Below are 144,179 nucleotides of genomic sequence, written 5' to 3'. Positions count from 1 at the left end.
CAAATGGTTTTTGTAGACATGAATTAATTAAAACTCACAGTATTTTAGTCATATCACTTGATTTAGTTTGTGCTGACTATCCTGGAAATTGTCATAGGAACGAAATAATGGTGTTTCAATAGCCATATTTCTTAAGTAATTTGAGCCATCTCAATTTCCCACTTCCAGAATTTTATCTGTATTAATAATAGACACTACGTTATAAGAGCAGAGCGGGGAGAGGAAACACTTCTATTCTGCATCTGTCGAGACAGAATTCAGAGTCCTTTAACGCAGTAAGAAAAGACAAAGTGCTCTGTCAATCAGGTGTGAAAACTTAAAACATTTTTATTCCCAAACAAATCTGGAAGGCTCTTTTCCTTAAAACGTAAAGAAAGGGATTTAAAATAAATTGTTGATTTTACTGCACAGATTAACTGTTCCATAAGAACAATTATACATAAACTTCCAAATGCCTTGTCTCCCCTACCATACAATCACCCCATTTAAAGTTTGTCTTTGATTTTTAAAATTTTTTTAGAAATAGAAACATGAACTCAACAAATAAATAGCCAAATTAGGATGAATTGAATCTGTTTGAAATGTTGAGAATCTATTTACATTTTAATAAGATATTTCCTCCAGGCAGGTCTTAGATAAATCTCCATAGAGATGAGGCTAGGACACAGAATTAAGAAGAAAGAGGCGCCCTTGACAATTTGGAGGAAAAAAAAGATAAGCAGAGTGGTGTTTAATAGAAACAGATGTGGATGTAATCCCTTTAGGAAGAAAAAAGCTGTACAAATATAACATAAGAGGAGGGGAAATGGCTTTAGAGAAGTATAATGGAAAAACCTGGGGAGCTCTGAGAACTCAAGCTAAGAATGAGTTCATGACTCAGACTCTCTTCTAATTCAAAGTCCAACAACTGGTGTGTTGTATGGATAACTTGAAGAAAGACATGGTGTTAAGCACAATATGTTATTTATAAGAAAGATTAACAGGAGTTTCTGAAAGTGGCAATGGAGGGTTGAAAAAGGAGAATGTATCAGCCTCAAAATGTATAAAGAAAAAAATATATATATATAGTCATGGATCTATATACTGTTCTGTACATCTCTAACCTATGACCATTGACAACTGTTCTCTATTCTAGCAGGAAGGATTTGAGTTAACATTAAGAAAAATCTATTGTCTAAAGATTGAGCATTAAATGTGTTAATGGAAGTCATAGAATTCTATTAACTCCATTTTTTAAATGACCACCTATATTTCTACAATGCTTTGCATAGCTTGCAAGAATATAAAATAGACCTACAGTTACAATGCCACCATAGTCATTGTAAGGCTGGTGGCAGGCACCCCTCCCTTCCCTAATGAAAAAAGAGGCGGCTCCTCCTGTCCCTCGGTACCCGCCCCAAAACTTAAACAAAGAAATTCCTCACTCCTCGCACTGACATCTCCTGGCTGAAGAAACTCCCATCCCCCAGCCCTAAAAACCTATATAAACCCACTCAGACTTCTGGGTGGCGCAGCTTCTCTGGGTACCATGGGTCCCGTGAGGCTCACCCGGGTCCCTTTCTCAGGGACTCATTACCCCCACCCGGGAGCACCCCAATAAAGCCTCTTTACTTATCCCTTTCAACTCTGCTCGTCTTTCTTTCTCTGGTGCCAGCTACTTCAAAGAAACCTTACAGTCATCAGCTGATAAATGGTTAATGGTCAAGTGACAAGAAGAAATGTAGGGAAAGTAATCAGACATTTTGTCACCCTGAGTCAGAACAGCACTCCCTCACTCTTCAAGGATAGTCTCTCTGTCTCTGAAAAAAAATATTTCCCTTTCTTGTGTTTTACATTTTCCTCAATTTTAAGGAAATAAGACTATGTGATGCAAGTTCTTCACCTTCCTCTTTGAAGGAAAAAAGATGGGCTAAGAGTTTGTCAAAAAAAATCTTTAGCTGGGGAGGATTTGGGGGCTCTGGTATGCAAATCTTCTTTCCTAAAAATAAAGAATAAAAAGCAACAATTCTAACTCTCTAAATTTTACACCTTAGCCCTACATCAAGCTAGAACTTAGACAGAACTCTAAGCACATCTCTCAAAGCTGAACATTGACAGCTATTCTGAAAAATTGTGCAAAGCGAATCAACTACTCCGAGGCTGTGATACCTTTAAAACACACTTTTATAAAGGCTCAGAAAATTTCTCCACCAAAAAATTATTCTACATAGCTGTGATTATCGTGCAGTACAAAAGCAACATTCTTGAGCTAGCGCAGTTGCCAGGAGAGTGACAGAGCTGCAGAGTGTGGGGAAGACCTCCCATCCGAAGCCATCAGCAAGCCACACTTTCTGTCTCTCCAGGCGGGCACAGCAAGAAAAGATTCTTTAAAGGAGAAAGGCAACTGCAGGGCCAGGTGCACTGAAATGTTCCTTTAGCTAAAAAGTATTTTGTGAAGTGTAAGAAAGAGGAGCAAAGACTTTAGCCCAAATTTTTTCTAATTCATCAAGTTAACTTCAAGTATATACAGATTCAGAGTATTCTCTTCACATGGTAAATATTTTTCTTTTTTTTCTTTTTTTTTTTTTTATCTAATTCTTAGCTACCACCTAACCAGATGAAGTAAATATTACTATTATTATTGGTGTTAGAAGGTTCAGAAACTCCAGAGAAATTATTTTAAAGCGTTATCATAAAACCTTGAGTTAAAAACTTCATCCAAGATAGTGTGCATTGTACCTATGTGAATTTATCTGTCCCCTCTTCCCCCTTCCAACCACAGTCATCAGCTGATAAATGGTTAATGGTCAAATGACAAGAAGAAATATGGGGAAAGTAATTAGACATTTTTGTCTCCCAGTACACCCTGAGTCAGAACAGCACTCTCTCACTCTTCAAGGATAGTCTTTCTGTCTCCAAAAAAAATATTTCCCTTTCCTGTGTTTTATATTTTCCTCAATTTTAAGGAAACAGACTATGTGATGCAAAGTTCTTCACCTTCCTCTTTGAAGGAAAAGAGATGGGCTAGGAATTTGCCAAGAAAAATCTTTAGCTGGGGAGGATTTGGGGGCTCTGGTATGCAATCTTCCCACCTGCTTGGTTTCAGCTGAGTTTTACTACCATATGTGCACATGACTGTTGATCGATTAGTTCCTGCTTATTTCGTTTATTGATTGATTGATTGAGACAGAGTCTCACTCTGTTGCCCAGGCTAGAGTGCCATGGCATCAGCCTAGCTCACAGCAACCTCAAACTCCTGGGCATAAGCAATCCTCCTGCCTCAGCCTCCCAAGTAGATGTGACTACAGGAGCGCACCACCACGCCTGGCTAATTTTTTCTGTTTAGTAGAAATGGGGTCTCGCTCTTGCTCAGGCTGGTCTCAAACTCCTGATCTCAAGCGATCCTCCCTCCTTGGCCTCCCAGAGTGCTAGGATTACAGGCTTGAGCCACCATGCCTAGCCCAATTAGTTCCAGTTTAATAGTACATGTGGTGTTCATTTTTCCATTCTTGCAATACTTCACTTAGAAGAATGGTCTCCAGTTACATCCAGGTTGTTACAAAGGGTATTAGTTCACCATTTTTTTAATGGCTGAGTGGTACTCCATGGTATACATATACCACATTTTACTAATCCACTCATGTATACTTTAAAATAAAATAAACAAATATTTGTTCAACGAAAAATTAAAAAATAAATAAAATGAGAGAAAAAAACTTCATCCAAATTTTTAAAACTAGAATAGTGGGTATTATCTGTTGTAAAGGATAATACGGGTATCCAGGGTGGAACAGACTAAGCAAAGAGCACCTTTTCTAGAAGCTGTATTAACAGAGATGATCTCTCTCTTCTAGACATTTTTTCTTAAATATTCTAAGTTGCTTTGAATACATCTTTACATTTTCATGGGAGTTCATTTAATTAATGATATTGTATTACTGTATGTGCGGTGCCTAGCACTTGGCAGGGAAAGCAAATGGTATTAAAGATAAGAGCCTAGTAGCAAGAGCACACACACACACACACACACACACACACACAACCCAGTTGTGTGCATCCATGTAATAGCCCAGGTGTAACGTCACTGGGGAGTGGGAGTGGGAATGCGAAGGGTTTCTTCCATAAAATACATTAGAAAACAAAAGGTAGGACACGCAGTCAGCCAGAAAGAGAAAGATCAAAAAATGCTTCTGTGACATATGAGACTGGAGGCAGGAGCTGCTGAACTGAGAAGTAACAAGGTTGGTTCAGACATCCTCAGTCAGTGGCTGGGCAACAAGCTACCAACCCGGAGCCCTGAAGCTGCCATTGTGTGATCAATAGACATCTCTGAGCTGGCGAGCAAAGAGGTCCCTGCAAAGAGGAGAGGTTGAAACCATGACAGCATCAGCCCAACTGGTTTATTGCTTCACAAAATGACACATCACAGCATCACTGCCACCACATAAAGAGGTTTTCCTTCAAGTTTACACAGTATGGGGAACTTTAAAAATTTAACACTCGACTGCCTATATGCAATCTATGCACCTTGGATTAGCTTATTCAAGAAACTATCATTTCCACTGAGGCCTGTTTTCCATTCCTTCCTCTCCATTTCCAATAACAACCTCATTATAGGCCGGGCGCGGTGGCTCACGCCTGTAATCCTAGCACTCTGGGAGGCCGAGGCGGGTGGATCGCTCAAGGTCAGGAGTTCGAGACCAGCCTGAGCGAGACCCCGTCTCTACTAAAAATAGAAAGACATTATATGGACAACTAAAAATCTATATAGAAAAAATTAGCCGGGCATGGTGGTGCATGCCTGTAGTCCCAGCTACTCGGGAGGCTGAGGCAGTAGGATCGCTTAAGCCGAGGAGTCTGAGGTTGCTGTGAGCTAAGCTGACGCCACGGCACTCACTCTAGCCTGGGCAACAAAGTGAGACTCTGTCTCAACAAAAAAAAAAAAAACAACCTCATTATGAATCTCGCACCTAGAAAATGAGCTGTGTCTAGAAGACTTGCCTGATTCATACTCCCTGCATAGCTGGTGAGGAAGTGGCCAGAATGATTGATCTTTATCAAATACATATTGTGGTCTGTGGAAATCACCAAGGAAAAAAAAAACATCACATAGAAGTATGACCAAATACTTTAGTTTAGTAGTTACAAGTTATAGACTTCTTACCAAGATGATTTTTCTCTTCCTAGAGAAATATTTGAGTCAGTATTCCTAATTCAAATTAATATTTCCTGAAAAATGAGCTGCTGTTGTTTATAGCCATACCACCCTGAGTGTACGTTGTGAGAAGCTAAGCAGGGTTGAGCCTGGTTGGTACTTAGATGGGAGACCACCTGGGAATACTGGGTGCTGCAGACTTTTTAAAAAAATAAATGAGTTGCTCCTATCAAGCAGTGCTGTTCAAGTGAGAAGGACCTTTGATATCAAGTTGGGGTCTCTGTGACCGAGCACTTTTGTGTTCTTGTCATCTCCATTCCCCCAGTCAATGGACAGCCAGCGAGCACCATGTTGCTAAGCAACTCTGAAGGGCACTTGGACGACACGAGTATATCCTGTCCGACCAAGGCAGGAGAAATGCTCACACACAGCAACAGGACACAATCTACAGACCATTCACAGAAGGAGCTGGGTACATACACATTCACAGAAGGAGCTGGGTTTGCACAGGCAAGATTTTTTTAAAGAAGATAACAGAACCAAAGAAATAAGGAAAATATCAAAGCACACAGAAGTACCTCTTACCACATAAACTACACAGAAAGCAGAGCAACAACCCACAGAAAATGTCGCATTGGTGGGTAGTATCTCGTAAAAACTCAGATACCCAGTTTATTTCCGAAGCTTCCTAGGCTTTGCCATTTTTCAGCAAATACTCTCAGTGGGCCTTAAGCAGAGAGGCAGACTGAACTGGCAAAAGTACCCCTTCCCCGAGCAGGTCTTCTCTCCAGTTACCTCAGCCACACTCGTCATGCAGTTTGAATTTAGTGAGTGAACATTTACTCCTCTTGTTGCCATGTTTTAGTTTTGTGAGTACTTATTTTGTGCTTTATTCAATTAAGCAAGTTTATAACACTTTGCTGATAAAAGTAGAATCAATTGTTTTAGTTTCTGCTTCCATCACTGGCAGCGTGCCATCATCACCATTTTGTGCATCAATTTTGCTCCTTTGTTGTTGTTGGCATCTTTCTTCCTCTGTGTGGAGCCAATTTTCCATCTGCTATCATCAATATTACATTTGAAGAACATCCTTTCACATTTCCTGTAGTACAGGTCTGCTGCATAGCTTTTATTTGTCTGAAAAAAGGCTATTTTGTTTGTCTGAAAGTCTTTATTTTGCCTTCACTTTTGAATATTTTGGGTGGATTTAAAATTCTAAGTTTACAGGGTTGTTTTTCTTTTCCTCCAGCACTTAGAAGATGTAATTCCATTGTTCTCAGGCTTGCATAGTTATTGAGGAGACATCTGAAATTATTCTTATCTTTATTGCCCCATATGTAATGTGCCTTTTGTCTCTGACTTCTTAAGACGTTTTTCCTTATCACTAGTTTTCAGAAATTTGTTTTTAAGTTTTTTTAATTAATTAACCTGATTGTGTTTATTTCCTATCTTATTTCTAATGACTTTAAAAATGGTTCTGATCCTACAGTACGTATTTTGTATCCTGTTTTTTTTTCTTTTTTTTAATTGATACATAACAATTATACATATTTATGGGGTACATGTGAAATTTTGCTACATGCATACAATGTGCAATGATCAAATCATGGTAATTAGGATATCCACCACTTCAAACATTTATCATTTGTTTATGTTGGGAACATTTCAAATCTTCTCTTCTAGCCATTTTGAAACATACAATAAATTATTGTTAACTATAGTCACCCTAATGTGCTTTTGAACACTGGAAGTTATTCCTTCTAACTGTATGTTTGTACCCATTACCAGTGTCTCTTCATCCTCCCATTCCCCACCCTTCCCAGGCTCTGGTAACCATCATTCTACTCTCTATCTCCATGAGATCAATGTTTTTTGTTCCCATATATGATTAAGAACATGTGATATTTGTCTTTCTATGCCTGTATTATTTCATTTAACTTAATGACCTCCAGTTCAATCCATCCTAATGTTGCTGCAAATGATAGGATTTCATTCTTTTTATGGCTGAATAATATTATATATGTACTATACACACACACACACACACACACACACACCACGTTTTCTTTATCCATTTGTTGATGGACACTTGGGTTGATTCCATATGTTATTTGATTATGATGTGACTGTTTTCTTTTTTATATTTATCCTGCTTGGGTTCATTGAAACTTTCAGATCTCTGGTTTTACAGTGTTCATTAATTTTGGAAATTTTCCAGCCATTATTTGTTCAGAAATTCTTTCTGAGCCTCTGTTTTCTGGGACACCAATTAAAACTGTCTTAAACCATGTGATATTGCTCCGCAAACCAGTGTGTTTTTGTTCTTTTTTTTTTTTAATGTGTTTACTTCTCTCTGTGCTTCACTTTATGTAATTTTTTTTAGTACATCTTCAAGTTCACTGATCTTTCCTTTTTCACTGGTTGCTCTTAGTCTGATTCAATAGAAATTTCATTTCATGTATTGTACTTTTATATTCATTTGTTCATCATTTATTTTTATATCTTCCATTCCTTTCCTTATGTTTAAAGATTTCAAACATAATGATTTAGAATAATTTTTCTAAAGTCCTTAAGCTAATTCCATCACCTTTACCATTTCTAAACACTTTTCTATTGCCTGATTTTCTCTTGGTTAATGGTAATGGTATATTCATATATATAATTTATATAAATATATTTATATACATATTTACAGATATGAAATATATATAATTATATATTTATTATAAAAGTTGTATATAATCTATTATATACTGTATATTATATATGTTACCTATAATATATGATGTATTTTATATATTTACTTCTTTGCATGTTTTTGTCTTTCTTTAAAGAGTGTTGAAATTTATTTTGGCAGGCAGTTAAATAATTTTCTTTCCTTTTTTTACTTTTTTGGGTTTTGGGTGGTTTTTTTTTTGTTGTTGTTGTTGTTGTTTTTTGAGGCAGGGTCTTTCTATATTGCCCAGGCTGGCCTCAAACTCCTAGGCTCAAGCGATCCTCCACCTCAGCCTCCAGAAAAATTGGGAATACAGGTTGTGCCCCACCACACCCAGCACTTATCAGCTTATTTTTAAGCAGTAATTTACTAGGGCTAGATTAGAATAGCCTTTACTCTAGGTCTAGTAGTTTAACCTTACTGAGCCCTAACCTTTCAGTTGTCCCACTGAGTAATCCAGGATTCAATGAGATCCTCTACTCTAATTGAATGGAACTTGTCACTCAGCCTGTATGAGTACTGGAAGTTGTTGAGCTTACAGCTCCCCAGTCGTTCTTTGTGTCACCTTACAGAGTTTTAGCCTAGATATGTGAAGTTTAGTATTCAGCAACAGACTCAAGAGGACCCCTATTTTAGTTTCTGGAGCTATTTTCTGCATAATTCTCTCTTATTCAGTACACTGCCCTGCAAATTCATCCTCCCAAAACTCTAATCTCTGCCCTCTCAGCTCAGGGAGCATGTTGTACTCTCCTTGGATTGTCCTTTCCTGTAGAATCCACAGTCCACAGAGAATCTCCAGGTGATTATAGCCAGAGCAATTGTAGGGCTCACATCATTTCTTTTCCTTTTCCCTGGATCATGGTCTTTCATTCCCTATTGCTCAATTTCTGAAAACAGTTGCTTCAAATATTTTTCTAGTTTTCTAATCTTTACATCAAGAGAAAAGTTCAGTACCCATTACTTCAAGTGGAAAACCTACAGTTTCAGTGGGTATGGCATTCAGAACAACTTGAATGAGTGCTTCTGACCCTGGGTCTCTCATGGGTTTGCAGCTGGTATGTTTTCCTGGACTACAGTAATATGAAGGCTTAAATGGAGGATGGGAGAATCAATTCCCAGATGACTCACTAGTATGGATTGCAAGCTGCTATGGGTTGTTTGTAAGAAGTCTTAGTTCCTCCACTCATGGACATCTCTATCAGACTGTTTGAGTGTCTTTGTGGCATAGCAGCTGGCTTCTCCCTGAGCAAGTCGAGATGTAAGAACTGCCTGTGCTTTCTGTAACCACCAAAATACATAAAACATAGGGAAAGAATACCTTAGATTCTTAGCAAACAATCAACTGCTGATATTCTCTTTAATTCAAGCCACTCTGGATTATTTAGCATACAGAAGAAACCATGTCCTCCAAGTTCTTCAATTATTTATTACGAAAAAAAAAAAAAGCCAACCAAAGTTCAATTTAATAAAGTAAGTACAACCTCCAAGGAAATTTGAGCAACTCAACAGTCACTATCCTCCCTTGCTTTCACAAGAGGTTGTCACGTTATTTCAGAGATTCTAACAGAGAATGTTCCCCCAGAGGCTCAAGGCCTAAGGTGATTTTGCGGGCACAAAACATCAGTATCCCCAGATAACTACAGCCCTGATACAAAACTCCATTTGCACATCTCAATGTACTTGGCTGTTCCTGGTGTACATTTTCCCAAGGCTAAAGTCTACAACCTCTTTCTGAGAGTCCTGCAAGTCCATCTTACCACCTCAAAAAAAATTATTTTTTTAAAAATAAAGCCCTTTCTATTGAGGGGATATACCAAATACTAAGAAAATGATGCCCAAGCAGATGGTGGTATCTCGGTTGCTGCAGACGTGGTCAATACAATAAAGTGCAGGCTGCTCTTGCTCCCAGGTGGAGGTGACTTGCAAGTCACATAACATTTTTAAATATATGCATTTCCTGAGACTTTTTATATATTCATTCCAGAAAATTCACTTTTCTTTCAAGTGTAGAAGACTCGTAGTCCTTGGCAATAAATTTAGCATTTAACATGCAGAGTTCTAAGCAGGAAGTCAACAGAGAGGAAAGATTCACACTGAACTTTTCTGGCTTATACAAAAGGGAAAGCATATATTTCCGTTTAGCTTTTCTTGATAAGGATTAGAACAAACAGATGCAAAGTCTAGCAATCAATTCACAAGCACTTACTGCTGCCTGCCCTGTACCATTCACTGTGCATGATGCTGGAGACAGATATTGAGCTGCTTGCCTTCAAGAACCATAGGCTAGGCAATGCATTGACAACTGACAGACTTGCAACTATTCACTATATATCTAATTACACCCACTATGTGGTAGACTTTCTAATAGATGCTGAGGGCTCAAGAACAAGATAAAGATCCTGGCATTAACACAGTCCAAACAGAGTAAGTCATAAATAGAAAGGGGACATTGGGAGAGGCATTAAAACCATTTCTGTGATTGTCTGGGGCTTAAAATGTTTATATAGAATGTGTCTTTTGGTTGATGGTCTGAGATTTGATAATTATGAACTATCTTACAGATTCTCTGCTAAGATGTTTTAAAAAGAAAACACAATGTTGCAGTTAGTCAGCCTTATTTCTACTCTCATGAACACACTCCAGCCTTTATAAAGACGATGTGTAAAATATTCAGGACTCTAAACATTTCACTATCACAACCTTTCCTTACTGTCTTTATTTTCACAGTATACAGCAGTATTGTCTAATCTGGCAGCCATATGTGGCTATTTAAATTTATATTAATTAAAAGTAAAAAATAAAATTCACTTCCTCAGTCTTACTATTCTCTTTTCAATTGCTCAATATCCACTGCATTATAGAATATTTTCATCATCACAGCCAGTTCTATTGGACACAACTAGTTTATCAATTTCTAACATAAGAAAAGAATCTTCCAACTCCAACCATATATGTTGCCAAACATGTTTCCTTAACATTTGATTTATTTTTTCTTAATAAGTTAACTTTTACAACTCCGATGGATAAGCTCAATGTTATTCATCTTATGATAATTAAAATAGTAACTGGCTGGGTGCAGTGGCTCACGCCTATAATCCTAGCACTCTGGGAGGCCAAGGCGGGAGGATTCCTTGAGTTCAGGAGTTCGAGACCAGCCTGAGCAAGAGCGAGACCCTGTCTCTACTATAAATAGAAAGAAATTAGCCAAACAACTAAAAAAAAAAAAATAGAAAAAATTAGCCGGGCATGGTGGCACATGCCTATAGTCCCAGCTACCCGGGAGGCTGAGGCAGGAGGATCGCTTGAGCCCAGGAGTTTGAGGTTGCTGTGAGCTAGGTTGATGCCACGGCACTCTAGCCCAGGCAAGAGAGTGAGACTCTGTCTCAAAAAAAAAAAAAAATAGTAATTAATTGACATGTTTCCTATGCTAGATCTATTCTCTACCCAATAACACTACCATATGAGGACACCAAATTAAAATAACACTTTCAATTTTTTAATATTACATTTGAAAACACAATCTAAAATTGAATACAATAAAATTAAATCAACTACTTATTTTCTTCATGAAATTCTCCATGGAGAATTAAAACACCAGAAGCATATCCTTTCCTTCTCGGATACTTGCAAACCACTTTCTAATAAAAAAAATTTAAAAATTCTGGATCCTTACAGTGTTATATGCTTCTAGGTTTTGTTTCCTAGAGTGAGAGGAATTGGAAAAGTGGGTTTGTATATACTTCTTCAATTAGAAGAACTTTCCAATTCCTTTTTTAAACTCAAACTGACACAACATCAAGTACAATGATGATTTACTTGTTACCGGACAAAAGATTATTAAATTTAATGATGATTGGGCTCCATGCTCCTCCTTGGATATTTTATTATAATTGTTCATACTGGATGAGAGAAAATTGAACGTAATTTTAAATATTCTACTGGACAAGGAGAGCAAAATAGTATCGTGTGGCCATAGCCTTTTTGTGAGTAAGCTTTTTCTCTGGCTTCATCTACAAGAACATCATTTTGACAAGGATTTAAGATGACCTCACCTAATTTCCTTAGCAGACAAAGGCAATTTTTCTATTCTGTGTTTGGTCTCAGGTTACCTAGACATCCTCCTTACACATTTCCAAATTGCCCAATTAAGTTTGGAGGTGTATCTATATTTTGGAGATGCTGCAAAACCCTAGAAAAATATCTGTGCTCCCAAAATCCTATAAATCTTATAATCCAGGATTTACTTCCGGGGTATCACCAGAGCAGGATAATGTGTTTGTAGTTTGGACACCATTTCCAAACCAATAAGGCAGCAAGTCAAGTTTTCAAGTCTTAAAAAATCTTTCACCCAAGCAGTTTTATACCTCCATGCTGAAAATTGGAGCTATTCTTAGATTTCCTTAGAAAATTTTGCTGAGAGGAAATGAGGCAGGCTTCCAAGATAAAATATGAAAAACCAAAAGAAGTTGATTAAGGTTAAGATAATGTAGGAAGATGTTAACGTAGAAAACATTTCTAGAGAAACTTCATTGCTGTTTAACCAAACAAGTCACATGCTTTCAAGTGAGCTCCTGCTACCTCTCCGATTTCCCTCTCCCTTTTATTCCTCCACAACCTATAAATCTGAATTATTCTCTGCTATAAGGCTAAGGCATGCAGAGATGACTGATGAATGAGCAGTCAGTAAAATAAATACATAAATAAATAAATAATAAGGTATAGAGAGATCTGAAGCTGTCTTGAAACATAATTCACATATTTAGCCTGTAAATTAATAGTTTATAGGTGATAATTAATAGTTATTTGTTGCATACTGTTTCTTTCTCAAGACATTCTCCCCTATTTTCCGGTGCTACTTTCTCCTGGCCTTCATGGTTTCTGGTGAGACATTAACTCAGAACCTATATCCACTGAGGAGTGAAAGGGAAATCAAAATAGTCTCAGATGAAGAAAAATGTAGGTAATTTGTCATCAGAAGACCTCCTCCCCTAAAATAATGGCTAATGGAAGTTATCTAAACAAAAAGGAAATGATGAAAAAAGAAATGTCAGAGCATCATAAAGGAAGAAGAATACGGTAAGCAAAAATATGTGTAAATGCAATAGGTTTTCCTTCTCTTTTATGTTTTGTAAACTATATTTGATGGTGGAAACAAAAAAGTATTATATAACATTGTTTCATATGGCTCTTAATATGGCCTGTGGAGAAAATATTGAAGACAATTACATTATAAATAGTGGAGAGTAAGGGTCTCAAAGGAAGGTACAGTTTCTATACTTCACTCAAACTTGTGAACTGATGACACCAGTAGACTGTGATAAATTACGTGCATGTAATGTAATACCTATAGCAATCACTAAGTAAAGTTATGCAAAGAGATATACTCCTAAACACTATAGATAAAACTAAATGAAATTCTAAAAAATGTTTCAAGTAACTCATATCAAGGCAGTCAAAAGAAAACAGAGAAATAAAAAACAGAGAGAACAAATAGAGGAGATAAAATTAAATTGCAGACCTAAGCGCTAATATATCAATAACTACCTTAAATGTGAGTGGTCTGTAACTGCCCTGGTTTCCTGGGACTATGGGGCTTCCTGGGACACAGGACTTTTAGTGTTAAAACTGGGAAAGTCCTTGGCAAACTAGAATGAGTTGGTCACTCTAATTACAATAAAAAAACCAAGGTTCTACCAAAATACCTTAAAAAGTGTTTCTTGCTATGCTATTAGAAACACATTTTTTTAATTAACAAAAAGTAAATGGTCTAAAGACACCAATTAAAAGATACAGGCTGGCAGAGTGGATTTAAAACATGATTTAACTATAAGCTGCCTACATAAAGTCACTTCAATTATAATGATATAGGCAGCCTGACAGTAAAAGAATGAGAAAAGACATACCACACAAACATTGATCAAAAGAAAACAGGAATGGTTATATTAACATCAGATAAAACAGATTTTAAAGCAAAGAAAATATCCAGAGACAGAGAAGATCTTTATATAATGCTCACAGGGCCAATCCACCGTTAAGACATAATCCTAAATAGGTATGCACCACATAACAGCTGAAAATATGTAAAACAAACCTGATAGAACAGAAAGGAAAGGAGAAACAGACAAATATACAATTGTAGTTGGAGACTTCAACACCGCTCTCTCAACAATTGATAGGACAAGACAGAAAATCAGCAAGGATACAGAACATAATGACACCATCAACCAAAAGAATCTAATTGACATTTATAAAATACTCCAGCCAACAATAATGTAGTGTAAATTCGTTTCAAGTGCCATTGGACATAGACCAAATTAGACTGTATCCTGAGCCAAAACCTCAACAAATTTAAAAGAATTTATATTTAGAAGAATGTATATTTAAAAGAATTTAAATGTGCAGCATGTGTTCTCTGACCAAAATGGAATCAAAGTAGATATCAGCAGAAAGATAACAGGAAAATCTCCATACATTGGGAAATTCAACAACACATTTCTAAATAATCCATGAGTCAAAGGAGAAGTATCATGCGAAATCAAAAATACACAGAACTGAATGAAAATGAAAATACAATAGATCAAAATCTATGAGACAGCTAAAGCAGAGCTGAGAGGGAAATGTATAGAATTAAATTTCCACATGAGAAGAGGAAAAGTCTCCAATCAATAGACTAAGTTCCCATCTCAAAAACCTAGAAAAACAAGAGTTAAGTAAGCCCAAAGCAAGCAGAAGAATTAAAATATTAAAGAGCAGAAGTTAATAAAATTAAAAATAGAAAAAAATAAATAAAATCAATGAGACAAAGAGCTGGGTTTTTTTAAAAAATTAAAATTGATAAATCTCTGGCAAGATTGACAAGGAAAAAAGAGAGAGAAGATACAAATTACTAATTTCAGGAATGAAAAAGAAGATTTCACTGCAGATTCTGCAGACATCAAAGGATAATAAGGGATTACGCCAAACACTACTACACACATAAATTTGACAACTCAGATGAAATGGACTAATTCTTAGAAAAACCAAACTAACACAATTCACTCAATATGAAATAAATAATTTGAAAGGCATTATAACTATTAAGAAAATTGAACTCATAATTTAAAACCCCCTCTTAAAATATCTCCAACCAGATGCTTTCCCTGGAGAATTCTACCAAATGTTTAAAGAAAACTTAACACTATGCATTTTTTTATATCTAAGTATTGTGGGGGTACAAATATTAACATTTTTGGTTACATGGATCACTTTTATAATGCTTGAGTCTTATAACTAATGGTTATAAGTATGCCCATCACCCACGTGATGTTCACTGTACCCATGAGGTAGGTTATCGCCCATCCTCTCCTGCACCCTTCCCCCTGCTTGATTTCCATTGAGTTTTACTTCCCTCTATATACATGTGTGCTCATTCTACACAGTCTCTTCAAGAAAATAGAATAGGTAACACTTCTCAATTCATTTTATGAAGCTAGTGCTATTGTGACATCAAAACCAGACCGAACAAAAAAGAAAGCTACACACCAATACCCCTCGTGAATATAGATGTAAAAAGTTGTAACAAAACAGAATTAGAAATAGAGCTTGAAGATGTGACTAAATTGTGGCAATCTCATAATAAAACTTGAATGGATAAAGAATTGCTTCTTTCTTTTTTTTTTTTTTTTTTTTGAGACAGAGTCTCACTCTGTTGCCCAGGCTAGAGTGAGTGCCGTGGCGTCAGCCTAGCTCACAGCAACCTCAAACTCCTGAGCTCAAGCGATCCTCCTGTCTCAGCCTCCCAAGTAGCTGGGACTACAGGCATGCACCACCATGCCCGGCTAATTTTTTCTATATATATTTTTAGCTGTCCATATAATTTCTTTCTATTTTTAGTAGAGATGGGGTCTCGCTCTTCTCAGGCTGGTCTCGAACTCCTGAGCTCAAACGATCCGCCCACCTCGGCCTCCCAGAGTGCTAGGATTACAGGCGTGAGCCACCGCGCCCGGCCAAGAATTGCTTCTTTCTTATGGACGAGCAAAGAAAGTGGTTTCTTGAGATGAAATCTACTTCTGGTGAAGATGCTGTGAACATTATGAAAATGACAACAAAAGATTCAGAATATTACATAAACTTAGTTGATAAAGCAGCGGCAGGGTTTGAAAGGATTGACTCCAATTTTGAAAGCAGCTCACTATGGGAAAAATGCTATCAAACAGCATTCCACATTACAGAAATTTTCATGAAAGGAAGAGTCAACTGATGTGGCAAACTTTGTTGCCTTATTTTTAAAAATTGCCATAGTCACCCCCACCTTCAGCAGCCACCACCCTGGTCAGTCAGCAGTCATCAACATCAAGGCAAGACTCTCCACTAGCAAAAAGATTATGACTTGTTGAAGGCTGAGATGATCATTAGCATTTCTTTAGCAATAAAGTATTTTTAATTAAGTTACATACTTGTTTTAGACACAATGGTTTTGCACACTTCAAAGACTACAGTATAGTATAAACATAACTTTTATATGCACTGGGAAGCCAAAAACTTTGTGTGACATGCTTCATTGTGGTGTTCTGGAATCAAACCCATAATATCTCAGAGGTATGCTTGTACTGGGAGATAGCTCAAAACAAAGTATTCAACTAAAACACTCAGTGGAAAAATACTTGATGCAGAAAATAATGTAAGAAACATATGGGTCATGGTCAGAAGGTATAAATATGGATAATTGGATTCTCAAAAGCTGAGGTGAGAAAGAATGGAACAGAGCAACATTTTCAAAGATAGTAGCTGAGAATTTACAATACTCATGAAAGAAATCAAGCTATAGTTTCAAGAAGCTCTTCAAACCCCAAGCAGTATAAATAAAATAGAAGTACCTTAGGCAAGTCATGATCTAGAAATGAGTAAGCAAACTTTTCAGTAAAGGATTAGATAATAAATATTTCAGGTTTTGAAGTCCACCTACAGTCTCTGTCACATAGTCTTCTTTATGTTTTCTAAAATCCTTTAAAACGGAAAAAAAACTTAGGTCACTGGCTGTATACAAATAGGCTCTGTGTACCACAGATTGCTGTCCCCTGGTCTACAATATTCATTGTATCAATATCTGTAAGAGCCAAAAAACTAACAGAGTACCCAAAAGCCTATCAGCAATAAAATAAATAGGTAATTTTCACACAATGGAAATTTGTACATTAATGAGAATGTGATCTACAACTATATCCAAAAATATAGATAACTCAAATTATAATGCTGCCTGAAAGACATCAGACACAAAGTATACAGGAAAGGATTTTAGTATGGGAAACATCCTAATTAGAGGTCACATAAGTGATCAGACACACTGGCATAATTTGTGTATTCACTTACGTGTGCATGATTCCATTGCAAGCATTTATCTTCATACTCCCTAAGATGTTCCCTGATTAAAATCCATGACGTTAATCTTGGAATGGTTGTTTCTGCTCCTACTCACTGCTGAGTATATCTTTTTCCACATAAATGTCAATATTTCTCTCATGGCATTCAAAAAGAAAAGCAATCAGTGACTGTTAATCTTTTTATACTAGGGTAATAAAAATTCTCGCTATAATCTTCAGTGTGAGATGTTTTGATGCACAAGTTAACTAACATTTTCAAGGAAAAACCCACCCATAACAGCACCTAGATGGAGGATTTAGGTGTCTGTCCTACATTATATGGCCCTCAGAATATGAGACATGTCAGGTCAAAACCAAATTTTAAATAAACAATCAATATTACTAACTCTAGAAGGAAAAGAGCTTCACTCCTCAATCTTGGACACCACAGAGTTAACTGTGGCTTAGCTGGACACAAAGGAGATCCCAGAAAGAGGTACATTTCTTATCCGGGGATTTACGTCTTTAATCTAACATCATCCTAATTGTCAGGACAAATTCGTTTACTAACAATTGAAGAAATCTACCTACAATCCTGGGACCTTTGCTTTGCTATCTTTCTTATCATACACTTTCTCCTCTTTGGATCCAAGCAGATACAAGCAGAGATCAAACACAAACCCCCTTGATCAAAATGGCTATCATTCTCCTGCTAGAATGACTTTCCCCCTCTCTCCACCAAAGGGCTGGTATGATTTCCCTGTCAAATGTGTCATATAGTCTCTGAAGACACCCATCAATTGGCAACATGAGGTTTGCCAGACAAGAGTGCTGCCTTCAGAAAGGAAGTAGAAACTTCCAGAGTTCTAACATAAAAAGCAGTGAGACCCTGAGCATGCTATCTGAATCTCAATCTGTATTTACATAAGGTGTAGAAATTTAGGAAAGTAGTTTCTACAAAAGTTTTGAAAGAGGGAAATACTCTTTCATTTCGAAAACAAGACTAATGGTTCCATAAACTCAGAAGTATAGGGTAGAGGGAGGTTCCCGGTGAATTTAAATGTTATTCCTTATGGATTTTCAGGGAACTGGATCTTACAGAATTTTTTGGTAAGCCATTTGAAATAAAAGATGTAAGAATCTCTGTTTTGTTTTTTGACTCATCTATATAAAAGGCAAGCCTGTATTTAGAATGAGTCATTGAATATGGGAATGGCGATATTAAAATGGTCTAGAGAATTCTCAACAGCTAGATGTCTCATCTTACCACTTCTTAACAGGGACTGCTAATTAAGAGCTGCCTCAAATAGTTGATCTACCCAAGTCTAATTTCTGCTCAGCCACTGACTCATCAGATACATTTCTTGCTGTATACAGGAGCTTTCTGTCTGGCAGAATGAAGTTTGGTTTAGTAACCAGCATTCATATTGCTATGTTTTCTACCTTTCAGCTCTCCTAAAGGTCCTGTGATAAATAAACTAACACCCCTTGCTGTTGTCCTCTTATGCTTTCTAGCAGAAATTACAGAGAGGCATATATCTGAGATTCGACTGAAAAAAAGAATGCAATGAATGTAATTTTAAAACAGCAGATAAATGATAAGTTCCAAATGGGCTGGAGTATGATTAACAAAAATTGAAAATAATAGGATATGTGGGAGAAATATTACCAGTTTATTTAGAGATGACAATAGGTCAATAGATTATTTGTTCAGAAAATGTTCAAGGACTTTTGGTTCCTTGAGAATAAATTAAAATAGCATGTATGTTTTATGAAAGTAAAAATTCACATGATTATGTAGAAAAGGATTACATAGCAAAATAAATAAAAAGGAACTCTATCTATTGAAGAATTATAACAAAGTCTCTCCATTCTATGTAATATTTACTCTTAATAGGATATATCTGAATCAAACTAAAGGCAATAATAGAGGAAGAGTTGTAATATAAAAAGCAGTGGGGCATATATACATATATAATGTAGGGAGCAAAGGCCCCTGGCCCCCTAAAGGTTCACTGAATCAACCCTGAGTCCACTATACTGAGTGCTCTCATGGTTTATAAAGGAAGTAATTAATAGTTTCTGTCATCAAAGAGGTCAGCATGTTCTGTTTCCATGTTGTTCAGTTCATCAGGCCTATTGCTTAGAAATCAAGCCATTTTTTTTATATATATTATCACAAACATGAAGCGTGCCTGGAAATAATGATGTTCTAGGTCACACTACACCCACAGTGTGCAAGAAAGTTTCCCAGGCTAGAGTTTTTGCATGGCATGTGTACATTTATTTACATTTACACTGCCAATGTGTTCCTAAATTCCACTGTTTAGTTTCCCAGAAATAAACAGAGGATGTAAAGATCATGTAACATAAAGGAACATTAAGGAAAAGGAAAGTCAGTGTGTGTGGCAGTAGCACAGTTCCACACCATCACTCTGTCTGAGGTCAGCCACCTTGTGTGGTAACTGAGTATCAAGTGTGTTTTATCAGAGAAAAATGGAACGTGTTCTTGGATGCTTTTCCAGTCAGTCAATACCAAAAACATTTATTGACTAGCATCTATCTATGTGCCAGCCACTGTTGCTGGTGCAGTTGCTCATGGTAAATTATTCTATCTCTGTAACATGTTATTTGGAGGCAAATTGGCACTATTCACAAGGAACTTTGGGATTAATTAGCATCTAAAAAGTTTAAATACCCATAATTGTATATGGCCAAGAATACTACCCATGGTTAATTTGCGTGTTGTTCTTATTGTCCCTAAAATGTGAGGACATTTAACAATAACTACTTTCTGCCACATGATGTTGCACACTAAACTGAGAGCAAAGATCACTCAGAGCTGATGAAACTTGGCATGAAGGACTTTTGAGGTCATGATGCACCACTAGACAGTTTAACACCCTTTCATCTTATACCCAGTGAATTTCCCTTTTGAGCTTGCCTCCAGCCCAAGCTCTCGCAGCTCCATCCCAGAGCTGTCTGACTCAGTTATCTTGGTCCCAGGTAGTCGTTAGCAGACTCCTACTTCAGAGGTTCAAAGGGCTCATGAGTTATCCATCAGGCCAATTCCATTTCAAATATAAAAAAATCTTGTGCACTCTGATCAAACTGACATCTTCTCCCTCCCTACATATCAGTAGCACAAAAGCTGAAGCTCCTTCCATCTTGAGATTCTGAACTTCATTGTCCTTTAACGTAATAGAACTTTCACCAAATCCTTTCTCAGGTTCATTGGCTGCTTCTATTGAAAATACTTTTACCTTGTGTCCTTTTTTTTTTTTCAATTATAAATAAAACAGTTACCCAAATCCTAACCCTGAGAAATTTTAACAGTTCCCCAGTACTTTCATCCTGCAACTCTGTATCATGTAATAAAATAATGAATCAAGAATCTATAGAGAAAAAATTGTGCTTCAAAAGGAAACTATGCATTGTCTATAGGTAAACAGAATTATGATTCTGTGAGAGGTATTTTACGTCTCTGTAAATTGTAGGTAGCTTATAGAAATGCAAAATAATTATTGACCATAGAAATGCGAATTCTGCTGAGAGTCAACTGACTTCCCACTCCACCGTGGAGAAGCCAGGCTTCTCTTCTGAACCTAGGAAACAACTACTTGATTCCCTCACCAATTAGTAAGTTAAACAAAATTTGTAACAACTATTTATTTTATATCTATATGGGAGCTGTGATTTTACCTTTTTTGAAAATTATCATTTAACAGCTGCAAATGAGGAAAAATAAGCATAATTAGGGCATTAAACAGGGAATTTATAAAAATGAGATGATGAAAAAGGACATATCTAGCAAGAGGAAGATCAAGAGTCATTTTCTCATGCTTTTCAAAGCATAAACATGCTGTAATTTTGGAGGAATGAAAATGAAAAGTTATTCAATAATATTCTCTAAAAGTACTATCACTTTTATGTTAATACTGGAGAGTCTTGACAGAAATAATTAAAGAGTAGTGGTTACTATATGAAAGCATTGTCAAAGCAAAATTGCACTGGACAAAGTTAAACAAGTAAGGCAGACTTTCTTCAAGGCTACTGCAATAGGAGAGAGAGACCAGTCTTAGCTCCACTGAAACAATGAGTGGAAGGGTTTTTAAAAGCTGGGGTGGGGGATATTTGACATACCTTTCTTACCCAGAAGAAAAGTAAACGTTCTCTTATCTTTGTGACAGGAGGTAGTTTTACGAACTTGGAGGGAGACTCTCACTGAAGTTAGCCTCCTTTCCCACAGAGACTGGGCGATAGGGGTGCTATCTTCCTTGGCAATTACATTTCAAAAGGATGGCTCCCAGGTCCCTCAGAAAGACATCCCTGGGTTGTAAAACTGGCAAGAGGTTGGAAGAAGATTTACATTTCAAAGGGGCAGAGAAAGAATTTACAAATTTTCCAAAGTAAATGCTCTAAGAAAAGAAAGGTCAGGGGCCTGGAGTCAGAAAGTAACCTCTCTAAAATTTAGTAGAGCTGAGGGGAACATTAAGGCCATCTCAGCAAATACTCATATCATCATTTTCATCTTATTTGTTATTTCACTAAAACTTTCAGTTAGCAAAGGCTTTCTCATATGTCACCTCATTTTCATCTCCACAAACATTAACATTCATTTTGCAGGTGAGTTAACTAAGAATTAGAAAGGCCAAGTCATTGGCCTTAGGTCTCAAGTTCTTAAAAGTAACAGCCAAGACTTAACACATTAACTGCCATGTGAGTTGTATTTAACGCACACTAGTTTTGGGCCCAGGGCCTCGTGAAGCAAAACCTGGGCAAAACCCTACAGTTGGTTCGTGAAAATCTTCCTTGTTAATCTTACTGTTACAATTAATACCAACAAATTCATTCTAAAAGCATGGATTAAATGAATAGAAGTAAATAAATTTTGGTTTTCATAAAATTTTTCATTAAATTTGAAAGGATTGTTTTGCTTTTGAAGTTTTTATTCTATTTGCATAATAAAATGCTGTGGCCCCAAGGAAAAATTTTTTTTTCTAATATGGCAGTCAATGTGTTAAACCCAGTTTCCTGACTTTTGGTTCAGTGCATTTAAAATGCCAGTACATGAGCATTATAAAAGCTATCCAAGTAACAAAAACATTTGTACCCCCTTAATATTTTTAAATAAAATAAATAAATAATAGATAAATAAAATGCCAGTATATGCTACTGACACAATCTCAACTCTGCAATGCCGAGCTCCCTTACAAGCTGATTGGAGTTCCCCAAACCCATCCAACTTATAAACCAAAGCATTTGATATCAATAAAAAGTCATGAGTTGTGGCATCTAGAAGATAAATTGTGCCAGGCTGATGTGGTACCTGTGAGGAAAATGGGACAGTCAAGGAAATAGATGGAGTGAGGTCTTGGGATTTTAAATACATATGTAGTTTCTATTTCATGGCTATATAGTGATTGTTGCAACCAGAGACACAGTCCAATCATTGAGGGGGCTTTGAGGTTGTGGTAGGCTGAAAAATGAGCCCCAAAAGATATCCAGGCCCTGATCACTGAAATCTGTGAATGTTGTCTTATATGGCTAAAAAAGAGTCTTTGTAGATGTGATCAAGTTAAGGATATTGAAATGGGGAAATGATGCTACATTATCCAGGCGGGCTTTAAATGCAATCATGTATCCTTCTAAGAGAGAGGCAGAGACAGATTTTATACACAGAGAGGAGAAAGTGATGTAGAGAGATATTTGAAGGTCCTGACCTTAAGGATTAGAGTGATGGGTCTAGATCTACAGTGCTATCAGTTACCTACAAGGCAAGGAATGCCAGTATACACTAGAAGCTGGAAGAGACAAGGAAATTATCCCCAGGTCTCCTAGGACCTCCAGGATCAGTGCAGCTCTGCTGATACCTTGATTTTGACCTAGTGATTCTAATTTCTGATTTCTGGCCTCTAGAACTGTGAGAGAATAGATTTGTGTTGTTTTAAGCCAGCAAGTTTGTGATAATTGGTTACAGCAGCCACAGGAAATAAACACAAATCAGATTTTGGTACCGAGAAGTTGGGTGCTGCTGTAACAAAGACTTAAAAGTGTGAAAATGGCTTTGCAATTTGGTGATGGACAGAGGCTGGAAGAATTTTGAGTCATATAATACACTGCTTTCAATAGGCTATTGGCAGAAATGTGGATGTTAAAGGCACTGCTGGTGAGAGCTCAGAAAGGGGTGGGTGAGAGGCACAACAAAGAAAGCCTATCATCTTAGAGAATGCGTGCATTGCCATAAGCAGAATATTGGTAAAAATATGAACAGCAAAGGTGCTGCTCAGAAGGCTCAGAAGGAAATGAGAAACATTGTATTAGAAACTAAGACAAAAATGATCTTTGTTATATAGCAACAGAGAGCTTCACTAAATTGTGACCTGCCATTGTGTGGAAAGCAGAACTTCTAAGTGATTAATTTGGCTATTTAACTGAGGAGATTCTCAAGTGAAGTTTTAAAGATGCAACCTGGTTTCTTATTGCTGCTTATACTAAAATGCTAGAAGAAAGACATAAATTAAAGAAAGAATCAAGTAAAAGAATCAGCCTAGTGAGGACTGCATGATTTGGGAAACTCTCAGCCTATCCAGATCGCAAAAGATGCTAAAATCAGGCGATTACTGTTACAAGGCAAGTATGGTCTAGAGAGAAGTCTGAGGGTACTCAGGGCCCATGAGAAAAATTTCCCTTGGCCCTGTGAAGGTTTGCTGAAAAATCAACACGCAAAAGGCCGATTAACTGGAGAAAAGACATACGAATTTATTTAATGTGTATACATGGGAGCCTTCAGAATGAAGAACCCAAGATACAGGAGAAGTTTTCCATTTTTATGCTTAGGTTTAACAAAGTATGGACAGCCATATAGAAATATGATTGGACAAAAATGTTAACAGACTGAGTGGGGAAACCCGGGAAGACCTGTCTATCCAGATTCTTCTTGGCCTCTCCCAGTAGCATTCCTTCCTTCTGGATGTAGGGTAGGGCCCTCTGTGGAAAGGGGGTCTTATGACCTATAGTCAAATAAGGTAGGTCAGATCATTTATTTATGGCCAGTTTTTACACAGAAAGGCAGAAGAAAGGTTAGAGTAATATTACGTTTTTAGGTTTTATGGCTGGCTTTCAGGAAAAGGGATTCTGAATTTTAACAGCCACCTTAGGAAAGAGGGATTCTAGTTTCTACAGTTAGCGTGGGGCAGGGGTGGGAATGGGACAGAGCGATAAGAGGGTAGAAGGCTGGAGAAAAACTTTTCCTTCTGAGGCTGTTTCTGAGGCCTTCATTTTGGGGTACTGTTTTCTGAGCCCTATCAGTTATAACTTGAAAACTTCCTTCCAGTTGAAGATAGAACTGACACTATTTTATGATTGATTCTATACAGTTTGTGAGAGAGAAGCATTGATGACTATCTGAAGGTTTGGGGCCAGGATGACTGGAAGGATGTAGTTGACATTTTTTGAGATAGGTTTATAGGAAAATAAAAAGTTCAGTTTTTAGCATAAGACTTATATTTCTATTTTTTTAATGGAGATTTTGAAAAGATAATTGAATACAGGAGCTCAGGGATCAGGATCTAGGTCCAGACTGCAGCTATGAATTTGGGATCTTCAACATAGAGAGATTATTTAGAGCCCTGAGACTGGAGGAGATCTTCAAGGAAGGGGATGTAGTTACAAAAGAAAAGAGATTAAAAAACTGAGTCATGGGAACCTCCAAAATTAAAAAGTCAAGAAGAAGAGGGACCAGCAAAACAGACTGAGGATGGAGGCAGGAGAAAACCCAGGAGGGTGTGGAGTTCTGCTAAGCTGAGTGAAGAAAGCGTGTTAAACAAGGAGTGATCAAATGTGTCAAATACTGAGACATGTCCATGGGATTTAGCAACCTGGAAGTTACTGGAGATACCAAAAACAGAAGGTTTTTTTATAATATTGGGGATAAAAATTCAACATGATGACTTCAGTGGGCAATAGGAGAGAGAATTTGAAGACCATGTATATAGGATATGAAATTAATTTTGATTGTAGAAAGTCAATTAACTTTGCTTTTTAAAAATCCACAAATTTTTCCAGAATACAGTCATTCTGGAGTTTTGCTGAGAGGCACCAGACTGCTAGAGGTATAGAGGGAACAAGTAACCAACATGGATCATTTCATTAGAGTTTGTAATTAAAGACAGGGATAGTAAGTGGATAGTACTTTGCAAGATCTAAAGGGAAAGCAAATGTGATTATTTTTTATCTATTTATTCTGTTTAGTCTGTAACATAAAATAGAGAGAGAAGAGAGTGCATGAGGTTCTTGAAGGGTTGGAAGTGGTGTGAACAAAAGCACAGGTAAAGGAATTGACTTCAGGAAAGAAGTGAAAACTTCTTCCTAGAAACCACAGAGATAAATGAGAAGATAACTGTACATAGGGTTTCTCAGCCTCAAGATTACTGGCATTTTGAGCCGCGTAATTCTTTGTTGTGGGAGGGCTGTTCTGTGCATTATGGGACATTTAACATCCTTGACTCTACCCACTGGATGCCAGTAGCACCCTCTCCCCTGTCACAGCAGCCCCAAATGTCCCCAGACATTGGCAACTATCTCAGCCAAGGACAAAACCACCTTGGCTGAGAATTACCAATATAGAGATACACTGAAGAGGAGAAAATTTCACAACGTATGCTCTGAGTACTATAAGGAATTACAATGGCAACTGCATACAAGGCATGAGAATGAGCTGGGTGATGAAGAGAAAAGAATTTGTGGAAAGAATCTGCAGAAGGAATTCTTAATACCAATAGATACTTTGTTACTTTGTTCTATGGTGACTTTGTTCTATTTCAATTTAGCTCACTGGAACTGTCTGCCATAAGCCCCCTTCTCTGCACAGTTCTAGATTCACGTGGGCCACAAGAGACATTTTTCATGAGACTGGGAAAGTAGAAGTAAAATCACCACCGTATTCTTTTTATACCCAGAAGTTGGTGCTGGGCTGCAGGCACTGTTGCAGCTGACATAGGTTGTCACTGATCTGCTAACTCACCTTGGAGTGAAGCAATGAGCTGGCTGCCACTCCTCCAGCTGCTGCTACTAGATCTCCTCCTTCAGTTCCTCCAACCCCTGGGCTAGGTGCCTCTTTTGCTCTGCAATGAAGGTTGCCAGCTGCCCCTGCCAGTCATCCACCTCAATGAAGTTGGAGGCTTGGAAGCCATGAGAGATTTACCTGGGTGGGTTCCATTTCCCGCTGAGAGCTCCAGCCCATCCTTGTGGTTCCAGTTTGTGCTTACTACTCTCTTCTGCTTCTTGTCCATTTTTCTTCCTAACTGCTGATCCTGCCAACTCCAAGCTGCAGCATCCAACACAGAAGCAGTAATTGTACATAAACTCTAACTAGAGCCTTCAATTGTCTATGGGCTAATCCCCACAACAAATTCTGCACTCTGTGCCACTTATTTACTACTGCCTATAAGTTCGGTATAACAACACTATAAATTATGTGTTAGTATCCTTATTTTACAGGTGATGAAACTGAGACTCGGGAGGCTAATTAACTCTATCAAGGTCCCTCATTTAGTAAGTGGCAGACACAGAGTCTGAACAACATCGACCTTCCTTTAAAATCCTCTCTCCTTCCACCACGTCACTCTACAGTGCTATCAGTTAGCTTCACAAGGTAAGGAGGAGTAGAACTTTTTAAATTTCTTGACCCTGACCTACTGATAAATGACTCCATATTTTATTCTAATAATAGTGGTAAGTGAATAAAAGCCCTTTCCAAGGTAGCATTTAATGATGTTTTAGAGGTAGGAGGCACAAAACTGAAAGATAAAATGTACTTGCTCTTCAAAATAAGAAGAGTTTCAGTTCTCTGCTTTCTGTGACTGCATAATGCTTATGAGCACCAACATTTGGTTGTAGCAGATGTCCTGGAAGTTTAAAAGGGACTTTAATCAGCTCGTCGGCATTCCATTTAATCAGGAGTGGGAGAGAATGATCAGGGGTTTTATGACTATTATAATACCCATGCCATGGTCAATGCTTTCCTCTCCTGCCTCCCACCATCACAGGCAAAGCTTTTCTGTCTCTCCCTCCCCGAGTTATACTCACACTAACAACAGCAGCCATGTTCGCAGTACACATGGCCTGTGGCAACAGACCGAGATAGAACAAGCCGTGCTTTTTACTTGTTGGTGTGATAAAAGCAGCACAACCACCAAGGCACTGATAAAAATGTATTAGGTTCTCTGGGTGAACAACCCTAGGTATACAATACTTCTGGGTCTGCGAAAGAGGATATATACAGCCCAGAGGTACAGGGATCAAATCTATGAATTACTTTCCAAAAGGCTAGAATTATATAATGTCAACATTGGAAGAGATGTTTATTTCACCTAGTACATTCCTATTCTAAATGAATGAATCTGTTCTAAAACTGAACCAGTAGTCATTCATGCTCTTCTGTACACTGCAAAATACCAGAGCACTGACCAACTCAAAAGAGAGCCCATGCCAACCTCTGACAGCTAGAAGCGAGGATGCACTTCCTGCTTTGAGCTGGACTATGCTTGCCTGTGACTATGCCCCAAGGCTGTTAGAAGAGTCATTTTGAAGCATTCCAGTATGTTTCCTCCACCTAGTTTACACCACACTTAATTTATTGTTTAACGTATTCTCTGTTGTTATAATAATGGCAATAATAACAAGATTAATATCAAAGCACCTACTTTCTAAGCCAATTTTTCTATCAGTAATATTTTTATTTGATTAATTTTTGGAAGCATTATTAATGATTTTTGCTTTTGCCGTTTTTTAATACCATGGTCATGCTATGTTTACAACAGTTCAAAAAGGTAATAATTATTTTAGTAGTCATTTTGAAAAGCCTCTTTTCCATGCTTTCCAAAGAAAATTATTTATTTGAAAAATGCTTTGTTTTTAAACCTATTATAAATGTAGGATATGTGGTTTTTTATCTTATAAAAGTAAGTTTCGTACTCAAGCCCACTTTGAGATCACAATTCTATTGTCTGAGAACAGCATGAACTTTTTAAATAGAGTATCTTCATCAAAACTTGGAAACAATTTTTACAGAAATTATCAAATTATCTACAAATTTTTGTAAGTGCAAGATAGGTTTTTATACATGCTATTCCCGTTTTAAGAGTTGGAAAAGTTGGCCGGGTGTCATGGCACACACCTGTAGTCCCAGCTACTCAGGAGGCTGAGGCAGGAGGATCGCTTGAGCTCAGGAGTTTGAGGTTGCAGTGAGCTGTGATGACACCACTGCACTCTACCCAGGGCAACAGAGTGAGAATCCGCCTCAAAAAAAAAAAAAGATTTTGAAAAATTGAGTCACAAACAGCTCTTACTACTTTTGTGATCTCATATCATCTGCCAAAAGTAGAAGGGAGGGCTTGCCATGCCCAGTCTTCTGCTTTGTAACGAGAGCATAATCTCTTCAGGAATGCCTTATAATAATATTTCACCTCATCAGAACCTGACTCTCTTAAGGGAAAACAGATAGTGCAGATATGGACAAGATAAATGACCTTAAGAAAAAAATATCAAACATGACCAATAAGTGTTAAAGCAAAGAGTTTATCAGATTTAAGAACTAGACTCATCCATTTAGTTTCTCAATAACTGAGTGATTATCTGTCCTCTGAACAAATCTGCTTCTAGGATGACTGTGCTCTGATCAGTTATAGGTAAAATAATATGGTCAATAAGAAAACAGAAAAGAGATTGCTTCTTTCAGATAAAATAGAAAAGTCCTAGAGAGAAAAAGCTAGAAGTAATAGGAAACAAAGTTTGAAAATTCAACTTTATGTGGCAGTACTCCATGGAAAAAATTACAATTTACTAAAACTCAATAAATAGTTCTTTTAAATTAAATTATTTGTTAAAATTAAGCTGTGCTCTGTGTTTTTTAATCCAAGTGAATCTACTGTGGCAATTGGGGCTATGAGAAAAAATAAATTACTGCTCAGATCATACCTAACGTGTCTGAGTTGGTGCCAGTACCTGTTTGTGACAGGAAGCAATATTCTCCTTCTCAACATTGATGAAAGTTGCCAATTATTTTTTTTATAGGTTCACAGAAAATGATAGAGGAGTTGTAATACAGATTTTCTTCTGAATGTTCCAGTTTGCACTATTTTCCTACAATAATTAACCAATTATTATATATTGATCTTCACTGTGTATTACTTTTTCTTAAATTCAATGCTCTATTTGTAAGTTGAGGGAGGAGGACACTTACATGAAGAGTAATCCAAATTCTAGTGAAACCACCTGATCTTCCATCAGCATGCCATTTCATTTTCACAATAATGCCTGTGATTTTTTTTTTTTTTTGCCTTGAATACTGAGGAATTGGCTACTCAATGCATTTGTATTTATTCTCCTTGCTTTTTCCTTCATATTTGATCTTTGGTTCTGCCTTGAGTCATTTCATAGCTAATTAATTTCTCTACCTTCCAAATGAGAAGAAAGATAAAATAATGTAAACTATTCTAGTAGTATCAAAGGAGAAAAATAGAAAAGGACTAAACCATTGCTCTGATGTCCATGCCCACTAATCCCGGGTCCACCTATTACCTTCTGCACTCCCCTGAGTATGAGAAACCTTTGACCTGCAGCTCTACCACTGCCCTACTCAGAGATGGAGCCCATTCCGCCAAGCCTCACTGCACATGTGGCAATAAATGCACCAGCACTGTGCCTATGTGGTTGCCAATAGTATTGCATCCCCAATCCAAGAAAGTCTTGGATATAGCCTGCTGAGTGGGCATTGTCTCCATTCCTTACAGACTGATTTCTTCTAAAGAATGTAGCTCTATCCCATCTTTTCCTGGTGATATTCTTTCTTCCCTGCAGGGTTTAGAGTCCTCCTTGAACTTGCCCCCATGTGCACAGATTTCTAACAACGAAGTCAGCCAGTTCTTCCTCCTGCCCTTGCCTTCCCCCTTCTCCCAGGGTCCAGAACCTACACCTGTAACATCAGACAGTTTCAGAGAAGACATATCCTTGAGAACTCTGTGTGAATCATCCATTTACAACAAGAAGTTCTACCACCTAGAGATCCCAACATAGCAGCCCCGTGGAACGCCATAGCTGCCTAGAAGACTACTCTCTTCAGCCCTTCCCTCATGGACAGTGTTGTGGAGACTTAGCCATTTCACTTGAAGTCAACTCGGCCTTGGCTTGTCCTGCTAACTTTCCCCTGCCCTTTTCTGCAACTCACTCCACCCCTCACCAGCCAACATTCAACATCCTATGTCACCTTTTATATTTTAGGTCAATTTAGTTTCACTTTTCGGCATCATTTTTTTACTCTAGATAATCAACATTGGTCAGAAATTATGGTAACTGATGTTAGGTTTCTCTAAAATAAGTTTCTTTTTTAGCAAGGTTGATAGAATATGCAATAAAACTGGGTACAAAATATGGAGTCAGCCTCCCTGGGGTTCCATGAATGTTTTCAAAAATGTGAAGACAGCCTAGAGGGAGAACCAAATAACCAAAAGAATTGGTCGAGCATTGATATTTTACTTGGCCCTGTGTTAAGGAACTTGAGAATACTAAAAAAATAAAAAATGTATTAAGATCACTCTGTCTTAATCATTGCTGCATCCCTAGTAACTGTCACAGATTGCCATAGTGGGTTTCTATAAATATTAGTTGGATAAATAAGTGAATGAATGAATATGGGATCTTGAACTTGAATTCAAAATATCAAAATTGACTCAATAAATATCAGTTATGGGAGGATAGTGCCAAAAACAATGAAGTTCTGACTGTGCAAGTACTATAAAAATTAAAAGAAAACAGTGAAGAAGTTGGAGAAGGCTACACAGAGAATTTATAACAGATTTGACCTTAAATTTTGTGCAAGGTTTAGCATCAGGTAAAGTGAAAGGCATTCATGGCACATGGAACAGAATACATGGTTACCTACAAGTGCATAAGAGTATGGACCAACAAGAAGAATGGCTCTCTTAGAGTAGAGAATGTGTGGAAAATATTAAATAGATGGATGAGTTCTGTGTTAAACATAAGACTCCAGGATAGGCAAGAGAGTAAAGAAAGGATTCTTATCTTCAAACGTTTGTGGTAAACTGGGAAGAGGGAGGCACAACCAAGTACAAGACAAAGTAATGTGGGTCACGATGATGTATGTCAAATGCTGGTTCCCTCAAACTATCACCAAAGCATGTGTTGATAAAACAAAGAAAAGTCCACTGCTCACCATGGAAAGGGATAACACTAGGTCAAGAGTTTTACTAATGGCCCACAGAGGAAAAGGCAAAGTGAAGAGATTTATTGAGATTTTTAAATCTGGTTTAAGGCAGCTCTTCCAATGTGGAAGCTTGGTTAGAATTAAGGATTGTGACATAACAGTCTAGAATGGTTGTACGCAGTAGTGCAAGAATTTTGAGGCAAAGTGTTCAAAGACTCTTTTGTAAACTGTTCACTGATGCTTTCTATTAATAAGGGTGATAGGACTCTCTGTAAATCCTTAGAATGAAAAATAATGTTATGTACAATTTATATCTTTCTGGGGAAGAGTCGCTCGGGATAATAAAGTTGTGTTGAAGACAATGAAACAGTAATATCACTTTAATGTAGATGGTAAGCTATATAGATGGTTTTGACTCTCAAAGGACTTGCATGCAAAGGGCAGAGGAAGCAGAACTGAAGAGAAAAGGGCCTCGGTCTGGGAGCTGGAATCAGCAAAGGCTTCAAAGAGGTAGCCTCTGTGCCAAGACCTTAAAAATGAGCAGGAATTTGCCTGGTGTACAAAAGGAAATGGCATAATAGTGTGAAAGAAAAGGTGTAAAAGTATATGTCTGGTCTGAGGGACCACAAGCAGTTTTCATAAGCAGAAGACTTTCACGATGTTCTGAAACAGAAATTGATGCACTTGTACTTTATCACTTGTAATGATTCTGAGTACATTGTTGGGAATGAACTCTTTGTGTAAGTTAAGGACAATTTTTAAAACTATTCCTGAAACCACTTTTGTGTGTTAAGATTAGCTTGAAAACAAGCATGATTTGAGGAGGTAAACTTAAAAAGACAATGTTGAGACCATTTAGACCTCCCTCTTCATGTCAGGCAATTTTTGGTAAACTAACTTGGAAATAAATCCCAATGGATTATGATTGTCATGCTGAATCATAATAACAGAAGAGATGGCCTTGAAAGAGATTTAATCAGAAAACATATTTCAAAATCAGAAGCATGATTTGGTACAAGAACATCGGGAAACCAATTAGCATTGGGTGTTCCTAATAGCCATCACCAAAAATCTGCATCCTCATTCCTTTGGTGTCCTTGCCTGATAAGGGTCAGGGTACCCCCAGCTGGCTCTTCTACAAGTTGGTTAGACCCGGCTCCACCAGCCAGTGATGAGCACAGCTCAGATTAGACAAACTGCAAGCCTGCTAACCCCACACCTGAGAGCCTCGACAGATTCAAAACAACCAGCTAATTAAACCTGGAGCACCAAGCTATCATCATCCGAGATTCATGGGCATCCAACAAGCAGAAGAACTAACAACACGGCATTCGGCAACAGCTGTCACCTGCTATAATGTTCCTTAATTATCTTAAAATCTGTAAGAACTGACAAATGGGTGACAAAATGCAATTTTCTGTGTCAGGAAGCGAGAGACAAGCCTGCGTTACTTTGATGAGAGGAAATACTGTAAAATCATCTCCCTCAGCTCTTCTTATTGGAGAGGGGGGACTTGTTGTCACTCAATTCTAGTCTGTAAACACACTCGTGATGGGACTCCTGGAAGGATGCATTTCCTTCTTTATAAAGACGGAGTGGGAGAGGCAAGAACGGACACTGTGCCAAGCTTGTCCCTGTGGCCTCAGCACCTCTTCCAAATTCAGTCCCAGCTCCAGCCCCAGCCCCACCACATTATATATTTCCCATAGAGAGGCATTCCTGGGGTGGACCATTAGCAAAGACCCTCCCCGCCAAGTTCCCTGGAATCGTGTCATGTCTCTTGCCATAGATTCCTCCAGGTGCCTGCCCAAACTGTGGCTGCAGTGATGTTTATGACCTCCATAAAAATTTCCATTAGTCCTTAATTTCTGTTGGTCATTACACTCTACCAAATGCGCATGAGAGCATCTTTTGTTCCTTTGGGGCAAGTATGCTTCTATCATTTGCACAGGTTTGCCAGCCTTTATAGGTCAAAAATGTTCACTAGAACACAAAATAAATTGCAGAAAGAAAGGTCACTGTGTAGTAAACAGCTCTTAACAACATCAGCTAGAAAACCACATCCTCTGTATGGAGTCGTAGAGCACTCATAAGCCAAGAGCATTGCACCACTCATGGTCCCAGAACATAAAATAGAGAAAAATACAGGCTCACTCTCATTGGCTGAGAGCACAGGGATAGCCGTTAGAGTCTGAAGAAAACATATATTAACAGTATGCTACCATAGATCATTGTATATAATGAAAATATATGTATGTGCATGTGTGTATGTGTGTGTAGTTTTGTTTTGGGATTTGTTTGGTTATTTTGTCTTTTGAGAGACAAATAACATAATAAATCAGAATGCTAGTGTCTGCTACCAGGGTACTGACAATCTAAAAGGATCACTAATAATACTTAAGACGTATTTGTAACTTTTTCTTAAAATGTGCATGAAAATATTAGCAAACATAACAATAATTGCAAGCTATGGTTATGTTTTTGAACTATCTTAATAGAATTTTATATTAAGATTTAAATTAGAGTGACAGTAGATGATGCTCAGTGAACATTTCTGCTCACTAATTATAGTAAAAATATTTGAATTTTGTATTTAAAATCCTTTTATGCAAGTAACACATTATTTTAATGTACATTAATAGTTAAATTGGTCTGTTTTGTGATCTCTAAGATGTAAGCTCTCTGGGGACAAGGGTAGCTACAAAATTATCAGTGGCTGCAGTATGATTTCATAATTGTTAAGCTACTCTTTCTTATTTTTTTAAAGTTTATTTCTGGGTCTGCAGTATTGAAGGTCCTCAAAAGAAAAAAAGTAAAGTTTATTTTTGTTTTTGACACAATAATTGTACATATTTATGGGGTACAGTGTGATGTTTCAATACATACATTGTGTAATGATCAAATCAGGCTAATTAGCATATCTATCACCTCATATCTTTACCATTTCTTTGTTGTGAGAACATTCAAAATCCTCTCTTCTAGCTATTTTGAAATATACATTGCTGTTAACTATAGTCACCCTACTGTACAATAGCACATCAGAACTTATTCCTCCAATCTAACTGTAACTTTGTAACCACTGACAAACCTCTCCCCATTCTCACCTCTCTCCTACCCTCCCCAGCCCCTGGTAACCACTATTCTAGTCTCTACTTCTATGAGATCAACTTTTTTAGATTCCACATGTGAATGAGGTCATGAAGTATTTGTCTTTCTCTGTCTGGCTTATTTCACTTAACATAATGTCCTCAAGGTTCATCCATGTTGTGGCAAATGACAGGTTTTTCTTCTTTTTTATGGCACAGTATTCTATTCTGTACATATATACACTACAGTTTCCCTAACTATTCATCCGTTGATGAATACTTAATTTGATTCCATTTCTTGACTACTGTGAATAGTGCTGCAATAAACATGAGACTGCAGATAACTCTTTGACATAGTGATTTCAATTCCTTTGGATACATACCTAGTAGTGAGATTGCTCCATCACATGGTAGTTCTATTCCTAATTTTTTGAGTACCCTCCATATTCTTTTCCATAATGGCCATAGTAGTTTACATTCCCACCAACAGTGTGTTAGGGTTCCCTTTTCTCCACATCTTTGCCAACACTTAGGATGTTTTATCTTTTTGATGATAGCCATTGTAAATAAAGTGAGGTGATATCTCATTGTGGTTTTATCTGTTTATCTCTGATGACTGATAATGGTGAACATTTTTTTCATATACTTGTCGGTTGGCTCTTTGTGTGTTCCCTCTTGACAAATGTCTATTCAGGTCTTTTGTCTATTTTTAAATTGGATTATTTGGTTTTCTGCCACTGAGTTGAGTTCCTTATATATTCTGGATATTAATCCCTTCTGAGATATATAGTTTGCAAATATTTTTTCCCATTCTGTAGGTTGTCTCTTCTCTCTGTTGATCATATCCTTTGCTGTGCAGAAGGTTTTTAGTTTGCTTTTGTTGTCTCTGCTTTTGAGGTCTTATTCAAAAATTCCTTGCCCAGACCAGTGTCATAAAGAATTTCCTCTGTTTTCTTCTACTAGTTTCATAGCTTTGGGTCTTACATTTAAGTCTGTTTTTTCTTTTTTTAATTTCAGAATGCTATCGGGGTACAAATGTTTTGGTTATATGAATTGTTTTTGTACAGTTTGAGTCAAAATTGTAAGTGTCAATCACCAAGTCACCCAGATAGTGTACACTGTACCCATTAGGAGTGAACTTATCCATACCCTCCACCTCCCTCCCACCTGCTTGATTTTCATTGAACTTTACTACCATATGTGCACATGAATGTTGATCCATTCATTCTAATTTAGTAGTGAGTACACACAGTGTTTGTTTTTCCATTGTTGTGATACTTCACTTAAAAGCATGGTCTCCAGCTCCACCCAGATTGTTAGAAAAGGTATTATTCACCATTTTTTATGGCTGAGTAATAGTCCATGGTATACATATACCACATTTTATTAATCCACTCATGTATTGATGGGCACTTCGGTTGTTTTCACATCTTTGCAATTGTGAATAGTGCTGCTATAAACATTCAGGTGCGGGTGTCTTTTTTATAGAATGACTTTTGGTCTTTTGGGTAGATGCCTAATAATGGGATTGGTGGATTGAATGGTAGGTCTACTTGAATCTGTTTCAGGTATCTCCATAGTGTTTTCCACAGAGGTTGCATTATTTTGCAGTCCCACCAGCAGTGTATGAGTGTCCCTCCACATCCATGCCAACATTTATTGTTATGGGACTTTTTGATAAAGGCCTGAATAGGGAAAAATTCTTTTTCATTTTTTTTTCTTTCTTTGTATTTTTTTGCTTTTGGCACTTGTGAGAATATGTGGTAAGAACAGGGAAAAATTGAAAGCATTCCCACTCAGAACTGGAACCAGACAAGGTTGCCCACTGTCCCCACTTCTGTTCAACATTGTGTTGAAAGTATTACTCAGCTATAAGAAATAATGGTGATATAGAATCTCTTATGTTCTCCTGGATAGAGTTGGAACCCATTCTACTAAGTGAAGTATCCCAAGAATGGAAAAATAAGCTCCACATGTACTCACCATCAAATTGGTTTCACTGATCATCACCTAAGAGCACATTTGGGAATAACACTAATCGGGTGTCAGGCACATGTCGGGGGGGGCAAGGGGATGGGTGTATACCTACATAATGAGTGTGATGCACACTGTCTGGGGAACAGACACACTTGAAGCTCTGATTGGGGGCGGGGGGCCAAGGGCAATATACATAACCTAAACTTTTATACCCCCATAATATGCTTAAATAAAAAAAAAAGCTTTTTTTCCCCATTCAGTATGATGTTGGCTGTGAGTTTGTCATATATGGCTTTTATAATATTGAGGTATGTTCCATCTATTCCTATTTTGTTAAGAGTTCTTAACAAGGGTGCTGAATTTTGTCAAATGCTTTTTCTGCATTTATTGAGAGGACCATACAGTCTCTGCTTTTGCTTCTATTTATGTGGTGAATCACATTTATAGATTTGTATACGTTGAGCCATCCTTGCATCTCTGGGATGAAGTCCACTTGATTGTGGTAGATTATTTTTTTTTTTCATGTGCAGCTGAAGTTGATTTGCTAGGACTTTATTGAAAATTTTTGCATCTATATTCATAAGGGATATTGGTCTGTAGTTTTCTTTTTCTGTTGCATCCTTTCCTGGTTTTAGTATCAGAGTGATGTTGGCTTTATAAAACATGTTGGGGAGGATTCCTTCCTTCTCTACATTATGAAATAATTTCTACAGTATAAGTACCAGTTCTTCTTAGTAGATCTGGTAAAATTCAGCTGTGAAACTATCTGGTCCAGGACTTTTTCTTTGTTAGGAGATTTTTAATTGTTGCTTCAATTTTGTTACTTGATATTGGTCTGTTCAGGAATTCTATTTCTTCCTGATGGAGCCTTGGGAGGCTGTGTGTTTCCAATAATCTGTCCATTTCCTCAGAGTTTTCAATTTTATGTTCATAGAGATTTTTATAGCATTCAGAAATGACATTTTGTATTTCCATGGCATCAGTTCTAGTCTCTCCTTTTTCATTTCTGATTGAGCTTATTAGGGTCCTTTCTTTTCTGTTTCCGGTTAATCTGGCAAGAGGCCTGTCAATTTTGTTTATCTTTTCAAAGAACCAACTTTTTGTATCATTAATCTTCTGTATAATTCTTTTATTATTAATTTCATTTAGTTCTGCTCTGAACTTAGTTATTTCTTTTCTTCTGCTGGGTTTGGGATTGGTTTGCTCTTCCTTTTCCAAGTCCTTGAGATGATGCATTAGACTATTGATTTGTGATCTTTTTGTCTTTTGGATATAGACATTTATGACTATGAATTTTCCTCTTATGACTGCTTTTGCTGAATCTCACAGATTTTGATAACTGTGTCCCCCTTGTTATTTAGTTCAAAGAATCTTTTGATTTCTATCTTAATGTCCTCCTTGACCCAATAATCATTCAGCAGTAGGTTAACTTCCATAACTTTGTGTAGAGTTGGAATTGATTTCTAATTTTATTTCACTATGGTCTGAGAAGATACATGGTATAATTTCTATTTTTTTTAATTCATTGAGACATGTTTTGTGACCTAGGATATGATTAATCTTAGAGAATGTTCTATAAGTTGATGAGAAGAAAATATATTCAGTGGTTTTGGGGTAAAATGTTCTGTAAATGTCTGTTAGGCCCATTTGTTCTAGAGTTCCAGTTAATTCCATTGTTTCTTTTTCATTTTCTGCTTGAAGGTCTGTCCCATCCTGTCAGTAGGGTGTTGAAGTCCCCAGCTACCACAATGCTACTGCTTAACATTTTGTTTAGATCTAGTAGGGTTTGCTTTATGCATCTGGGCATACCTGTGTTAGGTGCATAAATATTTAGGATTGTTATGTCTTCTTGTTAAATTGTTCCCTTCACCATCATATAATGATCATCTTTGTGTTTCTTTACTTTTGCTGATTTGAAGTCTACGTTATTTAAGAATGGCTGCATCAGCTTTCTTTTTGTTTCCATTTACATGGAATATTGTTTTCTATCCCTTCACCTTGAGTCTCAATGAGTCCTTGTGGGTGGGTTAGATGTGTTTCTTTGACACAGCAGATACTTGGCTTTTATTTTTTTATCCATTCAGCCAGTCTATGTCTGTTGAGTGGGGAGCTCAAGCCATTCATGTTTATTGAAAGATAAATGGTGTGGATTTCTGTTCATCCTGTTGACTAGAACTTTGCTTTGTTTTGCCACTTGAACCATTGTGGTATATGGGCTCTGAGCATTAGCTTTTGGGTGATCGTACATCAGTGGGTGACTCTTGTGCTGATCCATGTATAATGCAGTTTTGAGTACTTCCTGCAGAGGTCTGGTCTTGACAAATTCCCTCAGCATTTGTTTGTCTGAGAAAGTCTCTATTTCTGCCTATATAAGAAACATAGTTTCTCAGGATACAAAATTCTAGGCTGGTCATTATTCTATTTGAGAAGACTGAGAATGAGGCCGCAGTCCCTCCTGGTGGGTAAGGTCTCAGTTGAGAAGTCTCCAGTAGTCTGATGGCTTTTCCTTTGTAAGTTACCTGTTACTTTTGCCTTATGGCTCATAGGAGTGCCTCTTTCATGTTTACTTTGGCCAGTCTGATGATCATGTGTCAGGGTGATTTCCTCTTCACAATGAATCCCCCAGGGGTCCTTTGAGCTTCTTGTACCTGGATATCTAGATTTCTGGTAAGGCCAGAGAAATTTTTCTCAATTATTCCTTCAAATAGGTTTTCCAATCTTTGTGTATTTTCTTCTTCACCTTCAATGATGCCTGTGATTCTTATGTTAGGCCTCTTTACATAATCCTATATTTCTTACAGGTTTTCCTTGTTCCTCTTATTTCTCAGATTTTCTCTTTGACTGACTTGTTTTACTCATAGATGTTGTCTTCAAGCTCTGAAATTCTTTCTTCTGCTTGATCTAACCTATTCTTAAGGCTTTCCACTGTATTTTATATTTCTGTGAATGAATTTTTCAATTCCAGTTCTGTTTGATTTTTTTTTTTAATAATTCTATTTCCTTAGTAAATTTTTCATTTATTTCCTGCGTTATTTTTGTGGTTTCTTTGTGTTAGGTTTCTATTTTTTCTTGTATTTCAGGGGCTTCCTTGCAACCCATATTCAAAATAATTCATCTGTCTTTTCATATTTTCATTTTGGTTGGTATCCATTGGTAAGGTGTTGTTTTCTTTTGGGGTATCCTTTCACTCTGATTTTTCATGTTTCCACAGTTCTTTCACTGATTGCTTCTCATCTGGCCTCTTGGTCGAGACCTGGGAGTGCCAGGCCTGGCTTACAGGTTTGTCTCCAGCTCCCTAAAGATCAATCCCTGAGTGTGCCAGGGAAAGGAATGCTGATCCTGAGTTTCCTATGGGTTGTTCTAGCAAGTTTGGTATAATTCTCGGTTTACCTCCAACCTGCTGTCTTCACTTCTTCCCACCAGTGTGTAGTAAGTTAGTTTCCCCCCCCGCCCCCCCCCCCCCGCTTAATCTTAGTGATGATGAGTGGTACTTGTGAGTACAAATCAGCTGCTCCATGTTTGCTTGAGTTGGAAGTCACTATGCTTAGCTGTGGGGTTGATCCCCCTGTCATTGATTGATGTTTTCATAGAAGAACCAGCTGCCAAGATGGTCTTTTGTGCCTGTGGTAAGCTCTGGTCCTCCGGGTAAGGCATACGAATGCCCCCAGCTTTAGGAGGGACCCTGTAGCTCCCAGGGGTTTGCTTGATCTCTACTCCCCCTGAGGTGGGGGTAAGAGCAAGACAAATCGTGGCTGGATTGCAGGAGCCTAAAAGGCTTTGTAAAGCCACAGTGGGACTCAGAATTTGCTTTTCTGGCCACCAGGGGGAACCACTGGTAGGAGGGTCAGGACAAGATCTCCAAACCAGCAGAGTTGTTCACATGACAGGGGACTAAACTCTTGCATGCTAAGGCTCCCACTGGGCTCTTTCCACCCTCATCCAATAGCACAGTTTTTCTGTGGGGAGGGGCAGGTGCTTCTCCCAAATGGCCACTCTTTGGACCCTCCTATAAAATTGAGTCAGTAAATGCTGTAAAGGGCATGCAAATTGACCTCCCTGTCAGCAGGTGGCACTTGCCCTAAGGAACAAGTTGCAGTGTTGTTTTTGGGTCCTGTGAGCAGCTCTATTCCCTCAGGAGAAGTACTCAGATGCCCCAAGTGGTGGATGGGGCTCTGGAATTTCCAGGTGAATCCTTATTCTCTGCCTCAGCAGAGGCAGGAGGGGCAGTGCAGCTGGGTCAGGCTGGGTTGGGTGAGCTTTCCCTCAGGCTCTACAAAAGATGGCAAGGTAGCTGTTTTGGCAGGGGTCAAAGGTTTGCTCCCAGCTTCTGGGCAAAACTTCCAGGAGGGGCTGAAGTGGTCCTGCCTAACCAGAAAGTCTGCTTGTGGAGGAGGAGCCATCTGAGATTCACAATCTGGCAGTCTGCAGTGGGCCTCGCTCCTCTCCTGCCTCCTCTGTTCCACGGTTTCCCCCTGCGTCTGCCAGCAGGCAAGAACTGAAGCCAGCCGAGCTCCTCCATGACTGCTGTGGTCCGGGAGGTTTCCCGCCCAGGACCCAGCCTGAGCTAAATGTGCAGCCCTCCGTGGGGGAAGGGATGCCACGTGAGCATGCCACAGCTAGGACCTACACTGCACTCTCCCCCTAGATCTGCCCACATGGGCTCCCTTGGCTTCCAAGACCAAGAAGATCAATCCCTGACCATGCTAGGGAGAAGCATACTGGTCCTGAGTTGCCCACAAGGTGTCCGAGCCAGATCCATGTCCCTCCACCTTGGGGCACGTCCCACTCTGATGGAACTGCTGAGCAAGCAGCACTAGAGAAGGCTGACAAGCAGGGAGTTCACACTCAGTCCACTGCAGGACCCCAAGCGGGAAGGCTTGAGCCCCACTCTCTGTGAAAGCTTCAATGTGGTCACTCAATTGTCTCTCTCAGCAGCTACAGGTGGGGGAGGGGAAGGGGAGGAAAAGAGTCTGGATGGAGGAATGCTAGCACTGTGGTCATCTCCAACCCTTTCCCCAGCAGGCAGTGGACTCAGAATGTTCAGGCTCTGGAGGCACACAGATCACCTGGGACTCATTAGACCCCTGTGGCTCCTGCAGTCTGGGCTGGAGTTGGGAAATGTCTGTGTGGGAATGAGCAAGATAAAACCTGAGCCCCCTGGGGAGGACAAAGTTGCATGGTGGGTAAAGAGGCAATATGGTGCCTGCCATGCTGGCTCAGGTTTGTGGAGCAGGAAGTACCCGAGGGGTGACTGGGGGCCTGGTGCCCTGTCCACAAGAAGCTCCCAGCTCACTGGCAGCAGCAGCCTCTGGGCTCATGTGGGCAGAAAGTCCTTCTAGCAGCTCGAGAAGCCACCAACTGTCAGAGACACGACAGAGGGAGTAGCAAACCACTCTATCTACCCTTCACGCTGCACTCCAAGCCTCTCGGGGGTTGAGCTTTGCTGACACCTAGGTCCTTCTTGTTCTGTTCTGCAACTTCTTCCCATGGACTCTCCTGAAGGTTCTGGCACCCTTCCTTCAGACCCACATCTGATCTATGTTTGTCTGTTTGTTTTTTCTCTTTCATCTAAAACTACTCCTTACTGAGATGCTCTGGCAGCTGGTGTCTTTGGGCAGCATCTTGCTGCTTATCATCTTGCAATTCCATTGGCCAGAAATCTGGGTGTAATGTGGCTCTCTGGTTCTCTGCTTCACACTTCTGTGAAATGAGAGAGCTGTGTTAAAGGTCTCTAGGTTTGCTTGCTCTAAAATCCTGATGATCCTCTCTGGTCACCTTATCTGTGAACCCCAAAGCACTCAGCACAAATACGGGTATGTAGCTCAGATACTACATAAAAAGTTAAGAGAAAAGATAAACCATCTTTACCACAATTCTATCAACATCAGGTCTAAAACGAACATTCTTTGTGTGTGTCAGTATACAGAATTACATTTACTACAGGTTTAGAGTAAAGAAAATTCATGGGGTTTTTTAACTATTATTTTTGTGAAATTGAGGGGCAACTGCGGGCCAAGCAGCCTCGTAGAATTTCCCTTGCTCCTCCAGGAGGCAATACTTATATTCTCAAAGGATTCCTCAAATGCTCCAGTGTTTCTGCTGCCCTCACTCAGGAAAGCTGACTCAAGGCAGAATTCAATGTTCTTCCCACTTTCCCCATCCTCATGATTGACTGACTTTAAAGGTCCCTTATTTGAGAGAGCTCTAGCAACATATCCACGTGATCCAATGTGATACAATTTGCAGATGTAAGATGTTTTATTCAAAATTAAAGAGACCGCTATCTCTTTAATTAAAGAGACTGCTATCTCTTTCCACTCTAATCTTTCCTCCTTCTACTTCTCTTTGCTAAAGTGGTAGCAGAATGACCATGGAAACTTTTAAAGTCCATATTAAAAGGTGCAGATGGTCAAACATCTAGCTTTTGGTTTAGCGAGATATGATATATTTGTGTGGTTTGTCATCATCACTCACATAAAATTAAGCTACTGGCTGTTCAAAAAGTGGCAAAGTTAGGACTCAAACGCAGGTTTGTCTGATTCTAATGCTATCAGATCATATTGTCTGTTCCCCATAATATTCTTTGTGATCCATCAACAGGTCTGTGATTCCTTAATTTAAGATATGACAGTCTGTGCTCAGCTACTTGGCAGCATTTGGCAACTTCTTCCCACCTCCCAACCTGGTCCCAATACACTTTTTCTAGACTTAGTACCCACCACTTTCCTACCTATACTAAAAACTCTAAATGAATTGGATTTTTTTTAAGATGGGGTCTCACTATATTGCCTACACTGGCCTTGAACTCCTGAGCTCAAGTGATCCTCCTGCCTCAGCCTCCCGAATAGCTGGGATTACAGGTGCACACTGCTATGCCTGGAAAATTGGATTTCTTGTCTCTGCCAGATTGTGGTTTTGTTCGTGCTCTTTCCTCACACTGAAATGGTCTTGCTCAATCACATTTATGTAACTTCTTATTAATTTCTTGCTGAATGGACATGAAGCATTGCCATCAATGAAGATAATGTATAACTCATGATATGTCACTATAGCAAGGGCATCAGTGAAAAACTGGCTAATGGTTGTCAAATCAATTTAAGAATTCTCCACTAAAAAGCCTAGAAACAAATACCAACCTAGCAGTACTAAACACCCCAAGCACCCAGATTTTGCTCTCTAAATGTAAGTAAATGTCAATTATTTATTTAAAAATTAAAGCACCTTGGAAAAATAGTTAATTACAGGCTGGGGCAGGAAATATACAAAACTAGATGATCTCCTGTCATACCTGCAAGCAAGAAAGATCTCTAACACTCTTGGGGTTATATCACAAGGACAGAGGAGCCAATGTGAAGAGGCTCCAACTGACCAAAGCATTGATAAGAATAATGACACATCAAATACGTTAAAATTCATTAGTCACCTTTTGACTTTCTAGGGAATCTATGCATTGTCTGAAAACTGGTAAATAAAGCAAACAAATTAAATATTTGATCTGCTTTACTAAGACCAACTTTTTATGGAATCATTCCAATAACATAGGAAGAGGGAATGATTGAAAAGCAGCATCTTACAAACTCCTAATGAAAACAGGCAATGGTCTAGCATTCCCAAAGAGAGATGATCGGAAATCTTGTACGCACAATGAAAATGCTCAGCACCACTTATAAAATACTTTTGCCAATAAAATTGAACCTAAATCAGATCAAGTTTCTGGACATAAGTATCAATACACCTGAAAAAGAGCAGATAGAGGAACATACTGCATGACATCATAAAAATGCAATGATTAAAATCCAAAGTATTGGAAATTCTACAAGGCAGTTAGTCTGGTTTCTTCAATAAATAAATAAAACAAAAAATGAAAAAGGTGAACTCTGTAGACTCAAAAGAAATTTAGAAAACATATCAACCAAATGCAGTATGTGGGCAATTTAGGACCTTATTCTACTATCCCAACTGTCAACACACACACAGGACAGGACAGGGAAGGGAAGGGAGAAAGGGAAAGGGAAAGAGGGGATGGAAGGTAAGAAGGAAGGGAGGGAGGGAGAAAAAACAGGAAAATTTATATAAGAACTAGGTATTTGATTATATTAATTATTATTGATAATTTAAGCACAGTAATGAAGCTATTTTTATATTTCATAGATGTACACTGAAATATTCATGGATTAAATGACATATTTTACTTAAAATTCATCCAATAGGGAGTGGTGTGGGACACAGGAGGGTTTATTTACGAAACAAGATGAATCTGAGTGATGAATATGCAATTAATCATGAAACTATTTGCTCTATCTTTACATACATTTGAAATTTCCCATAATAAAAAAATTAAAATAAGCAAAAAATAAAATACATGTTTGGCTTATGGTCCAGAACCACAGAACAGCTTTGATTCCAAAGGACTGACTAGATTATGTTAAGGACTGAACATGGTAACGTAAAAAATACAATCTTTTGTGTAACCTGACTAATTCACCTGTGGAAAAAAAGGGACTAAGTTAAGATGCTTATAGCTTCCCCCAGTAGATTCTAAGTGATCTTAAACGCCAGGTTTTCAACAGTCCATGGCTATAATGGATATTAATTAGTGTCTCACCTTTCAAGATACTCCAGCTGATTACTCACTGCCTGAATCTATGTCACAGTGCCTGTGGGCCACTCTGCCGGCACACATGCATGACAGGCTGGAAGTGCTAAAGAAATAGCAACCCAAGGAATAAACCTCACAAATGACTATGGGGAGTTGTTGCATACATACCACAGCTTCATAACCCATCTGCTAGTAAATTCTAAAGTCTGTGCTTTGTACTGCTTCTCAGAGATTCCTCGTAGGATAATGCCCCAGCAGCCCTTGGGGGCGGAGGAGGGAGGGAGCTGACCTGAAAGCTCCCCCTTTATTTGGCTTCCTGGTATCATTCCTGTATTCCTTGAATGATCCCCTCCCTGTATCATTTCCCCAAGGTCCCCTTTGCTTCCAACTGTTTGGCTCAGGGTTTGCTTCTGGAAGAACCCAAACTAAGACAGAAAAATGAACACAAGCAATGGTTTATAAGAAAAACTGTTTTCGATATGATCCTCAACACTCTGACACCAGATGTGTGGGATGTCTTCCCACACCAACCAATTCCCCAATTCTCTGGACACAAACTCAGTATCCTACAATGCAGTTATGACACTAACTTTCTGGAGTCAGTGCAGAGCCTGAAGGTTAAGGGCTCAGTCCCACAAGACTGCCCCCCACTTCAGATGCCAATTACAAGTAGTGGGTCCCCAGATGACCCACACTTTGGTCCAACTTAGCTACAAATTGGGAGTTCCCACAAGCCCTTCCTCAGGTTCAATAATTTGCTATAATGGCTCACAGAACTCAGGAAAACAGTTACTTAGGTTTACTGGTTTATTGTAAAGGATATGACAAAGAACACAGATAAAGAGGTACATAGGGCAAGGTCTGGAAGGGTCCCAAGTGCAGGAGCTTCTGTCCCCATGGATGGGGTGTGCCACCCTCCCAACACAACGATATGTTCACCAACCCAGAAGTTTAAGAACCCCACACTTTAGCAATTATTATGGAGGCTTAATCACATTGGCGTGATATATTATTAACTCAATCTCTAGCTTTTCTTCCCTCCCCAGAGAATGGAAGTGGGGCCAAATGTTCCAAACTTCTCATCATGGCTTAGTCTTTCGGATGATGAGCCCCTATCCAGGAGTTGGATCATTAGAACAAAAGATGCTCCTTTCAACCAGGAAATTCCAAGGGATTTAGGATCTCTGTCAGGAACCAGGGTCAAAGACCAAATACTAGAACAAAAGATGCTCCCAGCATCCCTATCACTCAAGAAATTACATAAGCTTTAGGAGTTCTGTGCCAGGAACTGAAACAGAGATGACCAAATATCTATCTCTTACTATGTCACAAGTAGGCTTTCCTTAAATTGTTACTACAGGATAACAGTAATAATGATAAAAATAATATATTAACATATGCTATTTACCATCTACCATGCATTAAACATATGTTTATCTCACTTGATAGTCACGGTTACCCTATTCTATTTTATAGATCAACATAGTGATGAAATAACCTGACCAAGGTCACACAGCTAGTAAATGATGGAGTCAATAATAATATTCTTACTATCTTGCTATTAAAATGATCTTGATAGTGTTAGTTGCTTTTTGGGAGAGTGTGGGGAGCTGTGTGTATATGTATGTGTGCTGTAATAGTCTCACTTGGAAAAATAAAATACATACTATACCATAAATCCTTCCCATTAAAAAAAATATGAAAATGACTAGGAAAAACCACTCTAACCACATCTTCTAAAAAGGAATATAAGCAGATGAATGGCTCCAGTCCTTTTATCCAAATCCCCTCCCTCCCCCCACTACCCAATGAAAATGATGCCAATTTTTCTCCTGGAAAAAAAAATATTTTGAGAACAGAATTGAAAGGAAATGTACTCCAATAGGATAATTGCATCACTCCAGTCTTCCTTCCTACAGAGAAGAAAGCATTCCTGAATTAGAGAGCTCAGATCAGAAACCTCAAATCACCAAATCACCAAATCACCAAAGTGGATGTTGAACCTAAACATGTAGCTGGCCCTGAATCTGCAAGAAGTATTGCCAGCTGTCAGAGGACATCTCCATTAAAACAGAAATATCAAAAATGCAAATTATCAATGATACTTGTGGCAATTATTTTGTAGCATATACCAAAAAATGTAAATGCTATTTTGGATGCTGCCTGACCCTGGGACATTTATTTCAATCCTTGACAGATTGAACTAAAACGATTCATTCTTAGAAACAGTTGTTCTCTGCTTTAGGAAAATCCCAGAGGAACACTCATGTGAGTGGGTTTTTATACAGTCACGCACCACATAACAATGTTTCAGTCAACAACAGACCACATATGCCAAGGTTGTCCCATAAGGTTACAACAGAGCTGAAAAATTCCTATTGCCTAGTGATTTGTGTTACAATTGCTTACAGCAGAAGGTCCCCAAACTTTTTGGCACCAGGGACCAGTTTCATGGAAGACAATTTTTCCATGGACAGTGGCTGGAGGGGAGGGAGCAGGGGACATGGAGCTCTGTGGCCCAGTCCCTAACAGGCCACAGACAGGTACCAGTCCGCGGCCTGGGGCTTGGGAACCGCAGGCCTACAGTACTCAATACAGTAACATGTCGTACAGGTTTGCAGCCTAGGAGCAATAGGCCATACCATTATGTATTAGGCTATACAATCTGGATTTCTATAAATAGTGTACACTCTATGATGTTCACACAACAATGAAATCACCTAACAACACATTTCTCAGAACATATCCCGCTCATTAAACGACACATGACTCTGTTTGTAAAACTTATCAGATAGCAGGTGATAATGCCTATCAAAATATAAATATGTTTACATTTAAACTTAGAATTTTAATTCAGGAATTAAACAGATAACACAAATACATAAACATGTATTTTTAAGACTTTTTGTTAAATCAATACTCTTAATAGCAAAAACAAAAAAAAAGGACTCAACTAAATTGCATACATAGAGTATTGACTAAAGTATAATATATCCATAAAATGGAATCATAGGCTTCCATTGTGAAGAAAGAACATTTGTTAAAAGGGTAGATCTGATGTTAAGTATTCTTACCACAATAAAAAAAATTTTTAAATATACACACAAAAAAAGAAAGTTACTGTCAACCAACTTGTTGACAGTAAGTAAGAGCAAAAGTAAAGGAGTCACAGAAAGGTGACGATCCTAGCTCTGCGTGGCCCAAGCGGTACCTTTGCTCTGAAGTGCCAGTGAGTGGGCTCGGGCCAAAGGGGTGTTCTTTCAGGTGGGATTCCCATTTATAGGGTACTCTCCCTCAAATTTTGTAACACCTACTTTATTCCAAAGAAAACCGGACCATCATCCAGTACCTCAATCTCCCTGGTGAAACGCACTGTCCCTGTAAACTAGGTCTTGCAGAAACTTCCGTAAACTCAAACCAGGAGCGCTTAGCAGGTACGCCGCAGAGGGGGACCACAAACTTCACTTGCTGAAGAGACACCACAAAACCCCACAAATACAACTGCCGCACGGTAAGACTTGGTCTACACATACTTCACAATTATTCCGCAGGGAATGAGGGGACATTTCACTAGTACTGTTTGTGCGTTCATGGTACAGACGGGTAAACTGATCGCCACACAGCTAAGCGCCCGGCTCCTTCAGGACAGAGCCGACCCTGAACGCCCACGCAGACCTGTCACTCACCGTCTGTCGAAGCCCGCCCCTGCCGCCATGTTGGAACCCACCTCTCCTTCCCGGAGCTTCTGGAACCCTCCTTCCTACCCTGGGAAGCCCATACCGGCCCTTCTTGGAGTGCACCGTCTTCACGCTGTCGAAGGCTCAGCCCGAATCGCCCTCCTGAACCTGCTCAGCTCCGTGGCTGGCGCCTGCACGTCAGGCCACACCGGCCTCAGGGCCACCCACCTTTCTGCTCCCACCAAATGGTGACACCCGTCCCGCCTCCCGGGGGTCCCTAGGCCGTGAGGCTCCTCTTTCACCCTCACACCAACCTTCAGGAACAGAGAAGACAACCCCAGACTGGCCGACCACCGACTCCACAGCCGCAGCGTCGGCAACACGCAGGCGGAAGGTGGCGGGAATGAGCGGAGCCGCACAGGCGCCTACGTAAGCAGTCCTCACGTGAGATTCGGGGAGCTGCCACTTTGGACTTTGTTAATTTGATTATTTTATACGTGGATATTCCTTTGATAATCCACAAAAAATAAAGATGTTTTAAAAATATAAAAAGGCAATGTAACAGGCTGGGCGTTGTGGCTCACGCCTGTAATCCTAGCCCTCTGGGAGGCCGAGGCGGGAGGATCGCTTGAGGTCAGGAGTTAAAGAGCAGCCTGAGCAAGAGCGAGGAACCTGTCTCTACTAAAAATAGGAAAAAAAAAAAAAAAAAAAGCCTCTACTAACAATAGAAAAAAAATAGCCAGGCATGGTGGTGCGCACCTGTAGTCCCATCTGGGAAGGCTGAGGCAGGAGGATCGCTTCAGCCCAGGAGTTTGAGGTTGCTGTGAGCTAGGCTGACGCCACTGCACTCTAGCTTGGATGACAGAGCAAGACTCTATCTCAAAAAACAAAAAAAACCCAATACCAACGAACAAAGGTAACTAATATCTGAGTCCTACAGAAGGAGGATAAGAGTCATAGGCGAGACGGCAAGATGTTGCTGAGAGTCACGCACATTGATTTATATTAGGACCTTCTAGTTTTTAATTATATTAATTCTGTTTTATTATTTAACTTGTCTTTAAATAACCAAAGAAGATACCTTTGTAAGTCTTTTGGCACCCTCTTTTGGACAATCTGATTATTTCAAAACTGAAATCTGTTTCGATGAAATGGATTTCTGAGTATGATATAGGCAAATTGAAATCAGACACTTTTTTATATTTTGGGTTGTTTTAATTAATAGATTTTATTTTTAGAAGTTTTAGATTTGCAGAACAATCAAGCAGTTAGTGCAAAGTTCCTATATACTCCACTCCGCCACAGTTTCACCCCATTGTTAACACTTCGCATTATTGTGGTACATTTGTTAATGAAACAATATTAACACATTATTATTAACTAAAATCCATAGTTTACAATAAAGTTGTACATTTCTATGTGTTTTTATGTATCCACCGTTATAGTATCACAAAGAATAGTTTCACTGCCCCAAAACTCAGTGTTTCACCTCTTCATCCTTTCCCCCTTCTCACCTAACCCCTGCTAACCACTGATTTTTCTGTCTGTATAGTTTTGCCTTTTCCAGGATAACATACAGGGGAATAATAAAACATACATCCTCTTCAGACTGGCTTCTTGCACTTACCAATATGCATTTTAAAAGCCCTTCATATATTTTTGTGGTTTGACAGCTCATTTCTTTTCACCACTGAATAATATTCCATCATATGGGCACCAAAGTTTGTGGATCCATTCCCTGTTGAAGAACATTTTGATTGCTTCTGGTTTTTGGCATTTATGAATAATGCTGCTATAAGCATTTGTACAGGGTTTTGGGGAGGGACATAAATTTTTTTTTTTTTGCAATGCACATATTCTTTTATTATTACATTTAGTCACACAGGTATTGCATCAAAAAAGAGAGGTTAAGAAGAATCATTTAATTATGCTAAAGTATTTATACTTTGTATTTGATAAGTCCCAATGGCTCCTAAAATCAATGTTATACAAAACTAAGTTTATTTTGATCTCTACTGAACCCACACCTCTTCCATGCTTCTTTACTCGATGAATAGTAGTACTATGGAGGGATATTCTTCATCTCAGAGCTATATTAGGTTTATATCTCTCTATTATGTAGTCATTAAGATGCCATAATCCTCCTTAGTACAGGATGAGCATTCTTAATCTGAAAAATCCCAAATTCCAAATGTTTTAAAATCTGAAACTTTTTGAGCACTGACATGGTACTCAAAGGAAATGCTCATTGGAGCATTTTGGATTTTGGATTTTTGGATTAGGGCTGCTCAACTAGTATATATTCTGCAAATATTTCAAAATCAAAACAATATACAAAATCTGAAACACTTTCATCTCAAGCATTTTGAATATGGAATACTCAACCTGTAATATTAAGTAGTATCATTAAGTAAGGAGGAATCATAAATCATTGTTTGCAGAGATCTGATTTCTAAGTTCTGGTAGTAGTAATAGGAATGTCTAATAGATCATAAAGTGCATAAAATTTAAAATATATCCATTTTGAGTTGATTTTTGTATATAGTGTAAGATAAAAGTTCAACTTCATTCATTTGTATGGGGAAATCCAGTTTTCCCAGCTCCATTTATTCAAGAGATTATTCTTTCCTCATTGTATCTGCTTGGTTCTGGGCTTTCTATTCTGTTCTATTGGGTATGTAACTGTGCCACATGGTTTTGATTATTGTAGCTTTCTAATATTATTATTTTAAATCAGGAAGTGTGATGTCTCCTACTTTGTTCATCTTTCTCATAATTTCTTTGGCTATTCAGGATGTTTTGCAGTTTCAAATATATTTTTTTTCCCAACCCTTTTTATTTTTTATTTATTTTTTTTTATTTGTTTTTGTTTTTTTTTTTCATCTTATTGTTATGGGGGATACAGAATTGCAGGTTACATACGTTGCCCATGTACCGCCTTTCTCCCCAAGTCAGAGCTCCAGGCGTGTCCGTTCCCCAGACAGTGCGCGTTGCACCCATCATGTAGGTATATATCCCTCCCTTCCCCACCCCCCCTTCCCGAGTCAGCACCTTCAAGCGTTACCATTCCCCAAAGGGTGCGCAACGCACTCATTGGTAGGCATACACCCATCCCCTCCCCCACCCCCCACCTCAGTCCGATATCCGATCGGTGTCATTCCCAGATGTGTACTTAGGTGATGTTCAGGGAAACCAATTTTCTGGTGAGTACATGTGATGCTTGTTTTTCCATTCTTGGGATACTTCACTTAATATAATGGGTTCCAACTCTCTCCAGGAGAACCATAGAGATGTCGTATCTTCATTATTCCTTATAGCTGAGTAATATTCCATGGTATACATATACCACAGCTTACTAATCCAATCATGTATTGATGGGCATTTGGGTTGTTTCCACATCTTTGCTATTGTGAATTGTGCTGCTATAAACATTCGGGTACACGTGTCTTTGTTACAGAATGACCTTTTTTCCTTTGGGTATATGCCCAATAATGGGATTGAGGGACATAAATTTTAACTCATTTGGGTAAATACTGAGGAGCATGATTCCTATATCATACGGTAATACTATGTTTAGCTTTGTAAGAAACTGCCAAAATGTCTTCCAAAGTGACTGTGCCGTTTTATATTTACACCAGCAATAAATTAGATGTTCTGTTCTTCATCCTCACCAGCTTTTAGTATTGTGAGTTTTGGATTTTAGCCATTCTGTTAGACATAGCGATATCTTATTGTCGTTTTAATTTGCAATTCCCTAATGACGTACAATGTTCAGTGTATTTTCAGATGCTTATTTGATATTTGTATATATCTTCTTTGGCGAGGTGTCTGTTCAGATCTTGGCCCATTTTTTTATTGAGTTATTTTCATATATTTAAGAGTTCTTTGTATATTTAGATGCAAGCTCTTTATCAGATCTGTGTTTTACAAATATTTTCTCTTAATCTGTGGCTTCTCTTTTCATTCTTTTATAGTTTTATGTTTTACACTTAAGGTCTAAGATCCAGTTTGAGTTCATTTTTGTGAATGGTGTAAGGTGTCTTTCCAGATTCTTTTTTTTTTTTTTTTTTTTTTTTGCACGTGGATGGCTGATTATTCCAGCACCATTTGTTGAAAAATGGTCCTTTCTCAATTGAATTGCTTTTGTTACTTTGTGAAAAATCAGTTAACTCAATTGGTATGGATCTATTTCTGGGTTCTTTATTTGGTCCTGTTGATCTACTTTTCTATTCTTTTGCCAATACCATGTTTTCTTGATTACTGTAGCTTTATAGTAAGCCATGTAGTGGTGTCAGTCCTCTGACTTTATTCTTCTTCAGTATTGTATTGGCTCTCCCAGGTCTTTTGTCTTTCCAAAAGAATTTATTTGTCTATATCCACGAAATAACTTGCTGGGATTTTTATTGGGATTATGTTAAATATAAAGATCAAGGTAGGAAGAATTGATATCTTAACAATATTGGCTATTGAGTCTTCTTACTCATGAACATGGATATCTCTCCGTTTATTTAGATCTTCTTTGATTTCTTTCATCAGAAATTTGTGGTTTTCTCTGACGTTTGGATAGATTCAGAGGAAATGACAACAAAAAAAAAAAGAAAAAAAAAGAAAGAAATTTGTGGTTTTCTTCAGACACATAGACCAAGGGAAAATAATAGAGAACCCAAAAATAAATCCACACATCTATAGTGAACTTATCTTCAACAAAGATTCCAAGAACATACAGTGGGGAAAGGGCAGTCTCTTCAATAAGTAGTGCAAGGAAAACTGGATATCCATGTGCAGAAGAATAAAACTAGACCCTTTTCTCTTGCCATATACAAAAATCAAATCAAAATTGATTAAAGACTTAAATCTAAGACCTGAAACTATGAAACTACTAGAAGAAAACATTGGAGAAATGCTTCAGAACATTGATCTGGGCAAGGACTTCTTGAGTAACATCCCCGAAACATAGGCAACCAAAGCAAAATCAGACAAATGGGATCACGTCAAGTTAAAAAGCATCTGCACAGCAAAGGAAACAATCAACAAAGTGAAAAGACAACCCACAAAATAGGAGAAAATATTTGCAAACTACCCATCAGACAAGATGTAAATAACTAGAATCTATAAGGAGCTCTAACATCTCAATAGGAAAAAAATCAAATAATATGATTTAAAAATGGGAAAAGGATCTGCATAGGCATTTCTCAAAAGGTTGTAAATGGCCAATGGGTATATGAAAAATGCTCAGCATCATTAGTCATCAGAGAAATGCAAATCAAAACTATAGTAAGATATCATCTCATCCCAATTAAAATGGCTTTTATGAAAAAGACAGCCAATAATGAATGCTGGCAAAGATACAGAGAAAGGGAAACCTTCATACACTGTTGGTGAGAATGTAAATTAGTGCAACATCTATGGAGAACAGTATGGAGGTTCCTCAGTAAACTAAAAATAGCACTACCATATGACCCAGCAATCCTACTTCTGGGTATATATCCAAAGGAGGCAAATTTAGTATGTTGAAAAGTTATCTGTACTCTCATGTTTATTGCAGCACTATTCACAATAGCCAAGATTTGGAATCAACCTAAGTGTCCATCAATGGATGAATGGATAAAGAACTTGTGGTACATATACCAATGGAATATTATAGAGCCACAAAAAAGAATGAAACCCTGCAATTTGCAACAACATAGATAGAACTGGAGAACATCATGTTAAGTAAAATAAGCCAAGCACAGAAAGGCAAATCTTGCATTTTCTCACTCATATGTGGGAGCTAAATATTAAAAACAATTGATCTCATGGAGACAGAGAGTAGAATGATGGTTACTATAGGCTGAGAAGGGCAGCAGGGAGGCAGAGAATAAAGTGGGGATGGTTAATGGGTGCAAAAATATAGTTAGATAGAATGAGCAATATTTAATAGCACAACAAAGTGACTATAATCAACAATAAGTTAGAGTATACTTTAAAATAACTAAACGAATGGAATTGAAATGTTCCTACCGCAAAGAAATGTTGAATGTCTGAGGTGATGGATACCCCAATTACCCTGATTTGATTAATTCACATTGTATGCCTGTACCAAAACATCACATGTACCCTATAAAGATATACAACTATCATATACCCATAATAATTAAAAATAAAATTTTTTTAAATAAAATAAAATTTTTAAAAAGAAATTTGTAATTTTTCCTATGTAGATGCTACCCATATCTTTCTTAAATATTTTTGATACTAGTACAAATTGTATTGTGTTTTTAATTTCGAATTCTAATTCTTCATTTCACATATATAGGAAAGCAATTGGATTTTGTGTATTAACCTTGTTTCCTATAAGGAGGCTATAATCACTTATTGGTTCCTGACTTTTATTATCCATTCTTCTGGATTTTCTACATGGACAATCATGTCTTCTGCTAACAAAGACAACTTTATTTCTTCCTTTCTAATCTGTATACCTTCTGTTTACTTTTCTTGTCTTATATGCACTAGCTGGAACTTCCAGTACAATATTGATTAGGAAGGGTGAGAGGTGACATCCTTGTAATTTTCTGAAGCTTAGAGGAAAACATCTTTTTTCACCAATATGTATGATGTAAGCTGTAGGGGTTTTTTTTAATATTCTTTATCAAGTTGAGAAAGTTTCTCTCTGTTCCTAGTTTGCTGAAAGGTTTTATTATGAAAAAGTGTGGAATTTTGTCAATTTTTTTTTGCGTATATGCATATTATGATTTTTTTTTCTTCTCCAATCTGTTGATGTGGTGGAATATATCGATTGATTTTTTTAATGTTAAAAGAGCCTTAAATACCTGGAATAAATCCTACTCGGTCATGAGTATAATTTTTTATTCATTGTTGCATTCAATTTGCTAATATTTTGTTAAGTATTTCTGCATGTATGTTCAGAAGAAATGTTGATCTGTTATTGTCCTTTCTTACAATGTTTTTATCTGGTTTGGGGGTTGATGTAATGCTAGCCTCATAGAATGAGTTAGACAGCATTCCTTCTGCTTCTATTTTCTGGAAAAAATTGTAGAGAATCGGTGTCATTTCTTCCTTAAATATTTGGTAAAATTCACTAGCAAAACCATCTGAAACTGTTGTATTCATTTTTGGCATTTTATTAAATACTGATTCAAAATCTTTAATAGATGTATACCTATTCAGACCATCTATTTCTTCTTGTTTGAGTTTTAGTAGTTTCTGTCCAATTGGTCTATTTCATCTAAGTTATCAGATATATGAGCACAGAGTTATTTATAATGTTCCTTCATTATCCATTTATTGTGTATCAGATCAGTAGTGATCAGTTCTATCAGTTTTATATTTCATGTATTTTGACGCTCAGTTGTTAGGTGTGTGCACAGTAAGAGTTGTTATGACTTCTTGGAGAATTAACCTTGTTTTCATTATTTAAAGGCTCTTTTTATCATTGATAATTTTCCCCATTCTAAAGTCATCTTTGTCTAAAATTAACATAGCTACTCCATTTGTTTTTTTATATTAACATGGTAAAGCTTTCTCCATTCTTTTACTCTTTATCTGTGTCTTTATGTTTAAAGTGGCTTACTTATAGACAACATATAATTGGAGTTTGGGGGGTTGTTTTTTTATCCGATCTGACAGTGTCTGTTTTTTACTGGTGTATTTAAAGAGGTAATTAAGTTAAAATTAGGCCATTAGGGTGGGCCCTAATCCAATATGACTAGTGTCCTTATAAGAAGAGACAATTAGGACACTGTTACAGAGGGAAGACCATGTGAAGACACATTGAGAGGACAGCCACCTACAAGCCAAGGAGAGAGGCCTCAGAAAAAAACAATCCTGCTAACACCTTGACCTTAGACTTTAGTCTCCAAAATTAGGAGAAAATAAATTTCTGTTTAAACCACCCAGTCTGAGGTACTTTTTTATGGCAACCCTAGCAAACTAATACAAACGTCAATCAGAGAATGTCCCTGAGGTTCTTAAAAACAAGTGGTTTCAAAGAACATTTATTGGCTGTGCATACTAACTGGGTGAAAGGCACACTTACAACTTTGTCTCAAACTGTAAAAAAGCAAATCATGTAACCCAAACATGTGTACCCCTTAAAATTCTGAAATTAAAAAAAATTAAATTAAAAAAATTAGGCCGGGCGCAGTGGCTCACGCCTGTAATCCTAGCACTCTGGGAGGCTGAGATGGGCAGATCCTTTGAGCTCAGGAGTTCGAGACCAGCCTGAGCAAGAGCGAGACCCCATCTCTACTAAAAAAAATAGAAAGAAATTATATGGACAGCTAAAAATATATATATAGAAAAAAATTAGCCAGGCATGGTGGTGCATGCCTGTAGTCCCAGCTACTCGGGAGGCTGAGACAGGAGGATCCCTTGAGCTCAGGAGTTTGAGGTTGCTGTGAGCTAGGCTGACGCCACGGCACTCACTCTAGCCTGGGCAACAGAGTGAGACTCTGTCTCAAAAAAAAAAAAAAAAAAAAAAATTAAAAGAACACTTATACGACTAAATTTTAGCACTGAACTTTTATTTTTAAAACCATTGTTTTTTCTTTAACTATGCAGAAGCCATTCTTGAGGCCATCTGACCAAGCATGTTTTAGTAATAAATGAGAAGAGCTAGACAAAAAATGTGTTTGCTACCACACCTTTTAACTGCTAGCTGCATCATGGGGCCCATGAATTTGTATAATCCCAAAATCATACCAATGATAAAACTAAGTCCATTAGAATAGCTGTGGGGCTGTGTGTGGGCCTTACAATACTCATCATTTTTAGAGTCACAGGAACTGGCCCACATGCCCAAACAAAAAGAGCAATCGCATATAGAAGGCTGGGTGTGGGGTGATGAGACTCTGGAAATTTACAGAGAAGGATTTGGACCACGTGTTTCTATTAGAGCTCTAGCCTGCAGTCAGAGGACCTCAGTTCTCCAGCTTCCAACTAGCGGAAGGAGCTGGGCAATGCACTTCACTTTGCAAGGGGTGTCACTTTTCTCATGTGTAAAACAAAAGGGTCAATCCATCGACCAATCTCTAAGGCTGTTATCAGCTCCCTAAATTTATAGATTATAAAACTACAGGGATGATATCCAATAAAAAAACTCAATTTGTGATAACAGACTTAAAAGAAGCTCAAGTCAATCTTTCTATGGCATCCACATGATTGGACAAATCGGGATGAAAAAACCAAACACAAATTATATACCCAAGGTAGTCATTCCACTGTAAAATAAGACATCTGCTTGAGATGGTATCAGTGAAAATGTCAGAATGAGAACCTTCTCAAATTTAACCTCCCCCCCATAAAAGCAATTTAAAAATTGACAAAAGTTGTCAGAAACAACTTTTTCAGATCTCTGGAAAATTACCCAAAGGCTTGTAGCAACCAAGGAGCATTTATTGAAGAAAAATTGGCTAAATAGTCATAAAAACAGGAAGCTTTGTGGTGTTCTAACTTAGCCTAGCAACATCCTCCACTATCTGTCTCACCGGTAATAGCCTTGGAAACCAACACCCTGCATTCTGGTACCAGAGAGAGCAAAAGACATCATCAAAAAATACAGTCCATAGGATGGAAGAAGATATTTGCAAATCGTATGTATAATAAGGGCATAGTACCCAGAATATATAAATAACTCTTATAATCTAATAATAAAAAGACAACGCAAAAAATGGGAAAGGGTTCAAACGGACATTTCTCTAAATATTTATTTAGATAGATAGATATAGATAGCAAATAAGCACATGAGAAAGTATTCAACATCATTCCTTAGTCATTAGAGAAGTGAAAATCAAAACCACAGTAAGGTGCCCATTCATGCCTACTAAAATGGCCATGATTTTAAAAATGGAAAATAACAAGTATTGGCAAGGATATAGAGAAATTGGAGCCCTTATACATTGCAGGTGGAGATGTAAAATTGGACAGCTGCTGTGAGAAAGTCTGGCTATTCTTCAGAGAGTTAAACATAGAGTTACTGTATCATGTAGGAATTCCTCTCCTATGTATACACTCAAGAGAAATGAAAATAGGCCAGGCATGGTGGCTCACACCTGTAATCCCAGCACTTGGGGAGGTCAAGGCAGGAGGATTGCTTGAGGTCAGGAATTCAAGTCCAGCCTGGGCAACATAGAGAGACCCCCATCTCTACAAAAATTTTTTTTAAAAAATTAACTAGGCATGGTGCCACACACCTGTAGTCCTAGCTATTCAAGAGGCTGAGCCAGGATAGTTTGAGACCCAGGAGTTTGAGATTGCAGTGAGCTATGATGGCGCCACTGCCCTGTAGCCCAGGCAACAGAGCAAGACCCTCACTATTAAAAAAAAAAAAAAGAAAGAAATGAAAACATGTGTTTACACAAAAACTTATACACAAATCTTCATAACAGCATTATTCATAGTAGCCAAAAAGTGGAAACAAAGCAAATGCCCATCAACTTATGAACAGATAAATAAAATATGACATCTCAATATAATGGAATAGTATTCAGTCATAAAAAGGAATGAAATACTGATACATGATACAACATAGATGAATCTTGAAAACATGCTAAGGCAGTGGCTCACACCTGTCATCCCAGCACTCTGGGAGGCCGAGGTGGGAGGATCACTTGAGCTCAGGAGTTCAAGACCAGCCTGAAGCAAGAGTAAGACCCCGTCTCTTCTAAAAGCAGAAAAATAGCTGGGTGTGGTGGCAAATGCCTATAGTCCCAGCCGCCAGGAGTTAGAGGCAGGAGGATCACTTGAGCCCAGGAGTTGTTTTTTTGTTTGTTTTGTTTTGTTTTGTTTATTTCAGAATATTATGGGAGTACAAACGTTTTGGTTACATGAATTGCTTTTGTATAGTTTAACATTGCAGGTAGAGATGTAAAATTGCACAACTGCTATGAGAAAGTTATAAGTGTATCCAATCACCCAGTCACCCAGATAGTGTGCATTGTACCCATTAGGAATGAATTTACCCAGCCTTCTCACCTGCTTGAATTCTGTTGAATTTTACTACCGTATGTGCATGTGAGTATTGATCTATTAGTTCCAATGTAATGAGTACATGTGGTTTTTCCATTCTTGTGATACGTCACTTAGAAGGATGGTTTTCAGTTCCATCCAGTTGTTACAAAAAGTATTAGTTAACCATTTTTTTATAGCTGAATAATACTCCATGGAATACATATACCACATTTTATTAATCCACTCATGTATTGATGGGCACTTGAGCCCAGGAGTTTGAGATTGCAGTGAGCTATAACATCACTGCACTCTACCTGGGGCAACAGAGCAAGACTGTCTAAAAAGAAAAAAAAAAAAGGAAAACATGCTAAGTGAAAGTAGTCAGACACAAAAGCATACTTATTATTTGACTCAGTTTATATGAAATGTGCAGAATAGGCAAATCCATAAGGACAGAAAGTACAGTAGTGGTTTCATCTTTTTGAGTGGATAAAAATATTCTAGAATTAAATAGTCAGGGTGGTTGCACAGTCTTGCAAATATACTCAAAACCACTGAATTGGACACTTTAAAATGGTGAATTTTATGATGTGTAATTTACATCCTAAATTTTTTACAAAAGACATGCAATTAAGCCAAATATTGCTACTGATTCCAAAAGCCTGTCCTTAAGCGTATGGCAAACAAGCCACATTAATAAGGATGAGAAAAACACCAGCACCGTGGCTGCTCTGATTTTGACACATATTCTCAATCTTTCATAAGTCCAATAGCATTGCCAATAAAGCATTTTCATTTTAAGCTTCATAATAAGCTGGTCCATTGTTGTCATCATTTCTCATCTGACATGTGATTTTATTTTATTTCTACAACATAGTGAATTTTGATAGATCACAGTAATTTCAATCCATAAGGATCTTTCAACTGTAGGAGTGAATTAGAAAGATATTTTTATATTGCCTATTTGAGATAACAGGTCCGAGCACCCTGCTTCAGGCAAAATACATCAAAAGAATGAACTGAAGGTTAAGTTCCCTTTTAGATCTCAATTTTTATAACATCACAAAAATTCTTGCCTGAAAGCAGTCGAATTATTCAACTGCAAGACATTCTGTATTCACTTCATCCCGCCTGGGGGAAGAACAAAGTCAAGAGCTGGAGACACCTGTAAGGTGGATGCACATTCATCTTCTCATTATGCCTGTGTGAGTCTCCAGTCCCTGAATACAACACCAGTACCCTCCAAGAGGAAATGCAAGTAAAAGCTTTTCAAAAAGCTTTCTATTATGTCCTATTTGCAAAGGTAATTCTCACGTGAAAAGCAGCAATAAGAAATTCAAGTAATGAAATTTAAATACCATGTAAAACAATTATTACCATTTTATCCTACCCAAATCAGTCAATTAAATGGAACTATTTCTCTAAATTAATTTTAGATAGCATTTAATACAAACTTGATAAAAAAATTATTTTGTGTGTATACTTGTTTCTATGCAAAAAGTTTCTTGCTGTGATTATGAATCTTCCAACAAAAAGGCTGCTGAGAACTTTGCCTCTAAAGCTGTTGATTGTTGAGCGGTGTTTGTACTCAGTCTAAGGTGGCTCCCTGGGGAGCCCAAAGGTGTTTATTTTAACTACCCGGAGATCCTCGTTATAAGATGATTTCAAATATAATGGAATTCACTCGTATGTTATTCAGGAGCAACTTTGATGACAAATTTATATTTGATCAGGTCCTTCTTGGCTTCCGTCTGTTTTCTGCCAGGGCTGGTCCTGTGCCACGCAGGCACAGCCCCTGGGGTTGTGCAACACTGTGATACTGCTTAATAAATTATTCTTGATATTGACGATGATGACAATGGACATGACATCAGGTAGCATTATGCACTCTCGTTTATTCACATAATCAATAATTTTGTATTGATGACTCAATTTGTGCCAAGTCCTATCTGGGCACAGTTGACACATGATGAACAAGAAAGATAAGGCCCCTGACCTCGAGTAGTTTTACATTTTAATGAAGGGAGATAGAAAATAAACATAGCATAAGCAAGGCCAAGTGTGGTGGCTCATGCCTGTAATCCTAGCACTTTGAGAGGCCAAGATGAGAGGATCACTTCAGGCTAGGAGTTCGAGACCAGTGTGAGCAATATAGTGAAACCCTATCTCTACAAAAAATAGAAAAATTAGCCAGGAGTGGTGGTGCATGCCCGTAGTCCCAGCTACTCAGGAGGCTAAGACAAGAGAATCACTTGAGCCCAGGAATTTGAAGCTGCAGTGAGCTATGATGACACGACTGCACTCTAGCCCAGGCAACAGAATGAGACCCTGTCCCAAAAAAAAAAAATAAAATAAAATAAATCAAAAAATCAAGAAGGTTTTTAAAAAAGCTGGGTAAGTGGTTCATGCCTGTAATCCCAGCACTCCCAAAGGAGGCCAAGACAAGAGGATCACTTGAGGCCTGGAGTTCGAGACTAGCCTGGGCAACATACTGAGACCCATCTCTACAAAAAATAGAAAAATTAGCCAGGTATGGTGGCACGCACCTGTAGTCGCAACTGCTTGACAAGCTGAGGCAGGAGGATCACACGAGTCTAGGAGTTTGAGGTTGCAGTAAGCTCTGATGACAACACTGCAGTCTAGCCTGGGCAACGGAGTGAGACCCTGTCTCAAAAAAAAAAGAGGAAGGAAGGAAGAAAGAAAATAAACATAGCATAAGCAAATAAGATAATGTCAGATACTGGTTAAGTGCTGTGGAGAATACAGTTGAATCATGAGATAGGAAGTGACAGGGCAGGACTATATATTTACAAAAATTCACTGAAGTGCACAGAGAGTGCGGTCAGCCCATCAAGCAGTCCTGCATCTCCAAAGACGATAACTCCTATACTCAGAGCACTGGGAAAACATGAAAGGTTCCAGTAATAGAAGCTTGAAAGCCACGTAAGGAATCAGTGTACCAATAAAAACGTTCAACTCACATCAGGTTTACACTGGGGTCTGCTTTAAAAAGTCTCCCATTATACTTGGTGGATGTTCCCTTATACACATGTTAGCTCTACCTGTTTCAGCTTTCAAAATGTAATCAGCTAAAACTGGCCACAATTCTGATATTTCACTATGAAAAATCACTTTGAAGTTTGTCTAGAAGACAGAATTTAAGAACTACGAATCCTGAAATATCCCACTGAACTGCTGGTAACAACATCGCACTCAGAAGTAAGAAGTGGGGTGCAGTTTTCCAATCAACCGATTCACAAGGTCAAAACGCAATTGCAGGGAGGGGGAAGTTAGCTGCAAATGGGTCCAGGTATAAAGTATTTACAATCGTTACTCTAAAGACATTGATTTTAATACTTCCCATGATAGTAATTAAGAGACAAACCTTCACTGAATTTGTGTAATGTCTTTTATGTAGACAGTACCATTTTTAAACAGTAATTTATGAGTTCCTGTGAGAAAGGTAACTGCAAAACCGAGCTAGAAGGTGACATCTTTCTTGCTACACTTGGGACACTCAGCTTCTTGAGTGAAGTATCCATGCTCATTGGAAGACTAATGGTTGGGCCAAGAAATGGAGAGACAGATGCCACCTCGAGTCTTTCCAGGCGACTTCTATGATACTGGGGCAGATAACACGGGTCAAATGTTCCAGTGTACCTCTTGCTCCTGTGCCATTTTGGTTTTGCTCTTGGATTTTTCTCAGATTGCATATTTGAAACAGATACTAACAGCTAGATGGATTCTCCCTGAGGACATCTCCCCTCCTCCATCCAGTCCCACCTCCTCTCATCCATCTCTCAGATACAAGGTAGTTTCTCTCGCCACCCCCCATCAGACCCTCCTCTAGACTTTGCCCCACATTCTCTCTTCTGCTTCATCCCACTCACTGGAACTCCATCTACAGGACTCAAGTGAGATGTCAGTGTTTCCAGGAAGCTGTCTTCACCCTCCAAGCCTGCGCTGGGATTTATTTTTTTTTAATTTACAAGAGGCTAAAATGAAATAAATGTTGTTCTTTTGAACTAGACTTATTAGCAAAGTCTTACTGATTTCTGCTCTGATTCTTTACCAACAGACAAGAACCTCGTGTTTGGTCTCTGTGTGCTCAGCTGCTGCCCACACTCTGCACCCTGTCCATGCTGTAGCCAGAGTCTCCAAAGGAGGCACATCTAGCCCACACGTGCAGGATGAGCCACTGGTGAGGAATAAAATAGTATATCTTTGATTAGCACTTGTTCTATATTAATAAATAAGAAATAAATTAGACCTGCAATGTGTACGTCGGAGGTCGACACTGGCAGTCTTACTCCATGCATATGTGAAATGGTTGTGCAACACATGCAGTACGCCAAGTGTCTTGAGATAGTGAAAGCTCACTGAGATGTTCACATTTCCTGAAGCGAACAAGAGAACAGAAAGACTAAAATGTCATCTACACCACCATAAGCTCTTAAATTAGCTCCATAATGGCATAAAACACTGACCTAATCAGATCTGACATCTAACCTGCAAAAAAATTCAAACTTGCCAACACCATCTTAGGGTAACCACACGCTTCAGTTTTGTATATATTTTGTAATCTACACACTGTATTTGCAGAGTACCACATATGTATCATTTATATATAACTAGATATAAATATATTGGATGGTTACTAAAACATTATACACAAAGGCTGTTCCATCAAAATAGCTTGGAGACTTTAACCTAAAATACCATTTTTATCATACTAATCACTTAATTGGAAACTATCATTTAATCTCCACTGGCTACAAGGCATAGTCCAAACTCTTGTTGCAACAAGCTCGGCCCTTCACAATGTGGCCCCAGCTACTGTCCTGTCCTTATTTCCTACCACTGTTCCTTCTTCTCTGTGCTGGTCTTACATACCAGACACAGATGAATGGTAATGAATACCTTCATTAATATATTTAAATCCCTTTTGAGGTGGAAAATTTCCCTAACAACTGTATCATTTCTACTACTGGGGCCTAGCATATCATAAATTATTTCAATCTATAGCATGTATTCTTTTAGGCAAAATATCTTTACAGATTTCACACTGAAGTAAAAATTCCATGATAACAGATACAGAAATAAAATAGAGCTCAATAAAACAGACTGGTGTGCCCAAACCAAGACCAAATATATAATTTCATATCTCTCTTAGAAAAAACTAGGAATGCTTGGCCTTGTGCCACATCCGAAAAGCATCTCAGCTGTGTAACACTGCCACCTAGTGGTAGACTTCAAAACATATAACTCAAAATAATCCTGACTTCACCGTGTCAGAGATAGGTAATAGCAGCTTAGTGAAGGAAACCAAAATATTTCACCCACACACATATTTCTTTGACATAGTTCAAGATGGCTATTCAGAGAGGCCAGATGGAAATATAAGAATAGCTAAAAATCTGTCTTTTGGCGGGGGGAGATTTGCATCTGTAGAGAATCTGCATTGACGAAGCCAGGCTTTCTCTGAGGTCCTCCTTTATCTAGATGTAGGAATGATTAATTAAATAAAATTCTGACATCTTTAAAGATCTGAAACAAATATTTTACCATCTATTGTCTCTGAGGGATGCTATCTGTGAGGTTTTGTCTACAAAACAAGGTCACCATTGGTAGCCAGACCTCCTCTTCTCCCGCTCCAATAACTATCTTGCCACCCTGACCTGATTTGCCACCATAACCTGTTTTTGGCCATGCTCTGAGCCCCCATTTTTTTCACCTCAAGATGGTATATAAGCTGTACCCCATTGGAGGTTGAAATAATCACTCTGTGACTTTCCCTCACTGTACACTAATTCATTTGTATGCCATTTCTCCTCTTAACCTGCCTTTTGTCAGTTGCTTTTTCGTTTTGTCAGTTCCTTTTTCAAAGGGTGAAGGTGAAGTTTTCCCTTGACCCTTACATTAACCTCTGGCCATGATGGAGTAACAGGGACCGGATTTCCATTCCACCAGAAAAAAACAAAAACTAGACAAAATAAACAACACAATGGTTTGCCAGCCACTGAACATCAGGCAATAAAGGACAACGTGAAACAGGAAACAAAGGTCATGTGAAACAGGAAACAAAGAAGGTAAGCACTACAGTTGTCCCCAGATTACTGCCTTGAAAGAGATCCCAGGCCACAATGCAAGGAGAAGGAATCCAGGGACAGCCTGTTGGACTCCTGGAGTTGAGAAGACAGAGCTGAGAGTCCAGGGAGGCCCAGGTGGCAGAGTACAAGAGACAGAGTAGCAGAAAAAAGAGAGCTACGCAGAGAAAGAACCTGGAGATCTGCAGAGGGGTGGGGTGGGGGGAGCTCCATCTAATGCACAGCTGAATATGATCAGTATGTGTGTAAGCCACTCAAAGCCAGGAAAAGAACCACCTGCGAGGACGAGAGGCCGTGCCTGAGATCCCACAGTGTGGGAAAGACTACCTGCTCCTGCCATCCAAAGTGGAAACCTCAAGATGCATGAGACATTGGGTAGAGTACGCAGAAGGATTATGCACCAGTAGGGAGAAATGATTAACCCTAAACTGAGCACTTCTTTGCCTAACAATATTAAAATCAAGAACCAAAATGATTTAAACCATTTCCAAGTAACACAGCTGTGTTCCAGAACAAAGCCCAAGAACAAAGCCACCGCACCCACTGAGCCATAGCAACACACCAAGATGCAGCTGAGGAGGTGTTTTGAGGGAGTGCTCCCTTTGCTGAAGATACTTTTCCTCCCAGCTTGGTCAATTTCTACTCCCTGGGTGAGGTGCCCAGACTAGATCTTTGGGTTTCCTTTACCTTGCTTAGCTTCGTTTGTAGGGACTGTCAAATAACAAAATTACAACACATTTATAGATATAATTGGCTTTTATTCATGATGTAAGAATTCGAGCAGCCTCCATTCTACAAAATAGAATGGCAGTTCCAACTGGGCAATAGTAGAGCAGCAGGTTTTGTAAAGTGGGAGCAAGGGGACAGAACAATAGGGAAAAAAGCTGATTGATTAACATCAGGTACTTTGGATTACTTTTTTGTGGCAGTTAGAGGAGACTTTCTTATCAGGCTTCCTTATGACTCAGGTAGACTTAAATCTCCTGTTTTCAGGAAAAATTGGGCTATTTGGGGATCTGTCTCCTTCCTTAAAGTTTCAATGTTGTTATGTGACATTTAGGATGAGGGACTCCATGTTGGTTTGGTCTGGTCTGTTGCGGCCTAATGCAGGACCTTAGTCCAAAACAATGGCCTGCCATAGTTTTGTTTCACAGGGCGTTAGAGACTATAGTTCTCGTGAGATTTCTCCATCTGCGTAGGATCCTGTAGGGTGAAATACACAGAACATTATTTTTACCCAAACAAATCATTTTTTTTGGTTTAAGCAGACACATACACTGACGTACAAAAGTACACACAAATAAAGACCAATTAATCTACCTGATTTGCATTCACTTCCAGGTGCACTTAGCCTCTCCTTCAATTCATCCTGGCTAATTTTTCTTTCTCTTAACTTAATTAAAATATCTTGAGCTTACCAGTTTTCTATGTCAAAAGCACATACTGTTTTTTTCTCTGGCAGTATTGTATTTCAGAATACTTTCTTGAAATATTAATAATGGGCCAGTGTGGTGGCTCATACCTGCGATCCTAGCACTCTGGGAGGCTTAGGCAGGAGGATCGCTTGAGGTCAGGAGTTCGAGACCAGCCTGAGCACAAATGAGACCCTGTCTCTAATAAAAATAGAAAAATTAGCCAGCATAGTGGTGCACACCTATAGTCTCAGCTACTCGGGAGGCTGAGGCAGAAGGATTGCCTGAGCCCAGGAGTTGGAGGTTGCAGTTGATAGGTCTGGAGCCAAGCCCCCAATGTTCAAATAAACAGCATTTTGCTACACCTGAGGCTTCTGTATATCTCCCTCAGCTCCAGACCTAAACAGCAGTGAGCTACAATGAAGCCACTGCACTCTTCCCGGGGGGTGAGAAAGAGAGAGAGATTGACTCTTGTCTCTAAAAAAAAAAAAAAATTAGTAATAAAGGAATGATGCATTGGTAGAAATTTTAATGCAGTCATTGCTTTGAACCAAAGATGTGACAGCCACAACCCAGGTTTGACTGTTGCATTTTTTAACTATGTATATATTTTTTCGTTAGGAAGTATGTCTCCAAGTTTTTATTTCCTCATTTAAAATGAGCGTAAAATCTGTCTGTGGGCCTAACTTTGTAGTTCATACTTTTTTTTTTTTCCTGTTGAGCAACACATTTCTTTTTGAGCTCATTTCATTTTTTTTTTTTTTTTTTTTTTTTTTTTTTGAGACAGAGTCTCACTCTGTTGCCCAGGCTAGAGTGAGTGCCGTGGCTTCAGCCTAGCTCACAGCAACCTCAAACTCCTGGGCTCAAGCGATCCTCCTGCCTCAGCCTCCCGAGTAGCTGGGACTACAGGCATGCACCACCATGCCCGGCTAATTTTTTGTATGTATATATTTTAGTTGTCCATATAATTTCTTTCTATTTTTAGTAGAGACGGGGGTCTCACTCTTGCTCAGGCTGGTCTCGAACTCCTGACCTCGAGCGATCCACCTGCCTCGGCCTCCCAGAGTGCTAGGATTACAGGCGTGAGCCACCGCGCCCGGCCATCATTTCATTTTTGATGTACCCAGGCCACAGTAGCCAAGAGCAGATGAATCATGATAGTGATATTTTGTTTTCCTTGCCTTAAGGCACAAGAGGACTTGTCTCATTTACTGCCTTCCAGGTTTTCATGGCTGACACAGGTTTACCAAAAAATTTACAGGGGCATAAAATGAGTTGCCCTCTTTCTAGGATTCAACAAGGTTTTGCATCACTCATGGCCCATCTCCCAAGACAAACTCACATATATAATTTTTCCTGTTATGTCATCATCTCAAAATAAATAATTTGATGACTATATCAGTCAGGGTTCAACCAGAGAAACAAAACCTGTATATATGTGGAGACTTATTATAAATAATTGGCTTATATGACCAGAGGTAGGTTAGGTGTGATACTGTGAAATTAATATTTGGTCTTAGTCCCATTCCTGGCTCATAACTTCTAAAATCCTTGGAATCTCCAAAGTAATAGTGTCTTTTGTATGCTAATGAGTTGGCTGATAACTGCCTTCCACTAGACAGCTTCAGGATGGGGGCTGGCCCCTGGAAAGACCCAGGCAGGATGAGAGGGTGGGGCTTTCAACCCCTCCCCCAAAGCCCCCCAGGGAGGGGAGAGGGGCTGAAGGTTGAGTGGATCACCTGTGGTCAGTGATTTAATTAATCATGCCTATGTAATGAAGCTTCCATAAAAAGGCCAAAGGACTGGGTTCCAGGGGTTTCTGAAGAGCTGAACACTTGGAGGATGTTCCTGGAGGGTGGTGACCCCGGAGTGGAGAAGGCACCGAACCTCCACCTGCCTCCCCACATGCCCTGCCCCTGTGCACCGCTTCATCTGTATCCTTTGTGACATCTTTTATGAGAAGTTGGTAAATATAACTGTTTCCCTGAGTTCTGTGAACCGCTCTAGCAAATAAACCAAACCTAATGAGGGGGTCGTAGGAACCCCGATTTATAGCTGGCCAACCAGAAGCACAGGTGAAACAACTTGGGGGTTGCTATTGGCATGGGAAGCGGGAGGCATTCTTGTGGGAGCTGACGCTATCTCCAGGTAGATAGTATCAGAAATGAATTGAATTAAGAGACTCTGCTGCAGAATTGATTGATCTGTTGGTGGTGGGGAGAAATCCCTTCCAGGTGCACTTAGCCTCTCCAATTCATTCTGGCTAATTTTTCTTTCTCTTATCTTATTAAAATATTTTCAGTTTATCGGTTTTCTGTATCGAAACCATACACCATTTTTTTCTGTGGCAGTCCTGTATACAGGAATACTTTCTTTAAAATATTAATAATAAAGGAATGATTTATTGGTAGAAATTTTAATGCAATCATTGCTTTAAACCAAAGATGTGACAGCCACAACCCAGGGTTGATTGTTGCATTTTTTTCACTATGTGTATGTATATTTTTTTATAGGAGTTTTTTATTTTTTAATTGGGTTTTTTTTGTGTGGGTTTTTTTTTTTTTTTTTTGAGACAGAGTCTCACTCTGTCGCCCAGGCTAGAGTGCCCTGGTATCACCCTAGCTCACAGCAACCTCAAACTCCTGGGCTCAAGTGATCCTTCTGCCTCAGCTTCCCAAGTAGCTGGGACTACAGGCGAGCTCCACCACACCCGGCTAATTTTTTTTTCTCTATTTTCTGTAGAGATGGGTCTCGCTCTTGCTCAGGCTGCTCTCAAATTCCTGATCTCAAGCGATCCTCACCCCCGCCTCCCAGAGTGCTAGGATTATAGGTGTGAGCCACTGTGCCCGGCTTGTATATATTTTTTGTTAGGAAATGTGTCTCCAGGTTTTTATTTGCTCATTTTAACTGAGCATAAAATCTGTCTGTGGGTCTTACCTTGTAGTTCATACCCTTTTTTTTCCTGTTGAGCAGCACATTCCTTTCTGAGCTCATTTCATTTTTGATGTACCCAGGCCACAGTAGCCAAGAGCAGATGAGTCATTGATAGTGATATTTTGTTTTCCTTGCCTTAAGGCACAAGAGGACTTGTCTCATTTACTACCTTCCAGGTTTTCATGGCAAGTTTACAGGGCCATAAAATGAGTTGCCCTCTTTCTAGGATTCAACAAGGTTTTGTATCACTCATGGCCCATCCCCCAAGACAAACCCACATATATAATTTTTCTTGTTTTTCAATGTCATCATCTCAAAATAAATAATTTGATGACTGTATCAGTCAGGGTTCAACCAGAGAAACAAAACCTGTATATATGTAGAGACTTATTGTAAATAATTGGCTTATATGACCAGAAGTAGGCTAGCTAGGTGTGATACTATGAAATTAATATTTGGTCTTAGTCCCATTCCTGGCACATAACTTCTAAAATCCTTGGAATCTCCAAAGTAATAGTGTTTTTTGGTATGCTAATGAGTTGGCTGATAACTGCCTTCCACTAGACAGCTTCAGGATGGGGGCTGGCCCCTGGAAAGACCCAGGCAGGATGAGAGGGTGGGGCTTTCAGCCCCTCCCCCAAAACCCCCCAGGGAGGGGAGAGGGGCTGAAGGTTGAGTGGATCACCTGTGGTCAGTGATTTAATTAATCATGCCTATGTAATGAAGCTTCCATAAAAAGGCCAAAGGACTGGGTTCCAGGGGTTTCTGAAGAGCTGAACACATGGAAGTTCCTGGAGGGTGGTGACCCCAGGGTGGAGAAGGCACCGAACCTCCACCTGCCTCCCCACATGCCCTGCCCCTGTGCACAGCTTCATCTGTATCTTTTGTGACATCTTTTATAATAAGTTGGTAAATGTAAGTATTTCCCTGAGTTCTGTGAGCTGCTCTAGCAAATAAACCAAACCTAATGAGGGGGTTGTGGAAAACCCAATATACAGCTGGCCAACCGGAAGCACAGGTGAAACAACTTGGGGTTTGCAATTGGCATGGGAAGCGGGAGGCATTTTTGTGGGCCTGAGCCCTCAACCTGTGGGATCTGACACTATCTCCAGATAGATAGATAGTATCAGAATTGAATTGAATTAAAGGACGCCCAGCTGGTGTCTGCTGCAGAAATTGATTTATCTGTTGGTGGTGGGGAGAAATCCCCACACACTTCCTGGTGTCCAGAGGTCACAGATGTTTTCTGTATTGATTGCTGAGTGAGAGAATAATAATAATAAACCTCTGGCTTTTTCCCTACTCCCTACTTCCCTGCTATGCAAGTCTGAGGTCCCTGAGGCAGGCTGGAACTCTTGGCCATGAGCTGAAGCAGCTGTCAACAGACAGAATTTCTTCTCAGGGAAGCCTCCACTCTGATTGACTCAGACCCACGCACATTTTCTAGGATAATAACCCTTAAAGTCAAATGACTATGAATTGTAATCACATCTCCCGAATACCTTCACAGAAACACCTAAATGCATGTTTGAATAACTGGGGACTGCAAACTAACCAAATTGACACATAAAACTGACCATCTCTGTCCATACCTTCTCAACCAGGAAACCACACACATATCTCCTGTACCTATAAGTCATTTCTAAAGACAATAACAAAGTGATTCTTCTGCCTAACATGATACAACTATCCTGCCCACCACCAGAAATATGCTAACCCTTTCCCCAAAAGAGGATACAAGATCTCTGGGTGATGTTCATACTTCTCTTTTGACACTCCTTAAATACTGTGGTAAAAGGTTAACTATTATTAGTACATCTTAAATTAGATGTTAAGTGGATAACAGAGAAGAAAACAAAAAATATTTTGTTAATATATAGACAGACCCCAACTTACCATGGTTCAACTTACTATTTTTTGACTGTACGATGGTGTGAAATTTCGATGTAGTTTAAATTTTGAATTTGGATCTTTTCCTGGGCTACTGATATACAGTACATGACATATTCCATGCTTTATTATAAAATGGGCTTTGTGTTAGATGTTTTTGCCCAACTGTAGGTTTATGTAAGTGTTCCAAGCATGTTTAAGGTAGGCTAGGCTAAGGTATGATGTTTGGTAGGTTAGGTGTATTAAAAGCATTTTTGACTTAGAATATTTTCAACTTACAATGGGTTTATCTGGATGTAACCTCATTGTAAGTCAAGGAGCATTTGTATATACAAACATATTCATAACAAAATTATCATAATTAGTACAGTCCTCGTTTCTGCAACTGGTCACATGGTCATAGCTGGTATTAACAGTTGTCTTCCACTACCAATTCATATTTCCTTTGCCCTCATCAAGCACCTCAGCTGGTTTTGGGTCTTTGCCTGGTAGCATGACCCAAACCTTCACTCCTGGATGATCTGGGCCTTTAGCAATCCCACCTAAACCGGGTTGTTGTAGTTTTCCATTGGTTCGGTTTTCATCACAGGGCTTGGTAGTACTGAGAGTTGCCCTAAAGGATGTCGTGTAATCCAGAGGTATGCTTGTGTAGTAGCAACCCAGTTCCTCCTTGGTAATCAGGATCAGTCATCCCAGCCAGTACGGAACCCCCTTCTTTGCCTGTTCATTCAGAGACATGAGGAACCTAAAGCAGCCCTATGGCAGTCTCAACTTCCACTTCAATGGAATCTTTGCTGTGTCTCCTGGTAGAAGCATTCCTCCTTTTGGAATTAAAACCTCTAGACCAGCAGAGGCTAAGGTCAAAGGGGTGGGAAGCAAAAATTTTGCCAGTGAATCACCAGGGATAACAGTGTGTGGAACCCCTTCCACGTCCACCCCCAGATTCCTATGCTAGTGAATCCTGGCTATGAGAGAAAGAGCAGCATATATTGGATGCTGATTAAGAGCATTTATAATATCCTGGGGAATATTGCCTCTGCCCCTCAAGGTATTAACACCTAGCTGGTGTTATAATTGAGTCTTTAAAAGGTCATTCCACCAGTCTATCAAGACCACTGCTTTAGGATGATGGGGATCCTGGTGAGACCAATGGATTTCATGAGTATAGGCCTGTTGCCACACTTTATTTGCTGTGGGGTGAGTTCCTTGATCAGGAGCAATGCTTTGTGGAATGCCATGACGGTGGATAAGACATTCTGTAAGTCCGCAGATAGCAATTTTGGCAGAGCATTACACGTAGGGAAGATAAATCTGTATCCAGAGTATCTGTTCCAATAAGAACAATGCAATGACCCTTTCCCAATAGAAGTAGTCCAATGTATTGCATGTCACCAGGTTATTACCTCAGGAAGTGGTCCCATATTGGGGAGTCAGTGTTGGTCACTGCTGCTGGTAAATGTGGCACTAAGCTGGGGCTATCCAGTGGCAATATTTGCCACATGATGCCCTGGACTACCTCCTTGTCACTAGGACTAGAGTCATTAGTGCCTTAGAGGCATTAACTATATAAATATATTGCTTATATCATTTAAGTTATATTTATTTATACTTTACATTTAAAATATGTAATATATAAATATATATCTGTATGATGCTATTCTTATAGAAGCACCTCCACAACATCTGTTATCAGTCAGGATTCAATCAGAGAAACAGAATCAATAGTGTTATAAAGTCAAATCCCATAGTGAACTATATATATAATATGTATGTATGTGTTCATATATATGCATAGATATATAACCATATATATCTATACACGTGTGTGTGTTTGTATATATATAAGTATAGGTCTATTGTATATATGCACACATACATATTATATAAAGAAATTTATTACACTTGTCTTATGTCCATTCAGGCTGCTATAATAAAATACCATAGTCTGGGTGGCTGATAAACAACAGAAACTTATTCCTCACAGTTCGAAAGCTGGGAACTCCAGGCAGATTTGGTGTCTGGTGAGAGTCCACTTCCCCATGAATCTGCCTCCATGATCTAATCACCTTCCCAAAGGCTCCACCTTCTAACACCCTTACCGTGGGGGTGAGGATTTGAACATACGAACTTTGACGCTGCATAAACATTCAGACCATAGCAGCACAGAACTGACTTTATGGTCATGGAGACTGGCTAGGCAAGAATGTGATCTGTAGGGCAGGCCTTTGGAAAAGCAGGCTGAAACTCAGGCAGGAGATGAAGCTCCTGAGCACAGATGTGATTCCTTTTCCTGCAGGGAATCCTCAATTTTGCCCTTAAGGCCTTTGATTGGATCAAGTTGACCTAGATTATTTGGGATAAGCTCATTTGCTGAAAGCCAGCTGATTATATAACCCAATCACATCTACAAAACACCTTCACAGCAACACCTAGACTAGTGTTTTATTGAATAACTGGGAAGTATAGACTAGCCAGGTGCACATGCATAAGTACTACCATCATGATGAAGGAAAGATGTGTTTCAGGAAGAGCTGAGGAAAACAGAAAATATAACGTGAGGTAAGGATATATGTTGTAGTGACTCATATGGCCAAACCAAAATAATTAAGAAATAAGAGTATTTGAACTCAATAGGGGACAAAATAAACATTTTTATATATAAAATAACATTTATATATATGTACACACACACACACACACACTAGAGAGCACAAAATCTAAGTCGTATTTGGAAAAGTATTATGAAAGAAGTAAAAATCACCTAGGAGAATCTGTGTTTCCACTTAATCTAATTACTTCATTTCTTTCTAAAGGTGTTAAAGACTTAGTGAAGGGATAAATCAAAAAGGGTGGGTCACCCTGGGCCTTAGTAAAGCCTGTGTCTTTGGGAGCTGCTCAATTGCCCACAGACCCCCCCTTCTGAAGACCAGGTCTTCTTCCCAAGATGAAATTGAAGAGGACTTCAATGGGTAAGTTCCCAACAGCTTTTTGCTCTGTTCTTTGATAATGCCACGTGCTTTCCTTATTTTACAGAGTTTATAAAAGCCATGGGTCTCATACATGGGTCATCTACCTGAAGTTTTAAAGTTGACATTTTAAGTTGAGAAAAAAAATATGGACCACCATATATATATATATATATATATATATATAAAATACTTAATTTTATTAAAATGTATTATTTTTATTAAATACATTTTTGTGTATTTAACCTTTTCATTTTTTTCATGAGGTTGACTTGTTTCGTTTATTTTCATTAATTTTCTTCCTCCCTATTGTTTCCTATTTTCTTTGTAATTTTGTACATTTCCTGTAAGTTCTTAGTTCATTGATTGCCATTTTTCTAATATATGTATTTAAACCTATATGTGTCCAAGTTAGCATGACTTTAGCTACATGCCTAAAGTAAAAGAATAGAGTAATAATTGGACTGACAGGCTTTCAACCTAGAATAAATATAAAACATAGGCTCACACCACAGTTTTTAACCCATAAATATATCCTTCACACTCCTCTTCTCTTTTTCTCTTCATCAGCCACAGAACAAAAAGAAACCCGTCAAAGCAGGATTGTTTATAGCCAGAGTCAAAAGGAGAGCCTGGAAGCATGGTTTCGACATGACCCTCATCCTGATAAAGCTACCAAGGAACGACTGGCCAAAGAAATTGGTGTTCCAGAATCTAAAATTAGGGTAGGCATTAGATTTCCATTTCATTATCTGACAGACTCAAGATAAAGAGAAAAACTGGGCTCACCACTTTTAGGCAATTCTCTAATGTCAGATATTTTGCTAAGAAGGTTTTTCCCATTATGCAATATTAAAAAGAAAATGAAAATAAGAACTGTGTTTATATCTTTTACCAATGGTGGGAATATCATTTGTGCGTATTCACTGGTGGGGGAGGGAGAATGCACTGGCTCAGGCTCCCACAATGGGAGGTAGTAGAATCATATTTCAAGATTTAGAACATGCAGGAAATTGGGTCACTATGATAATGATGTGGTATCCTTAAGTATTGGAATATACTGCAGAAAAATAATACATAATTACAAGGAACTGTGGGGTATGAATGCATGTAGATTCCAAAATTCTCAAGCTAGTTTTTTAAAAATTTAATATCTCAAATGTGAGTCATACAGAGTATTTGAAATAAAATTCCATATTGAATCATTTTGAATATAATTACTGACGGAAAGGCCAGGCGTGGTGGCTCATGCCTGTAATCCTAGCATTCTGGGAGGCCGAGGCAGGAGGATCGCTTGAGGTCAGGGGTCCAAGACCAGCCTCAGCAAGAGAGAGACCCTGTCTCTACTAAAAATAGAAAGAAATTAACCAGACAACTAAAAATTGAAAAAATTAACCAGGTGTGGTGGCACGTGCCTGTAGTCCCAGCTACTTGGGAGGCTGAAGCAGGAGGATCACTTGAGCCCAGGAGTTTGAGGTTGCTGTGAGCTAGGCTGATGCCATGGCACTCTAGCCCGGGCAACAGAGTGAGACTCCTGTCTCAAAACACAAATGAACAAAAAAAAAAATTACTGATAGAAAAATGAAACTAAGTTGAATTTTTCAGTTATCCAAAAGATATCTGTAAAGAATATAATTCTATCAGGTGAAAATACTATTTAAACCAATGAAGATCAAGTGAAAATGTGTTTTTAGAGGAAAATAATGAGTTCTGATTTCTGTATCAAATGTGTAGTCTCCAATAAGCCATTGGCTATAAGAGTCTCAGTCTGAGGGGATATAAAGGAGAAGAAATTTTACTTATCTTTTCATGTATCTGTAATGGATGTGAGAGAGAGAGTTTATTCAAATCCCAGTAAGGAAAGTACATTCTATGGGACTGTCATGTAATTGGCTTGGAGAGAAGTACTAGACCCATTTGAACTGACAGCAATAGTGTTCACTAACTTCTTCATTTGTTTTTAGTTTCCATCTGTGCTTAAGATTTCTTAACAGGAAACATTTGATTAATTGATTTAGAGATGAGATATAACCTTTTAGCACCATGCCTAGGATGTAAGGGTGGTCCATCAGGTATTGGCTGTCATTAAGACCCTAAATCTTCTTAAGAATTATCAAATAATCAAAATAAAACACTCAGAAATAATTGAAAAGTGTGTTGCAATTCTGCCTCTAGTCGTGAGGAAACAAGCAAAGAGTTCAGTTAGTTCTGTTGGTGCCAGTAGTGACAATTCACAATGTAGGGGTCCCTAGGAGTCTCCCTATCTATTGTTGACTCTGGGATGAAATAAGTAAGAGGAAAGATGGAAATATGGATGAGTGTTAGCCCAGCTCTTTACTGTAGCTAAATCTGCTTAAATTTTTTTCTACGATCAATTCCATATGTATTGTGTATTATGAAATGGCATTTCCAATGAAGAGGTGATGGGGGCCAAGAAAAGACAATCAGACATTTGAAGGCAGGATGCTATGGGGACGGGGGAGAGACAGATTTCTTCTGAGACACCTAATAGGGTCTCTTAAATCAGGAAAATTTACTTAGGATACCATGAAAAGGACCATGAAAGAAATGCTCTCTTGAGTACAGATTCATGTGTGGTCCTGAATTGAATGCTAATAGTAACATCATTCCTCGGATACTACCTTGTCTTTCTCTTATGCATACTAGTCCAAGGGCAGACAGTCAGATCCGTCTTATGTAATTAGATTGATGTTTAGAATGACAGAGTGACTTACATGACTTTAACATCCTCTTTTCCCACTTAGAGTTGGTTTAAACAGCGCAGAGCGAAACAGAGACAGCTGGAGTCTGAATGCTGCTTAGGACAAGATCAGAGGCAGGAGCACGGCCAGCCACAGCATTGCTGTCAGGGTAAGACCTCTCCAACCCAAATGCAGTTCCTCAGTGGGTCCCATTGAGATTAGAAATAACTGCATGCTGTGCCCCAATTCTCCATTAAGACTCCTTCACTTAGGAGCCAGGTAGAGCTTGCTCTGGGCATCCTAGTGTCAGAAGTATAAACATTATCCCATGACTGGCTGAGACAGGCAGGTCTTAGCAGCACAGCAGCCTCCTCTTTACCACTTGGGGGGGGATACAGGGAGAATCCGTGTGCCCGGTATGATCTTCACAGGCTTGTGCTTCCAGTTTGAGTGTGAAAACTGCCCTAAATGTTCCCTTTTGTTCCCCCTTCTCCTTTGTAATACATACCCAATGAAGACCAGACATTCATCACGAAAACTCAAAGAAACAAACTGGTTGAAGCCTTTAAGTGGAACCCATTCGCTGATACTGTTAGCAGGAAAAAGCTGGCTAAACAAATAGGCATTCCGGAATCAAGAATTGTGGTAAGTTCTGTGTCTGTGCCTATAAGTGATATTGCCCCAGAGGCATTAAGGAAAATGTGGGGCTCTCTTGGGTTCTCACAGTCCTCAAGGACAAAGGTATGGGATGGTAAACACCTGGCATTGCAAGTCATATTCTTGCCAAGGAAGAATTTTAAAAACAAATTTTGATGCGTCCACTTGGAACCACTGGCAGTAAAAATGTGGGAAAATGTGAAAGTTAATACCCATTTTGAGAACACTTTGTTTAGGTTTTCTACAACCTGGCAGCATTGTCATTTTTGGCCAGATAATTCCCTCTTGTGAGGGGTTGTCATACGCATGGTAGAATATTTTTCAGCATTCCTGGCCTCTACCAACTAGATACCAGTACAGCCACTGCCCATCTCCCCACTCCCTATACCTTTCACCATTTGTGACAACCAACAAAATTCACAGACATAGTCAAAGGTCCTCTAGCCGAGGGACAAAATCACCCCCACTGAGTACCTTCATCTACCTAAGTTATGAGGATCATGGTTTAGTATATGTTAAGTGTGCACAACTTAGGAAGCACATTCATAGGCGTATGGCACAGAAACTCTCAAAAACACTTATTTGTGTTTATTAACCTTTGATCAGATTTATTCACTTGTAAACTATGAATTCTTATGAGATTTTGTTTGCTGACCCATTATTGCAATGAAAGGGAGGGTTCGAGAACAGATGATTTTCCAGCCAGGGTTTCAATCCATCTATAGTTGATTGCTGAGTGTGTTATAACCTCAATTTATGTATTTGTATATTTATGTATACACATAAGCATACACATGTATACTCATGGAACACATGCACTGCAGTTATTCCTTCCACATGTAAAATACATGATTTTCATATACAGTTGTCCCTCAGTTTCCATGAGGAATTACTTCCAGGACCCACCCCCCCAATGTCAAAATGTGAGGATGCTCAAGTCCCTGATATAAAATAGTATAGCATTTGCATATAACTTACCTACGTCCACCCATATGCTATAAATCATCTCTAGATTACTTATAATACCTAATATAAAATAAATGCTATATAAATAGTCGTTTAACTTTCTCCTGTGGCTGGTGTTTTGAATAAAATAATAAGAATTAAAATATTTAAATAAAATAGTTGTTATATTGTATTTTTTATTTTTTTATTGTTATTTCTTATTATTTTTTTTCCACAAATATTTCCAATCCACAGTTAATTGGATCTGAGGGTGCAGAACCCGCAGATTCAGAGGACCGACTGTATAGATAAGTTCACCCTGTGCTAGGCCTGGTGTTACCTAAGAGCCCCTTTGCTTTACAGAGTATGAGAAGCAGAGCTAGAATTGCTTATGTCTTATCATGTCTGTGTCTCCCTTTTCCTCACTTAGGCATGGTTTCAGAAACAAAGATCTCTGTATCCTGAGCAGAGCCCAGGGGAGCCCTTGGATCTCTCAATAACTGGCCCAAACTGGAGACCAGATCTGACTGTTGAGCAGCACCAAATCGACATGTCCTCTCTCCCAGACAGGTCTCCTCATTTTCCCTCCTCCAGTGCTCTCAGCAGCACCGAAACACTTCTACTTGTTCTTCCTCCATCCCATGAGTCCTCTGTTCCTCAGGATCCCTTGGGGGTCTGTTTGAGCCAAGGACCAAATGTCAGGATTATGCAGCCCACTCAGGCTGTGCAGGAAGGAGAGGACTCTGACGAATCTCTGACACTTAGCAATCACTTGCTGACATTGCCAACTCAGGGAGAGGACTTCTCAGATACTCAGACTCCTTTCCAGTCCCCATACCAAGAAAAATGCCCAAATCACGAAGAACACAGTGGCACCAGTGTACAGTTAGAAGGCTATTGGCAGCTTCCACCTGAGCACAAAGAAAAACAATCTTGGTATCTGGGTCCCAAGAATGACATATCTTTCATTGTGCAATGGTGGGATGAGATCTGCCAGGCTCTAATTGCAGAATGGGACCCTCACAAAGGGACACACTGAGACGGACTTGTGGCAGCAGCAGGCACAGTGAGCGGGAGAGCCATTTTAACCATTCATCCAACCGCATCGGCAATGCAGAAACCTCAAGCCTTTAGGTCAACTCTTGTCACCCACAGATTTTCAGTAAAAGGTACACTCTTTTCTGAATCCTGATGAGCAGGAAGAGGACCCTTCAGGACTCCAAACACCCTTCAGTGAGGGTGATTTTCAGGTTCTGCTCCAATGCTGCAAGGTTCCCCAGGGCCTGAGCTCCAAGAGGAGGAAGATGTCATTCTCAGGACCCTGGTCCAGATCTCCTTTCTTTTGATGCACAATTAGTATGATTTAAAGGATGACAAACAACAAAGACATCCTGTCCTGGAGCAAGACTAATACAGGGGGAGAGATAAACTACTTGGAGGTTTTTGCACAGTGTGTGGGCAGTGGTTATCTTCTGTACCCACTTCATGGAGTAAAAGATGGTTTCAAAGTTCCACCCTGCCTCGGGAAGCATCAAGAGCACGAGGCAGTGGACATGTCTGCTGAATCCTTCCGAACAAAAGCATTTTCCTGACAAATAGGACCTCCTGCCTGTACTCACGTCCTCTCCAGTCTGGAGAATCGATGAACTCTGACTCAACTGACGCGAGGAAAACAGGTCTACAGGAGACACGGAGGCATTTCTTCCCTTCTGGCGAAGCGGGAGGGCAAACTTGAAATGAGTTTGATGTGTAGAAAATGCGGGAATGGGGAATGCTGTATTACCTGATGAAATGAGCTCAAAAAGTAAACTTTCACCCCCAAGTTCTGAGGGTTTGAATTGGGAACTTGAAACTACTTCGGCATCCATAAATAAGGGAATGATTAAATAGATGAGGATATATTCATAATACTGAGTATTCTTCACTCATAAATGTATTTTTTTTCCTTTGACTATTTAAAACATACAAAAAGTTACAAGGAAATCATAACACCATGCAGTCACTGAATATAGTCTAATGATATTTCCACATTTTGGTGGTTTTTCATATAAATTTACGTATGTGTATGTGTGCACATACAATTCCTCATTTTATTATAAATAATGTATATGTTAACTTAAAACCTCTGGAGTAGTCATCCTTATTCTCAATCTTCTCCCTCCCTTTGAAATGGTAACTTTTAAAAATACATTACAGGCTGGGCGCAGTGGCTCACGCCTGTAATCCTCTGGGAGGCCGAGGCGGGTGGATCGATTGAGCTCAGGAGTTCGACACCAGCCTGAGCAAGAGCGAGACCCCATCTCTACTAAAAATAGAAAGAAATTATATGGACAGCTAGAATACATACAGAAAAATTAGCCGGACATGGTGGCGCATACCTGTAGTCCCAGCTACTCGGGAGGCTGAGGCAGAAGGATCGCTTGAGCCCAGGAGTTTGAGGTTGCTGTGAGCTAGGCTGACGCCATGGCACCCTAGCCCAGGCAACAGAGCGAGACTCTGTCTCAAAAAAAAAAAAAAAAAAAAAATACATTACAGTTCATGAAGGTGTATGTGGGTTTACCTTGGTACAATAAAAATATCTTTGAAAAACATTACTGCTTTGTTTTTCTTATCAATGTGCATTCCATTCCATTACACAATTCTTTCAGTTCCATATGCAGGTGCTGGAAATAGATCTAGTTTTACAAAGTTACTAGTGTTGCACTACTGCAAACAGTTGTACAGCAGACACCCTTCCTGGTGTCTGGTGGATGCATTATGTGTAAGAAGCACTGTAGCACAAGTGCCAGAATATTGCAAAATCAGTATTTATGGCCAAACATTCATTCTTCCGAACCATGAACCATTCTTTCCACTTTCTTGTGTTTTCTTCGGTTTCTTTCATCAGTGTTTTGCAGTTTTCCTTGTAGAAATCTTTCACTTCCTTGGTTAAATTTATTCCTAGATACTTTTTTGTAGGTATTGTAAATGGGATTGCCTTCTTGATTTCTTTTTCAGCTAATTTGTTGTTCACATATAGAAACGCTACTGATTTTTGTATACTGATTTTGTATCCTGTAACTTTACTCAATGTGTTCATCAGTTATAAGAGTTTTTTGGTAGCATCCTTAAATTTTTCTAACTATAGGATCATGTCGTCTGCAAACAGGGACAATTTGACCTCTTCCTTTCCAATTTGGATGCCCTCTAGTTCTTTCTCTTGCCTAACTACTCTGGCTAGGACTTCCAATACTATGTCACATCAGTGTGGTGGTGAAAGTAGCATCTTTGTCTTCCATTTCTTAGGGGAAAAGCTGAAAGGTTTTCCTCATTCAGTAAGATGTTAGCTGTGAATGTGGAGAGGTGTCGGCATGGCCCCAGGGATGTGGAGATTCAGGGGTTATTGGGGCCCAGGGCAGGATGTAGTCTGGCCTTGGCTTTGCTCTCAAAATGGCACCATGCTGCAGCGGCTTAGGCCTAGGGAGTGAGTGGCACCCAGCCTGAATTCCCACTCCAGGCCCGCCTATCAATTTTGTTGATCTTAAAAATCCAGCTTTTAAGCCAGGCATGGAGGCTCACGCCCCTAATCCTAGCACTTTGGGAGGCGGAGGTGGGAGGATCACTTAATACCAGGAGTTTGAGACCAGCCTTAGTGAGACCCCATCTCTACTAAAAATAGAAAAATTAGGCCGGGCACAGTGGCTCACGCCTATAATCCTAACACTCTGGGAGGCCGAGGCGGGAGGATCGTTTGAGCTCAGGAGGTCGAGACCAGCCTGAGCAAGAGCGAGACCCAGTCTCTACTAAAAATAGAAAGAAATTAGCTGGACAACTAAAAATATATAAAGAAAAAAATTAGCCAGGCCTGGTGTCCCAGCTACTCAGGAGGCCGAGGCAGGACGATAGCTTGAGCCCAGGAGCTTGAAGTTGCAGTGAGCTGTGATGACGACACAGCATTCTAGCCCGAGCAACAGAGCTAGACCCTGATCTTTAATTAAAAAAAAAAAAGTTTTTTTTAAGAGACGGGGTCTTGCTGTGTTGCCCAGGGTAGAGCGCAGTGGCACAATTATAGCTCACTGCAGCCCAGATCTCCTGGGCTCAGTGCTGGGATTACAGGCCTGAGCCATCGCGCCCGACCACTCCAATCTTATTATGTCCTTTCTTCTGCTTGCTTTGGTTTCATCTGCTCTTCATTCTCTGGTTTTTTAAGGTGGAAGCTGAGGTAATAAATTTGAGACTCTTTTTTAATGTAGGCATTTAGATCTATAAATTTCTGTGTTGGGTTTTCATTTTTATTCCATTCTAAATATCGGTTTTACTTAGTCAAAGATATATCAACCACTGTGAACCAGCCACTACCATTTTAAAGTCCTTGACCTTCAAGGGCGTACTGAATCATTGTCATGCGCAAGCCTGTGGGGATGGGCCTGGGCTCGGTGCTCGGTGCTCGTTCAGACTGCCTGGGTCAGAGAGCTGACTCTGGGCTCTGAACCATTCTGCCCCAAGGATCCTCAGCTCTAAAATGGGGATAAAATGTGATAGTTGAGAATTAAAGAAGAAAATTCGTGGTTGCGGATGCTAAATGAATGGTAGATAGGATTTTAAAAGGTGGGGTCTGTAAATAAATCCAAGAAGGCTCAACTAGGGTGGTGGAGGTGTGATCAGGGTGGGCACCTGTGAGTATTTAAGTAATTCTGCTCTAGAGTTTGTCATCTTGGGTGCAGTTGGAGAGACCCTGGCCCAGAGAGTCCATTCACATGGCTTCCCCCGGCCCTGGTGAGTACCTTTGGTGGAGAACTCAAGGGTGTTTCTTTGTAAGACTGTTTTCATGAATATTAGGGTTTCGTAGGGGTCTAATCTTTTACCTTTTAGTAGGGAGAGTTATGGCCGCCAGTCAGTATCACTAGTGTTATTCACTTGGGATAGACTTGGGCATTGGGGCTTTCAGATGGGATTAGGCATTTGAAAATTAAACCAAATTATGGTTGAGGTTTATAAAATCCTTTAACTTTTTAGATAGACATACAGAAATAACTACAATTCAAATTAATTCTGTAAAAAGGTGAAAAACCTTCAGGGGGAAGTTAAAATGGATGGGGTCTAGAGCAAAAAGATTGGCCATATACTAACAGTTATTAAAGCTGAGTGATTTCGTTGGTTTCATTATACAATTCTATTTTGTATATGTATAAAATTTTACATAAAAATTGTTTTAAAAGAACTGCAAGTCATCTGGGAGGTGTACTAGAAGTATAAATGTCCCAGATATTTTTTTTCCTAGTTCACAGATGTGGCAGTTTGATATTTTGTGATTTTGTTCAGAAATACTGTGGAAAATTTCTTATCTAAAGTATGGAAGGGGTTTGCCATTCTTTTTCTTTGAAAAGTCAAAGTCTTAAAGCATCCTGGTTCATGCTTAGATTTATTGTTACTGGTGGATCCTAAATGAGGTGAGAAGGGTCACACGGTTAGCTTATTCTGAGTTTTGTTTGTATTTTTCACAACTTGCCCTGCCACTATAGTTGTCTTGGAGGCAAAATATGCGTCAAAGAACTCCCACAGTAACAATGATCCAACTCTACAGACTTTAGGATGAGAGGTCCACCAGAAAACTTCTTTGGAATGACCTCCATCACAGGGACCTGAGAGAAGCCCCAGGACATGGGGTGCGGCCTGAAGGTAGCCTCAGTGGCTCATCCATTTCCTTCTCTAGGACTAGACTTACAAAAATTTTTTGTTCTGTGAATTTTTGTTCCCTTCTTTCTCCAAAAACCCAGTTGCCCAGCGTCATTTGTTGAAAAGACTATCCAGGCAACTATTCTTTCCCCGCATTGATTCTTTTGGCACCCTTGTTGAAAATCAATTGATGGGAAATGTGAGGGTTTATTTCTGGACTCTTGATTCAATTCCGCTGTTATATATAAATATATAAATGTATGTACCTCCTTATGCCAGTAACACACTGTCTTAGTTACTGTCCCTTCGTAGTAGTAAGTTTTGAAATCAGGAAGTATGAGTCACTCAACTTTGTTTTTTTTTTCAAGATTGTTTTGGCTATTTCTGGGCCTCTTGAATTTCCATATGAATTTCCATATATGGGACTAATGAAAAAAATCTCAAAGTTTTAAATAATAACAGGATCCAACCTCTGCCCTAGCAGGAACCTGCCTCATTCACTTCACCTTATGTGAGCTGGGGTTTCAACAAAGTTTATTTACAGTAAACAGTTGCCAATTTGCATTAAAATATTTATCTTGACTGTTGAGTTTTTTGGCAGTCCCAGGTGACTGCATGACTCACCTCATCCTAGCCACAGCCCTGCCTTCCTTTGCATTCCACCTCAAGACAAAAGCCATCTTCTGTTTACTATCTCACCTCGCCTTCCCCCCCTCCCTCTCCCACTCAGACCTTCTACTTCATTCCTATCCTTGCTGTTTCTGGGACATGCCAGCCTTGCTCATGACATAGGTTTATGCATCAGTGTTTAACACTGGGTACTCGATCCACGAATATTTGTTGTTTTAATTCACTCATTTGAAAAATGGTTAGGGTAGGACTCCCTGAGAAAGCGAGTTTTGAACAAACACTGGGAGGAAGGAGAGGAGGTGAGCCATGAAACCTTGGGAGGAAGAGGTGGAGACTTTCCCAGGAAGAGGGAAAAACCATGCCTGGAGGGAGATGTCCTGAGGTGTCTGAGGACAAGCAGGAGGCCGATATAGCTGGAGGGCACTGAGTGAGCAGGAAAATAATACGAAATGGTGTCAGAAAGGAAAAGTAAGGGAGGGTACAGATTGAGTGAGGCCTGAAAGGCTATTAAAAAATAAACTTTTTATTGAAATAACAGTGTGCATGCCAAAAAAAAAAGCACACATCCATGCATGTTTAGTTCAATGAACTTTCACAAACCAATGACGCTCATGGAACTAGCACACAGAGAAAGAGATTACGGCCGCCTACTTCCTGCTTCCTTTCAGGCTCTCGCTCCCTTCCCTTCAGTGGCCCTATCCTGCCTTCAAAGCAGTAATAGATTAGTTTTGCCTGTTTCCAAACATTGTAATGGAATGATTAAATATTTTCCTACGGTACTCCTGCTTTTTTTTTTTTTTTTTTTTGAGACAGAGTCTCACTTTGTTGCCCAGGCTAGAGTGAGTGCCGTGGCGTCAGCCTAGCTCACAGCAACCTCAAACTCCTGGGCTCAAGCAATCCTCCTGTCTCAGCCTCCTGAGTAGCTGGGACTACAGGCATGCGCCACTATGCCCGGCTAATTTTTCTATATATATATTTTTAGTTGTCCATATAATTTTTTTCTATTTTTAGTAGAGACAGGGTCTCGCTCTTGCTCAGGCTGGTCTCGAACTCCTGACCTTGAGCGATCCGCCCGCCTTGGCCTCCCAGAGTGCTAGGATTACAGGCGTGAGCCACCGCGCCCGGCCTAGTACTCCTACTTTTAAAGATAAATTCTCTAAGCCTGCTAGTAAAAATGTTAGGCGGTGTGGACCACAGACAGACTTGAGCCTCAACTACTCAGTTCCATACTTGTAGCCTGAAAATAGCCATAGACAATACATAAGTGAATGGATGTGGCTGTTGTTTCCGTAAAATTATATTTACAAAAACAGGCAACTGGTCGGGCCCATAGTTTGCTAGTCACTGCTTTTCATTTGTAATTTTATCATTGTGAGTGGCTGTGAGGTCAGGCTTTGTTTTTATTTTTTGTCGGGGTAGTCAATTGTGCTAACAGTGGAAGTCTATTTGGTTTTGTTATAACCAACATGCTCCAATGCTCTTCTCTCTACTTATGCTTGCCAGGTTTTCCAGAAGATGAGGATGGTCATAAGGAAGAAAGAGGAACAAAGAAAAAAAGGAAAACAAAACACCGACATAAATTTACTACGGAACAACTGCAGAAACTTAAGGAAATATTTACACGCATCCCTTATCCTGATTTTACAACCAGAGATGAACTGGCCAAAAACTTCCATTGTCAATTGAACGTCATCGATGTAAGTTCAAGACCTCATATGCATGTTTACTAGAAAATTAAAGGGCAACAAGTATAAATGGAGATAGGAGCCAGGGGATTGGATAGGAAGGCACAGAATTCAGAGATAGGAGAGATATCAAAACGTATATTAAATATATATTAAATATCAAAATATTTATAGATAGGTAAATACACATTCGTATACTGTTACATATTTTCTTTACATTCCTGAATTTCTAACTATTGGGTTTCTCAATTTCAATACTGCTTTTTAGTCATTTTCCACAGCTATCCAAGGGCAGGCTCATAAAAGGAAGTTCATGGAAACTGTGGCATATTAAGTCACACTGTACTGAATGGAGTTGCATGTGTTTACAGAAAGAGCCCCTGTATGGAAGCAGGAAGACTGGGGAAAAGGAGCATAGGAAGCCCTGTGATGTGAGAAAGTGGGCACTTGCTTCCTTAGTTGGATCCTCATGAGATTAATTAATGGATTAATGGGTTATCATGGAAGGGGGACTGGTGGTTTAATCCATTGATCCATGAATTAATGGATTAATTCATTCATGTAAGCAGAGCCCTCATGAGCTAATCACCTCTTAAGACCCTACCTCTCAATACTGCCACATTGGGGATTAGGTTCCAACGTGAGTTTTGGAGGGGACATTCAAACCATAGCACTCCTGCACCTCAGCTTTCTCTAAAATATGTCAGGAGAAAACAAGAGAGTATGTTTGGAGGCGCCTGGTTCATTATGCATAGTCATAGTTTTGTTTCAAACAGTCATCTTGTGTGTGGATCAAAGATCCTTGTAGTTTCAGTGCTACTAATAGCCTAAAGCATTTCTGAAGTTGGTAGCACAGGACAAGGAAATATAAAAACAAGAGGTTCCTGTTTATGCCACTAACTGATCTTATTGTATGAACTACAAGAATCATCCTCTCTTATTCAAACTATGGCTTATTGGTACAGCTTGGGTACAAAAAAAGCATTTTCTCAACTCTACCTCCTTCAAAGGCCTGGGAACTTGGATATTATTATTCTCTTTTTATGGGGGAGAGAAATGAGGATTTGATAAGTTGAATGAAATAGTTAGGGTTTGTGACTGATATTCTAAAATACATGTTTGGTCTTCAACCCTGTTTCCTGGCATACAACTCCTGAAATCCTTAGGATCTCCAAAGTCATGACTTTTTGTATGCTTAACGACTTGACTGATGGCCAGCAGCTCCTTGTAGCCTCAGGATGGAGACTGGAAGACCAAGGCATGATTAGAGAGTTGGGACTTCCAGTCCCAGCCCCCAACCTCTGGGGAGGAGAGAGAGGCTGAAAGTTAAGTTGATCACCGTGGCCAATGGTTTAATCAATCATGCCTACATAATGAAGCCTCCATAAAAAAACGAAAGGAATGGGTTCAGAGAGCTTCTAGATAGCTGAACACATGGAAATTCCTGGAAGGTAGTATGTCCAGGGAGGGCCATCTGTATCCTTTGTTTTAAACCTGTAGACGTGTTTCCCTGGGTTCCGTGAGCTCTAGCAAATTAATTAAACCCAAAGAGGGGTCGTGGGAACCCCTGTTTGAAGCTGGTTCCAGAAGCCAAGACTTGTGACTGGCGTGAGGGGTCAGTCTGGTGGGACTGAGCCCTCAACCTGTGGAATCGGACACTATCTCCAGGTAGACAGTGTCAGAATTGAGTTGGAAGAGACCCACCTAGTGTCCACCGCAGAATTGATTGCTTGCTTGGTGTGTGGGGAAAAAAACCCACACATTTTGCTCACAGAAGTTTTCTGTGTTGATTGTTGAGGTGTGAGAACAGAGGAAAAATCCTTTGTGTTTTTCCCCCTTAGAGGGACATATAGCAAATATATGGTCAAGACATGAGTCAAACAATTGCTTTCTTTACTTGTGATCTTTGAACCCAAGGCATGTAAGAATCATGAGCATATAAAGAAAGAGAAGTGTAGGGTGTCAGAAAGCACATCATTAATTCACCCTGGTGGGACAGCATGAGCAGAGTAGCAGGGCTGTGGGAATGATGCATGTCTAGGTGTGACAGCCGAGAGCCTAATCTGTAGTACAAAGTGGGTCTCCCAGTGAACAAGCAAAAGAAGACTGCAAATGGGTCATAAACAGGTTGGGGAGAGATTCTTAATTTGCATGTAAACCATAGAGTCACTATCTCCAGTGGAGGAGGTTATGGTTCTAGAAATATGCAGTGCACGACCTCTGTAATCACATGTGCAGTCCTACAGGCCTTTGTGTTTTACATGCCCTACTTAATGGAATAAGGCAAGTCAGGGACTCTGCTGGGAAGGGAATTAAATAGAAAATACCTCCTATGTTGGTTGGTCCAAGTACAGTGGTATTTACAACTAACTGATCACAACCAGTTACAGATTCCTTTGGTCCTTCTCCACTTCCACTGCTTCACTTGAGCAGCCTTTAAAAAATAGTAAATATATATATATATTTATATATACATATGAAGAAAATCCTCCTACATTAAGGAAATACATCGAGGAATATAATCATATAAGTCGATTTGATAAAACAATATTATCTTTTTCCATTTAGAACTGGTTCCAGAATACCAGAGCCAGACTTCCACCTGAGGAGAGACGCAGAATATTTGTTACATGGAAACAACACAATTTCCAAGTCCAAACCCATCCACTTTTAAGCCTCCAGGATACCCAGGCTGCTGCTCCCAACTATGATACCAAGCAGAGCCTCTCCTGTGCCCAGAAGGTTCTGATGGGTAGAGCTGGTTCCTCCTCTCTGGAGAAACAGGGGGTTCCCAGTCAACGAGCGGGCTCCAGTTGCTCCTGTCTGGGCCTAGGCACTAAAAACCAACCAGGTGGTGTTTTGGAGGATCAAGGTAACACAGGAAGTGGGCATTCTCCAAGCTACAGCTCAGTAACATACCTTCTTCCTCCTATATCTTCTATGCCTTATTGTGTCAGAAAAAGAACCGAGACCAGGGGAAACCAGCATGCAAGACTGTTTCATTCACATTATGCTCATAGTGAGTATGGAGTGGGAAAGGAGCAGGAAGAGCAGGGGAAAGAACGTCCTCATTGTTCACTGTTGCAAGGACAGCAGCAGAATGATTGGCAATATCACCTGAAGCAGCACCAACAGCCTCAGAATTATCAAGAGAGGCAACCCAGGGCTCGAATGCAGCAGCCACCGCTGCTGTCTCTGGGGCAAGACGTGCACCAAGGGGCTTCAGATGAACCCAGGGCTCGAATGCAGCAGCCACCGCTGCTGTCTCTGGGGCAAGATGTGCACCAAGGGGCTTCAGATCAACCCAAGGCTCGAATGCAGCAGCCACCGCTGCTGTCCCTGAGGCAAGACGTGCACCAAGGGGCTTCTTCAGATCAAGCCAGGGCTCGAAGGCAGCAGCCACCGCTGCTGTCCTTGGGGCAAGACGTGCACCAAGGGGCTTCCTCAGATCAACCCAGGGCTCGAAGGCAGCAGCCACCGCTGCTGTCCCTGGGGCAAGACGTGCACCAAGGGGCTTCTTCAGATCAACCCAGGGCTCAAATGCAGCAGCTTTGGCTTGAGAGGGACCAAGGATGCGGGTCCAGGAAGTAGTACTAAGTTTCAGAAAGCCATAGGCATAGTCCTATAGCCCAAGGCAAAGGCCCTTCCAGAAGCCTCCATGTTAACTGTCTCCAGTTGTATGAGCTATTTGTCCTTGGTGCCCCCTTCTGGTCAAGAAGCAATGTCCACGTGTTATAACCCCTGACCATATAGGTTACAGTGTTCTGGAAAATCCTGATCTAAAGTGTGGAGTGAAAAATGAACAAGCACAAAGGTAGCAAGAACATCCCTAAAACCACAAGAATTGCAAAATCTAAAAGTAATTTTTTCTTCAGAAGAACGGACTCTTGCCCAACCCCTGCTCCAGGCAGAGACAAGATGTGCAAAAAGAAGTACAGGAGTACGAGGAGCCCCACAGCAGCTGCTTTTGGAAGGGAGGTCTAATGGCTGCTATCGCAAAGCTCTCAACTCCACAGACCTAAGCAGTATCTCCAGGACATGGAGCATGTCCTGCCACGCTCAGCTCTATCTCCCAGCAGCCAGCCCCACCGAAGAAGCTGACTGAAGGGCATTGTAACAGCACCAGCCTGGCCTCCATACATCTTACAGGTATTAAAGGCAGGTGCTGATTCTGGACTTGACAGCTCCACTAGCCAGTATGTTCTCTGGGCAGCCACCAGAGCCTCCACCATCTCCGCCGGGACTCCCAGGCCAGGATTTGCTTCTTTGGGCAGCACCAGGCACTCTGAAACCATCTAACAGTACTTTGATGGACGAGTTGGAGTCATCTCTTGAGGCTGGTTTTGCTTCCCTGGCTAGTCAGGACTGCATCAATGACACTGATCATGAAGAAATTCGATTCGGTGTTGATCAGTGTATCCAGAAATTTCTAGATATTGTAAGACAGACAGAATGGTTTTTTCCTACAAAAAAGATTGCAGGTAATCTGTCGAGAACAACTTATCAAAGAGGATGTCTTACAGCTAAGGAATGAATTACAGCAGAAAGATGTGCTGGTCCAGACGCACTTTACAAAGCTGCCTTGGCAGCAGGTGCTGGAGGACACCAGTGTGCAGCACAGAAAGCCAGCGGACATTCCCGAGGTCTCCTTGGCCTGCCCACAACAGGCGTGAGCCACTGTCCCTGCACCTCTGAAGCTGACCTGAGGGAGAGGGCAACAGCGGCAGCCTGAGAGTGTGCCAGTGTGAGGCAGCTGCAGACAGTTTGCCACACGCTTTGCATGGTGATACTTACAGATTGTTTGCCTTTTAAATTTTTGCATGACTTTTCTTCTTATGTTTCCAGTTAGTTTGTTCTATGTGGGGGAAAAAAACATCATAGTCTGAGAATGGGGATGAGGATTTAGCTTGTAGGCCTTTTATGGTAATTGCCCCACAATGGTAGTGTAGAAAAATAGGTAAATCTTCTGTGTTTAAACTTTGAACTACCTCAAGAAGAGGAATCTAGCTTTCTCTCTTCTTCTTCTCTAAGAAGATAAAATACATTTTACTTTTATATCTTAAAAAAAAAAAAAGGGATCTAATGCAACAATGTTTCTAATCCACCCAGAACTCTGCGAGGATATTTTGTAAATAGATAGGAAGAGGATTAAAATATCCTGTGTTAGTGTAGTAATAGTACAGTAGAATCCCTCATCGATTATTGCTTCTATTTGGGGCAAGTTGTTATTTTGTGTGGTGTTTATTTACTTTTTTTGATGAGGAGGGATGTAGTAGGAACAGTGATATGCTAAATTTTGTTGCATTCTATGGTAATGAATCAGTGTAAATAATATGGCTGACTGTGTCTTAGTACCATGACAGTTAGGGCATAGGTGAAGTATGAGGCATTAAAGATTGCTCTTATTGTCTCTTAAAACAGTTTTGAGTTTTTGTGTCGTTTTAGTTTTACATTTTGGGAGGGGAAATATTTTCCATTAAGGATGATTGTTGCTAATGGATTTGATTCCAGGGGTCTGGAGTCACAGAGTGTGGGGTGGACTGCAGGGTGATCCTTGGCTACTTAACTTCCACAAAGAACCTGTGGCATCTCCATGTTTGGGAAGATATTTTATTCTCTTGCTAGTTTCACAGGCCAGGGGCATTAACTCCATAGCACTGCAAGCAAAGAAACCCTCAAGCAGGTGCTTACAGCAGGACTCCTGTTGCTGGCATGTGCTGGAATGATGAGTGCCCAGGGAATATTGGGTTGGGGCACTGATACCTGCTGCTACACACCTGCTGGTTCCTGACTGGTTTCTTTCCCCTTCAGCTCTCAGTACTTTACCTTATTTTGCCACTTTTCATAGTCCTTGATGCACATCTTCTCTTTGCTTCATCCAGAATAGGGAGCATCTTTCTAATGGCCTATTAGATCTAAAATGGAACTGCTTTATTGGTTCTAATAACCATAGCCAAATGTTAGTTCCTTTATGGCTTTTATATCTAAAAGGTTCTATGTATAGAATCAAAGACGACACTTGTTGATCAGACTCAAATACAAAGTTATATTTATTTTCAAAAATGAAAACATAACAAAGTGGAAGCAATCCACTAACTAAATCTAACACAATCCTTAGCACAAAACTATCCTCAATAAAAACACATTAACATTAATGGTGTAAGATTATTCTCAAGACTCTCTAGGGTTGTGTGTTTTAAACAAAACTGAGTGGTAGGTAAAGAAACACATGCTAGAGACTTGACTGAGAAGTGCTCAAAGAACAGCCAAGGAGCAGGGTCCCCAAATATTACATTAGCAAAATGAATATGGGATTTTCAAAGCAGTCTAGAAATCAGCTCACTGGGTAAGAGGCAAGGGTTTGAGAATTCATGCTCAAGGCCTTGTAATTAAACCTTTTCCTATTTCTAGATTCTTGATTTGGAACCTATCACAATCTATAGACAAACTTCTTGTCTATAGATTATTTATCCTGCCTGAACAGCCCTATGCCTCTTAATTTTCCTCCTTTGACTCTGTCACTAATTCCTGTCACCAATGTAGCAAGGGCTCCATTCCAACAAAGGATTACAACTATGTGGACTAACCCTTCTGGTTTAGATTTTCCTTTCATAAACACATTGATACTTGCAGGGATGGTGCTGAATATATCCGATTTCTTTTCTTTTTATCCTCCTACACAACTCTGCTTGGCTACAAAATCTAGGACTCATACGGCAACAGCAACATTCATCAGTAGACAAGTCTCAGGTCCAATGTAAGTACTCCCTAAAGTTCAAGGGTCACAATTTTTTTTTAACACCTCACCTGGCACAATTATTTCTCCCTCATCATCTTGCTATAATTATTTCTTTCGAAATTCAATCCTCCGAGCTACATTCTGAGCACCAAATTTTTTGACCAATGCATTTCTGGTATCCTCATCATCTTTTTGCAAATCTATGTCATCCTGCCGGGACCAAATGGGATATCCATCAGCCCTCTGACCAGATGCTAAAAAGGAGGAAGTAGCCTCCAGCTCACCACTATTTTTTAGGAAGGCCTGTGTAACTGTTGACAGATCCAAGTTAAACTTTTCCATTAACTGCCGGATGATCTTAATGGCAGCTCCCACCTCTGGTGGAGAAGCTTTTTCTTCTTCTTCTTCCTCCTCATCAGGCTGCGTTTCTGAGTCTTCCTCAGGTGTGGGTGGATCATCATCACACATTGTTATATGTATTTCAAAATCAGGGCTCTCATCCACCTAGAGAAGATGATGAGTAAGACTTGAACTCTTGCACTATCTTATCTCTTCCAACTACCACCCCCTTGCCCCGTGCATTCCAATCACACTGGATTTCCTTCAGTTCCTCAAATATGCTTTGTTCTTTCTTACATTTATTCGTGTTGGATGTGTGTGAATACAAGTATGTGTATATATATGGGTGTGTATGTGGGAGGGTGGGGAGAGTGTGTGTATAGGTGGGGGTGTATATATGTATGTGTGTGCTTATGTGTATATGTATACATAATTGACTATGGTATTCCAACAGAACATAAGAAGCTATACTGAATATGGAAAGTACATATATGTGTGTACAAATGTGTTTATTAGATGTGTTAAATGTTTGACTTTACCCCCAGATTGTAAGTTCCATAAGGGCAGGAATCATATGTTTTGCTAATCACTCCATCTCTAGTGCCTTCCGATGCCTATACATAATAAGTACTCAAAAAAATTGTCGTATGAATATATTAGGGCTTCCAAGCTATACTACATTTAGGCACAACACAAAGCATGCCATATGAAAAGAGACCTATGTAGGCCATGTTTGAGAGCTGTTGAGAGTGTGTGAAGTTTATGGACAATGAACCAAATATCAAATAATAACACAAAACACAGACTACAGCACGCAACAGTCCTTATTTCCCTCCTTTAGCCTGAGGTCTAACCATTTTTCTTTTGGTTAATAAGAAAAGTTAACTTATAAGATTCTTTTTCCTGGAGAAGATACATACATATAATTTTGACTTTTAAAAAAATTATTCATCATCATTATTTTATGGCTCCTGCCTTTCTTGAACTCCTGACCTCAAGCAATCCTCCCACCTCAGCCTCCCAGAGTGCTAGGATTACAGGCGTGAGCCACTGCGCCTGGCCTATATTGTTTATATATAACTGCCCCTATTCTGCTCAGTTTTTCTCCCTTTCCCTCTCAAGTTGTCTTGCCAAAAACTAAAAGGTTGATGAAGCAAAGCTTCAGGGCAACATGCCTTAAGCCCAGATCAGTCCCACTTTCTGCCTTCTTCCATCTTGAACTTCTCTCTTACCTTCCTGGGCCTCAGGTGGGTGAAATGGGTGGATGGGATAACCAGTTTCAAGGAGAAGAATGAAGGTAGAGGAAAAAATATGAATAAATCTAGTTAACATACCACAACCTCCTCAAAGTCCCGGGTTGCTTCTCCAAGCATCTTTTTCACTGCTGCTTCATTCTCCTTGATCTCTTCCTTCACATACTCTTCTTCAGGCAAATCTGGAGTTCTCTTATTCTGTGGTTCTATTAAAGAGAAGAACAGCACAGACTAGCATTAGCCTCTTTTACATAAACCAAAAAACACAGTGCATGCTGTGTGCGATCTGGGCCAGGAGTGAGCCTGTGCTTTCCTTTCTATTAGAAGATATCTGTTTTTGATTCGGAAGGGTAAGAAAGACATAAGATATACATGTTCAGTAATTTCTACACTTCTGAAAAATACTATCCAAATACTGATAATATTCCTAGGTTCTGGTGTTTAAAAAATACTCTTCAAGCTTAATTCATTTTTTGCTTTGTATTTACAGATTTTGCAGATTAACAAAAATGTGTCATAAACAGGGTTCTCTGGGAAGCAGATTCTGAGATGGAGATTAACACTTAAAGAGTTTATTAGGGAGTGCTCTTGGGAAACCACTCTTGGCAGAGATGAAAAGCAGGAGTGGGCAGACAGAAGGTGAGTTGTGGAAGAGCACCAGCTATAAGTCTCAGCCAAAACCACAAGGAACTCTGGTGCTGGGAATGCCCGTCAGAGTTGACCAAGCTGGGTCAAAGAAGCAGAGCCTTTGTAAAGCCACACATTTTGGTTACTGGATGCTGGCAGCCCTAAGACAGGGCAAGGCAGCTCTCCCAGCAGCTGAAGATAGACCTGGGTGGTGCACCACAATCCACCATACACCATCTAAAAAAGGAGGGGTCTCCTAAATGTAAACATTCTCTTGTTTCCCTCTTACATTTTGTTCTCTGAGGATTTAATTCTACTCCTTTCCTACTTACTAAAATTTACTACAAATGGGCATCAAGAGGGAGTTTTTTTGTGATGGACCTGTTCTGTACCCTCATTTTGGTGGTGGTTACACAAATCTACTTATGTTAAAACATGTAACTGGAAAACAGTACGGCAGTTACTCAAAAAATTAAACATAAAATTATAGGATCCATCAACTGCACTTCTAGGCATATACGTAAAAGAATTGAAAGCAGGGTCTCAGATAGTATACCCATGTTCACGGCAGCATTACTCACAACAGACAAAAAACGGAGACAACCCAAATGCCCACTGATAGAAGCATGAATAAACAAAATGGGTACACATACGATGGACTATTCCTTCTTAAAAAGGAATGAAATTATGACATGTGCTACAACATGGATGAACCTGGAAGATACTATGCTAAGTGAAATAAGCCAGATGCAAAAGGACAAATGTGATTCCACTTAAATGAGCCACCTGAAGACATTAAATTCACAGAGAGAGAAAGTAGAAAGGTGGTTGCCAGGAGCTAGGGGGAAGGAGCAATGGGGAGTTAGTGTTTAATGGGTATGGAGTTTCAGTTTTAGGAAATGAGTAAGTTTTGAAGATGTATGGTGGTGATGGCTGCACAACAATGTGAATGTACTTAATGCTACCGAACTGAACGCTTAAAAAACAGTTAAAACAGTAAATTCTCTTATGTATATTTTAACATAATAAAAAAATAAAATAATTGTATACCAAAACGGCTCAATTTTACTGGACATAATTTGTAACATAAACTGAAAAAAGAAGCCTTATCTTTTAGAGATACATGCTAAAACAAATAAAATATGATGCCTGGCATTTGCTTCAAAATAATCCAAGAAGATGGGATGAAAGGTATAGATAAAAAAAACTGGCCATGAACTATAATCATCAGGTGGAGCTGGGCAATGGTGACATGCAGTGTAATTCATTATACTATTCTCATCTTTGTAAATGTTTGACCTTTCCATAATAAAAAGTAAACAAATTATGGTTCATTCACATAATGGAATACCATGCAATCAATGAGAAAAGAATAAGGCAAAGCTATGTGCAGAAACACAAAGACTTCAAGATAAATCATTAAGTTAAAAAAAAAAAAATAAACTGCAGAACTGATGTCTAGTATGCTAGTATTACTGTGAGCAAAGAGGACCCACGACAGACAAAGAATGATAATAGTGGTTGCCTCTAGGAAAGGAACCAGGGGAAGGGATATGTAGCAAGGAGACTGACTTTTCATTATGTACCCTTTTGTACTCTGAGTGTATCTGCAGGATAAATTCCTAGGAAGAAAACTGCCACATTTAAGGGAATATACATTTTTTTGTTTGTTTGTTTTTTGAGACAGAGTCTCACTCTCTTGCCCAGGCTAGAGTGCCCTGGCGTCAGCCTAGCTCACAGCAACCTCAAACTCCCAGGCTCAAGCGATCCTCCTGACTCAGCCTCCCGAGTAGCTGGGACTACAGGCATGTGCCACCATGCCTGGCTCATTTTTTTCTGTATATATTTTTAGTTGTCCATATAATTTCTTTCTATCTTTAGTAGAGACGAGGTCTCACTCTTGCTCAGGCAGGTCTCGAACTCCTGAGCTCAATCGATCCACCTGCCTCAGCCTCCCAGAGTGCTAGGATTACAGGTGTGAGCCACCGTGCCCGGCCAGGAATATACACTTTAAATGTTCTCAGATATTGTCAAAATGTCCCCCAAAGAAATGGTACCAATTTCTATCAAAAATGTGGGAGTGTACTCGTTTTCCTATACCTAACTTTGGATATTATCCACTATGTTAATCTTTGTCAATCTTATAGACAAAATATGACTTTTCCTTGCTCTGATTTACTTTTTTAAAAAACTGCAATGCACATATTTATTATCTTACACTTTCCATGGGCGAGAACTCTAAGCATGGCTTATACTGATCCTCTGCTCCAGGTCTGATTTACTTTTATTTAATAACAGAATATTACTGCATTTGTTTATTAGCCATTTATTTATTTCCTCTTCTGGGAACTTTTTGTTCCCTTTCCTTTGCCCATTTTTCTATTAGTTTTCTTTTTACTTACTGACTTCTGACAGTTCTTTGGACAGTAAGGAATCTAAGTCTATTCCAATGCATTGAAAGTATTTTTCCAGTTTGCCCTCTGACTTTATTTATCATGAGAAATTTTTAATTTTTAAGTAATCAAATATTTTAATGTTTATATTTAAATAACTGATCATCAAAACATTACTTTGATGGGTTGAGTGAATCCAGCTTAATTTTGTCCCAAGTTCCAAATGGCTTGCCAGTAGTCCCAGCATCACTGATTTAAAAGCAAGGTCCTACATGATAACGTCACCCATACACATAGCCCTAACATTATCTGCTATAATCCTCCCTCCCTCTTGCTTACTCCATTCCAGCCACACTGCTCTCTTTGTGGCTCCAAGAACACACTAGCCATACTCGCACCTCAGGGCCTTTGCCCTCTGCCTGGAACACTCTTCCCCACAATATACACCTGGGTTGCTCTTTACTTTGGTCTCCCCTTAAGCATCAGCTTATCAGAGTGAGCTTCCGTTATCATCCTATAAAAAACAACCTCCTCCCCAACCCTTTCCCTAATTTATTTTTCTCTATAGCACTTACCACTGCCCAGCTAGCATGTTAAACTCCATGACCGCAGGGACTTTTATTTATTGTTATATCCCAGCAGGACAGCAGTTTCTGGCACTCAATTATCTGTTGAATGAATGAATCTTAAATGTCACTTTTACCAAAAACAAAATTTCTACTAAGCATACTGAACAGGACAAGTAGATTTTTAGCTCCCGAGACTTCAACTGTTAAATGGAATAGTCACATAAGTTAGGGGGAAAAAAAGGAAAGGGCGGGGGGAGCATGCCTCTTTAAACCAAAGGGTCTGTCAGTTTAAGCTGTCAATACCAGTTGCATCAAAGGTAAAACATTTTAAGTGTCTTAACCATACTGAATCCCAATTCATATTAACTGCGTTAAAAACTCAATTAACGTAAGCAAGACCAGGAAGACACTTTCCAACTGATGAGAACTTTCTTATGTGAATACGCAGACGATTAAGCCAAAGCATGAAAACAAACAAGTATTGCATGACTTTAAACGGCTTACAATGAATCTACCCGAACATAAGAGAAATCTTTTTACAAAACCAGTCTCTGCACTCTCCCTGAAAAGATAAACAAGACAAGAAACCGGTTACCCTGTTGCTTATGGGTAAGAAAAGTGGGTAGCTGGTGGGCAGAAAGGGTGTAAGAGCATTTTCTATACACTCTTTTTGTACCTTCTGAATACAGAAGCGTGTCAATATCCTAGTTACCGGGAGAGTAAATTAAAAAACGAGACAGCAAGAGAAAAGATGGTGCAAATTTACCCGGATGTCAAAGGGGGCGGGGCCGAGCGATGCTTCCTAAGAAGCCGGAATGGACGCCGGACACAGAGGAAAACATGTCCCCGCCGCCACCGCACAAGTGTCCCACCAGGACCCGCACGCGCGCAGCAGCAGGCCTCACCCCCGCTATCAGCAGCCTCCGGGTCTTGCTCAGCCTTCCGCTTGAGCTTCTGGGAGGAGGGGCTCACCGGGGCGTCCCCCAACAGGTACTTATGCTCCTGGCCCCGCAGGTGCTTCAGGTAGCGGTCCTTCAGGGACTGCCACGAGTGCTGCGTAAGCGAGCTTTTCTCCATTGTTTTCCACAAGGCATTGCCGGTGACGGAGCTGGGCGAGCGGGCATTCTCCTTCACGTAGGTCAGGATGGCCACGTCGTCCGCGTCCGTGAAGGCGATCCGCCCAGCGATCGGCTGCGGCTCGGGCTCCGCGGCGCCCTCGGCCAGAGCCCCGGGCTTTGTCTCTGGGGCCTTGTCGGCAGCCGAGGACAGGCCCAGCCGATAGGCTTCCAGCTCGAGCTTCTCGTTGCGCTCCACGCAGTCCAGGATGTACTGCGTGGAGATGAAGTCGCCCGAGGCCTCGGCCAACGCCTCCCCGGGCTGGGCCAGCAGCACAGCCCCGGGCTCCTGCACCCGGCACAGGGTGCCGCCGCCGTGCAGGATGAGCGTCGAGAGCCGGCGCTTGGCCGGGCTGGGCCGCACGTAGAAGGACATGGAGCTGCCGTCCTCCCTCACGAACAGAGTTGAGGAATGGGTGGGTCCGTTGGGGTCTTTTCCCAAATCCATCGCCTCCGCCATTTCTGACGCCAGGCACCAGAAGAGCTGCCCTCCAACGAACCCGTGACACACGGAACTCTAGCCACAGACACCGATCAGTGCGCCTGCGCAACAGCAGTCGCAGCGCGCCAGGAGCGCCCACCGCTCGCTAGCCCGGAAGAGGCGGGGCTTCGAACTCCGACCTGGAAATTAACGTGCTACTCACTTCATTTAGGGGTCAGGCCCTCCTGGAAGATGGCGGCGGTGCAGGGGGCCGAGGTGAAAGTGGATGGTGGCGAACCGAAACTGAGCAAGAAGTAAGTGTCGCCGCGAGTCATTAAAACCTTTGTGGCATAAAAGTCCGGGCTGGGAAGCGCCTCGAGGTTCCCGCTGAGGCGGCTGTGCGAGGGGCCTTCCTGCTGGCTCTCGTGAGTACGCACATGCTGGGACGGAGCCACTCCGCCCAGGAAACTGCCTACCCCCGGGATGCCCCGGGGCCTCTGGCTCCCGGCTCCCAACTCCCAGCTGGCACTAATGGGGCACCCGCTATTGTACTCCTAGAGTAAGAGAATGGGGAGGAGAAGCTAGCAGGAGAACTGAGCGGCGTCAGGAAAGGAAAGCGAAACTTACTGCTTCTCTTCTGAGAAATGCGTTCTTTTATTGAGCCAATCCACAATGAGGAGGTTGGAGAAATGTTAAATATCCTGGCTTTTCAGAAAAACCTTGTTATTTTTCTTGCCCTCACTAATGTCATTTTGAACGTTATGTATTAAAAGGGATCAGTTCTGAAACTGTCGTGCACCTACCCATAGGGGTTATCCAAAGCATCTGTGAGTGTTGAGTGATCAATCTCTAACAGTAGACACGATTTTATTCAGCCTGGTATCTTTGTTAACCATCCCAAACCCCTGGGTGTGTAGTTTGACATACATAAGTCAAGATTCACCGCCCTTTATCTGGCTATGTCTTATAATTCTCATTGGGATAACTCATTTAAACAATAGAACACAGGCAATGATTTATTTGAGGCTTTTCTCAATGCTAGGAAGATGGTACATAATTAGTACCATTCCAGAGGCATAGGGGAGACATTGTGCTATATACAATGGCTGCCTTAGTGCATTAGGGCTTACTCCTCTGGCTGAACTCTGAGGGAATTGCTCTAGGTGTCAGGGTTGATTTTTGAGGGGTGTTGTCCAGGTTCTTTGGCTCCTGGTTTGTGAAATTCTCAGGCAGGGCCTGTGCCACAGAGTGATGATAGACAACGCTTCTGCACAAGGAGCTTTTATTGCAGGCTTTTCAGCTTAGAATAGCAAGTGAAAGTAACATTTCCTGAGGGGAAATGGGTCTTTCTCCCTAGTGGAGAAGATGCTGGGGTCTTACCACACTTTTATGTCTATACCTTATGATATGCTAATTGGTGGGTGGAATATTCATTATTTTTCTGGGTAAAAGGTGAAGAGTTCTTAGAACTAAGGGCCCCCCCAATTTTATCCTTATAGGATAACTTCCAGGGGTTGCCATGACATTTGTAAACTGTCATGGCGCTGGTGGGTGTGATTTTTACTATGCTAATGTATGTTAATGGGGAAAAGATTAGCTTTGACATGAGCTCCAGTTTCTGCCCATGCTCCTGGCCCAGAGAAGTCCCTAACGTGAAGTCCCTGTTGTTATGGGTTTGGTTCTAGATGCTCATTAGCCTCCTCATTTTTGCCCCCCTCCTCTTATCCTGTGGTTAGCACTGCCATCCTGCACCTGTCCCTAGCATAGGCACTCAGTTGATAATAACTGATGTTTCCTTTTGTGTTTCTGATTTATGCTTCAAATATTTTAGAAAAATGATACAGGAAATGTCTAAATTTATGGTTTGATAGCAGCCTTATATGTTGTCCTTTATTAGAGTGTTCCGATAGATTTCCATAAATGTTTGGAACTTGGTTTTATACTTCTACTTTAGGGAAAATTGACTGGACTTTGATCTGTCACATCAAATTGAATTGAACTCAACATTTCTGATTTACAGTCCTAAAGTTCAGTTCATTCTTTTAAACCACCTATGATAATCAAATTACAGTGAGTTGGATTTTACTACTGTAAGTCACAGATGAAATTAAGGTTTCCACTTTACACTGAGATTTTAAGGTACATTAAGAAAACTGGTTAATTCCTTTCTACTGACTTTTCTAAGATTAAATACAGCTGCTACTTTTTTGAACAGCTTTTATATACCAGGTACAACGCCAGATCTCTACAAGCTTTCTGTCTAACCTCAATAATAACTTTGCAAGAGAAGAATTAATATCCATTTTTCAAATTAATAAACTGAGGCCTTGGGTAAATAAATGTATTGCTAACATGTGCATTCCTAAAGTGTAATCTAGCACTGATTCAAAGCACTAGAGCAGAAATCCAAAATCAAGTCCATAACTCCACAGCCCGTGCTCTTTATAACTGCACTGTACTACCTCACATTGTCAATAGAAATCTGTTGTTGATGTATGTTCCTCCACTGACCATGGGATAAAATAAGTTTTTTATGATGAACATTTCCTTCTATTGAATTTTTCTTAGAACTCCCTTGGCCTGAAATCTTTAATGAGCACCATTTAATGCCAAGTGTTGTCCCCAAGTTTAAAAACAGATGTGTTGCCTTAACAAATGACATATTCCCAAGTGAAATGTCCTCAAATTTATTTGAATACAATAAAGGGCATGTTCCCTGCAATTCTGTTGCTTTTCACTGTTAATAATGTATAAACATAATGTAGTCTTTGACTCCTTCCTGAAACTCTCCTTTCCTCCTTGTTCCTAGAATACCAAACAAGTCCTGTCTTTGAGTCAGAGGTGTTTTAGTGTGACTTGCTTTTAATTTTTCCTAGAGTTTGCAGTTGATAGTGATAGTTTCTTCCTATTTTATATGTTTCCCATTGCCATCTTTTGGCCAGGTATTTCCTCTCCAAGAGAGAAACCACACTTCAGGGGCTTCAGAAACTGCCTCACATCCTGTCTCCCATGCTCTAGAATGTTGTGATCATTTCTACCTGTAAGCTGTTGATTGACTTGCTGTTGACTTTTGACTCTAGATGTGCACTTTTTCCAGAGTGAGCAAGGACTGAGAACATTGTCAGTTACAGTTGTAACACAGTGGATGTTACAGGGTTGCTGTCAATTAAGAGAGTATTAAGATAAGTCGGACACTAAAAGACAGTACAAACACAGCCCCTTTCCCCAACCCATAAGAGAGCTGGTTGGGTTTATGTATACTATCCTTCCCATCTGACACCGCATCTCTGTTTTCCTGCTAGGTGGTGGTAATCATTAGTTCCAGGGTGTTCTACCATGTTGACGCAAGCTGCTGTAAGGCTTGTTAGGGGGTCCCTGCGCCAAACCTCCTGGGCAGAGTGGGGTCAGAGGGAACTTCGACTGGGTCAACTTGCTCCTTTCACAGCGCTTCACAAGGACACGCCACTTTCTGATAAAAGAAGGTTGGTGCCCATTACCTTCTTTATTGCTCTGGGAGCAAAATTCCTTTCCTTCCTTGGTTTATGATCTGTTAAGTAGTTGGACTTGTTGCTAAGGAAACAAGCCATACTACCAAAACCAATAGTCCTTTCTCATTTTCTCTTTAATAAATTCAAATCCTCTCTCCTTAGTGCCTTGAGGTGACTTGTGGATCTTGTTCTAGAACAGTGCTGAGAACAAAACCCTTGTTTGAATAAAGAATTTCTAATGCCAATTATTTTCCCATTTCTGTCTTTCTGGGTTTTGTTTGTTCTTGAGATTAATTTGATTTCTAGTCTTTGTGCTATCCCTAGGACCTTTTTGGATTATTCTTAGAATGGGTTTTATTTAAGAGGAACACCTAGTTGAATGGAAAACAGGTTATATCTTAATTCTAGGAAGAACTAGAGAGCCTAGCTTAGATATCCACCAACTGAATTACAGTACGATAGGCCTAGCACACTGTTTTGGTAAGATTGTCTTTACAGCTTTTATAGGACAGATTATATCTAGGATGACTCGCTGTCTTTGCAACCATCAGAATCAGTTTTTCTTACTTAAAAAATGAGAGATTAAAATATCCAACTTTTTTTTGTTTTTTAGTTATTCTAAGCTCATATTACAAATGAAGGATATGCCCTGAAGCCAGACAGTATGCAAGCATGACTTGGGATCTTTGGACATGGTTCACCGTTGTAGAATATTTGATTATCATCAGTGGTTTGAAAGAATGATCCATAAATTCTCTTTGAATGAGGGTATCCCTCTTTACCCAAATCTGTTTTGTTTCTGGGTTCGGATAGCAAGTTCAGATCATAGGGAATACTGCGTTGTCCACATCACTTTGATTTTTGAGTTTCAGGTAACGAGTATCAAGAGTTTGGATAGCAAGATATTTAACCAGAAATATATTCAACTCTGTATTGTTTCTGTCCTAGGTGCAGAGAGTGAAGGGTTATGATAGTGAGGCATACCTAGAATAGTTCACATTTAAGTGCTAATTAAACGCCAGGGTCATCCCTTTACAAACATTATCTCAATCCTCACAACAGCAGCAACTGATGGGGGTTGTCTGTTTCCATTTTACAGATGGGGTGAAGTTAAGTCACTTGCCCAAGGTTACATAATTGATAGACATGTCAGAAGTTAGTCCCAGGCAGTCTGACTACAATGATGGTATTTTATCCCCTATACTATGCTGCTTTGTACTCTGTTGCCAAACTCAGGCTCCAGTGGGCAAAGTGACACCAATGCTAAGAACTATTCTTGAAGAGATTATCTGTGGGGTGTCTCCTGGAGCTCTGAAGAGCCAGCTCTCCCCACCCCTGGCCTAACTCACTCTTCAGGGATGGGTAGAGAGAGGTGGCAGACAGCGGGAGATGTTGCCTTGTCACATGTTAGATCTGGTACTGTAGAACTTTATCTTCTATAGGAGAAACCATACAACTAAGATTCAGTCCCTAATCTAGTTAATTCCCTCACCTAGTTAGCTCAAGAAAAGCCTATTCTTTCTCCCTTAAGTTACTGAAAAAAAAGAAAAGCCTATCCTGCTAATTTTCTAGAAGACTTTTTTTCCTTTTGTAAATGTAAACTAATATTTAGGGTATTCTTTATTGTCGTACATTTTGGTTTTAGTTGGGACCTGATGCCAAGGACCTGAGACTGGAAAGCAAAGACTGAGAATAATCTTTCACATCTTTTTCACATACTTTTTCCCTTGTCTTTTTCATGTATAGAGTTTCATGACTAAGAAACTAGAGTTGGGGGTGTGAAATTGGGGGTGTAGAAATGAGCCAGGGCATCTCCCCCAGGCTTCTCGTATTTCTGATAGTGGCTATGGGACAGAACATAGTAGGGGGCTCTTCAGGCAGCTACCACATTGAACATTTTCATCTTCCCAACAGTGAGCTAAAGAGACGCCTGAAAGCTGAGAAGAAGGTGGCAGAGAAGGAGGCCAAGCAGAAGGAGCTCAGTGAGAAACAGCAAAGCCAGGCCACTGCTGCTGCCACCAACCACACTGACAATGGTGTGGGTGTCGAGGAGGAGAGCCTGGACCCAAATGTGAGTCCCCTGTGCCACTGGCATGGCTGGGCACAAGAAAATTTCTGATGAAGCTTATGGCAATGCCTTGGGATAACTGGGCCCTGGGTCACTGCCAGTGGATAAGGGAGAGTCTGCCACTCCATCTGGTTAAAGGCATAGGCCGAGTATTTTTTATATCACCCCCCCCAACAAGCATTTGGGAGAATCCAGTACTCCTAAGTGAATTGATCTTCCTTGGAACTAGCTGGGCCTTGTATAGGCTCCAGAGAAACTATCTCCCAGAAGATGGACTAAGGTTTACTTTAGACTGGGGTTGGCAAACTACATTCCATAGGCCAAATTTTCGTCTCCACTCCCCCTCTTCGTCCTCCCCTCCCTAGTTTTGTAAATAAGATTGTACTGGGATGTAGCCATGCTCATATGTTTATATATATCTAAACAAGTTATGTCTTGTTTCTCAAGACAACAGCAGAGTTGACAAGTTGCATCAGAAAAAAGTTTGCTGACCCCTGCTATAGAATATTCCTTATTTATATTCTCTAGGCCCCATGGATCTGCCTTGGGGAAAAGTCTGATGTGTGGCCAGGGGTAAGAGAATATTTAGGAAGATGAGTGACTCACCATGGAGATGTGGTCCACAAAAGTAGTAACAAGGCCACCTGTACTGATTAAACTTATTTTAGGCAGAACTATGATTTTTCTTTCTGTCGACTCTTGTATTTTGCAATTCTGGCAATCATTTGCAGCTGTGAGTTTGGTCACCCTGCATATTTTAACTACAAGTCTCACTCCATAGTCAGTCCTGTGATTTCAAGGGTACAGAGAGCTTGATTAAAGAAAACCTCAGTCGATTGGGTTAGTGCTGTGCTAGATAGGCCCTTGGTCTTCTCAAGGTCTTTTCCTTTTTTTTTTTTTTTTTTTTTTTAACAGCAATACTACAAGATCCGCAGTCAAGCAATCCATCAGCTGAAGGTCAACGGGGAAGACCCATACCCACACAAGTTCCATGTAGACATCTCGCTTACTGACTTCATCCAAGAATATAGTCACCTGCAGCCTGGGGACCACCTGACTGACATCACCTTAAAGGTGGCAGGTAGGAAGACTCCCTAGCAGTTTGCTGAGCTCCCACAGCAGGTGAAGCTCTTCAGTAGCACAGAGGAAGGTCTGGGTTGGTCTTGCTCTCAAGTAGCCTATCTTCTTTTTTTTTTTTTTTTTTTTTTTTTTTTTCCTTCCCCCTTGAGACAGAATCTCTGTTGCCTGGGCTAGAGTATTGTAGCATTAGCCTAGCTCAAAGCAACCTCAAACTCTGGGGCTCAAGTGATCCTCCTGCCTCAGCCTCCAGAGTATCAGCCTCCAGAGTAGCTGGGACTACAGGCATGCACCACCATGCCCAGCTAATTTTTTCTATGTTTTTTTGTTTTGTTTTGTTTTAGTTGTCTGGCTAATTTTTTTTCTATTTTTAGTAGATATGGTGTATCACTCTTGCTCAGGCTGGTCTCAAACCCCTGACCTCAAGCAATCCTCCTGCCTCAGCCTCCCAGAGTGCTAGGATTACAGGCATGAGCCATCGTACCCAGCCAAGTGACCTATATCTGACGCTACTTTACTAGGGACACAGCACTATTATATCTACTCACAAAAAGAAGTAGAGCAGCCCTGAGGCATGGACTCACATTCCAGATGAGGTAATGCTACAGAGAAAGGGCTGTTCTCTGAGGGGGATTCCTGTCCTGAAGCTGTTGCTAGTTCACAGTCCTTTATAAGGACTTTATCAGTAGGAACCATGGCCCCAGGCTTTTAAGGATTTCAGTCTTTGACCTGAGAATGCTTTGGCACAGAGATGGTATTTCTAGAAAACATTGCGGTTTTGGAATTATAGTATCTTGTGTAGAATCTTCTTTTCCTTAATTAAAAAAATTAAATCACATTTTTTCCTTGCCTCCCCCCACCCAATAATAATAAAACTATTAGTTGTAGATAATTTGGAACAGTCAAAGAAGCAAGGAGAGAAAAGTTTAATTACCCATAATCCTACCACCCAGGGAGAAGCCCTGCCAACACCCAGATGCCCAAAAGACTTCTTTTTCTGGAAGTCTTTAGTCCAGTAATTTTACTAAATTACTAGTTACTTTAGTACAGTAATTGTACTAAAATATGTTTTGATGTTAGTCATTCTGGTTCAGTATTCTCAGGTACACAGTGTGCCCTTTAAATGTGTATTTTTAAATAATTTTTATTTTAGAAAATTTTTCTAGAATATAATTTTTTGTATTGATTGAATTTCTTTTGAACTCCTTTTATCTGTATATTGGACTTTTGATTCTTGTCAATGATTGCTACTTTCTCAAATCCTTTTTATCTTTCTTTATACTTTGATTTTAAAATTTTATCCTCCTTTTCACTGTTTCTCTTAAGGCATTATTTGTTGTATTTAGTCACTTTTGTTTCCTTCTAGTTTAGTCTTCTAGAAGACTTTTTACTCTACCTTATTGAGGTAGAAAAAAATGAATTTTTACTCTACCTTATTGTTGATAAGTCACTTTGTTGTGCTATCAAATATTGTTCATTCTATGTAACTATATTTTTCTACCCATTAACCGTCCCACTTTATCCTCCCCTTCCTGCTACCCTTCCCAGCCTCTGGTAACCATTATTTTACACTCTGTCTCCATGAGATCAATTGTCTTTAATATTTAACTCCCACATATGAGTGAGAAAATGCAAGATTTGTCTTTCTGTGCTTGGCTTATTTCACTTAACATGATGTTCTCCAGTTCTATCCATGTTGTTGCAAATGGCAGATTTTCATTCATTTTTGTGGTTCTGTAATATTCCATTGGTATATGTACCATGATTTCTTTATTCATTTATCCATTAATGGACATTTAGGTTGATTCTAAATCTTGGCTATTGTGAATAGTGTTGCAATAAACATGAGAGTGCAGATACCTTTTTGATATACCAAATTCCGCTCCTTTGGATATATACCCAGCAGTGGGATTGCTGAGTCAAACAGTAGTTCTATTTTCAGTTTTTTGAGGAATCTCCATAGTGGTTGCACTAATTTATATTCCCACCAACAGTGTATGAGAGTTCCCCTTTATCCACATCCTCACCAGCATTCATTATTGGCTGTCATTTTGATAAGAGCCATTTTAACTGGGGTGAGATGATACCTCATTGTAGTTTAGACATGCATTTCTCTAATGACTAATGATGTTGAGCATTTTTTCATGTACCTGTTGACCATTTGTATGTTTTCTTTTGAGAAATGTCTTTTCAGATCCTGTGCCCATTTTTTAATCAGATTATTTGATTTTTTCCTATTGAGTTATTAGAGTTTTTAATATATTCTAGTTATTAATTCCTTGTCAGATGGGTAGTTTGCAAATATTCTTTCCCATTCTGTGGGTTGTCTCTTCACTTTGTTGACTGTTTCCTTTGCTGTGCAGAAGCTTTTTAGCTTGATATGATCCCATTTTTCCAATTTTGCTTTGGTTGCCTGTGCTTTGGGAATGTTACTCAAGAAGTCCTTGCCCAGATCAATGTTCTGAAGCATTTCCCCAATGTTTTCTTCTAGTAGTTTCATAGTTTCAGGTCTTAGATTTAAGTCTTTAATCCATTTTGATTTGATTTTTGTATATGGCAAGAGGAAAGGGTCTATCCAGTTTTCCCACCACTACTTATTGAAGAGACTGTCCTTTCCTCTCTGTATGTTTTTGGCACCTTTGAAGATAAGTTCACTATTGATGTGTGGATTTATTTCTGGGTTCTCTATTCTGTTCCCTTGGTCTATTTGTTTTTATGCCAGTGCCATGCTGTTTTGGTTACTACAGCTCTGTTGTATAATTTGAAGTCAGGCAATATGATTCCTCTAGTTTTGTTCTTTTTGCTCAGGATGGCTTTGGCTATTCTAGGTCTTTTGTGGTTCCATACAAATATTTTTTCTATTTCTGTGAAGAATGTCATTGGTATTTTTTTTTTAATTTCAGCATATTACAGGGGGTTAGGTCACATGTCATTGGTATTTTGATGAGGATTGCATTAAATCTGTAGATTGCTTTGGATAGTGTGGACATTTTAACAACATTGATTCTTCTAATCCATAAGTATGGAATATCTTTCCTTTTTTTGTGTCCTCTTCAATTTCTTTCATCGGTGTTTTATAGCTTTCATTATAGAGATCTTTCACTTTCTTTGGGTAAGTTTATTCCTAGATATTTTATTTTATTTGTAGCTATTGTTTTGTGTCATTTTCATAATGTCTTTTAGTTCATCGTGGAACAGTAAGTTAGAATTTTTTTGTTTTTCTGAGCATGTCTTTCTTAAGTGCGTTTAGATAGCGTTTTCAATTTCATGTAACTCCCTCTTTGGTTGTTTTTATGAAGTATTCAGAAATACAACAGCTGCTTTCCAAGATTTCCACACTCTCTAACCCTTCCTCACTTTTGGTTGCCCTTCTCCTTCCTTTGTCACTGTTTTCCTTGTGCTGTTCATGTTTGTATGGCCTTGTCCTAAAAGAGAATCGTGCTGTTAAGATTAGAGTTTTCTGGGGACTACACTGCGCCATCTCCTTTAGACTTTAGGGTAGCCCTCAACTATATGAAAATGGGCACATGTCCCTCCCCACCCCCTGTGTTAGCTGTTATCTTCAAGTTATCCTGGAGGAAAATGCTCACATTTTCCAGTGGATACCTTTGGCTAAATGGGGTTTCTTCAGTTTTCAGGTCTATCAGATGCCCCTTTCATCCCTACTGCTTTTTCCCCACATGGAGGTGCCGTGGCTCTTGGTTGTTGGCCCCATTGCTTGTATTTGGGGGTCCTTGGGAATATCTTGCCAAATAATTTTGTTGTAAATTTTGTCTGTGGGTTTTTGGCTTTGCCTGTCTAGTTGTGCTTTATATTTTTATGTGAAGATTCAGAAAGATCCAGAAACTCTGCTGCCACCAGCACGGCCAACTTCTAGGAATCCAGTGAACATCTTTAAAGCCAGATCTTCTTGCACATCTTTAACTAGTTTGGATGGGGATCATTGTCATGGAAAAAAAAAAAGGGCAGGGCTTAGACCTCAAGCTAAAATCAGATTATTGTGGTTTATGTTCTTCCCTGACAAAAACTACAGAGAGACTTTTTGGCACTGATAATCATGAACTGGCTGGTTCTGTCAGTCAGTATTTTTGCTTTTTTTTCTAGGTAGGATCCATGCCAAAAGAGCTTCTGGGGGAAAGCTCATCTTCTATGACCTTCGAGGAGAAGGGGTCAAGTTGCAAGTCATGGCCAATTCCAGGTAGACTGACATATCCAGTTACAGACTTTTCTAGGCTGGCTTTGAGTGACACAGGAACAGAGGCTGATGTGGTCTTACTTTCCCATTGGTGTTTAAAGTTAGAGTAAGAGGGAGTGGGACATGGTTGGGTATGGCTGAGAAGATTAAAGGCCATCTAGTCACCTGGAAAGTAATGACTGCTCTCAAGTTGTATGATAGTAAAATAAAAGATAGTACTTTTTTTTAACAGTGGCCCCTGAAACTGAGATTCTTCTTGGGCCCACATTAACTAGGTACTAACAGTTGAGTGAGGGTTCCAGAGTAAAGCAGTGTTCGGTATTAATTTGAACTAGTGTATACTAAATTACATTTCTTTTTCACTCAGAAATTATAAATCTGAAGAAGAATTTACTCATATCAATAATAAACTTCGTCGGGGAGACATAATTGGAGTTCAGGGGAATCCTGGGAAAACCAAGAAGGGTGAGCTGAGCATCATTCCCTACGAGATTACACTGCTGTCTCCTTGCTTGCATATGTTACCTCATCTTCACTTTGGCCTCAAAGATAAGGTAAGCTCTCGTGGCCTCCTAGCTGTGGCACAAAGATGCATTTCATTTGTTTTATCGTGTCACCAAATCAAAGATATCAGTGATTTCTAACTGCTGCTGTTGGTTTAGGAAACAAGGTATCGTCAGAGATACTTGGACTTGATCCTGAATGACTTTGTGAGGCAGAAATTTATCATCCGCTCTAAAATCATCACATACATACGAAGTTTCTTGGATGAGCTGGGATTCCTAGAGGTAAGGGAGAGTTTCCGAACTGACATGATGAGCTGCCTTGTTGTGCTTGCCTCTTACTGTCTCTTCCCTTCCTTTTCCCAGGCATTTCCTGTGTCAGTATCCTTCAGGCTTAATGAGAATGTCCCCTTTCTTCGTAGTATCTTTGTTCCACCTTGTTTATTTAGTGCCCTGATTAGGAAGGCAGTACCCGACTTCCAAGATAATGGATAAGATGTAGGGTCATCCACGTGCTAATAATGCCATGTTCAATATGTTATCAAATAATTTTTCTGTGTTACAGCATTAAGAAATGTTTTTTAATTGTATGAGAAAGGCAAGTGCAAGTACTATAAAACAAATTCCAGCAATAAGGACATAAATAGAAGAAAAACTGAAAGTACCCTTTCACTTCTCCCAACTAACTTCCCTCCCTAAACTTGAGTTTGATATGTGTCCTTCCTCATCATTTACTATGCATACATACATATATGCACAGCATGTTGCAGACACAGTACACATGTATAAATGTTTGGAAGGGTTTTTGCTTTAAATATAAATGAGGTCACTATGTATTATGATGGACCTGCTTTTTTCCCCCACTTAACATATTCTGGAGCCCTTTCTATGAGAGAGAGAGATAGATAGATAGAAAGAAATACAGATATATGTTCCTTCTTATTGCTGCATAATTTATTTGTTTCCCTTATTTATAGTTTAGATTGTTTCTGATTTTCTTCTATAATGTTAGAGTGAACATCTTTATGCACATGTGCAGGTGTTTCTGCGGGATGGATTTCTAGATGTAGACTAACCAAGTCAAAAGATATAAGCAGTTAAATTTTTAATAAATACTGCAAATTGGACTCTAGAAAGGTTGTATCCACATATATTACCATTTACGGCTTATGAAAGTTTATGGTACTATGTTAATGGTATTCGGTATTGATAGAAGTTGACACACTGTTCTAGAAAAATCAAGCTATCATTTTTTGTCAAGCACTTGCACATTACTATTGAACTTAATCGTTTACTTACGGATGTAACAGGTTTAGACTATATTAGATGCAAAGCGCCTCCTGTTGTCTGAGGACTAAATGTTTATCTCTATCTTTTTTAGATTGAAACTCCCATGATGAACATCATCCCAGGGGGAGCTGTGGCCAGGCCTTTCATCACTTATCACAACGAGCTGGACATGAACTTATATATGAGAATTGCTCCAGAACTCTACCATAAGGTAGTCAATAATAAAGCACTCCATTCCCTTAAAGAAGCAGAAGGCTGGAAAACTATTGGCTAGACAGGTACAGTCAGAAATAAGAGGAACAGTGAGGGTAAACAGCCTGGAGGGTATTCTAATTTGTCAGGTTTGTGAATTTCTAGAATTCTCTACAAGATCAATAGAGCATAGCAGGGCAGAAGGCAAAGGGATTGTCTTTCCAGGTGTATAGGTACTCCAGACCTACTTTGGTTCTCCTAAAATTTTTCAGGTTTTAATCTTCTTGGATTAGATCTGATTGGTAGAAAAGAGCCTAATCCCTCTCTGAAAGTTTTAAATAAATATCTTTAAATCACTATAAAAATGTATTTTCAAATTACCAAAATAAATATTGAAGACTGTCATTCAAGATTCTTAGTTGTAGACAACAGAACCTGTTATAAATAGTTTAAGCAAAAGAAAAAATATTCAGCTATATAGGGAAGCTCAGAATATAATCTCCAGGAGGATCAGAGAATCAGGCTTAGAGACCACACAACTAGGAACGATTCTGAGTCATCACTGGGCTGTTCTCATGGAGAATCCAGTAAACTATCTTAAAGAGAGCAGGGTAGTGGGCCTTTATAGGAGAAACCTAAGAGCACACCTAAGCTGTGAAAACCAAGTTATGGCTTTTGTCAACAGAAGCTTTCCAGAGTTGTATAAGACAAGATTAGCTGTCATGACCAAGGCCATGTGTTGTTTGTTAGATACTAGTGGTTGGTGGCCTTGACCGGGTTTATGAAATTGGACGCCAGTTCCGGAATGAAGGAATTGATTTGACTCACAATCCTGAGTTCACCACCTGTGAGTTCTACATGGCCTACGCAGACTATCACGATCTCATGGAAATCACGGAGAAGATGGTTTCAGGTGACTCCTGCTCTCTTTCACACTTGTCTGGGGGCTGGCGTGCTGCTTTCAGAGGAGGGCTTCCTGGGCTTCATCCTCTATAAATGGCAAGTTTCTCTTCCAGGGATGGTGAAGCATATTACAGGTGGTTACAAGGTCACCTACCACCCAGATGGGCCGGAGGGTCAAGCCTACATTATCGACTTCACCCCACCCTTCCGGAGAATTAGCATGGTAGAAGAGCTTGAGAAAGCTTTGGGGGTGAAGCTGCCAGAAACTGACCTCTTTGAAACTGAAGGTAAAGTGACATACTACTGCATTTTATGGCCCTCCTTCCTGTTTAGCTCTGAATTTGATTGGGTCAGAGCTAGAATTTCCCACACTGTTTTCTTTATATACGTTTTTACTGTGCTAGTGTGATGTCTTCTGTCCTAACTTGTACATTTGTATCACAGAAACTCGCCAAATTCTTGATGATATCTGTGTGGCAAAAGCTGTTGAATGCCCTCCACCTCGAACCACAGCCAGGCTCCTTGATAAGGTGAGAGGCCGTGCCCTTCTCGATGTCCTTATCTAGTGCTGGCCAGGCCCTGCTCCCTGGGAAAGTGAACCCCCCTGTGGAGAATTCATTTCTACAGCTTCACAGGGAAACCCTAAAGAGAGGAACAAGAGAATTAACAAACTTTGAGCTCTGGGCCAGATAGTTCGTGTTATCTCAGTTTATCCTTTCTCACCTTTGAAAAGTTATAGAATAAACCCATCTCAGTGGGAGCTGTCTCTATACTGGGTTGATCAAAGTATTATTCAGAAGTGATTTCTAACTCTGCTTTGCTTTCTTACTAAGCTTGTTGGGGAGTTCCTGGAAGTGACTTGCATCAATCCTACATTCATCTGTGATCACCCGCAGATAATGAGCCCTCTGGCTAAATGGTAAGGTGAAGCGTGCTGTTGCAGTTACCTATTGCTGCATAACGACCCCCAAAACTTAGTGATGTTAAACAACAGTTTATTTTCAAGATTTTGTTGGTTGAGTGGGTGGTCTTTGTCCTGGGGGGTGTTGACTAGAATAACTCAAGTGGCTTATTTCAACTGGAGATCCTGCCAGGGCACTTTGGTTCTCGTCCACACAAAATCCTGTCCTCCAGAGCCTCTTCCTATGGTCTCTCTGGCAGCATAGCCTGAACTTCCTTTCAACATGGCATTTGGATTCTAAGGGGAAATATTCTGAAAGAATAAGCCTCAAGGTGCAGACATGTATTGAGACTCTGCTGCTATCCCATTGGGCAAAGTCACATTGCCAGCCCAGAGTCCATGTGGGAGGGACGACAGAAGGGCTTAGATGCAGGAGGTATGCTTCAGTGTCACAGTCTGCCATACTGGCTTGTTAGGAAGATAATTAAATCTTCCTGGTCTCTCTGCCTCCTCACTATTGTACCAAATTATTTGGTGCTGAGAATTTATACAGGCCTCAGGTTGCAACTAATAACATTTTTGAATACACTAGAATTTAAGAATTCTTGTATCAAGGGCCGGGCGCGGTGGCTCACGCCTGTAATCCTAGCACTCTGGGAGGCCGAGGCGGGTGGATTGCTCAAGGTCAGGAGTTCGAGACCAGCCTGAGCGAGACCCCGTCTCTACTAAAAATAGAAAGACATTATATGGACAACTAAAAATCTATATAGAAAAAATTAGCCGGGCATAGTGGCGCATGCCTGTAGTCCCAGCTACTCGGGAGGCTGAGGCAGTAGGATCGCTTAAGCCAAGGAGTCTGAGGTTGCTGTGAGCTAAGCCGACGCCACGGCACTCACTCTAGCCTGGGCAACAAAGTGAGACTCTGTCTCAACCAAAAAAAAAAAAAAAAAAAAGAATTCTTGTATCAGATGTTTGATTATTAAGGGCCTGTATATTCAGCCTCCTCTTTGGTCTCCTGTCCCCAGGCACCGCTCTAAAAAGGGTCTGACTGAGCGCTTTGAGCTATTTGTCATGAAAAAAGAAATATGCAATGCCTACACTGAGCTGAATGATCCCATGCGGCAGCGGCAGCTTTTTGAAGACCAGGCCAAGGTGAGGAAGGAGAGCGTGAGCAAAAGCACCTGTTTCATCATTGCCAACTCACCAAGAAATAGCAGCCTTAACCCTGGTCCGTGTCAATGTATACATTCTTGGTGACTTCAGAAATGAAGGATAAAGCCATAGGCTAGAGGAAGTCACATTTCAATATGTAGACTTTGACTGATTTTGACTCTGTAATACTTAAGAGGAACTTAGTTGATTATTTGTATGAGGAGCATGACACTTGGCTTGAAATACATTTGCCTGACAACATTATTTTTCTTAGACTGTACATTTTTTGAGGTGACTTGGGGATGAGAGGCAGATGAATGAAGAAGACAAAGCCCCACAGGTGGCCTAGAGCTATCACTGCCACTGATGGGTGGTTTCAGGAAATGGGACAGAGATCTTGGGAATCCTCACAGAGGCTCTGAGAATTAGTCTCACTAGAATCCCAGAATCCCAAGCAGTGGAAACGTTTTATTTCAGAGAAATTTGTATGTGTTCTGAGATAGATTCCATCAGTCTTAACCTCCAGGTCTTTGAAAGAAATAGCTCCATCTTGGAGTTCCTGAGAAATCAATTCCCAGCAAATCCTGAGTATCAGGAGCACATTTTAATGTGTTCACTCAGAGGCTGAGATGTCCTGGAAGAATGTCACCTTTTGGTTCCCTTTCCTCTTCTAGGCCAAGGCTGCCGGTGATGATGAGGCCATGTTCATAGATGAAAACTTCTGTACTGCCCTGGAATATGGGCTGCCCCCCACAGGTGGCTGGGGCATGGGCATCGACCGTGTCGCCATGTTTCTCACAGACTCCAATAACATCAAGGTACATAGCAGCATCCTCAGTGCACACTGCCCTGAAGAAGTGCCATTGTGTCAGAGGCAGGGCATGGTGGGCCTGGAGAATAAAATAAAGGGAGGAATATGCCACTCCACAGGAATAGGGGCAGAGCATCTGACCTTACAGGATTTTGGTTTTTATCTGACCTGAGGCAGGAGGAATACTAAATGTTTGCTTTCCTTGAGAATCCGGGGAAGCGCTAAGCCCTCTACATGTATTATCTCATTTAACTTAAGTCAGCCCTATGAGGTGTGGAAACTGTTGTTATCCCATAATTATAGATGAGGAAATCCAATTTTAATAGAACCTGTATTTTTCAACCTTTTGGCATGGTCCTCTAGGCATGTACAGACATTTGTTCTTTTCCATCCTCTGAAACTGAGAGGGACTAAGCTAATCTGTCTTTTTACCTGGGGTATACAGAGCTCTGGATTTTGGTAGTAATAATAATAGAGGCAAAAGGAATGAATGGATAGCTGTGAAAAAATGTTCAGGGTGTGTCTTAGCTTCACAATATGTTTTTATCTCTTGTAGGAAGTACTTTTGTTTCCTGCCATGAAACCTGAAGATAAGAAGGAAAATACAGCAACCACTGATACACCAGAAAGCACAACAGTTGGCACTTCTGTCTAGAAAATAATGATAACAAGTCATATGAACAGGCAACTTTGCATTTCTGCAAAAAGATGAAGGTTTGCAAGGGAATTCTTGTGTTGGCTATCCATTTGACTACCACCGTTCAGCCACCAGAAGAGAAAAGAGGAGTTAAGAATTTCTTTTTACTCCTTGTTACCAAATAAACCATTTGTCTTTTCTCTGTACCTTTGGAATATCAACTTTTTCCCCAGATTGCTGACCTAATGGATGTTTAGGATTCTACCATCTTAATTCATTCAACAAATTTATATTATTAATGTCTTCTCTGTGCCAGACATGGTTCTAAGGGATTGGGGACACAGCAATGAACAAAAACCAAGTCCTTGCTTTCTTAGAACTTACATTCTTGCTTTGGGGTGAGGATGAGAAGTAGACAAACAAGAAACAAGTAAACCCAAATTCTTTCTTTGATGGTACATAAGAAGAAGAAAAATGGAGGAGGGCAAGGGGATAGGTGCTAGTTTAAAGGTAGAGGAGTCAGTGCTATTTTAAATATGGTGATCAGGAAGACCTCTGCTAGGTGGCATTTAAGTAAAGATCAGGAGATAATAATCTAGGGAGAGCTGCAGGAGAGGACAATCCAGACTAGAGGACTGAGTTTTTAAGGAGTGGCAGAGGGTCCAGTATGACCAGAGAGGTCAGTGAAAGGCCAGATCATGCATGCCCCTGAAAGCCACGTGGAAAAGTATGTATTTTATGAGGAAGATGGGAAGCCACAGGAGGGTTTTGAGCAGAGGAGTGTTTTTCAAGGATTATTCTAGTTCACCTATGGAGGGCAAGAGTGAAGCAGAGAGACCAGTTGGGCTGTTGCCAGTGACCGAGGAGAGATGATGGCTGGGACTTCAGTGGTAGCAGTGGAAATGGTTACAAGTGGACTTTGCCTTGTTCCTGAGGGCAGCAGAACTTGTTGTTGGAATATGGGTTGTGAGAAAAAGATGCCAAAAATGATTTCAAGGATTTGGGCCTGAACAACTGTAAAAGAATTGCCATTTACTGAGATGGGAAAAAGGAAGTACAGGTTTGAGAGGGAAGGTTGGAAGTTTGGTTTTGAACATATTAAATTTGACATGCCTGTTCGACAGCTAGATGGAAATAATAGAATGTTGAATAGTGAGTCAGAAGTTTGCTCATTATTTTCAGTTCAATTCAACAGGGCTAAGAATGTGGCTAAGGGCTTGCTATTAAAATGGAGCCTATACTCCCAGACACAGGGAGACGGCTGGGAAGATGTTTTTTCAGATGAGTCACATGACAAAGGACTTATCTTTTGCACCTCAGCAAAACTTCTGCAAGCATCCAGTTTGGGAGCTGCCAGTGTACTTTCACAGAGCAGGTTTCTGCTTCCATAGCTGGTAAAACAATCTAAGTGTTCAGAAACCTAACTGCAAACTTCAGGGAATACTGAGCATCTCCACCCTTGCTGGTGTTTAAGCAGTAGATGACCAGGTGGTATTTCAGAGGAAACACTTCCATATGGCACATTCTCAGCAAGGTGGTATTAACTAAAATGGAAGCAATCATCTCACCAAGGGAGAGGGTGAAGGGTCAAGACCAGGTAAGGGACTGGACTTGAGGCAACTCCGTCAGTGCAGACCACTGGAAAGGCCTACAAGGATTGATGAGTCATGAATGACTAGTGTTTCATAGATGGCTGGAGGCAGAAGAAAGCTATCAGACCTTAAGGAGGCTGGGGATAGAAAGAACTGTAGCAACAGTAGGCAACTTGTATGTAGGGGTTGGCAGGAAATATGACAATATGTAAGCTAGAAGGGATAGAAGGATCATAAAGTCCTCATTCTCAAACGGTTGAGGACTCATATTTAATAATTCATCCCCCCAAAATTGTATAAAATGGCAGCTCTGGTAAATGCTTTGAAAGAGGAGGTCCATGGGATATTGAGAAATTAATAATATAATGACTGCCTTAGGGAAGATTTCCCTGAGGACATCAGCTTTATAAAGGTGGGGAGGGCTTTCCATGGTGTGGCAACAGGTGCAAAGGCCCTGTGGTAGGAAGGGGGAATGGAGGCCAGTGACACTAGATAGAGAACAGAAACCCAAAGAAATATGTCACAAGGTGAGGCAGGAAGGAGCTGGTGTAGTGTGAGCCCTACTGTGGGATTTTGTCTGTATTAAATAAGAGTGCTGGGAAGCCACTGAAGTATTTAAGCAATGGGATGATAGGATGTTTGTGGTTGAAAAGATTAGTCTGGCAGCTCTGTGGAAAATGAATTGGAGTTAGGCAAGAAACAGTCAAAGTTCAGAGATTATCAATCCAACAGGGAGATAACAGTGGCTTGCACTAGATTATTGTCATGGAAGTAAAGTGGGTGGATTCAAGAAACAGGAAGTAAGATCAATTGGATTTAGTAACACATTGTATTGTGGGGATTAAGAGAAGGGAAATAACAAGGAGTGTGACTCACTTTTTAGTTTATTCAACAAGATAGGTGGTAATACCAATCCCTGAGATAAAGACCCATAGAAGATGATCCCCGCCCCACTCCTGCCAGGATCTGTCTTTCTTCAAAGACAGAACTGGGAGCCAGTTGCAGATTAAAGGTGTTGGAGAGGAATGTGGACCAGGGTCCTTAGCCAGGGAAGAGGGCTGTGGCCCTTTTCCTTGGCACTAGAGGGAAGAAGGGGGTCAAGAAAATTGCACTGCTGTCTCTAACTTTTGAGGGCTAACAAGAAGAAAAGTGAATTCTCTCATCTTTAGCAATTGAGGCATACGCTTGAGAAGTAAAGGTTCCTGAACTATCTAGACAGCTATCCATTTCTGGCAATGTGAAGGCTGTGGCTATTGTGGCTATTGAGCACTTGAGATGTGGCTGGTCCGAATAAAGATGTATTGTAAATGTTAAAATACACACCAGATTTAGTACGAAAAACAGGGTAAAATATCTCAATTTTTAAAAAAATATTGACTACACGTTGAAACGGTACTATTTTGGATATAAGGGTGATATGAAACATGACTAAGATTAATTTTACCTATTTGACTTTTTAAATGTAGCAACTAGAAAATTTTAAATTACATATATGGTTCGAATTATATTTCTGTTGAATAGCGCTGTTTTAGACAGAAATTCAGACCAGGATTCCAAGATACATCATTCTATTTGAAGCCATATCTAACCCGGCAGGCTGCCCCCACCTACCTGTTTCTCGCGTTGCTAAGCGGCCGCCCGAGGCTGCGGGACTCCAAGCGCAGGTATCGCGTTCGGGCTCTGCGCCCGAAGGACCACAAGGGCCAGCGTGCATTGCGCGCCCTGGGGCGGAACCTGGGAGGAGCAGTCGCTTTGTGACGTCACGTCCGCCTCAGCTCGCATTCAGTTTCCTCTCAGGGAGGCGCGCGTCGAGGAAGTGGGAGTGGAGGGTTGGCGAAGTGTTGGGGTGGCGCGGCCAGGGGACCACTGGGTTAGGTGCCTCGGGTCTGACTTTGCGGAGTGGGCTTTGCGTGGGAAGAGGACCGTGTCTTCCCGGACGTGTGTCACGTGGGAAAGTGCCGCTTCACGTCTGGAAATGTCAACAGCCGCGGCGTGAAGAGCTCTTGAAGCGGGCGAGGACGGGGCGGGCGGCCTCGCAACAGCATCCCGAATGACCTAGTGAGTCAGGCGCTCACATTGTCCCTACTCCACGGCCTCAGTGTATTGCCTAGCGCCTCCCGCCCTGTAACTGGCGGAATCGGGACCCCACCCCAGGCCGAGAAGGGACCTGCTTTCGGAAGTATTTAGGAAGGGGACCAAAATAAAGTGGGCTTCCGTTCCTCCAAGCATCCCTAAAGCCTTTTCTCTCTCGACAGCTGACTTAATTTTTCCTTGAAAAGAAAGTGGTTTCTTCAGCTTGTTGCGACTGTTATAAGACGTGGTCTTGTGGGCACATACTTGCCTGTTTAACTGTTATTTCATATGAAGAAGTTCTTCAAGAAGTTTTTCAAGATCTAGGAGGGGGTGAAGGCTTGAATTATAAGGGACCCAGTATATCAAAACATTTATTCATTTCAACAACTGTGTATGCTCAGCTACCTGAAAGGGGATGGTGTCGTTCTGGGCTGCTTCCTCTTAGGGAGTCATCATTTCTTCTGGCAAGTTTTACCCCCTAGCAATTATAGTTTGTGATATGCGCCTCTGGTTTAATTTCAAGTTGATAGCAGGGTAACTGCCTTCATAAAATATGCCTTGTGATCCCTCTCTGGAAATGAGAGGTGAGTCTTTCCAACAAAGATCCTGGGAATCTCCCATGCTTTACTTTGTTCCAGGTGATACAAGATTTCTGCTGGTTCTCTGAGTTTAAAGTCACAGTTTGTCAGTTCCTGCCAGATTTTTGCCTTAAATCACTATGGTCTGATTTACCATTACCATTTACTATATTAACAGGCCTACACATTGCAGTGCAGGATGCGCTCATTGTAGAAATATCTTTCAGAAGCTACATGAATTGGGGCTCAGGAAAGCCTTTTTGTTGTTTTTTGGTTTTGTTCTACAATGCTTAGTTATGTTCATCACCATATGATCTCATCTACTAACAAGCTTTTCATATAATTGAGTCCAAATGAGGTCAGGATGTATCTAGTGAGCACTGATAGAGCCAAGAATGAACGAGTTTCCAGCAGAGTATCCTAGGCCTCTTTCAGGCCTGGTTTGCTTAATGGTTTTTTATTCATGGCTTTATATGCTCATTATAATCCTCCCTCTCCATCCCCATGCTTCACACCCCCCACCTCTAAGTAGCTCAAGGCAAATTAACCAGGAAAATCATTAAATGTAATATTAATCACAGTTGGCATTTATTATGCTCAATATTGTAGCAATTGCTTTTTATAAATATTTATTTAATCCTCACAATAACTCCAATAGGTTAGATACTATTATTGTCTCTATTTTTAACAGATTAGGAAACTGAGACACAGAAAGGTTAAGTCATCCATCCAGTATCACACAGTTAATTTGTGGCAAAGCTGAAATTAGAACGCAGCAAGGACGAATGCAAAGCCCACGTCCTGAAGCACAACTCCTGTGAGAACACTTGACTGGTGAGGAGTCTCTCAGTGGGGCTTTATTAACACTAGAGGGCGGTAGAGAGCTACTCTGCTTTGGGGCAAAGGAGGGAAAAATAAAATGCCTGTAAAAGAGGACAGAAAAGAAGAACATCTGTCCGAAAAGATAAGCCTTGTATGGTGAGGGGCTGCAGGTGAGGACTGCAGCACTTTACATACTGTTTCCAAATGAAAATTGAAATAGAGAGGACTCTTCCCTCTCATATGTTTTTGTGTTGAGTAGGAGATTCAGATTCATTAGAAATATGTCAGATATCCAACTTTTTTTCAAAATAACTTGAAGAAATAGAGTGTCTTCTGGGGTTGGTGGGATTTGGGGTTTCTTTGGTCTTTTATTAAAGATGAAACAGAGACAGGGAAGTAGTAGGAGAAAATAATCCATAAAATGTTCCAGATAGAGAAACCTCAGTCTGAACACAGTTGGGCAACATTTGAAAGACTTTGAAAGCACTGGTACAAGGCTGTAGCATTGTGAACTGGTTCTCCTTTCTGTACTTCTCATGGTTGTGGTTTTTGACCAGGGCCTCAACACCATACCATGTGGACCGCAAATGAAATTGCTCAACTGTGCTACGAGCACTATGGGATCAGGCTGCCTAAGCAGGGGAAGCCTGAGCCAAACCGTGAGTGGACATTATTGGCAGCCGTGGTAAAGATACAGTCTCCAGTTGTCCAGGCCTGCAACACTCCTGATAAGCCAGTGCAAGGTGAGACTTTTCCTTCTTGGAACACTCCTCCTTCCTGTCGGAGATGGAAGAATTGTACGCTGCTACACTTGGCAGGGACAGTCATGACCAGGTTGTAAACTAAGATGTTAGGCGTATTTCCTCGCTTTCCACCAGGTGGCGCAGTACTTCTGGTGGTGGGAGACCGCCGTGCAGGAACCACAGTCCTCTCTTGACCTGCGGGAATCCTCTGGAGGAGTGTGCAGACAGATTTAAACTCAGCGCTGGGGAACATTCAGCCTCTGAGAGCCCCCTTAATGATTTCTTTTTTTCCCTTCAGTGACAAAGGAAGTTGTCTCAATGGGAACAGGAACGAAATGCATAGGCCAGTCCAAAATGAGGAAGAGCGGTAAGCATGGGTAGGGGTCTAAGCAAAGATTTAGCTTTGGAAACCAGTGTCCGTGTTAACCTTTATTCTCCTTGCCTGGGAAAAGGGGCCGTATCGGTTGATAGCTGACCTTTCTTTTTGTACTTACTGTCACTCTACTTAGAAGGACAGTAAAGGACAGTATTCATTTAGAACATGCCTTTTTTTTTTTTTTTTTTTTTTGCTTTTTTTGAAATGGGGTCTCACTCTGTGGCCCAGGCACAATTATAGCTCACTGCAGCCTGGAACCCCTGAGTTAAGAGATCCTCTTGCCTCAGCCTCCCTAGTTGCTGGGATTGCAGGTGTGAGCCACAATGCCCGGCTCAGAACATACTTTCTGAGTAAACTAAAAGGTAGCCAGTATTTTCATCCTCCTTAACCACAGGTTTCCTAGGCTTAAGTATTCCATATTAGGTCTGGAAGGCTTTGGGGCTCTAAAGCAGGTAGAGGATGCAGCTTGAGTAGCTTTTGAAGCCCCAGCAAGCAACCTTGAATTAAGTGGAGCTTTTGGCACCAAGAAGGATTTGGGAATCCCTTAGAGATTTGGGATCCTTACCTTCTGCTTCCAGTTAGCAGGTTCCTCTTTGAGTTTGCTTCCCCCATCCTCCCAGCCTTACCTCCTGTATGTGAAGAAACTGTTCCAGGACCACTATGGATGGAATTATATTGCCATGAGCACAAGTATTATATCAGGGTACAAAAGATCTGGACTCCTGTCCTCCAGATAAAGATTTTTCTATAAATCAGTGATTCTCAACTGGGGGCAGTTTTGTACCCCGGGGGACATTTGGCAATATCTGGAAACATTTTTAGTTGTCACAACTGGGAGAGGGGTGCTGCTGGCATCTCGTGGGTAGAGGCAGGAAAGCTGCTAAACAGCCTACAATGTACAGGAAAGACCCCCTACAACAAAGAATTTTCTGTCCTAAAATGTCTACAGTGCTGAGTTGAGAAATCCTGCTGTAAATGCATTGTCATTAATAGTTGTGATACTTTCTGACAAAGCCCTCTAGGAGCTACGTGCCCATCCTGGGTCTGGGGGGACTGCTGTGTTCTGCTTCTAGAAACGGCCTCTCCAGCTTCCATAAATTTTAATCTGCTGTCCTGTCTTTGCCACAGGAGACATCCTCAATGATAGCCATGCTGAGGTCATAGCCAGGAGGAGTTTCCAAAGGTAACATTCCCCAGAGAGTCTGATTCAGCAGGTCTGGGGCATAGGCCCCAGAATTTGCATTTCTAGTAAGCTCTCAGGTGATACAGTTATGTCAGTCTGTGAACTACACTTTGAATAGCACTGTGGTCTAGATAAGTGGTTCTCAAACTTGAGTGTGCATCAGAGTCACCTGGAGGACTTTTTAAAGCCCAGATTGCTGGGCCCACCCGCAGAGATACTGATTCAACAGAGCCAGGTGGAGCCTGAGAAATTGGATTTCCAACAAACTCCCAGGTGATGCTGCTGCAGGGGCCACACTTTGAGACTCACTGGTGTAGATCATTCTCATAATTCTAAATTACTACCAGCCCCATTAGTCCACCGTAACTCTTTCTTAGTAATCACTCAACCAGAATCTTTGTCTTTACCACAGAGATTGTTTGTTCATTCTGATAACCTCTTGGAACCCTTAGGTACCTTCTCCATCAGCTCCAGTTGGCAGCCACCTTGAAAGAGGACAGTATCTTTGTCCCAGGAACACAAAGAGGACTGTGGAAACTCAGATCAGACCTCTTCTTTGTGTTTTTCTCCAGCCATACACCCTGTAAGTATATTCAAGCCTTTAGATTACCGTTACATGGACTATTTCCTTATGTTTGTCTTATATATAGATATGTTTCTCAAAAAAAGCACTTCTGGCTGAAGTGTAGCTACAACTGTTGACAGTGCTGTTTTATGGACAGACTGGTGTACCTAGTGACTTCTCTACTAAGGGGAAGGCAGAGAGCGGAGGTCGGGGGGGTGCATAGTCTCACTCGTGCTGTTACTCAGTTCTCAGAGTTAGGATTAGGAAACTTAAGGCTGAAAGCCAACAAGATGTGAAACCAACAATGGGGCTTAGAAGTCCAAAGCCCTACTATAGTAACTTACCCTAAAATTCATTTCTTTCATTCATTCATTGAACAGATTTTTTTCTTTTTTCTTTCTTTCTCTTTTTTTTTTTTTTTTTTTGAGACAGAGTCTTGCCCAGGCTAGCATGCTGTGGCATCAGCCTAGCTCACAGCAACCTCAAACTCCTGGGCTTAAGCAATCCTCCTGCCTCAGCCTCCCGAGTAGCTAGCACTACAGGCATGCACCACCATGCCCAGCTAATTTTTTCTATTTTTAGTAGAGACAGCATCTCGCTCAAGCTGGTCTCGAACTCTTGACCTCAAGCGATCCTCCCTCCTTGGCCTCCCAGAGTGCTAAGATTACAGGCGTGAGCCCCCAAGCCAGGCCAGAATAGATATTTTCTACTACTTGTCAGGCACAATATGACATACTGATTATATAACAGCAAATAAGACTAGCACATTGCTTACCCCATAGAGTCAATGTAGGCAGTCGTGCTTAGGGTAAATTTTGTTGAGTTATAAGAGGATGGTCAGGTGCTGTGGTTGCCTAAAGCAGGAAGGTCAGTCCTAGCCTAAGGGGTCATTTCTATTGTCTGTTTTTCAATTTATTGAAAATTAAAAATAATTCCTACCTTTTGTAGACAACTCAGATGGCAGCAAAATTTCCTTACCCTAAAAACTTTGAAATAAGGATATCAGATTGTCCTCTGATTATTAAACTTTAACACATGCAGTTAGAGAAGAGGTAGGTAATCACTACCAAGAAACAGAATAGCTGTCGAGATTTGATTGTAACTCAAATTGAAAATACTGATACAGCTTAAGAAAGAATGAATATAGGAAAAGAATTGGCTAAGAGTTAAAGACCAGGGCTCATTCATGCTCCATTCTTTGCAGTGGTGCCCTGGTCCAAGGGTCAGAGGATGTTTCCCAATCTGTGCTTCCCAAACTGTAATATGCACATAAATCACCTAGGGAGCTTGTTAAAATGCACATTCAGATTCAGTAGGTCTGGAGTGGGGCCTGAGGTTCTCATTTCTAACCAACTCCCAGGGGATGCCAGAGGTGAGGGCCTGGGTAATCCCAGTGGCAGGCATTGCCTTATTGTGGAGACAGATGTGTCCAGGGATCACAGATAACCTGATGGACTAATCAGACTCCATAAATCAGTGGTCCACAGATGGGTGCTGATCTGTGAGAAGAGTCCATGAAGAAATGAGAAAAATCAAGACTCATAAGTTTTCAAAACTGATTTCTTTCCATGTAAAGATTATGAGATTTTCTTTTTTTTTTTTTAATGATGGTAATTTGAATTTTTGAAGATCTTACTTGATGGAATAAACAGTTGTCAACCCTCCATTCATCCTAAAATCTTCTGGAAATTTTGCTGGTAATCTTGTAAAATGCAATGTCTCCCATGGTTTATCTGCAGAAAGAATGCTACCTAGAGAATGTCACTCTCTGATTCCTTTGGCATTTACTTTTCATTATTAATAACTTGGTGCCTGGGTTAGCTACTTCATACTCTTTCTTGTGAGTTATTAGCATGAGTCAGCCTCTCAAGTTCGGGCATTCTGTCAAGATCATATCTCTGAGCCTGCAGAGTGGGAGGGGGACCCTGATGAATTCTCCAAAGTCGCTGTCACCTTGTGAGGTCTCTGGAAGTCAGCCAGCCAGCCTTTCTAGCAACATTCCCACTTCCATATCTCTTGCCTTTAGGCTCTTAGGTTATAAAGATTACAGATGTATTATTTACGCACTTTAGAAAAGCAACACATATTAGGTTAGTGTTTGAAGAAACAGCTCTCTTCTCAAGGGAGAGCTGTGCTTTTTACTGACCTCTGGTTTTCTTTGGTTTCTTATAAGCACAGAGTAGATCAGAAACTGCTAAACTAGCGCAGGGAAGCATTAATTTAGACGAGGTATGTAATTTATAGCAGTCTGTAGGGCTATGCATCATAAAATATTCAAGATGGGGACATTTTAAGCAATGCCAAATTTATTTAACTATGAAACAAACCACCTACTTTTGTTTTCCAAGGCGTCTTATGGAATAGCATTCCACAAAATGCACTTGGGGAAGCCTTGCTCATTCTAAACCAGGGACAGTTGTATTTGCCAGGAGACATTTGGCAACATCTAAAGGCATTTTGATTGTCAGAGTAGGGGGTATTATTGGCATCCAGTGGGTAGAGACCAGGGATACTGCTAAATGTACTATAATTCGCAGGACAGGCCCCACAGCAAAGAATTATCTGGTCTAGGGCTGGACATGGTGGCTCACGCCTATAATCCTAGCACTCTGGGAGGCCAAGGCAGGAGGATTGCTTGAGGTCAGGAGTTCAAGACCAGCCTGAGCAAGAATGAGAGCCCCCCCCCCCATCTCTATTAAAAAAAAAAAAAAAAAGAATTATCTGGTCTAAGCTGTCATTAGTGCAGTGGTTGAGAAACCCTGGTCTGAACCAGTATTTCCAAAGCTTCCTGGTAATAAGAATTACCTGGGACCTTTGTTAAACTATTTAGTTTTCTAGACCCTTCTCCTCTGGAAATTACAACTCACTGGGTCTGGGCACAGAGTCTTCAACAAGAGCTCCAGAGGATTCTTATTGGGGAGATTTGGGCCTGTGATCTTAATTCATCTCAGGTCAGTTGGGAAATAGATTGATCTTTAAGGCAGCAGTTCTCAAACTTGAGCTTGCATCACAGTCACCTGGAGAGCTCGTTAAAACACAGACTGCTGGGCTCTACTTCCAGAATTTGTGATTCAGCAGGTCTACTATGGGTCACAAGAGTTGCCTTTCTAATGAGTTCCCAGCCACTGTGGCTGGTCCAGGGGCCTCACTTTGAGAACCGCTTGTTTAAGGGTTTTATCTTCCTGCAGGTGGGGATGCCTCCATCATTCCGATGCTTGAGTTTGAAGATCAGCCTTGCTGTCCTGTCAGCAGAGATTGGGCCAACAACCCATCAGTAAAAGCCAGTAGTAACTTGGAAGCTCCTGAAAATAAGAAGAAATGTGAAGACCTTGACAGTCCTGTAACCAAAAAGATGAGGCTTGAGCTTGGAACTCCTGCCAGGGAGGTTGCCAACGGTGCAGCTGACCATCAGAGTTTTGGCAAACAGGAAAGTGGCCGAATCCCACCAGGTGTCAGCAGCTCAAACCTCACTGTAGAGGGACTGGCTTCTGTCAGCAGAATATCCCTCAGTGGTGCCAAAGTGGTGGACGTTCATAGAACCGGAGCCAAGTGCGTGCCTGGAGAAGCTGGAGACTCAGGGCAGCCTGGTGCTGCATATCACCAGGTGGGGCTGCTCCGAGTAAAGCCAGGCCGGGGAGATAGGACTCGCTCCATGTCCTGCAGTGACAAGGTGGCTCGATGGAATGTCCTTGGATGCCAAGGGGCACTATTGACACACTTCCTGGAAGAGCCCATCTACCTGACAGCCATAGTCATTGGGAAGTGCCCATACAGCCAGGAAGCCATGCAGAGAGCACTGATTGAGAGGTGAGAGGACAGGGAGAGAGGGTTGAATTGGAACAGTCATTCCCAGAGGCAGTCTGAAAGTATGTCCAAAGAGCCTTAAAAATCTCCATACCTTTGATCCAGCAGTTCTTCTAAGAATTTTTTCTAAGGAAATAATTAAGAAAGTATTCAAACATTTAGCTTTGCGTATAGTACTTTAAAAAAAGAAAAGGGGAACACTTGAAATGCCCAGCAATAGGAAATTGTGTTTTTTTAAATAATATTGATGAATATTTAATGTGGAAACATGTTCTTAACACTTAAGAGCAGTTTAGATGATAAAATGAGCTCATTTTGGTCTTAAAGTACATAAACACATAGAAATTAGAGGAGGATGTACACCAGGGTATTAATAATAATTACCTCTGAGTTGTATTATGGGTAGTTTAATCTTCTTTGTTATTACTATATTTTCTAATTTTTCTACGGTGTACATATGTTGCTATTATAATTTTTTAAGCCCCTAAACATTAGTTTTAGGTTTTAAAAAGACAAAGGATGATCACTCAAGTCTGGTCCCCTAAAGGAGGCAGCCAAACCTGATTAATGCTGTGAATGAGAGCAGGGCAAAGCCATGGCCAGGGGAAGCATCATGGGCCCGTGTCAAATGTGCAGCCCCAAAGTATGAGCCAGCAAGTCCACTCCTAGGTACATATCCAAGAGAAATGACACACAAAAACTTGTACACAAATGTTGCATAGCAGCATTATTCATGATATCCAAAAAGTGAGACAAATGTCCATCAGTGGATGGATAGATGAACACAGTGTGGTATGTCTGTATAATGGAATATGAGTCAGCCATAGAAAAGACTGGAGTACTGACACATGCTACAACATGAATGAACCTTGAAAACATCCTTGTAGGTTAAAGAAGCCACATATTGTATGATTTCATTTATGTGGAATATCCAGAATAGGCAAATCCATAAGGACAGATAGTAGCTTAGTGGTTACCGTCAGCTAGAGAAGGGGATGGAGACTGACTGCTAATGGGTGCAAGGTTTCTTTTGGGGGCAATGAAAATGTTCTGAAATTACATTGTGGTGATGGTTGTGCAATTCTGTGAATATACTAAAAACCATTGAATTATACACTTTAACTGGGTGAATTCTATGGTATGTGAACTATATCCCTATAAAGATATTTTTTTAAAAGATACAAGAGAAAAAAACGAAGCTTTTATATTATAGGACAATTTTGGGTTTTGATGTATTTGAAGGATTCCTTAGGGAGCAGGTGCCACCGAGTGAATGTTTCTGTTTAAAGTTTTCATGTTTCTCAAGACCTGTGTGAGGAATGGAGTTTGATGTTATTGATGTCACAGAAGCGTGTTGTCTTGATTCTTAGTGATGGGAAGGGATCTTCCTCCAGCCATAAGGTTCTTACAATCTAGATGCTGTTCCTGCTCAATAAATAAAAAAACAAATCCACACACTTTCTAAGCCTTTGTATCCCACTAAGGCTCAGGGGTGATGATGTCCACAATCCTAAATACTGTTTTTCTCTAGGCATGTGCCTAAACTGAATGCATTTTCCCTCACAATTAGGTGTCAGAATGTATCGGCTCTACCCAAGGGCTTTGGAGTTCAAGAACTAAAAATACAGCAGTCTGATTTACTATTTGAACACAGCCGCTGTGCAGTGCAGGCAAGAAGGGCTGACAGCTCAGGCCGACTGGTTCCTTGCGGGGCAGGTAAGAGATCCAGGTTAGACTTGCCCTGGAGTAACTTCTCCCCTGAGAGTGGCCTGGGAGAGTCTGCATCCTCCAAGCCTAGGAAGGCAACTTCCCACCAAGTGGTCAATAATGTGGGCATTAGAGACACCCATACTGGGTCAGGTTTATGTTCTGTGTGACCCTTGGCAAGTTACTTATCTTCTCTTGGCCTCAGTTTCTTAAGATTAAAAGAGTATCATTGGCTGGGCGCGGTGGCTCACACCTGTAATCCTACCCCTCTGGGAGGCCAAGACGGGTGGATCGCTCAAGGTCAGGAGTTCGAGACCAGCCTGAGCAAGAGCGAGACCCCCATCTCTACTAAAAATAGAAAGAAATTATCTGGCCAATCGAACATATATATAGAAAAAATTAGCTGGGCATGGTGGCACATGCCTGTAGTCCCATCTACTTGGGAGGCTGAGGCCGTAGGATTGCTTAAGCCCAGGAGTTTGAGGTTGCTGTGAGCTAGGCTGACGCCATGGCACTCACTCTAACCCAGGCAACAAAGCGAGACTCTGTCTCAAAAAAAAAAAAAAAAATCATTTATCAGGGTTACTATGAAGATTAAGTGAGAAATTCTGTGTCCATCATATAATAAATGCTCAATAATTGTTAACTGTTATAATGATAATGAATTGTGAACCACTTTATACTGTTGTACCCTGTACCCTGGAGGCCAAGTATCCAAGTGGCAGTCATTATCTCTGACATCATATCCAGCTATTATGGGTCTGTAGAGTCAGAGAAATATTTTTATTAAAATACTTCTGACCTGGGCATGGTAGTGCATGCCTGTAATCTCAGCTATTCGGGAGGTTGAGGCAGAAGATTGCTTGAGCCCAGAAATTTGAATGTAGCCTGGGCAATATAATAAGACTCCGCCCCTCAGACAAAAATATAAATAAAGTAAAATATATGCTGTATTCACAGGAAACTGAACAGTTTTAACCCTAGAATATTTTCTTTTCATAGCCATCAGCTGGAGTGCAGTTCCTGAGCAGCCATTAGATGTTACTGCCAATGGCTTTCCACAGGGAACAACAAAGAAAGGAATTGGAAGCCTTCAGGCAAGGTACAGCATGTTGGGGCAGGAGGAAATGGTGGCTGTGAACTGACACCTTTACCACTATCTAATTCCAGAACATTTTTATCACCCCAAAAAGAAAACTGATATTCATTAGCAGTTACTACCCAACCCTCCCTCTCTCTTCAGCTCCTGGAAACCTCTAATTTACTTTATCCATGGATTTGTCTATTCTGGACAGTTCATATAATTGGAATCATATAGTATGTGACCTTTTGTATCTAGCTTCTTTCACTTAGCATACTATGTTAGAGGTACATCCATGATGTAGCATGTGGTACTACTTTCATGGCTTGAATAATATTTCATTGTGTGGATATACCACATTTTATTTATTCATTTATTGTCTTAACCATTTTGTGTTACTATAAAGGAATACCTGAGACTGGGTAATTTATAAAGAAAAGAGGTTTATTTGATTCACGGTTCTGTAGGCTGTACAAGTACATGGCACCAGCATTTGCTTCTGGTGAGGGCCTTAGGAAGCTTTTACTCATGGCAGAAAGTGAAGGCAGAGCAAGGTGTGTCACATGACAAGAGAAGGGAGCAAGAGAGAGAGGAGGAGGTGCTCAGGCTCTTCTGAACAACCAGCTTTTTCATGAACTAATAGAGTGAAAACTCACTCATTACCTCAGGGAGAGCACCAATCCATTCATGAGGAATCCACCCCCAAGATCCAAATACCTCCCACCTCCAACATTGGGGATCAGACTTCAACTTGAGGTTTGGAGGGGACAGATATTCAAATTATATCATTTGTGGCTGGATATTTGGATTGCTTTCACTTTTTGGCTGTTATCAATAGTGCTACTATGAACATTCATGTACAAGTTTTTGAGTAGATATATATATTCCATTTTCTTGAATATGGAATGGAATTGCTAGGTCATAATGTAACCCTATGTTTAACTTTTTGAGGAACTGCTAAACTGTTTTCCATAGCAATTATGCCATTTTACATTCATCAGCAATATACGAGAGTTCCAATTACCCTGCATCCTTTGAACATTTTTTTTTTATTGTAGCCATTCTAGTGGGTGTGAAATGGTATCTCATTGTGATTTTGGATTGCATTTCCCTAATGATGCTGAGCATCTTTTTATGTACTTATCAACCATTTATATGTCTACTTTGAAGAAATACGTATTCAAGTCCCTTGCTCGTTTTGTTAATTGGTATACTTGTTTTTTTATTGTTGAGTTGCAAGATTCGTTTATATATTCTGGATACTAGTCCTTTATCAGATATGATTTGCAGATATTTTCTCCAGTTCTGTGGGTTGTCGTTTCACTTTTTGATAATGTCCTTTAAAGCAGCAGTCCCCAACCTTTTTGGCACCAGGGACCGGTTTCATGGAAAACAGTTTTTCCATGGACTGGGCTGAGGGGGAGATGGTTTTGGGATGATTCAAGTGTACTACATTTATTGTGCACTTCATTTCTATTATTATTATATTGTCACTTGCCACTCACTGATAGGCTTTTGATATGAGTCTGCAAGCAACTGATTTATTATGCAGTCAAACCTCTCTGCTAGTGATAATCTGTATTTGCAGCCACTCCCCAGCACTAGCATCACCACCCCAGCTCCACCTCAGATCATCAGACATTAGATTCTCATAAGGAGTTCGGAACCTAGATCCCCTCACATGCACAGTTTACAGTAGGGGTCACATTCCTATGAGAATCTAATGTCCCTGCTGATCTGACAGGAGGCAGAGCTCAGGTGGTGATGCGAGTGATGGGGAGTGGCTGTAAATAGAGATGAAGTTTCACTCACTAGCCCTGCTGCTCACCTCTTGATGTGCAACCACGGGACTGGTACCAGTCTGTGGCCCAGGGGCTTGGGGACCGTAGCTTTAAAGCACAAAAGTTTTAAATTTTGATGAAGTCAAATTTTTGTATTTTTTTTTCCTTTGGTTGGTTGTGCTTTTGGTATTGTATCTAAGAAACCATTGCCTAATCCAAGGTCACAAAGATTTGCTCTATATTTTCTTGTAATAGTTTTATACTTTCAGCTCTTCTGTTTAAGACTTTGATCCATTTTGAGTTAATTTTTCTGTGCAATATGAGGAAGGAGTCCAACTTCATTCTTTTGCATGTGTATAGGATATACAGTTGTCCCAACACCATTTTTTGGAAAGACTGTTGTTTCCCCTGAGGAGATTTTTAAAAGAATACTTTCTTGGGTTTCACCACTGGGGATATTTCTGGTTTAGTAGGTCAGGGTTGGAACTCAAGAATCATTTATGAAACTCCACAGTGATTGGACTGGCAAAAAGGGCACCTGGAAACAGGACTTTGCATCTTCAGATTGGCTTTTACTGAAGTGCAGGGCGTGTGAGCTGCTGGACACGAGAGACTCAGGGTTATCTCAGGAGGTTCATGCATCTGCCTTATGGGTGTGTCTCTTTCCATATGCTTGGCCAATCTCCTCACCCCGCTTTTCCCTCCCAGTCAGCTATAGAGGTGGTCTAGAATGGCCCAGGGGTAGGAAGGGCTTCAGGGGAGTGGCTTCTCCACCAAAGGCATTTGTTTCCATCTCAGTCTGGATTGAGCTGCCACCACTGTGACTGTTGTAGCACTCCCATAGTTTATAGTTTTTAGTCTAAGTTGCCTTTCCATTTCTTTTCATGCCCTTATAAAAAGTTGTATTTGTAAGGAAAGTTTACAGATGGATTTGTTTCTTTTCTTTTGACATGTGTATTTGCATGCCTCAAAACAAACAATAACAAAACTCACATCTATCTTAGAATTTTTTTAAAGAAGGTTTTCTTCTGCATAGCTGATAACTAACTGCCAGGGTTCAAACGGCCCAGACAACAGACCCTGCCTATCTCATGGCAGCCTAGGCTGTTGAATTGAGGTAATATTTACAAAATTGTTGGGGGCACAGATTTTTGGACCAGTTTTTCCCCAAGAGCCTCCCTAGTTTCAGTTCATCTTTTGCACTTCTCGGGAAACCAACTCTCAGCCACAGACCACAGTATGTAAGCAGAGCAGGTCATGAGGGACAGAGACCACGTGTTGCCTGCTGAGCTGTCTCTGTTGTCAGTTGCAACCTCGCAGCTCCTCATACTACCCACCCCACGCCCTGGCTGACAGTGGCTTCTGTTTTCTATGTTGCTCAGAACTGAAATGCTTTTCTTTGCTATGAATCCAAACCCTCTTTTGCCTTTTTTTTTTTCTTTTTTTTCTGTATCTTGGCTTTTGTGAATAGTGCTACAATAAACATAGGAGTGTGGATATCTCTTCAACAAATTGATTTAATTCCTTTTTTTTTTTTTTTATTTATTTCATCTTGTTATGGGGGATGCAGAATTGCAGGTTACATACGTTGCTCCTGTACAGCCTTTCCCCCCAAGTCAGAGCTCCAGGCGTGTCTGTTCCCCAGGTAGTGCGCGTTGCACCCATCATGTAGGTATATATCCCTCCCTTCCCCACCCCCCCCTTCTCGAGTCAGCACCTTCAAGCGTTACCATTCCCCAAACGGTGCACCATGCACTCCTCTTTTGCCTTGAAAGCCCAGCTTTACTACCACTGTCTGCTGGTTTAAAATTTTCTTTTTTCCAAATTCCTATAGTGTTGTTGTCCACCTTGTCCCTATATGTCAGTGTTATCTGTGTGATTGGGGGTGCCTCATGTTCTAACCCTAGCTCTCTCTCCAGTTATCTGGGTGACTTGGGACAAGTCCAGTCAAAAATTCACATGTAACTTTTGGTTTCCCAAAAACTTAACTTCCAGTAGCCCACTGTTGACCATAAGCCTTACAGATAAGATAAACAGTTGATTAACATATATTTTATGTGTTATCTGGGCCATATGTGTATTCTTACAATAAAGTAAGCTGGAGAAAAAAATAATATTAAGAAAATCATAAGGGGCTGGGTGCGGTGGCTCACACCTGTAATCCTAGCACTCTGCCTGGGAGGCCAAGGCGGGAGGATCGCTTGAGCTCAGGAGTTCGAGACCAGCCTGAGCAGGAGTGAGACCCCGTCTCTACTAAAAATAGAAAAATTAGCCAGGCATGGTGGTATACGCCTGTAATCTCAGCTACTCGGGAGGCTGAGGCAGGAGGAACACTTGAGCCCAGGAGTCTGAGTTTGCTGTGAGCTAGGCTGACGCCACGGCACTCGCCTGGGCAACAGAAGGAGACTCTGTCACAAAAAAAAAAAAAAGAAAAGAAAGAAAATCGTAAGGAAGAGAAACTATATTTGCTATTCATTAAATGGAAGTAGATCATCATAAAGGTCTTCATCCACGTCATCTTCACATTGAGTAGGCTGAAGAGGAAGAGGAGGGGTTGGTCTTGCTATCTCAGGGGTGGCGGCAGTGGAAGAAAATCCATGTATAAGTGCTCCCACGCAGTTTAAATCCTGTGTTGTTGAAGGGACAACTATGGTGTTTCTTCCTTTCCAATCCTCAATTCCTTGTATTTCTTTTTCTTGTCTTACTGTGCTGACTAGAACTGACAATATCATAACCATGTGCAAGTAATGACTTGGTTTTTGTTTTTCAATCCTTATTCCTTTTTTTTTTTATCTTGCCAGAAGCTTCTGTGTAATGTTGAATGAAAGCAATGATGACAAGTGCTCTTCCTTGTCTTACTCCTTATTTTAAGGACATACATTTGCTGTAGTTTCTTTATAGATACCCTTTATTAATTTAAGTACTATCTTCCCTAGTTCTAGTTTGCTAAAAGGTTTTAAATTACTCAAAGGATGTTGAATTCTACCAAATGCTTTTTCTGCATATATTTTTCTCATAATTATATTATTTTTCTTCTTTAATCTGTTCATGAACGTTCCATTAGTTTTGCTTTGTTTTCATGTTAAAGCAGCTTTATGTTCCTGAGTGCCAGCAGCCACTCTAGCACAATTAAGACTTAGGGAGAGCAGTGTGAGCCCTCAAGGTTCCCCTTCAGGCAGTGATTCCTGATGTAGGCTAAGTCCCAGCCAGGTAAGGGAGCTTTTTGGTAGACCATACAATTTCCTGTCTCACATATATCAGTTATGGCCACTGTGTCCAAGCTGAGGATGCGATTTGCTAGGACAATGCAGGGTATGGTCTGTCAAGATGAGACTGTACATTGTTGGCACACACAGCATTTCCTGATTTCTAGATGTAGCTCATGAATTGTGTGCAAGAGGGAAAAGAAGGCAGCCCATACTATCAGGGCCACTCCTGGCATGAATGAACAGAAACCAAGAAGGCCTCGCTGGGCTCATAAAGAACCAACACTCACTTCCTCAAGTATTCCAAACCATGGCCTCCATCCAGAAGTTAGTTGTTTGGGAGCAAAGGCTTGGCCTCCAAAGGCCCATGAAGCCCACAGGGAGAGTCCGGAGATTCTGCCTCAGGGGCCTCATCCACATGGACTTTATAACTATAGTTTACAAAGGGAACAGCACTCAAGTCTGAAACAAAGCTTTTTATTTCGCGTGAACAGTATTACCCAATGGGGGCCGGCTCCCTTGAAAGGGGGTAGCCAGAAGGGTCTTATAGATATCCTGGGGCAAGATTTAGTAATTGCACTTCAATGTACCCATTTCAGCTTGTCATTTTAATGATTCCACCGGTGATGACATTTCTTAAGATGAGATTCATTTTGGTACCTCAGCCTGATCAGACATCCAGGTGTAGATGTTCTCCTTGCCAAATACAGGTGAAAATGGGGGCTCTGGCGCATTCAACTCTAAACACCAGGTGAAGCCTGCTTTCTTTGATAGGGACCTGGTACATAGTACACACTTAATAAATCATCTTTGCCTTTTTTTCCCAAACAGATCCCGAATCAGCAAAGTGGAGCTCTTTAGATCATTCCAGAAGCTTCTGAGCTGTATTGCAGAGGACCAGTGGCCAGACTCCCTCAGGTGATGCTCTTGACCCATGTTTTTTTGTATTTAGGAAGACTTCTGCTTTGATTCTGGCCTATGAATGGCAGGAAGCTTTGGCAGGAGTGATAGTTCAGCAAGCCAGTGGGCACTTATTGACCACGAGCTCTTCTATGCCCACAGCCCTATTTGCAGATACATGTGTGACCTGAGATGCAGAGGATGGGTCATTTGGTGGTACAAAGTTATAAAAGACTAAGGAAAGAATTGGGGCTTGGCCTATTCCAGTCCCTCCTTTGATTCCACCCCTGGATGGAGAGCATTTATGGAAATGAGAGTGCTTGCAGAGCAATATATTCTGTTAGGAATGTTACTCTCTTCTTTCTTTTGAACTTGAAGCTCTGTGATTTAAATTGCTCTCCAAACAGGAATGTGGAGAACTTAAAACCACTACTGGGAACAAGTGGGTGGGTGCAATGAATTTTGACGCTAACTACCTAGAATTAGGTTAAATTTCACAGGTTGTGGGCACAGTCCCCACAAAACTTCCCTCACTTAGGACACCAGCTGTGAGTTTAGGAGGTCCCCAAGCCTCCCGTACTTCTGACCAACTGGCTACAAATTGGAGGTTTCTACTAACCCTTCGTGTCCGATAATTCACTAGAACATCTCTCAAAACTTGAGAAAGCACGATAGTTGCAATTCAAGTTTTATTATAAAGGACACAGATCAGGGTTAGCTAAAAAGAAAGACTCATAGGATGAGATATGGGAGGGTCCCAAAGGCAGAGCTTCCATGTCCCCAGGATGCATCACCCTCCTTGCACATCACTGTGTATCACCAATAAGAAATCTCACTCAAACATCAGTGTCCAAAGTTTTTATTGGGGTTTCATTATATAGCAAGACTTACTGAATCATTGGCCAAGTGATATGATTGAACTCAGTCTCCAACCTCATTCTTTTCCAGGTGGCTCAAAGCCCTAACCCTCTAATCACATGGCCAGCATCATCCTGAAACTATCTCAGGCACCCACCTTGAGTCAGCATAATAAACTCAGGTGTGGTTAGAGGGGTCCACTTCTGTCACTTAGGAAATTCCAAGGGTTTAGAGGCTCCCTGCCAGGAAATGGGAACAAAAACCAGGCAAATTCTTCAATATGCAATAATGAGGAAGCTACAAAACTTCTGTATGAAGTGGCTGGCCACTTGTTAATCACCATGACGCATACTGAAGTCAGTATTGATGCCCTCCAGTCATCTGTGGTCAGTTCGCTTGCTTCTTATCTGGAAAAAATGAATCAAAGTGGAACTGGGTAGGTTTCTATATATTCTATGTGTCTAATAAAAACAAATTTGGATTTAGGTAAGGAGAGACTTTATTCAAAAGGATTGTTGCAATAAGAGAAAGGGAACTATTCAAATAGGGAGAGGAGGACTATTGCAACAGGGAAGACACTCCATCCACAGTCTGTGAGCCCCTCAAAGGGCAGGCAGAAGGAATGCTCTTTTATAGGGAGAGGGAAACAGGCTGGAAAGAACCAGGAATGGGGGACTTAGATGAGCAGGTGGCATGATGGGGCAGTTGAGCAGGAAACGTCTTTTTTGTGGTCAGCAGATTTTCAGGAGGGGCTGTTAAGAAGAGGTTGTTACACATCCTGACGCTGACTCCGGCTGAGAGGGGAGATCAAAGTCCCGGGGTTTGGGGGAAGGAGAGAAGCTTAACTAATGTTTGGTCACATTAGTAGGTAGTTTGTGGAGATTGGTCAGTGGGTACAAACGATTCAGCTAATCATTGTGAGACAAAGAAGGAGAATTCAGAGTGTCTGTGTCTGGCCTTGTCACAGATGAACAAGGGAGGTGAGTCTTAGTCATAGACGGAAGGCTGGTGGTTCTTTGCACTGAGCCATTTCCCAGAACACAAAAGGGTAAGATGAAGATTTCTTAACCATAGCAGTTTCCCAGGAGCACGGGGCTCAGGTAAAGTGTAACATTGTCATGTGTGTGGATTCCATTCCTTAACTAACAAAAAGCTGTAGGAAATTGATCAAACAACTGAAATCGATGTTTGTGATAAGAAACAGCTTTTCCCTTTGGTGAGGTGAGCTAAGAAATAACTTGAATATCCTCAGATCTTGGCAAAGAACAAAATAGTAGAAACAGGATAAAAATGAATCACTAAGACATGTATCTCAATTTCTTCAACCATAAGATGGGAATAGTTACATTAACTGTGTCACGAGATAGCTGAGAAGGTTAAGGGAAATACAAAGCACTTGACCCAGGGCCTCGTTTGTAGTAGGGTTTTTGATAACTGGTAGCTACTTTTTTTTTTAAGAGACATGGCCTTTCTGTGTTGTCCGGGCTGGACTCAAATTCCTGGGCTCAAGTGAGCTTCCTGAATAGCTGGGACTCTAGGTGCATGCCACCATGTGCAACTCTTTGTAGCTACTATTTTTATTTGATAAACATTTATTCTACGGCTGAGATGTGTGGGCTTCAGAAGCATTAAAGAAAAAATTATTTAGACACTTGTTAAAGATGGTAACGAAGACTACTCAAGAGGGATTTTTATAGTGGGGTTTTGCAGTAGGAGAAAGAGACTGGGCTCAACTCCAAATATAGGTACAAGTGGCGATTTATAGCCAAGGAGCAGGGGTAGGGTGAGTGAATGGAAAATTACTAAGAGAAAACATCAAGGCCAGGGTGATAAGATATCAAGGGGCTGGGTGAGAAGTTTGATAAGATATTTATGGTGATCAGACACCAAGGGTCTGGGATTTTTTTGCTAAACTTACTCAGCAGGATTCTTGCTAAAACTGGACTAAGCAAGCCAACGACAGACAGCCCAAGGTTGGGGCCTAATCAGAGTGGCCTCAGGAGCCTGACTCAAATTTGGTCAAAGAAGAGTCTTTGTCAGAAGAAAATCTTTTAACTGGTATGAGCATCACAAATATTACTCAGCATGTCAGCCATTCTTCAGCAGTCAGAGATGAAGGGATTTGTAAAGGGGTGTTGGCTGGCAATATTTAGCCAGGAGCATATGGAAAAGAGGGAAAGTTCTTTGTTGGTTAGGAAAAACACAGCCAAGAAGTTTCTAATGGCTACATCTTCTGGTAGACATTACAGACCCTTAGAAAACTCTTTCTGAGACAGAGTCTCACTCTGTTGCCCGGGCTAGAGTGCCGTGATCTCAGCCTAGCTCAAAGCAACCTCAAACCCTTGGACTGAAGCGATGCTACTGCCTCAGCTTCCTGAGTAGCTGGGACTACAGCTGTGCACCACCACACCTGGCTAATTTTTTCTATTTTCAGTTGTCCAGCTAATTTCTTTCTATTTTTAGTAGAGACAGGGTCTCGCTCTTGCTGAGGCTGGTCTCAAACTCCTGACCTCAAGTGATCTCCCACCTCAGCCTCCTAGAATGCTAGGATTACCTGGCCGGGACACATTTCTAAATTTAACATTTTATTTGGAATACAAGAATTCAGTTTGGGGCATACACATAGACCAGGGTGGTCTTCGGTATGTCCGAAGAACAAAGAGAAGGTCAGAGGTTTTATTAAAACAGAGAAACGTTATGTGTTGCTCTTCAAGTAAGCTTAATCAGCATTAGTAAAGTTTTGGGGAGCTGGCAAGTTCTGATTGCTAAGTGACAGCAGTGGGTATAACTGGAGGTACAGCAGGTTGTTTCAGTAGCTATTAGGTAAAACTAATTTCAGGTTATAACAGGCAGTTTCAGCAGCCAGGCTGGCAGAGAATTACATTCTTGGAACAAAGTTATGTGCCCTGAGTGTTTTTTACCCCAGCTTCTGAACTCTGTTTTAGTTGGCTGTAACAAGAATAACCTAATTTGTATCATCAACTTTCACAAAAGCATACTAAAATCCTTCTGTTTCTAAGTCTCTTGTTGTAAATTTGTCCAGTGGCTTGCTCAGGTGTCTGGCTGGCCCCAGGGGTAAGCTGTTGAGTGAGAACCCGTGTGTTTGCTGGTGTGTGCATTAGGGTGCAGAAGCTGGTTACCTACCAGGAGTACAAGGAGGCTGCATCTGCTTACCAGGAAGCCTGGAGCACACTTCAGAAGCAGGCATTTGCATCCTGGATCAGAAACCCACCAGATTATCACCAGTTTAAATGAGAAAGAAACGTTTTTGAATTGTTTGCTGGTAACAGGACCCTTCATATTGAACCGCCTTCTTCCTTCACGCTGGACAAGTCTTAGGCTAAATTGGGGCGTGGAAAAAGCCTTCTCTCAGAGCACTGCATCTCTTTTGTGTAATACAGGATCTGAAACATAGAGCAATCTATATTTGATTGAAGTGGCTCTCTCCTAAAGTGGTATCTTACTAATGACCTTAGTATCTGACTTCAGTTGTGTTTTATTGCTTCTCTAAAATATGAGATTAGAGTTTGAAGTACTCTGCAGCAGCTCTGTTTTATGTGTTCCTACATTAATTCAGCAAATATTTATTGAGATGAATGATGTTTAATCTCTGCAAGCTTTACAGCTTTGCCTGGCATAGTGAAAATATATTTTGTATTCCCAGCCTTTCTTCCTTTGGGAAGCCATCCTTTTTCCATTTTTCGGTGATCCTGCTCTATCTATCGAACTTGGTTGAAGCTTATCTTACTCCCTGGCTTCAGGAATGAGCCTGTGAGCCAGCCCTGGACAATCCTGGAATTGTTCTCAGAGTTATTAGGAAAGATTCTCTCTTTTGATCCAGAGCTGTAAGCACCACATAATGTTGGAACTGCTGAAGGCCATCTTTTCCCACCACATAGAGACAGCCAGCTGAGAACGAAGGCAACAAAGAAGGAAACGGGGAAGAGAATCAAAGATCCAATGACTTTGCTTGGATGCCCAAAGCCAGTGCCTACCCTAGACTTCAATATGTGGGACAAATTCCTATTAATATTATTGTTCTGATTAAGCCTGTTTGAGTCAGTTTTCTGACTTTCCGCCAAGAGAGTTCTGCCCAAAAAGCTGAAAGGCGCTAACAGACCTAGCAAACAATCTTTTTTTAACTCCAAGTCCAGCCTGGACAACGTAGCGAGACCCCCATCTCTAAAAAATAAATAGATAAGTAAATATATCTAATATTTAAATCTCAACTTGTTCATACCTTGAACAATTGACTAAAAATATGTAAGCTCCTCATGTTGGGCTTACTCAAGGTCCTTGTCAGTTCTTCAGCATTTTATAGCTTTAAATATTTTTAGTAAGAACTTTATTGAAATATAATTCACATACCATATATTAAATAATTCATCCATTTAAAGTATATAATTTTATTATATCCATAGAGTTCTGTAGCCTTCAGTTTTAGAATATTTTCATCCCAAAGGAACTTTGTGCTATTTGTTTCCTAGGGCTATTTAACAAAGTACCATAAGCTGGGTGGGTTAAAACAACAGCAATTTATTCCCTCTCAGTTCTGGAGGCTGATGTCCAAAATCAAGTTGTTAATGGGGCTTATGCTTCCTCTAAAAACTCTAGGAAAGAATCCTTCCCTACCTTCTCCTTAGCTTCTGGTGGCTCCTGGCAGTCCTTGGCTTGTAGCTCACTGCAGTTTCCGCCTCTGTCTTCACATGGCCTTCTTCCCTGTGTGACTCTCTGTATCTTCACATGGCCTTCTTGTAAGGACTCCAGTTATTGGATTTAGGCCCATCCTGATCCAGTCTGATCTCATCTTAACTATATCTGCAAGCACCCTATTTCTAAATAAGGTCACATTCTGAGGTTCTAGGTGGACATGAAATTTTAGGGGACACAGTTCAACCCAGTTCAGTACCCATTAGCAGTCAGTTACCATTTCTCCTCCACACCCCTAGCCCTAGG

At 40.3% G+C, this 144,179-nt stretch overlaps 5 protein-coding genes and 1 pseudogene across 8 annotated transcripts; 5 read left to right on the top strand and 1 right to left on the bottom strand.

The window, feature by feature from the left end:
* The first annotated feature begins 48,787 nt into the window (after positions 1 to 48,787).
* Positions 48,788 to 80,350, top strand: DUXB (double homeobox B). Its single transcript, XM_069456418.1, has 7 exons — positions 48,788 to 48,999; positions 49,072 to 49,195; positions 72,984 to 73,089; positions 75,578 to 75,732; positions 77,773 to 77,878; positions 78,209 to 78,354; positions 79,742 to 80,350. Exons 1-7 carry the CDS (start codon positions 48,788 to 48,790, stop codon positions 80,348 to 80,350), a joined length of 1,458 nt encoding a protein of 485 aa, XP_069312519.1.
* Positions 80,351 to 81,102: 752 nt separating this feature from the next.
* CPHXL (cytoplasmic polyadenylated homeobox like) lies at positions 81,103 to 90,909 on the top strand. The gene is given in 4 exon segments (XM_069456417.1): positions 81,103 to 81,115; positions 87,100 to 87,293; positions 89,850 to 90,806; positions 90,808 to 90,909. Coding segments are annotated over 4 exon segments (1,266 nt in total).
* A 290-nt stretch (positions 90,910 to 91,199) lies between these two features.
* Positions 91,200 to 92,013, top strand: LOC138373818 (mediator of RNA polymerase II transcription subunit 28 pseudogene; annotated as a pseudogene).
* Positions 92,014 to 93,313: 1,300 nt separating this feature from the next.
* TERF2IP (TERF2 interacting protein) lies at positions 93,314 to 100,837 on the bottom strand. Of its 2 annotated transcripts, none has more exons than XM_069497895.1 (3): positions 100,107 to 100,837; positions 95,694 to 95,818; positions 93,314 to 94,524 (listed from the first exon to the last, which is right to left on the bottom strand). In XM_069497895.1, exons 1-3 carry the CDS (start codon positions 100,774 to 100,776, stop codon positions 94,126 to 94,128), a joined length of 1,194 nt encoding a protein of 397 aa, XP_069353996.1. In that variant the 5' UTR covers positions 100,777 to 100,837; the 3' UTR covers positions 93,314 to 94,125. The 2 variants fall into 2 exon arrangements, with proteins under 2 accessions (XP_069353996.1, XP_069353997.1); XM_069497896.1 differs by having other exon boundaries at positions 93,345 to 94,524; positions 95,700 to 95,818.
* A 115-nt stretch (positions 100,838 to 100,952) lies between these two features.
* On the top strand, positions 100,953 to 118,139 carry KARS1 (lysyl-tRNA synthetase 1). 3 transcript variants are annotated; one of them, XM_069456706.1, is made up of 15 exons: positions 100,970 to 101,051; positions 104,040 to 104,219; positions 106,140 to 106,296; positions 107,209 to 107,374; positions 111,475 to 111,568; positions 111,933 to 112,119; positions 112,228 to 112,353; positions 113,450 to 113,569; positions 114,301 to 114,463; positions 114,567 to 114,740; positions 114,898 to 114,983; positions 115,287 to 115,372; positions 116,380 to 116,506; positions 117,181 to 117,324; positions 117,874 to 118,139. In XM_069456706.1, exons 2-15 carry the CDS (start codon positions 104,074 to 104,076, stop codon positions 117,970 to 117,972), a joined length of 1,875 nt encoding a protein of 624 aa, XP_069312807.1. In that variant the 5' UTR covers positions 100,970 to 101,051; positions 104,040 to 104,073; the 3' UTR covers positions 117,973 to 118,139. The 3 variants fall into 3 exon arrangements, with proteins under 3 accessions (XP_069312808.1, XP_069312807.1, XP_069312809.1); XM_069456707.1 differs by lacking the exon at positions 104,040 to 104,219 and having other exon boundaries at positions 100,953 to 101,051; XM_069456708.1 differs by lacking the exon at positions 104,040 to 104,219 and having other exon boundaries at positions 100,970 to 101,166.
* A 3,230-nt stretch (positions 118,140 to 121,369) lies between these two features.
* On the top strand, positions 121,370 to 142,638 carry ADAT1 (adenosine deaminase tRNA specific 1). Its single transcript, XM_069456311.1, has 11 exons — positions 121,370 to 121,604; positions 122,889 to 123,031; positions 123,577 to 123,762; positions 124,061 to 124,129; positions 125,267 to 125,321; positions 125,774 to 125,904; positions 129,075 to 129,693; positions 131,261 to 131,406; positions 132,400 to 132,499; positions 138,297 to 138,383; positions 142,346 to 142,638. The coding sequence occupies exons 3-11, from the start codon at positions 123,594 to 123,596 to the stop codon at positions 142,476 to 142,478; spliced, it is 1,509 nt and encodes a 502-aa protein (XP_069312412.1). The 5' UTR covers positions 121,370 to 121,604; positions 122,889 to 123,031; positions 123,577 to 123,593; the 3' UTR covers positions 142,479 to 142,638.
* Positions 142,639 to 144,179: the final 1,541 nt, after the last annotated feature.

The sequence above is a fragment of the Eulemur rufifrons genome, chromosome 23, assembly GCF_041146395.1.
Source record: "Eulemur rufifrons isolate Redbay chromosome 23, OSU_ERuf_1, whole genome shotgun sequence".
NCBI lineage: Eukaryota > Metazoa > Chordata > Mammalia > Primates > Lemuridae > Eulemur > Eulemur rufifrons.
The sequence above is the reverse complement of the archived record's forward strand: the minus strand, read 5'-3'. Positions and strand labels throughout refer to the sequence as shown.

Bases quoted from the DNA above. Each gene is read 5' to 3' on its own strand.
- DUXB (XM_069456418.1), top strand. From the start codon at position 48,788: ATGTTGGAACCCACCTCTCCTTCCCGGAGCTTCTGGAACCCTCCTTCC. The intron at 75,733-77,772 runs GTAGGCATTAGA...TTTCCCACTTAG, and splicing joins TTCCAGAATCTAAAATTAGG to AGTTGGTTTAAACAGCGCAG. The intron at 77,879-78,208 runs GTAAGACCTCTC...CTTCTCCTTTGT, and splicing joins GCCACAGCATTGCTGTCAGG to AATACATACCCAATGAAGAC.
- ADAT1 (XM_069456311.1), top strand. From the start codon at position 123,594: ATGTGGACCGCAAATGAAATTGCTCAACTGTGCTACGAGCACTATGGG. The intron at 125,905-129,074 runs GTAAGTATATTC...ATCTTCCTGCAG, and splicing joins TTTCTCCAGCCATACACCCT to GTGGGGATGCCTCCATCATT. The intron at 132,500-138,296 runs GTACAGCATGTT...TTTCCCAAACAG, and splicing joins ATTGGAAGCCTTCAGGCAAG to ATCCCGAATCAGCAAAGTGG.
- KARS1 (XM_069456706.1), top strand. From the start codon at position 104,074: ATGTTGACGCAAGCTGCTGTAAGGCTTGTTAGGGGGTCCCTGCGCCAA. The intron at 114,741-114,897 runs GTAAAGTGACAT...TTTGTATCACAG, and splicing joins TGACCTCTTTGAAACTGAAG to AAACTCGCCAAATTCTTGAT. The intron at 115,373-116,379 runs GTAAGGTGAAGC...TCCTGTCCCCAG, and splicing joins ATGAGCCCTCTGGCTAAATG to GCACCGCTCTAAAAAGGGTC.
- TERF2IP (XM_069497895.1), bottom strand. From the start codon at position 100,776: ATGGCGGAGGCGATGGATTTGGGAAAAGACCCCAACGGACCCACCCAT. The intron at 95,819-100,106 runs GTGAGGCCTGCT...TCTCTTTAATAG, and splicing joins GGAGGCTGCTGATAGCGGGG to AACCACAGAATAAGAGAACT. The intron at 94,525-95,693 runs GTATGTTAACTA...CATCTTCTCTAG, and splicing joins GGGACTTTGAGGAGGTTGTG to GTGGATGAGAGCCCTGATTT.